We start from the raw sequence: 144,179 nt of genomic DNA on the forward strand, positions 1-144,179 counted from the left end.
TCATTTCCGCTTTTCAAAGTAAGAGCACGCAGTCTTCTATGAGCTGTTATTTCGTCAAATCATGGGCGATAAGTAACGTGCGCTACGTTAACGGTTGTAAGATATGAAGTGACAGGACCTGGTTAAGGTGTTTAATAGTATGGCTTTGGTGTTAATATTTGTTTTGTTAAGAAATGACATATTACAAATTTATTGTTCGTTGTTAATCTGCAGGCTACGCTAACGTTAACTACTAAACCGGAACCCGTTGCCAGGGTGACAGTAAACAGTCATGTTGCAGACTGAGGGAATGAAAGCATGGTTCTGACACTCCATACTGATGCATTGTAAATAGACCACATTTCATAACCATACATAATGTAAAGAGATAACTGGTGTCACTTCTTTATGATTGAGTTTATTGTAATCATTCAGTCAATTAGCTGTTTACAGCATAATCGGTATTTTTTGCCTGTAGGCTATACTCAGTTGGCAGTTATCTTAATTTGTCCTGTACAATCACTGGAACAGCCAACTTATCTCTTACAGGTGGTAATGGTAAGGAATATTTCATAATGTAAATTTATACTCATCTGAACATTAAATCTTTGAACTGTATTCCAGCATAGTGTAACAAAAATAAGTGTAAAGATTAGTGATGCTGTTTATGCCAAATTCATTCCCCACTTATGTCCTGTAAGTTCAAAATAGTAACATCAGACACGTAAAAGAGTTAAATTACTTCTTCTTTTTTTTTAACGGTACCAAAGGCTCCTCGAGACTGTTTTTAATAAATTTCAGTATGTAGTGGCCTGCCTTGCTGTTGTGACTGAATGACTCATTAATGCAACACAGTACTGAGAACTATTGATAAGCCTTTTGTGAAGAGAACCACATATAAAACGCTCCAGTGGCTGATATCTGTGTGATTTTGAACTGAAACGTTCTACATTAAGAACCCAAATAAAACGCACAGGATGCAGCTGACAACAACAGTCAAAGAGGTGGAAATGTGGTCAACATGACTTCACACTAGGTCTCATAGTGCCCCCTTGTGGTCAAACGAGTTAATGTCATCCCCCAACACACTACAATCAGTGTCTGCTTTGTGTACAACACCTAACCTCTATTTACCTTCCTTTGTCAGAAGTATGGCAATGCCTCTGCAAGACAAGACTGCAAATTTGAAGCCACATGAATTTGAATCTTTAGAAAGAAAGCCCCAAAGCTTCACAAGTTGTCATCTGGCCATCACTACAATTTAGAAAAATTCTATTTTCTGTAAAGTAATAAAATGACTTTCTAGAAGTAAATTTGTATTTGGTATTTTTCTTGCTTCCACAACATATTTATTACATGCCACTTTAGCTATCTAACATCACATGTATGAATGTCTAAATGCCACTCACTGAACAGAGGTGTGAATCATGGGGCATTACTGGCGACTCTCTTTTATAAAAAGTAGCTAAGATTTGTCCAAAAAGTCACTAGATTTGTCGCTAGGTGCTTTTTTTGGAAAAAAGTCTCTAACTCTAGCGACAAATGCATTAAGTTGGCAACACTGCAGGCTTTGAACGTCCCCCTAATAAAAAACTGTTTGTGCCAATTGATTTTGACAAGAGAAGCCTGCACAGCAATCAACATATAATATCACATTTGTTACAGTGATTCAATATACTCCAGGCAGTACACAGAAGAATTGTTGGACCTGTTTGCAGCTAAAAAGCATTCAAACATATTTAGGACGGTGAGACATCATTAAAGTATTAAATCTTTGAGAAACACTTAGATTTTCCTTGACAATAGCTTTCTTTCCTCGAGGAAAATGGTAATAGGCTTTATTATAAGCTAACTGCAGGAAACAATATACTGTGATAATGGGTTTTTAGATTAATGGTGCCTCATAAATATCAGTGCAGGTGTTCATCTGCTTTTTGCATGAGGGAGGTGGAGAGCTGTGACTGTCCTGTATGCCTACAACCATACTGGCAGAAATCAATAGCTAGAAACTCATAGACATTTGCATGATATGCATGCTGGTAATATGCTACCACAAATGATCTTCTTATGCTCAAATATTTCAAAACATTTTTTCATCAGGATTTTAATTTCACATTAAGATCTGTATCATATCATGGCATCAAATGTATACATGTACATCACTGACACTAAACACAGCACTTCTAGAAATATCCATTTAAAATCCAAAAATCTTTAAAAAATGAACATCATATCATATTAAGCAAATTATGACTCTGAGCAGAGATAAACATGACATAATACCATAACACATTAGTCTCAGTTTTAGTAAAAGACACTTATTAGACCATAATTGAGGACTCTCTGAGAAAATACTATACACAGATTCTAAATGTTAAAAAATGTTTTTCTCAATGGAAAATATAATGCCTCAAACAGTAAAAAATTATTTAAAAAATGACCTTGAATATCACACAACAATGTCAGTGATAGACCGACTAGTACCTGGAACTAGTTTCTCTTATGTGGCCAGCATCTGCGTCACAGACTAACTGAAAGTAATAGAATAACTTATGTTAAATGTGTGGCCTCTTTTCCAAAACTGTTAAAATGATACAAGAATATAAAATGACAAAAATCTAAAAAAATCAAATACACAGTGTATCCATTATCAACTAAGCATTGTTCAATGTAATGTTTAACTCTGTAATGAAAATAGACTAAAATGTTACAATCCCAAACCATTTGGACGCCATGAAAAAAAGGCAGTCAGGGTAACGCACAGCTGGTCACCCTCAATGTAGGTTTTTAATCTGTAATATTTACTGCTTTTATGTCCATATATTCATGGTACTATAAAATAAGCTCATAATCATGACATGGTTTTACCAATTCCTTGGATTTTTTAACATGGCTCTTATTATTTGGTCCATCCAATTTATGTAAATTTGTGCGAGTAAACAACTGTTCACATCTGCAAGTTAAAATCTTCTCATTGGTCATTTTCGTACTTAATATGATAGGCCACAGGACCTTCCATGGTGAATCCAAGGTAGAAGGATACGTCTTCCCGACTGTATCCGCTGCGGATATCACCCAGGTAGACGGGACGCACCGGCATTTTTAGGTTTCCACCATAGTTGACATAAATGTCACCATTTTCTGATTTCCCTTTAACCCTCAATAGCTTACTCTGGACCTCTGGCTTGTTCCATGCTTCACCACTCTGCCAGAGATGGTGCAGGGCACGAGATTGACTTTGCCCTGAAACACTGATCAAAATTTTATCCAGCTCCACTTTGGAAACTATTCGCTTGAGTCCACTGGATTTCCCAAGAAAGAAATGAGCAATAGAACTTCTTGCTGGAAACATGAAAGCGAAGCGTCGATGAAAAGATTTCTTGGCTGATGTGACGTACAGGGAGATATTTTGATATGTTGCAGAGTTTTCAAGCCTTCGGTTTTGTGTAGGCCACATGAGCAGCATGGAGAGGTAGTACAGCTCTGTTTGTTTTGAATGAGTACCCTCCTTTTGCAGTTCCTCATTCAGAAGGTCAACCAAGACTTCATATTTTTTCAGCAATGTGGAAGAGGGCTTGAATTTGTGCAGAATTATGTTTGCCAGAATGAAGTTGACTGTATCGTTAACACTTCTTCTGGTTGAGTTTTCAAAAATGAACTGCCATTTTCTGAGAATGTGCTCCATTTCCTTTCCAGTCTTGTCATTCAACCACTGCAGGAGTCCAGCAAATGAGTCTGCTCGCTTTAGTTCCAGATAGTTCCTATGGTCCACTATTGTCTGATGGAGACTCAGTTTGGGTTTACTGGCTATTTCAGATGCTTTCTCCTCTTCCGAGTAACTGAATATTTCAATGTACTTTTTGAAGTACTCAGACACCTTTCGTTTGTGTCTTTCATCAGATGCTTCCCTTTCCGTTGACCTAGGCTTTAGGTAAAGGAAATAGGTCTCAAAAAAAGAGAAAATTTCCTTCAGCCTTGGCTTCAAGGACATCAGAAATCTCTCATGTTCTGCCAGGACAACCACAAACTGGTTAACAGTTGTGTTGTTGTGATCATGTAAACTGCTCACTGGGTGGTGATCTCTAAGAAACTGTAGCATTTTATCTCTTTTATGTCTGTCACTGACGCCAAAAAGAGGAAGATCTTTAATGACATCAAGAAGGATCAGCATGACTTCTGTCTCTCCAACATAGCCTGATGTATTGTAGGACTTTGATTTCCTTTTGTTGCGAAGATCAAACGGATCTACTTGTTCATCTTTCTTGGCTAGCTCCTGTGAATCCTGGAATGCCTTTACAGCCTTGAATCCTAATGTTAGGCATTTGTCAAGTGCTTCAGGAGTGAGATCCTTAGAATCTTCAATTTCCTTTTTGAGGTGGCTCTTGTACACTTGTCCGACTGTATCTGCAATGTAGGAATTTGAATTCTTCCCTTGTGCATCCAAAGCCCACTTGAGGGCAGATTTAAAGTCTCTTTCTTTCAAGCAGAAATGTCTTGCCAATGCTTGTGGCATTGTTGCACTTCTGTCAAACCTCTCTGTGGCTCTTTCTAAGACTTCTTTGATTTTGTCAGGTCCTTCCTTCTCATGTATGTCTTCAATCAATGGAGAAAACAAAGTGTCTTTGTCATCTCCTTGTTCTTTTCTGTGACGTGTGATGAGCATGCTGTGGATGTTTTGGACCAGGATCCCCTTTCCCATGCGTGATTTGTAGAGTTTGTCACAGTGCAAAACATTAGTAGTTATCTCAGCCAGAGAAAGTTTGTATTTCTGAAGAACTTCAAGACACTTCTTAGCAATCATTTGGTGTAAGAATCGTACTGCTTGATAGGTGCCATCTTCTTCGACAGTGAAAGTGATCATCAGTGTGGAATAGGGATTCATTTCATCATCAAGAGTTCCTTGCTTCCACAGAGTGTTCCTTATCCCCAATAACTCTTCACACAAAGAGAGTGACATGTAGGATCCATTGATGTAGGTGTTTAGTAAAGCCAAGAAGGAGAAGAGCCTACCTTGAAGGGTAGTGGTGTCAAGATCTTTAACAATGTTGCTCACCAGATTCATGATGTAAGTCTCACTGAAATTATTTGTCATGATCATGAAAGCATAGAAAGTGTCTGGCTTTTTATGGTTGTCCTTGAGTTGTTGAAGCTTCTCAGAAAACAAACTCTGCTCTGTCATTGACAGATTGTTGGTGATGAACACATTTGCAATGCGGCTCTTCTTGGAGCTCTCATCAGGGAACTGGGTTCTCTCACAGTTCAGAATGATTACCATTAGACTGTTATGTTGCTTCCTATCACTGGCAAGGATGCACTGCTTTAGGTCGTCTACATCATCCCAGTTGTCCAGCAAGAGGAGAACAGGTGTGTATCCTGACTGCTCCTGTTTGCCATATGTCAGCAGTTTCATGACTTGGGCTGCAACTTCATTATTTGTCGCCATGTCGTTTTTAACAACAGCGCATCTGAATTTATGCCTCAAGCGCCAAAGAACATGCATTGCTAGAGTTGTTCCCCCACATCCGGGGTGATGGAAGAGATTGATCATAACACAAGGAGATGTGTAGCCTTTCACAGGTGTGATCAGATCATATAGCTCATCGAATTTGTCTCGTTTGATGAATGGCAGGCTGCCTTTCATCTCAGAAAGGTAAAAGTTCCACCATGAGACTTGCCCTCCTCTGTAAAAGTCCTCCTCTGTCTTCGTTTTGAACTCTTTAAAGGAATCATTTGTTTCGATTTCTGTGTTTTGGCATTCATTTTCACATAAGATATCCAAAACAGTCATAAGCTCTTCATCTTTTTTTGCCAGCAGGACAGAGCTGGAGCCTGTGGATGGCAAGAATCTCCTGGAAGATTGTGTTTGGGGTCCTCTAAGTTTTTTGATGGTGCTTGATATTTCATTCAGACTCAGTTCATAGATGCATTTACAAGTGATGTCCTCTCTACAGCGAATCTCAATCAGCCGCTGCCAGTCCCTGAATATGCTGGAGTCTTTGCAGATGCACAACATATTGTCAACCCCTTCCATCGTGCGATAGATTGCACAGAAGGTCTCCAAAATAGGGCTTGAGATGTCAGTTACTGCTGAGTGAAGAATGAATACCACAAGTCTATCTTTGGAAAGCAAATCTGGGTTGCAAAGATATGAAACCATGTTGTTAACATCACCAGAGCGTTTTTTAAGCCATTCGTTTTGTGTTAGTGGCTTGTCTGTTTCACACTCTTCATTCACACGTCCATTGCAGAAAATCCAACTTGTTTGTTTAAACAAGTTCAGTTTTCCAATGACTGCAGAAACACTGTCCTGAATAGTGTACATGTATGGGTAGTGTAGATTGGCTATGCGATCTCTTCTGTAAAAATTGCATGTTCCATTTACATCAGAGTCTGGATCAAAATCAAGTACTGCAAACAACTTAATCTCTTTCAGAAAATCCAAGTGCTCCAGTTGGCATGAATGACATTTGTCTGTGACAACAATAACTTGAAGGGAATTCTCGAATGCATCTCTTCCACAAGTTATCAGCTGTTTTAACCTTTGGCCCTGATGGCCTTCGGAGGGTTGTTTTTCTTCCTTTTCCTCTGCTGCCTTTCGTGCTGAAGCCCAACACTGGACTTTATCAGCCAAATCTTTTATCTTCTCTTGAAATATTCGAGGATTTGTATCTGCTAAAATGTTGATTGACCTCAGGCCATCCCGCACAAAGAGACATTCAGTTTTGCATTGTTGCGTTTTTTCTGCTGATGCAATACTCAGCATAGTATAGAAAATATTATCTTGTGTCTCTGAATATGTTGGAACTACATCAACCTCAATCACCCATTTGTTTAAAGTTGTTCCATCTTCGGAGAGAACTTGTATAAAATTTGGAGGCCTGATGCACATTCTGGCAGCATTTACATGCTTTTCTTCAAAGTATTCACTCAGACATGATTCAAACACCTCATTATACTTCTCGAAAGAGGTGATCTTGTGTCCAACTACTTTACCGTGTCCCTGTCCTGGCTGGTTGTGCACTCCAAAATGAATTGTGCCATTGGTTCGTGAATTCATGCAGCTCGCAGCAAAACTGAATACTTCTTTTGTGAATTCATAAAGGATCTCTCTTTCACTGGCTTCATTTGCAGTAGGCAGAGACTGGTACTCATGCACAGGGTCAAGGAGATCACTTGGACCGGCTACAGGAGGAAGAATGTCATTTTCTTTGTAGAAGCTGTTGGAGTTTCTTTTCTCAAAGGGCCTGATCTGACATATTGGCCTCTTTAATTGTAGAAATGTTGCACTGTCAGTAATTTCAGCATGTAATTGTGTGTCATTTGTTGTCTTCTGACCTATTACAGATTTTATTCTGTTTCTTGCCATCTGCAACATCTGCAGGGAGCTTAGACTTTGAATTCCTGAATCTGATGACACTGTTTCAGTTTCTATAGATTCATCCATATTTCCTGACACAACCTCCATCTCTGTCCTTTTACCAAGTTCACCTTTGCTGAGTTCATAATGGCTCTTTGGTGTTCTCACACATGGCTCAAAAGTCTCCAAATGTCTCCTGAGCTTCTCAACCTGTCGTACTATTTGTATTGCTGGAGCTCGTGGAACACCCAGTTCTAACAAGTCGTTTTTGTCATAGGAGACCAAGCAAGCTCCTGACAACTCTTGGTCATAGAGATTTTGTGCAATTTTCTGTGGTACTCTAAGCCTAATGATCAGCCAGTCTTTCACGTGTTCTTTGGTCCAGTCCTCGATCAGTGGGGGGAGACTGAGGTCAAACTCTGCCTGTACACCAAGAAGGTTTAAAATCAATGTTGGATATTTTAACAGCTATTACTTTCCAGACAGAAACGACTATAATTAAGATAAAACAGCCGTAACATACCTGTGGCCCACCAGCAGGGGACTGTGTTGGGACTGGTACCACATTCCTGTAAACAAAAAATAAGAAATACACTTAATTATAGCAAATTACATTGTTTTTAGATTATGTGGTGCAAGAAACCAGAACAAGTTACCATTGCATATTAAAATATGTAACCATGTCATTGTTATACACTCACTGAGCACTCTATTAGGAACACCACTACGAATTCTGGGTAGGGTTTCCCTTTGCTATCAAACAGCTTCAATTCTTCATGAATGGATGTTGGAAACATTAATTTGAGATTGTGCTTCATGTTGACATGATTACATAACATCAGTTGTGCTGCCAATTTCCTGTTCTACCACATCCCAAAGGTGAATCCTTTGTCATGTTCATGAAACCAATGTGAGACAACTTTTGCTTTATGAAATGGCGCATTATCATGCTATAGTGATCATTAGAAGATGGTAAATTGTGGCCATAAAGGGATACACATGGTCTGCAACAATACTCAAGCTGTGGCATTCAAACAATGACTGAATATTCAAGGGCCCAAAGTGTGCCAAGGAAACACTCCCCACACCTTCAGACCACCACCGGCCTGGACTGTTGACACAAGACATTCTCCTCCTTTTTTGTTTTTGGCACCATTCTGAATAAAAACTCTAGGCTGTTGTGTGTGAACCTGAAACTAAAGCTCCTGACTGATATCTGGATGATTTTATGCATTGCACCGCTGTCACATGATTGGCTGATTGGATAACAGGATGAATGAGCAGGTTTACAGCTGAGTGTATGATTTGGGGTGATTTGTGTTGTTGATCTTATTGCTGATGATACACATTGTATTTGTTATATTGATTTGACGGTAGTATGATTATAACCCTAACTCCAACAAGAATAACAAAGAGAGGATGGCGAGAATCCCGCCCCCACTTAAGACCAGGATGGACACAACTAGGAGGATGGTGAGTGAAGTTCTGCTCTCCAAGGCCTAAATGGAAGTCACTGTGTTGCAAGTGAAAATGAAAGAGAAATGGGGCCTGAATAAATTCAAAGAGCATACCTGCTCTTGAAATATGGTATAGGGGATAAATAATGACATTAATTCTAAGCATACCTTTTCTCGTTGCTGAAAAATGGAGGCTCTTCTTTAGAGATGTTGCTCATCATAGAGAGATGGCTTGAAGAACTATCTTGCCTCTTCAGCTTGGCATCCATCTTTGCTCTGTCATGAGGGTGTGGACTGGCCTTCTTGACTTTCTTTCATTATCTCCTAGAAGGAGCAGGATGATTCTGTAAATACTGATACTGGACACACACATCATTCCATACTTTTGTAAGACAGACCAATTTAATTTATTTTACTTTGGTAAAATGTCATTCAACATGCTGTGCATGCTAATGTTTGTATTGAGCTAACATGGTTATACTGTGTTCAGTTGTCACGGTAGATTTGGTTGGAAGTCTCCAAATATATCAGTAACAAGAAAAACACTTCTGTCTGCCTGGGCTCTGGCAGAATTACACATAGTGAGATAACCTTGTTTTAAAAAAAAACAAAAAGCATTTTATGAGCCTTGTAAAACCTGTTATTTTAGTTTTACCTCACTGCTTGTGCATTTGTTTAGGAGTGGCATTTGTTAGGGAGGATTAAATGCCATGATTTCCTTGTTCACCACAGATTTAAGTTTTGTTCTGGAGGTGAAAATGATTTAATCTCAATCAAAATCCAAAGTGATTTGACTGTACTTTACTTTGTCAGCTCTATAGCCACAGTAAATTGGCAGCTGACTATTAATTTTGTTTTATTATTTGTGGCTTTAAGAAAAATATGTATCACTGTAATTTTGTGGTGTATTACACAAGTGGGATTGCATATTCATTACAGCTGTGCAGAAACACTGTTGCATATAACTGGCAAATTTCCATAAATAGCATACAAAACTTCCCCACAAATGTCCTTTCTGGACTACTCTAGATCATGGATACTGTTGTTACCCCTGACAACAATATCAGTTTCATTTGAGGAGTAATGATGCACAGTCACAACTCTGTCTAATCAATTCCTTTCTTAGTCTTGCAGCACATGAAACAATACTCAGAGGTTTAAGTGGCTACATTTAGTGCTAGTGCTGAAAGTAAGTGCAACTTAAATGCATTTTGTACTTAACTTGAGTGTTAACGTTTTCTGAAACTATTATTCTACTTAAGCACATTTAACAGCACCGAAATATGGCACCACTCTACTACATTTAACTCAACTCCCAAACCAAAATACACAAAGATTTACCAAATTACCACAAGATTACCATAAAGGCTAAACTTCATCTCACCAAACTATTTCATCCCCGACAATCCCCCAAGCCCCCAGCTTATGTAATGCAGCCAGACCAGGTGAGCTGAATCTCTCTGACAACCAGACTCCACCCATCAGACTCCTGCAGAGAGAGGCCTGCTTAGAGACGGTTGTAACACTATTGTGATTTTCGCCTCTAGGTAATACTTCCATTGATTCAAGTGTGACACACCTTTGCCAGTCTTTTCTTTCCAGAGTTTCACATTCAGACAACCAAAAGACACAGTTATCCCTGCAGGGTAATGTCCATTTAAATGGATGTGCAACTCCCATTTAGTTAGTCTTTTACCTTTTTGACATTAGTTTCTATAATATCCATCCTTTTTTTTTACACTCAGGAATTCAAGTATAACTGTAAGGTACTTGTACTTGAGTATTTCCATTTTATGCGACTTCATGCTTCCACTCTACTGCAAAAAAAAAATGCACTTACTCCACTTAATTTATTTGAGAGCCTTAGTTAAACAAGCAAGATACTGAACAAACTGCAACAATTCACTGAAGGACCTGCACTCTACTGGGTTCCCTTTCGCCCTGGAGAAAAAGTTGACCTCCCTGACTGTCATTTTATAAGTTGCACTCCGGTTATTAGATTGACCAATGGAATGATAAAGTTACTAATTGTTACCTCAACTACATTAAACAAAAGGAAAACGGAACAGGCATTTCCCTACACAGACTATTACTCAGTAAAAACAGTAAAACAGCTCTGGGTTTCTTACCTCTTTGTGTCCTCTTGTGTTTCTTTGTGTTGTAATGATACTTTGCAGATCAAGTATAACTTACAAATAGTGTTATCTCTTATTGTGTGTCTAAAAAACAACAGTCAGTTGTCAGAGTGACAGTCAGTTTCATTTCTACTCGGAAGACGACGTCTGATCACTGCAGGTTTTTGTTTCCGGGAGTGGCTGGTTTGCGTGTCTTTATGTGGGTGTGTCAGCATCAGTCAGAGCCTTTCACTTTGGTCAGGGATGTTTATCCAAGAATTAAGCTTCCTTTCTTATCCCAGAGATTGACTAAGGATGAAAAACGATCTGCAATTCCTTCATGTGTCACAGAGAAGAGTTCTTACTGCTCTCTGTATGAGAGGAAAGCCAGTTTTAACAGCGCTCTCCACAGAGGATGTGACTCATGAGTAACCATAGCTGCTAGAAATAATTTGGGGTGCATCGAATTCTGATCAGAAGGCGCATGGCATGTAAAAGCATGCACAGAGCAAGACATGTAAGAGCATGCATTGAGTGGAGGGAGGAACATGCGAGAGAGAGGGACAATTTAAGAGAGGAGAAAGCAAGGATGGAAAAATGTTCCAAACGCTCCAAAAATGATAAGCACCACGCTCTGACCAGCTGAGCCAACGGGCCTGTAAAGGTTGTTTCTTTGATGCTTCAACAAGCACATTACAGCCGTCTCATATTTTGTCCAGTGACGCTGACTAAAGCAATAAAGACACTTCATGTGTGATTCCTTCAAACACATCAGATGCAGCAATGGAAAGGATGCAACAACCAACCATGAAGGGACTCGAACCTTGTCCATTAGGCCACATGGTCTTAAAATCTGATATTGTACATTTCAAGACTTGTTGAAGAGAGAATGAATGATCATGGTTTTATTGGTAGCCTACCATCAATGACAAATTTCTGAAGTACCCATTGATAGTATTAGTTGTTTCTGTCTGATGCATTAACAGACAGAGCCTGAAGTGTAAATGATATTGGCCAGTATGGGGATCGAACCCATGACCTTGGCGTTATTAGCACCACACTCTAACCAGCTGAGCTAACCGGCCTATAGGTGGTGTTACTTTGATGCTTCAACAAGCACATTACATCTGGAGACAGTTAGGATGCAAACTGCAACCATGAAGGGACTTGAACCTTCAATCTTCTGATCGGTCACATGGTCACACCTCATCTGCTTTTAAAGGGCTTTGCCTTTCCTCACTGTTTTGACCTTTATGTTAGGCTAAGGTCAAAAGTACAAGTTGGACTAAACATGAGACTTGTTGAAGAGAGAAATTTATGATCATGGTTTTATTGGTAGCTTATCATCAATGACTAATTTCTAGTACCCATTGATAGCATTGGTTGTTTCTGTCTGATGCATTAACAGAGAGACCCTAAAGTGTTAATGCTATTGGCCAGTATGGGGATTGAACCCACGACCTTGGCGTTATTAGCGCCACGCTCTAACCAGCTGAGCTAACCGGCCAACTTTTATATAAAATTTTCTTTAGAATGAAGGAGAGAGAACAAACCACACTCGACCTATTTTCCATGTTTAGCTTGGTGTGATCGCCTTCACCTTCTGTGGAGGAGAAATAGCAAAACAGAGAAAATAGATTTTGCATCATGATTTTCTCAAGCTTTGCATCACCACCCTAACCTATGGCTGAACACTGTAGGTTTAAGTGTTGCACCAATAAAGATGCTTTATTGGTTCCTTCAAACAGAACTGATTCAGCAACACGTAGGATGTAACATCCAACCACGAAGGGACTCGAACCCTCAATCATCTGATTCGAAGTCAGACGCCTTGTCCATTAGGCCACATGGTCACAGAGGAGCTGCTTTTAAAGGGCTTTGTGATTTCTCACTCTTTTGACCTTTATGTTAGGCTACCGTCAAAAGTACAAGTTGGACTAAACATGAGACTTGTTGAAGACAGAATGAATGATCATGGTTTTATTGGTAGCCTACCATTAACGACAAATTTCTGAAGTACCAATTGATAGTGATGGGTGTTTCTTACTGATGCATTAACAGACAGAGCCTAAAGTGTTAATGATATTGGCCAGTATGGGGATCGAACCCATGACCTTGGCGTTATTAGCACCACGCTCTAACCAGCTGAGCTAACCGGCCTGTAGGTGCTGTTACTTTGATGCTTCACCAAGGACATTACATCTGGAGACAGTTAGGACGCAAACTGCAACCATGAAGGGACTTGAGGCTTCAGTCTTCTGATCGGTCACATGGTCGCACCTCATCTGCTTTTAAAGGGCTTTGCCTTTTCTCACTGTTTTGATCTTTATGTTAGGCTATGGTCAAAAGTACAAGTTGGACTAAACATGAGACTTGTTGAAGAGAGAAATTTATGATGATGGTTTTATTGGTAGCCTACCATCAACGACAAATTTCTGAAGTACCCATTGATAGTATTGGTTGTTTCTGTCTGATGCATTAACAGAGAGAGCCTAAAGTGTTAACACTATTGGCCAGTATGGGGATCGACCCCATGACCTTGGCGTTATTAGCACCACGCTCTAACCAGCTGAGCTAACCGGCCTGTAGATGGTGTTACTTTGATGCTTCACCAAGGACATTACATCTGGAGACAGTTAGGATGCAAAGTGCAACCATGAAGGGACTTGAACCTTCAATCAATCAGTTCAGCTGACCACTAATAAAGATGCTTCCTTCATGTTTCTCTCAAACACTTTACACTCAGCAGTGCATAGGATGCAACAGCCAACCACGAAGGGACTCGAACCCTCAATCTTCTGATCCGAAGTCAGACGCCTTGTCCATTAGGCCACATGGTCACAGAGCAGCTGCTTTTAAAGGTCCTTCCCATTTCCCACTGTTTTGACCTTTATGTTAGGCTACTGTCAAAAGTATAAGTTGGACTAAACATGAGACTTGTTGAAGAGAGAATGAATGATCATGGTTTTATTGGTAGCCTACCATCAATGACAAATTTCTGAAGTACCCATTGATAGTATTGGTTGTTTCTGTCTGATGCATTAACAGAGAGAGCCTAAAGCGTTAATGATATTGGCCAGTATGGGGATCGAACCCATGACCTTGGCGTTATTAGCACCACGCTCTAACCAGCTGAGCTAACCGGCCTACAGTTAAACACAATTTTCTTTAGAAAGAAGGACAGACAGAACAAACCACACTCGACCTATTTTACATGTTTAGCTTGATGTGATCACTTCCACCTTCTGTGGCGGAGAAATAGCAAAACAGAAAAATTTCGTATTAGTATTTTCTCATCACCACCCTAACCTACAGCTGACCACTGTAGCACCGATAAAGATGCTTTTTATGTTCCTTTAAACACAACGGATTCAGCAATGTGTAGGATGCAACATCCAACCATGAAGGGACTTGAACTCTCAGTCTTCTGAGCCAAAGTCAGACAACTTGTCCATTAGGCCACATGGTCTCAAGGGGAGAGATGCTACCTTTTGACGGACCTATGGTTTGCATGACTAAGTAAGATATGGTGCTGCATGGTCTTAACACATGTTGCACATATTTGGAAAGTTTGGGCATGCAAAAGAAAATGTTTTCTGCTGCTGAACGTGGAACACTGGTTGAAGATAATACACTTTTGGAACTGTAGACATGTATTAATCATGCAAGAGTATCTATCTGTATCTAAGGATAAAATAGATTAAAAAACTAATTTAACAGGCCTATTAAATAAAAAATAAACCAGGTACTGAGTGTATTCATATGTTCCATTCCATTCCTCCTAATCTTTGGGCCTTTAAACACACCGACAGCCCCAACATGTTCGGCCTATCCTGAATATTCTGTCATAACGTACACAAATGCGATAGAGTTGGACTGAAAGCCTATGAATGAGATGGAAAGAAAAACAGAGCAACAACTACTGCTGATCAATGTATCTAGACACTGATGGTAGATCTGTTTTAATACTGAAATTTGGCATTCTCTGAGGTTGTTTTTTATTTTTTTTAACATTCAATGCTGCAGTAACTAAACACCTTATTTGTGATCACTGAAGATAGATCCCTAAATGAAATCTTGAAAAGTCATCACAATGTCTGGTAATAAATGTCAGGATGTTTGATTTTAGGAAAGGTTTTATTAAGCAGTTCTTCATGAAACCTTTATATCTGGAAAACCTGATGGCATCTTTGGTCCTTCCTTGTAACACTCATTCAACACCGGCTGTGTCCCGCTGAACCTGACCTCTGTCATATGTCAGCTCCTGTAGTTCCCTGATTTCCTTTGGGTGCTGTTGCCTGAGGTCGTGTCTTTAGTTCCTGTTTGGTGGTATATGTGGGTGGGGCCAGTTCCTGGACTGGAAGTAGCCCCTGAGTCCTTCCAGGTCCACTGGAGGGAAATAGGCTCCGATGCGTTTTCTCAGCCACCACTTCCCCTGCGCTGCACTGGCAGTGCCGGGCTGGCTGAACTTGTACTTGAAATGTTCTCCTCGCACCCACCTGAGAGGGAGGAGAACACAGGAGAGACTTTAAAAATCTCCCCTTCTCGGCACTTCACTCATTTGGATAAGATTCATTCTTTAATGAGCAACAACTAACAATAGAAATCTTCCATAATCCTCTTTGTGTTCAGATTAGTTTCAATCTGTCAGTTTTCATATTGTTATCATACCATACATGATAACATGGTGTCTCCTGGTTTCATGAATAACATCCTGGCAAAAAAACCTGTATGTTAGAAGCGAAAAGCAGCAAACTCTCATTTTTTCCTCACACTGAGACAATGGGCTGTAAAAAACCCGACAGGGGTTAATGATAAGTCACAACCCGGGACAATATTTTGCATATTTCCTGTGTGCTCTATATGTTATAAGCCATGTCTGCTAATGTTTCGGTTAATAACATTCACTAGCAGTCGAAATACTTCGGTGTTCTACACTGATAACAGAAAGCTGAGTATTCAGACAACTGAAATAATATGCAAGTAAACTATTAATTAATCAATCTTCATACTATTACTATTATTATTAATTTGAGGTATACTTTCACCACAAATGCATTATTTCTAGCAAGATAAAGTCATTATGTACTCTTTGCCTCACCAGAGGGAGCTATAGGACAGAAAATAACTACAGGAGAGAGTCATTCAATTGATCCATGCCCATACATTCAATGACAGATTGATCATAAATAGCACAATTATGATCTATTTCAGGAAATAACCACTGAAAAAAAGTTATAGGGGATTTTTCTTCAAAATAAGAGCATTTTAGAACAGGAAGTGATGCGGCTGGGAGATGACAGAAGGTGCTTCAAGCTGATAAAAGCTCTTACGTCAAAGCGGAGGATAAAGATCACACAATGTTCGGGTGGAAAGATGCACTGCTGTTGTTACCTGGGGGGGTCTCTGCCTCGGAAAGGGTTGTGGTCGAGCAAGGAGAGGACTGTGCTGTCGTTGGAGAGCAGACGTCCTGCTATGTGGATCACCCACTCACTCTGCTCGTAGGTCTGTATGAAAAGAGAACATGGTTGGGTGTGAAAAAACATGGACGGGTATGATAATACAAAAAGAAATATATTGATATCAAAACAATACAATGAACAGAAAACCACAAAGAGGTCAAAAGAGTAATAGATGGATACTCACTATTGGCTCATACTTAGTAGAATCAGCTCCAACTTAGCTGATACTAAGTTGAAGTTGGAGTAAGTAAATGCAACTCCTGCCCTCCAGTGTCTAGACACAGTCGGTGGACACTTGAGGCAGCATGCAGAAGGTTTTTGACTTGACAAGATTAAAGTCACGTGGAAATACTTCTGAATTTATTTCACCTCTTCAAATGCAAGAAGCAAACACAACACAAAATCACAAAAACAAGTTAACATGTACCTGGAAGGCGGCGAACCACATGAGCCAGTCCAGCCGGTAATGGTACGGTGATATGAGGCACGGTCTCCGGTAAACATCCCCTGGCTTACACAGGAACTGGTACTCCTCCCAAACTGCCTGAGGGTCCTTGGGGTCAGGACTTAGAGTGCCCTGGAAAATCACCTCTGTACGCTCCTTGGTGATGCTGGGGACAAAGTTTTGGAAAACAAGATTAAATAGTTAATAAAGCTGCAAGAAAGTTGATTTTTTTTTACAAATGGCATGACTGACGTGCAAGAGTACAAGATATAACAGCAGCAGATTTACACAAAAAGTTTAGAATTTATTTATGTGCTTAGAAAAATAAAAGTGTGAACATCTGCACTTCCATTACACCTGTTGAGGAAGACTATTTGATATGATCGAAAGCTCCAGAACAGACAACTAATGGACCTTGTAGTGAGAAAAACCTGACACTGCACTGTGGAAAAGCAAGATTTAGAGGTCTTGTGTAAATTATCTTAATTTCGTTTTAAATTCAGGCACAACTCTACCTGCCGAAGGCCCCGTAGGTGTTGACGATGCGCAGTGGGTCAAAGGAGGTGTTCATCACCTGCCTGGGGCTGAACAAGTTCATCACCACGGGAATGCTCAGATAGCCAATCAGAACGCCCAGAGAAATGTTCACCACCCGACGTATCAATATACCTGACACACACACACGCACACACACACACACACACACGAAAGGAAAAGAATGAAAAATCGTATTAGTTTGTATTTATTCTGACTAAAGGGAAATTGGATACAGTTTTATGGATCAGTTCCAGTCCGTCTGTCCGTCCATCCATTACACACTATTTACATCGCTCTTAGCCACATTTGATGAATTTGCAAGGATCCATGTCACTGCTCCCATTTCGCCTAAAGGAGTTGCTACAGCTTTTGTTTACTTGTTAAATTCTGTTGAGTTTTGGAGAAATAAAGTGTCTCACAGCTGTGTAATCCCAGTTTTCCAAATGAAACTGAGTGGCCCAAGGGAAACCTGTAATTACACCTTAAATCAGGGTGACATGTTTGTTAGTGTCTGGCCAGAGAAGGGGATTCATCATTTGGGAGGGGGCTGACGTGACAGACTCAACGCTACTGAGAGTGTACAGTAAGTCTATGTGTGTTTATGTGTGTGTGATCCCTTTAACACTTCCTCAGTGGAAAAGGTTTGGCCTGTTAGATCATGGGACGGCTTGGTATTGACAAATGTTGGCTAAGTCTGCATCAGTTCCTTCCTACCTGTTATGTGGGCCTGCTTATCCCGCGCATGGTAAAGACATCAACACAATCCAACTAAAACTTTTAACAAAGACCTTCTGGGTCTGTTCAAATGATTAAAACACACTCACACTTAAGGTAAAAGCCCATTTTATATTCAACTTCCTCCCACAAAGTAAAGACACTAATGGGTCCAATGAGACCAATTAGAGAGGCCACTCTCATTCTTTTACGTTTTAAGAAGTCTGTAATGTAAAAAAAAAAAAAAAAAGTAAGCCACATCACATTAAATTTCAATAAACCATATGTCAGACTTTTCCCAGCAACTCAGCTGTCCAAGTGCTAATCCCTTGCCCTCCCTTAATTCCCTCTCTGGTATGACCAGACCCTTTACCTGCCATTAGCTTCTATTGTAAGTAATACCAATGTTATATCCTGTACATCGTCTGCTGTGTTTAATTTCAAAATAAAATATCAACCATTTGAAAGAGAAAAAAGACGGAATTAAATCCCACTTTCAGTATATATTTCAATATATATACTGAAAGTGGGATTTAATTCTGTCGTGAATCCACATACCTTTGGTGGGGCTTTGGGTGCGTCCAGCTGCATCCTCATTCTGTATCTCCAGCGCTGCCTTCTTGGCTCCCCCTCCAGAGCGAAACAAGAAGCCGAGGGATGCGTCGTCAAAACACGCAAGGCTGGGAACAATGGTCAGCCAGTTGAGGAAACTGAGGTTCCCACTCACTATCAGAACCATCTACAGCACAAAATACAAAAGACAGTGAATAGATATGCAGTTAGCAGAGAGAGGAACCTACATAACGCTCCAAAACTTTACCATTAAACAAGCAGTGGAATGATTATACTGCATCACTTCAGTATGATGAGGCCTTTATATATTTACTGTAGAGAACAATGTAAATACATGGCTCATGAAAAGCCCAGAAATGATCATCTTGTGACCTCTGACACTGCCTGAAAGACATGCTATTTGAAAAACATTTAATTGAAAATAAGTCTAATAAACTTACAATAAAAAAACTGATAAATAATATAATTTGGTCTTTTTTACCAGAACACATTTATGTCAACAACAGTACTTTCATTCAGTCATAAATGAACCATTATTTATCACGTGTGGAGAACAAATCAATTACATCTCTAGTCTTGTCGAGTTGTTCACAAAATGATGATTAACATACAGCTCCTGTAACTCCATTAGCCCCGAATTCTAATGGGAATCATGCCATTTGCCATCATGTACAATCACCAAACTGTTTTACAAATCATGTTATTTTTAAATTAATTATGAGAGGTAAAAAAAGAAAAAAAGAAAGTCACAAAGTTGTTTTTCTTTTTTCTTTTTTTTCCTGCAATTTTTCTTTTTTATTTTGATATATAACAAGAACATCATAGAAAATTGTATTTCCAAACTAAAACTTCCCCAGTTTCCCATCCAACCCCAGCACAAACACATAAAATGGAGGAACCAACAAAAATACAAAGTGGTTTTCTTAAAAATAAGGACATAAATAAACTATTTTTATGTTGGAAGAAGTGAAGAAGAAGAAGTTGCCCAACTGCAATGGACTTCACATGACAATATTGACAAGTGGGAATATTTTATGAAAAACCCTTTTGATTCTTTTGACCTGTGGACCCTTACGGACTACAGGAATATAAATAATCAAGGAACAGACAGACAATCGGACATCACGACCGCTTCAAAGATAGAGACCACCGTTGAGCCATCTGGCTGGTTTATGATGTTGGTAAATATTAATTAATTATGCTTTTGTATCAATGTAGAAAAAAACAAGCAATTGTATCTTTATGTGTGTTGCTAAGCTGCTTTGTTTTAAAAGGGGCTATTTGTAAAAATCTGCAAAATTATTGGCAGAGATACATGTGAGCGTTGAGTTGAAGGTGTAGCTTTAAAACTCATGGTTCGCCACTGGTGAATAGTTTGTATTACCTGGAACAGGATCTGGAGTGCCCCGTTGACCATGCACATCCGCCTGCCCAGGAAGGTGAAGAACGGGACGATGAGTTCAATGAAGTGGTTGGACAATGTCTCGAAGCGATGGAACCACCATGGGGACCGGTGCATGTAGTAGGACATGGGGTTAGGAACCGGCTGGGTCTGTAAGAAAGAAATGGAGGGGCAGAGAATGGAGAGGAGAACAGGTGAAGCTGAGTCTTTGTTGATGTCAGAGACAGTGTTATGTTGCAGGAAAAGTTTCAGGGGGCAGTTGTCCAAATAATAAAGAATTTGAATTAATGGATCTTTCCATTAATTTCTGCACAGAAACATTCTTTTTTTAGAAAAATAATCTTTGATTATGTCCAGTGTCTGCTCTGCTCTGCTCCAATACATGCTGCAGCAGTTTCTAAACATAGACAGATGGTTTCTCTGCTTTACTTTGGCACTAATCTCTTGTCTCAGCCCAGGATGGAGAGCAGGTTATGGTGCCACACCTTGACAGAAACATTTCCATGTCTAAATAAAGATGGAACTTTATTTAAATGAAGGTAACCCCACCTACACACAAAAAAACAGTCAGAGGTTTCATACAGAGCCGAGCACTGTTTGTGTACGTATGATTAAGTGTGTGTGCGTTAGGTGGTTGCATGTAAACCGTGTAATGACTGAACATGCAAACAGTGTCAGGCGATGTGGTGAAAAATAAATATAGCACAGAGAAAGACGTGTTAAAAAAAAGAAAAGGTAGTTAGCACACGTCTGTACTCTTATTGTTTTTATGGAATGGAAGATAAAAAAAGGGGGGTTATTTAACCTATAGCTAACCAAAATACCCCTGGAAATCCAAGGGCAAAGAGCCTGCAACCTCAGACAACCAAACAACCTCAGCTGGCCTGCAAACTAGCTGCGTTACAACAAACAAACTAAAGCAAACAAAATTGCCGAAACACACCGACGCAGCCCCCTGAGAGTCAGGACAGGAGGAGATCTGCAGTTTCTCTGCAGGTCTGAAAGAGAGCAGTGTGTCAGAGGGGGTTAATAAGGCTTCACCTGGCGCCAGTGGCTTCCAGTGCTCCCTCTGTGTGTGTGTGTGTGTGTGTGTGTGTGTGTGTGTGTGTGTGTGTGTGTATCTACATTACCCCTAAGACCGTTGACAGTTGAGGTTGGAGCAGGTAAACTGACCCGGCATAGAATAAGCTCTATATTGTAATATGGACTGTCACCGTGCAACTAGAAGAATTTCCTTTGCGAGTATTTGTTCCTCCCATTTCAGACTTTAATTCATAATTCAGTTAAAGCTACAATATGCAAAGTCTGGAGACCAAGTTAGCGCTAGCATCAGAGTCAACCCTTTGAGTCTGCCATAGTGATGTCTTCCAGCAGCTAATATTAGCTTGAAGCCTCGGTGGGAGATGAGCAGTAGACCAGAAGCACATTAATTGAAAGCCTTGAGATCCCACTCCTGACTCACTCAGAACATTTAGAGGAGAATATCTTGAGTCCGGGTCACAGAAGCCTTTGACAGCTCTCCATGTAAGATACAGCTGCCAAGAAAAAGTTTTGGGAAACCTTGTGGAATCGCCTGGTTTTCTGTATTAACTGGACATAAAATGTGATCTGAGCAAGTCACAAACGTAGACAAACACAACGTGCTTCAGCACACGCTAATGTTTCGATCATAACAAGACACTGATAAGCTGATAATGTATCAAGACTACTTACTGCTTGAATCTCCCCCTAAATGCTCAAAAGCCACACTACAGCAGAAAATACTGTTACTTATATTAAATAATAAGCAATAATTTTCTCTTTTCGAGGTATTTGTGCAGGTGTCATGACGCACAGCAGCCAAAGAAGACATAGTATCATTAGTTAAGAAACGCTTGTCAAGGGTGTGGAGTTACCAGGTATATAATATGCTTTACTCTTCCAAGAGCCAAATATCTTAGGACAACCTTTAAAAAAAAATGAAATCTCTCCTCACATTTTCCTGCATTTTTGTTTAACTGCTGCTGCTCTTGTGCTCCATTTAAAATATGAACTGTATAGACGATGTAATTAAGACCATGGCTCCTTTTAGCCATTGGAATCTGGAAGCAAAGCGTCACTGAATTGCTCAATTATATTTCGATTTTTTTTTTTTTTATTATTATTATTGTAAACTGTCATTGAAAGGCTCCATGTACCCAAGAGTTTCCCTTACACACCGCATAATTATAGCAAGTCACTCTGCGTTAAAGAATTATACTCATTTAGCCTGGTTTCAGTGAGCACATTTAATGTCCTCTGCTGTTTGATATTTTTCTACATTAGGAAGATTAAATTCAACATTTGTTGGTCAGACCACCACTTTCATCCAGACTGAAATATCTCAACCATTATAGGGTTTATTTTTTTCTTCATCCATGAATCCTGCTGGTTTTAGTGAGCCTCTGACTGTATCTCTAGTGCCACCAGCAGGTCAAACTTCTCACTTCTTCTCTGAAATCAGTATTTATTTGACGGATTGGCACCAAATTTTGTACAAATATTCCTGTTTCTCAGACCATTAAATCTTATAACGTTTCCTCTTGGCAAGACTGCTACGCAAACAGCTGTTAACGCTAACGGTGGCTATGTAGCAATAGCAAAACTAACATGTAGCTCCTTTAAGAGGATGAACTGTAAAAAGTGTAATCTACTGTGTTTAGTGTTAATTAGCAAATGTTAGCATGCTGACACCCTGACTTTAGACCGCTGAACAGAAGTGTGTTAGCATTGAGGCTGTACTTAGGCACTGTGGTGCTATCACTCACAGCTGCTAGCATGGTTGAATTATAACAATATATACAGGTATTTCACATCAGGACAAAATATTTGCTACTGTTCATGTCCGATAATTAATGTTACCTATTAAAATAGTTCTATTTGGTCATAGTGTGTAACGTTTAAAAGCACACGGTACTGTCTGCAGCTTAAATCGAAAACAATATATGTTTTCACTGCCAAGGCGAAAATTCACTGACATGATATGAAATGTTTCTGTGGTATTTAATTCCTTATATTTCATGGTCCTCATCATCATTTGGCCTTTAACCCCTTAAAACAAATATACACGCGGTCCACCATCATATTCTGGATATGCACAGTGGTGAGGTTCAACCAAAGATTGGTTTTCCCTGTTTAGGATATTTTGTGATTAATTGTCAGATGTGGCAGATTTATTTGCACACAGTTGACATAATAAATGGGTACAGTGGATAAGAGTTACTGTATCTAATTTTTCAGCTTGAGAACCATTGGTCTATTGCTCTACATGGCATTAGCGATGCTAAAATTGTTCTAACCATGGGAACTGAAAATGCGGGAATAAATCAGATTTACAACGCAGAGTACCAAAGAACCAAATGAAAAATTTTCCCTAACTACATGAAAAGTGTGTATTTTATATTTTCTTCCATAAATCACACACATTATAATCCCAAACTGAACTAGCTATCCAGTCCCACAGGAGCCAGTGTATTACAGTCTGTGAGCCATTTCCATTATATTAAAGACTGTGAGTCGTATATTGTATTCTTGATGTGTGTCAGTTCCAGTCATCCAGTTCCATAGGAGCCAGTGTATTCCTGTCTATATTAATTACAGACGATGGCCCTCCTCCCCCTGCGGCTTGCTAACACAGAGCAGTGTGGGTCAGAGTGGTTGAGCATCCCACAGGGGGAAAAACAAACACTGGATTTGCACAACCTCGCGCTCTGTGTGAGAGGCTGATTTATTGAAACCCTCGACAGCGGTTACTGTAATGTGTTGCCCTGGTGTGGTTAGCCTGATGTGAGTTCATTGCCGTCTTGTCATCAGTCAGTAGACAAAGCCAAGGCTCAGTGTTTTTGTATATCTGGATCAGTCTTCGATATTCAGTTTTTCAAAAGAAAACAGGCCTTTGGGAAATTTAGAAACTAGTCTTTCGGAGAATGAATTTACTTCTGCTGGTGATGCAGCCTCAGGAATAACTTGTACTGCAAGTGTCATCTGAACTTGATACTGACACAGAACTGGATAGTTTTGTTGAAATCTTTGGCTCTGACAGTTCATTGATGTGGTGTTGCTGCACTTTCCCAGAGGTCAGCAAAACAGCCTTGGGATTTCATGTTGAGAAAATTTCAAATTCTCTTATTTTCTGGTCATTGCTCTTGATAACCACTCTCTTTTCTCCTTCACCGTTGCATCTGGAAACGTCAAATGCATAATTGTGCACCGGAAGATTTTTCCCAAGAAAGAAGAGCCAAGTACGTTAAGTGTTCTACCCAGAAAATGTAAATGCTCTCATGAAAAGTATGTATATTGGTATGTTAACAATGGGTCAGGAGAATTATAATCCAGCTCTGCAGTTCCCCTCCGCTGTATGGCGTGTTCTCGGGGGAGTTTAAGCTTTCGGCTCCAGAGGGAGCTGAGCAAAAAAATGAGAAAACTGCCTTAAGTGATGTCACTTGAGTCAGCATTTGTTGGGGCTGAAGGCTACAAGTTTGAAAATGGAAAACATCTGTGGTTGTGACGTTATAAAGAAGTGAGCTCTGTAGCCTGCTCCTCATGTCTGACTGAGGCTTGTGGCAATGAGGCTACAGTAGCCACTACTGACACATCAAACCTGAATCTTTGAATGAAACGTTGGCTGTTGAGTTGCACTGTGGGTAATTCAGGTGACAGGTAGAAAAGAAAAAAAAAAATGCAGGAAATATTGCATCGATTTTGAGTCTTTCTGATGCTTTTCTTGGCTAGTCTTGTGATATGAAATCTGAAGTCTCAATTCATGGCAACACGATAAAGAAAGCTCAAAAAGCTACCAGCAGTTAAGGCAGAAAGAAAGCAAAGCTCAGCGGCTGATGAAAACGTTAGTCACTTTAATTAGTTTATGGATGGAGAGCAGGACATCAAGAGGGATTATGTACTGCAACAGGCTAACTCAATAGCACAACAGTTCAGAGAAACCAGTGCACTGCAACGAAACATACAGACACACATTGTGTACTCTACATACACAGACATAACACACACATAACACACACCTCGTAGTGGTAGTCCATGCAGGTGAGGTCTCTCCAGCATTTGTCCCCTCTGATTTTAATGAGACCCTAGAAAAGACAAAATAATAATAATATAATAAACTTTATGTGTTTTACAAAAAGAAATAAAACCAGGCAAGGCAAACATGAGCACAGAGGAAGCAAAAACATAAGAATTTAGATGAAAAAACACACACACACACACACACACACACACACACACACACACACACACACACACACACACACACACACACACACACACACACATATCTGTTGAAAGCTTGCACCACATTTCGAATTAGCTCACAAAATGTCAGAGAGAGGATTTTCCCATCTTAAAAGAGAAAATAAAACTCAATCAGGACCGAAAATACAGAGAAATGTGTCTCGGCCCTGTGCCTGTTCTTCACCAAATGAACCAAATGAAGTAAATAGTGCGTTATCAAGGACACGAGATTGTCAATACTGATACATTAGCCCATCATGTGGTTGGCATGGAATGTGGAATGAATCGGCCGCTAACCTCTCTAACCAGATTTGGAAAAAAACAGGACATTTCATACTGATAATGAGCTTGGCTGTTGGCTGCAGCTGCTGGCTGTCGAGGTGCTGCAGCCAAAGATGTTGCGGCTAATCTAATTCAATCATGAGATCCTGAAATGTCATCAATTAAAACCTGATATCCAGACCTCTGACATAAACAGAGCTGTCTGCCAGCCGTCCAGAGCCCCGGGGAGAGAATACCTGTGTGAATCCAACAGGTTTCCTTGAGGAGCACCACTAGACGAGCACCAGCGGATTAAACTGAGAGTTTTAACAGATATATTTCTGCACAATTATGATCCAGCTTTTTTTGCCCTGCCCCTATGTGAACATGGCTAATTGTATTCAGTGTTCATGAAGCACTAAAATCAAATTAGCGACACTTTTTGTAGCTTATCGCCTGATTACCCTCACAATCAGCTGCTGCTGTAAACAAGCTGCTGCAGCTCGAATTAAAAAGAGCATCCGAGCAGCTTAATGTCCCACCACAATGTGTTATAGTAACCATACCCAGCTATGCCAATGGGACAACAATAAAGGTAATCAATGTCAACATGCGTGATTAGCATAATATATGACCATCTCACATTTCTTTTTGTTTTTGCAAACCAAAAATCTGCTCTTTCAAGTTCGGTACAGACGTGCAGGACTTGCAGGAAAAGCCTGTGAGACCGAGTTTGGTAACTTGCAACTTTTCCATAGACAATGCAGTGAGTACTGTAAGCACGTTGGCTGCAAATTCTATGTCGTATATTCTACGTAAAGTCTATGATGTTTGAATGCGAGTTTGTCGTCTATCCAAATACCAAGGTCAAGATATTCTGTAACCCTCTCAGTAATGGATCTTTTTTTTTTTACAGTGGAAACATGAGAGTTACCGCAGCCAGCAACAGACAATGAGCAGACAATATACAATATAATATAAAAAATATGTGCAAATGATTTTCAAAAGTGTTTGACAATTTGTGGGTAGTTTATATTGTTTACAAAATCATTGTCCAATCTACAAACAAACACCAAACTATATATATATATATATATATATTTATATGATATGAGAAAATTTGACTGTGAAAAATCACTTTAAAAATATTTTAATATGTTAATTATTGTCTTGTCTCAGGGTGACAAGCTGTTTATTTCTTGTGCTAAAAAAAAAAAAAAAAACCACACACAGAACGTCCCGGTTTCCCACCAGCATTTACAGTATATTTATTTGCACAGGAAACTTTGTCAGATCTACGACCCTGAAGTTAAATATACGGTACATATGCAAAATACTGACATTTTTTCAAGTCGTGTTGTAAAAACGGTTTTACATTTGTTTAGAGAGACGCCTGAGAGAGGAGATGTAAAACTACACTGAGATGGTTTTTGGTTCTTAAAACCACAAATAAATCTTTTTCTTCTCGACACTTTAAAATAAAACAGCAGAAAAGTAAAGTGCAATATACGGGACCTTTAACAGTTGCCACCGTGTCAGCATGCACCGTGCAGTCGGGACAAAATAAAGGGGCATAACTTTACATCAGAGATTAAACCATGTCAGCAGTAACCAGTGTGACAACTTGGGACATTTCTTAGTCACGCTCCAAAAATACATTCATCATTTCACTCATGTCCTATGACTGACGGGTCCTTTGAAGTGCACGCTGAGCCAAATCGTCCTCACAGGCAGGAACTCTGTCACAGCAGTCACAGAGCTACGGTGAACCGCAGGCGGTCGGGCAGGCAAACGACTGTGACCAGAGCAGATCAAACACTGAAGGACTGTACTGCCGGTGGTCAACGAGTCCTTGCTCTGCTCCAGCACTGCAGTTTCAAACAATGAGATCTCTGCCATCATAACCTCATGTACTAACTAATGGTGTTCAGTTCACCTTCCAGTTAAGCATTTTGGATAAAAAAAAAAACCCTTAGTAGAGCCTAAAACTCGATCTATAACTAGTCTTCAACTTACAAAAAAATCATTGATGCACAGCGAGTACAGAGAGAACCAAACCATTTCTAGTAACGTTTAATGTCTAACTGAATTTTTAAGCTTCAAATAATAAATAAACACCAGCTACATGAATTAAAGCGTATACGTGTGGTATCAAGAGTTCAGAATAATCCAAAAACACGCCATAATTCAATGATAAAACATTATATTTCTACAATGAATGATTCTGTAACAGTCAGAGCAGATGAAGCGTTTCGAAACAGGGAGTGTGTAACGTCTGACAAAGCTCATCAGGGCATAGTGAGAGAAGTCATGTCTTTTCAGCTGTGAGCCCCTCGGAGCGACCTGGAGCTGAGGTGCGACCCCTGGGCTGCAGCTCCCTTCATGGTCTTAATAGGAAAAACCCCACTGGGTTTGTGGCGACTGCCGTGATTGGCAGATAAAACCTAGTCGGTGGTCTGAAATTCACCATGGAAACTGTCAAACAACCAGACATGTTGTTTAGCCGACCATATATTTGGGTTGGATTTCCAAATACTGGCAGGGTTTTATAGCAAAGCACAGCTCCAAAAGTAACGGTCTAAAATCAGGAGGACAAACACTGGAATATCCCAGGGAATTATGCTGTTGAGAAATAGTTTCATTTCTTCACACTGGCTCGCTGGATGTATCCAGGTGTGTATATGTGTGTGTATGTCATGAACATGCCTTTCTGCTTGAATTTACAGTATTTGCTTCCTTCCTAGACAGAAATATCCACGTCTGTGCAGGGTCTCCCCACAGGAAATGTGTTAGTCAAGGTGCTGCTGGCAGTAAAGGGGTTTCAGGAATGGGAGAGCCCCTGAGTAAATTCCATTTGATTAGTTTTTATTGTGTTTGACAAGTTCAATAACCGCTACGAGAAGTTCTATGCAGAGAAAAAGTCGATAAAAAGTTATTGGTTTGCAAAAGCATGAAGGAAACGTTTATTAAATAATAAAAATACTTTTAAATATTGGATAATAGAAGCTGTAAAGCATCACTCCTTTTTGTGTTTTCTGTCCTATCAGTTATTTTCCTCACTTTAAGGCGTCCACACACTGACTCTATGGAGTTGCAGGAATCATTCTATATATTAGTAAAATGTTTTACTCACAGCTCCCAGCATGATGCGGACAATGAGCCACCTGAAGGTCCAGATGCAAATGAGTGAGGGGGGGCAGCGGCGGGGGACCTGGGACAGAGTCCAAACTGGACACAAGAAAATGGCCAGGAAGCCCGTCTCCAGCAGCTGGCTCTCCCAACCTGGACAAATCATCACAATGTTTAAACGTCAAGTTCTTTTCTAAAGGTTCAACGGGCCACACAGAACAGACAGCGCTTAATTCAACAGGCCACACAGGTTATAACAAAAGGACAGACTGCGGTGCGTCAGAGCAGTGCTTCTCAAAGTGGAATCCCCAGGGGTCCTTGAAGGGGTTCCTGGGGGGTCCCCAGCAAAAAGGGGAATAATTAATTTTCACTATAATTCCATCCATAAGTAACACAATAACAGGATGTATGACTATTTTGGTCACGGGTTTGTGTAATGAAACACCTCAAAGCAAAAATGATCTTATCAAATGGGGTTTCCTTGATGTGAAAGTTTGAGAAGCACTGCTTTAGAGGAAGCCAGGGGGGTGAACGATGGACAGATCCACTATAATCTACTATATCTTATAAATATACTATATCTTATAAATCTTTTTTTAAGACTCACTTTTATTTATTGACTGTTGTTTTTATTCTGTTTTAGTTTGATTTTATTATTTGTATTTCTGTCTTTATTGTAAAGCAATTTGTAACTTTGTTTTTGAAAGGTGCTATATAAATAAAGTTATTCTCATCGTTATCATTATTATTATCATTGTAAAAACTAGTGTATAAACTGCTCTTTCCATGTATTGTTGTCATATATATATATATATATATATATATATATAATGTAAACAGCCTCATTTAGTCAGTTTTATACAAAAGCTTTTCTTGGTGGAGATTAAGACACATTAACCAACAGTGTCACTGGTGCTTACTTACTAATTTATTTTAAACATATGATGAGAATAGCCTTCGTTTAGCATGTATTTAGTGATGAACTGTGAAGTGATGGATGAACTGAAAATCAATGATGACATGATGACATTAACTGAAAAATGCAAATCATGCTGAGGAGTATTTGAATGTCTGAACCAATTTCATGGTGATCCATTCAATAGTTGTTGGGATATTTAAGTGTGGACCAAAGTGGCCCAGCTGACCCACAGACCGGCGCTGCTATTCCTAGAACCACGTTGCTAGCAGGACTGAAAAAAAATCCAATATAATTTGATTATATTCAAGTTTACCTTACTAAATGCCATATTGCAGCTCTGAATTTTTTCAAGCGGGTGAACAGTGTCTGCCACTAATGACGCAAACAGCACAAACCTCTGGCCTCTGGTTTGCAGTCTAGACTTGGGAACAATTGGAGGAGCTCAGTCTGCAGACTTAAAGTTGCACTGTCAGCCATAGGGTGATAATAGGTCCAAAAGAAAAGAGGGAGTGAGGGAGAAAGACAGTGTGAGTGAGAGAAAAAGAAATAAAAAAATTGTTTTTAAAAAAGAGAAATAGAAGCCGCAGCTCCCAACCACAGACATCAGCCTGGCGTCTCCGACTACAAAGTGTCATTAACCAGTCAGAGAGCTGCCACTGACCTCGCCACTTATCTGGGCCAGAGCCCTGCATGTAGCCTCCTATTTATACTTTCTTACTTCTTTCCTCTCCGTCCTCCCTTGCTACTGTTACATTCATGACGGTGTACTGGGTTCACCGAGTTAGGGGCTAATGTACTGTACGTCAATAAACCTTAATTCTGTCAGTGACTGGGTTTTAACTCAATAACTGGCTGTAAACAGTTCGGGAAACAATCACGAGAAAGCTGGTGGAGAGATTCAGAAGCATAAGTAGAGTAGTTTTATGAGCGGTGATTATATTGTATTATGGTTATGATCCATGACTCTACGTCTGCATGATTCCCAAGGATAAAACAATTTACGATCTTTTCATTCTTTGGGATCAATTCTCACCAGAATCATACTGAGTGCCCATTTCAACCCTCTCTGAATGAAATAATAGGATTGGCTAAACATCTCTTTACAAATATGTTCATTTCTACTCCAAAAAACATCATGAGTGTCCTCACGGTTACGGTAACACCGCTTCTCCAGACACATATGGAATGACGGTGTTGGCCGATGAGCGACCACCCGCGGTGTCGATGTTCTTCATGGATCTCATGGTTGTTTTCACAACGGTCCAGTCAGGGTCTCCACAAGCTTTAAGTGCTTCCTGCGGGTTTTTGTGTTCCTGGACACTTGTCGGCACGTTGTCAGCTCGCTGTTGTTGGGGTTCTGATAACTCCTAGATCATCTTCCCAGACTGTTTCCAGTAAACTTTTAAGTTGAGTGGGCGAATTGGGATTTACAGAGTAGGTAGTCTTGCAGTTTTCATTCTTCTTTTCTTCCATCTCTTCATACTTCGACTGAGTCTTCATACTAATTCAAGGCAGCAACGCAGTTCAGCTTCGGTTTGTGCAGGAGCAGCAAATCCCACTGCGGTTCCTAGTTATCAATAACACCAACAAGTGTTTATGTAGCACCAAATTATCACACATATATGAACACTGGCCAGGTGTCATCAAACGCACCACAAGTCTCAGTCGTGGTGAGTACAGTACTAGTAAAACTTAACTTAACTTTTCTTTTAATTGACCCGGTCTCAAGCCTCTGGTCCATGATCTTGTCCGTCGTCCATGTTTGATAGTTAATAGGCTGATAACTGGTGAAGTTTAGCACAGTCCCGGGGCAAGCTAACCGTTAGCTTCATCCACATTTCCTTTCAAATGTCGCGCTGATCATTTTTGACGTAAATCGTTAAACAAAAACTGTAAACTGGTGAAACAGTGTCGCAAAACAGCCAGTTACATTGCAGAAGTCAAACTACACTGCAAAACAGCTAATTCAAATGATAATGTTTGAATTTACATACAAGTTGAGTTCGTAATGAAAACAACACATATGAAATACTTGCTACTCGGTTTTGTGGTCACTCGCAAACAGTTTGAGAAACACAAAATTTAAGATATGATATCTTAACAAAGTGACTTGCGGACCACAAGGGGTCGCTTGCGGATCACTGGTGACCACTCTTTGAGAGAGGCAGGTCTAAAGTATGCATGTATGAGATTGAGGGACTTTATCACATGACTTTCACTATAAACAAACTGAAACGGTATCCAAACCTGTGAGTGTTTCACATAAATGTTTTGCCTCTGATCCACTTCGTCTAACTGACGAGGAGGAGCGAAGAAAGTTCCTGGATTCTGTTTTAAGGCTGAAAACTGTGCGAGTCACTGGGTGTGGATGATGAAGTTCACTTACCGAAGGAATACCTGAGGAAAAGAAAAGAAAACAGAGCGGACAAAGCAAAATAAGAATTCTGATGCATTCTTTAACATTATCAAACAGCTAGAATGAACTAAATGTAATGGTTATTTTCTTTATTATTATCAGTAGCATTATTATTATTATTATTATTATTATTATTTTCTTCTTTATTTAACTTGGAAGAAGCAGAACAAGCTGAAAACGCAACTAGGGCTGCAACTAACGACACTTTCATCACTGAGTCATCTGATGATTTATTTTTCCAAAGTAACTGATTCATTGTCTTGTGTGTGAAATGTCAAGAAAACTGTGAAAAGTGACCATCACAACTTCCCATAACCCCAACTGACACTTTCAAAGTGTTTTGTTCAACCAAGTCCCACAACCCAAAGCTAATCACTTTACAATGACGAATGAAGAAAAACAGCAGCTTTTTTTCTAACTATTGATTATGCTCTAACTATAAAACTATAAAACTAGTTCTGATCTTGTAAATAAAAGTATAAAAGCATAAAATATAAAAGTTGTTCTCATTTATTTATGGCAGGTAAAGTTAAATGAATGTATTATACGATTATGGATATGATGTTTGAAAACATGAGCAGAGGACTCCGACTCTTTTAATGCACTACACTAAAGGAGAAGAATAAAATTGCTGGAATTAACTACATTTGACTAAATCTGTCCATCCCAGACTCACCACAGCTGCCCCACGTTGACCAGCGAGTGGTAAAGCAGCCACAGCGTCGCCATGATCATCATATTGGCCATTCCTGTCACCAGCACGAACGCCGACAGAGCCATCCCCACCAGGGCGATGCCGTCCAGGTTGGCGTCCATGTCGCCCCAGTCCAAGAACCAGAGGATGGACGGCGTGTAGGCCAAGGCGGCCAGGCCTATCTTTCCCCCGACGTAGCGCTTGACACTGTTGAGGTAGTTCTTGCAGGGCATCAGACCGTGCTCACCGATCAGTTGCTTGTTCTGGTTGTAAGCAACGCCGAACGCCACCACTACAGAAGAAGATGATGGAGAAACAAACAAATACACTGAACTTTTTTAAGTCTCAATTTTATCCTAAATGGAAAGTGCTATGAAGATGAACAATTTGCATCAGCAGGAATTTTAATTAACAGCAGCAAAAAAAAAAAAAATTACACAAGTGAGAGTTGTCTTCACATTTTAAAATTGCTCGGTTTGGGCTCAGGACTTTGACAGGGATGTGTGTGTGTTCACCTCTTGTGATTGTGAAATACTGTGGCCCTGAGAGCTCAATGTGCAGTGCAGCGGGTTTCTGTATTTGTTTGTGTTGTGTGCATTTACAGCCCAGGTGTTGTCAAACTGATGAAGATGTTTTCCTGAATTTTGTTTGTGTTTTCTTCAGCTGCAGAGCTTTTGAGCTCTCAGGGCCACCGTAAAAAACACCTGGTCCGTGTTCCACACCACACACCTGTGCTCATGCTGTTTTGGCTGTGTCTGAAAAACTGAACTGGACCACCGCTCAGGTTTCTGAACGTCACTCAGTTTGTGATAATTTGATCAAACACAACTTTATTTTACAATATAAACTAAAACATCAAATGCATTTTCCGCAGAATACAGACGCGCAGTTTAATGCCTGTTTCTGACTGTATTGCAAAGTATTTCTAAGATGAGAAGTTGAGGACACTTACAGTAAATAAAGGCGACGGAGCGCAGCAGCACGATCCGGGTGAGCCAGTAAGTCCCGGTCCGTAGAGACTCGGGTCTCTTTCCGGTCTCTGTGTCTTTGCTGGTGTCTGCTCCATGTTGTCTACAGCTGTCAGCGGACTCTGGCTCTGTCTTTCTGCTGTCGACACGTCTTTTCCTCACAGAGCTCTCTGAACTGCCGCTGCTGGCCGCCATGTTCACCGAGGTGACGGTCACGTGACTTAACAGACGCGGAAGTCATTTTTTCAATTTTGATTATTATTATTAGTAGTAGTAGTAGTATTGTTGTTGTTATATATATTTTTTATTTTTGCTTAAGAGAAATGCAATGTTACCAAGACTCAATACAGAAAACTGAATAAATATCATTATCATTATAATTATTATTATTATTATTATTATTATTATTATTACTATTATTATTATAATTAGTAGTAGTAGCCTAGTAGTAGTAGTAGTAGTAGTAGCCTTATACTTTGATTATTATTATCATTATTATCAATACTACAAATAATAATAATCGTGCAATAAAATAAATAAATAGGATGTTGCAGTATTGAAATGTGTGATGCACGAGTTAACACTTTAACTGAGGGAATTCGCTTTCAATAAAGAATAAAATAATCCTTTAATCATATTATATTATATCATCCGGTGGGTTTTTACTCATGCATTAATGTGAAAGCAGTATTTTAGTATTATACTTGCTCATTGTTGAGCTAACCTGAAGCACATATTTATATTGGTGGGCAGTTTAATGGATAACAATAGTCTGTATCATCTTTTGTTTATCTAATATCAAAATAGTTACTGATGTCAGATAAATGTTGGATGTGGATTAAAAAGCACATTTGTCCCTCAAATGCAGCATAAATGGAAATCCTCTCGTAAAGAATATTATTTTCTGCCTCTGAACTTGGACAAATCAAATCCAGCCATAACTTTTATTGAGCAGACTAGGCTTCTATCCAAAGCATCATAAAAATTTTAAAGTTTTAAATTCTAAATCTGATATTAACTACTAACAACTCTCTGCCTCCTCCTACTTCTTCTTGCCAAACTAGGAGGTACTCTGCTGGTAAAACTTTGCACAAGCCAATAGCAAACGAGGGGTGGAGAGGTGCAAGTTCTAAAGAGCGTTAAAGAGCTGAAAAAGAAAACAGTGGCTCGTCAAACTCTGTCTCGCTTTGGAAGAGGGTGTGGAAAGGAATGGCAAGTTCAAGACAAGAAATGTGGGATTTTACTTGACTTCGTGGTGAAACAGTCTTCCTGCAGAGCCGTGCGCCTTTACGCACGGAATTTCGGCAAATTCTTGCAGCTTTTTTACTGGGCAAACATGACAGAAGAGATCAAGTCATTGACGGAGCATCCATGCAGTCCAGTCGGCAGCGACAGCTCCATGTCCCCGCATGGTTCGGATTCAGAGTCTCTAGTGTCTCCGGCAGGGTCGGACGCACAAGGGACTGCGTCTGGTAATACGCATAAGGTTGAGAGCAGCACGGAGGATGAGCGCTTCCCAGCCTGCATTCGCGACGCGGTGTCACAGGTGCTGAAAGGTTACGACTGGTCGCTGGTACCGATGCCCAGTCAAGGGGAGAGAGGGCTGAAAAACAAACCTCATGTTAAACGACCGATGAACGCTTTCATGGTTTGGGCGCAGGCAGCGCGCAGGAAGCTGGCGGACCAGTATCCTCATCTGCACAACGCTGAGCTCAGTAAGACGCTGGGTAAACTGTGGCGGTGAGTACTGGAACTCAATTGGAGTCTCAACGTCAGACAATGAGCAGTTAGTAGCCTACTGCATGCAACTCAATTTGAAGACCACCACAGTTTGTGTTTCTACGGCAAAATCCTGGTGAATTTCGTTCCAAAATGAGAATGAAAATGTGACAACTCCTAAGACAGTATTACTGGCGTTATTAAGCACAAAATTAGATTAAGTAATTTGCTGCTGACTTACTGTATTACACTAGTAAAAAATATTGGTTGTAAAATATAAATCAAATATAAAAATACCCCTGTGTAATACAAAACATATTAATAAAAGACCAAATGAAAGACGAGTAACACATTCTCCCTTACTGGTCAGTTGCTAATGTAAGTATGAAAAACATGAAAAAATAAGTAAGTAGCCTAAATAAATATTTCCTTGTATCTTTACAAAAAAAATTACAGTATAGCAAAATAAATCACGTTTGTTTTCTTCAGGCCCAGTATACACCCAGTTCCACGGCCTGACTCTGGCCCATATACAGCATGATTGTAAGATGCTACTTCCACATCTGGACCAACTCTGGTGCACACACAGAAAATCTTCCAGCTGTCAGTCAATACCTGCCCACATGTGGAAGTACTCGGGCCAGAGGAACCAGACATAAGAACTTTCATTTTGCTATAAAAAATACTCCATTGCAAATAAAAGTCCTGCATTGAAAATGTTGCTCATGTAAAACTAAGTATCAGGTCTAGATTAAATATTAAGTAAAAAGTATTATTAGCAAAATTTGAGTGTTATACCATTATGAATTATATTGTTGGATGATTCTTACAGATGCATCAAGTTGCATTTGTTGTAGCTGGTCAGTGTGGAGGTAATTTGAACTATGTTACATACTTTTGGGTGGTATGTAGTGGAGTAGAAGTATAAAGAGGCATGAAATGGAAATACTCATATAAAAGTACAAATGTTAAGTGCAGTAGCCAACTTGGGTGACCTAGTTATATTCCACTACAGCATATAATATATATAGAGCAAAATATTATTCCCACAGTGAAATTATAACTTGGCATTATTGACATCAAAAATACGGTGAATGCAAAGTGTAGAAATGTCACTGAAAATAATTCTAATTTATCATTTCCTGACTTTTTTTTTTTTTTTTTTTTTAGAGAATGCTAATGCTGTTTTTTTCAATAATGAATTTAGACAGAAAAAGCACTAACATGTACCCATGTCGGATGCTGGTATTTAAATTAACTTCCAATAATCCAGTAAACCCCCCCCCCCCTCTCTCCCCTTCAGGCTTCTCTCTGAAACAGAGAAGCGTCCTTTCGTCGAGGAGGCAGAGAGGCTGCGGCTACAGCACAAGAAGGACTACCCAGACTACAAGTACCAGCCTCGGAGACGCAAGAGCACCAAACCGGGTCAGGGGGACTGTGGAGCAGGACTGGTCCAGCAGCAGCATCAACAGGGCTTGTATAAGACAGAGCCTGGGGTGGCCAGGCTGGCTGGAACGGGGGATGTACACCATCATTATCATCCAGACAGGACAGGTGAGACACTGATCACATCCATGTTAATAAAGTTTAATACTCTTGTACCCTTTTATGCTTCAGCGTGGAAATATTGATTGGTGCTTTCTTCGTTTATGGTTTCCAGGTCAGTCTCATGGACCTCCAACACCTCCCACTACCCCTAAAACCGACCTCCACATAGGAAACAAACATGACGCCCACCGGCTTGTGGACGGCAGCACCGGCTCCGCTCCTCCTCCCAGCCGTCAGAACATTGACTTCAGCAACGTGGACATCTCCGAGCTCAGCACTGACGTCATCAGCACCATCGATGGATTTGACGTCCATGAGTTTGACCAGTACCTGCCTCCCAACAACCACGGCTCCGCTGTTCTAACCCCGCCAGATACCAGCCACACGCATAACAACCCCTCTGGATCATTCATCCTACCCAGCATCCACTCCCACAGCATTCCCCCTTGGACTCCCAAAACTTCTGGTGCGTCTTCCACTGGAATGCCACCATCTTCTTCCAGTCGTGACACCCATGGGCCCCATGAGGACACCAGCCACAAACCTCAGATTAAAACTGAGCAGATGAGCCCAGGTCACTACAGCAGCTCCTCCTCCTCCACTCCTCCGCCACCACAACCAGAGTACACCTCCCTCAGCTCGGGTGCCTGCCCTTACCCAAGCTCCTCCACTTCTTCCTCCAACCAATCTGACCACACTGACCTTCAGAGCTCCACTTTCTACAGCGCCTTCTCTGGGTACCCTGCCGGTCTGTATCAATACCCGTACTTCCACTCCTCCAGAAGGCCCTACGCCACATCGCTTATCAACAGCCTGGCCTTGGCACCACCTCCGCACAGTCCTCCCTCTGGCTGGGAGCAACCTATCTACAAAACACTCACCAGGCCTTGAAGAAGAGGATACAATAAATTTAGTCATATAAACAAAAACTACTTATAGTTTGTGAAGTTTGAAGGAGCTTAAAGACAATTTTTGGAGATTTGCTGACATTTTTATCTTATTAAGAATTATTTTTCAAAGGTTTAGACCAGTTTGGATTTGCGAGGGACAGTGCTAGCAGCTGTCAGCCAAATGGCTCATATTGTGCGTCAATGTACTATTAAATTTGTTCATTTTCATGGAAAAAAAATTCTAAAGAACAAAGATTCAGTGTTTTGTCTCTTTACTGGGCAAAAAGGTCTGTGAAATGTCATTTGAACTCTTATGCAGACTAAAACGTTCCATTAAAACTCCACACTAATGAAATTTTGGTGTGTGAGTAGCTCATATATACAGCAGGGTGTTGCAGATTTAATAGCAGTTTTTCCACACTTAATCTGGCTGGAGTAAAAATAGTTTCCTCACCTTCACCTTCATATTGGTGGGATCAAGGTATTTTTTTTCTTCTTTTAAATATAGGCCTACAGCAGATATGTCAAGGTTCTGCATTATTCACTACAGATTCTTTAGCTAGCAAGAAAGTTTATGAACCATAGGGGCAGAGAGATTGTTTAGCAAATAGTTCCTGATTTTATGTTGTTAGCATTCTTGCTGAGAGTTATATGAGAAGATCAATTCCACTCCTGCTTGTATATAAAACTACAGCTAGCAGGCAGTTAGCTTGGGCTAGCATCAAAACTGGATGCAGGGGCAAACAGCTAGCTAGCTAGCGCTGGATTATTTCTTGGTTGAAACTAGTTATTTCCTGGAGTCATGTGATAACCTTCCTGTAAAACCACAACCTGCTGCTCTTTTTATTTTTTTGTTTTTTTAAGTTATGTGTTAGAAAGTTTTATAGTTCACTAATAGGAAGAGCCATGGTAGCTGTTTCCAGTCTTAATGCTAACCACCTCCTGGCTGTTAGCACACAAGTATGAGGGTTTTTTGATTCTCTCATTTGTCTCTTGGTAATAAATTTCCTAAAATATCAAGATATTCAATTTAACAGCAAAAAGGTGTTATTGCAAAACAACTTATTTACATAAATTTGACTGCTTTGTGAGCATAAAACAGAAACAGAATAGAGAGAGAAGAAAAACTTAATCGTCTTGTAGTGCTTGTGAGATTTAGTGTTTGATTGTGTCTGTATCCAGAAAAAAGGCCATCAAATGTCCTGTAGTATCAAATGTCATTTAGTTTAACTATCTCAGTGAATTCACAATACATTTTTCTTTCTCACACATTTAAGGTGACATTAGGTGCAGGGTCCCAAGGGTCAGAATCAATAGATTCAAATCTGATCATATCACTAAAGTATTTTCTCCCCTGGCTGGACTTTTTACTCTTACTGTTGACCTGTCCCTGACTGCTGCTTCATATTCAGTTTGTTTCCAGTCCAACAGCTGCTCCTGCTGGCTTTCCTGGGAGGGGATTAGCTAATTTCACAGTCCCAGCTCTGGTTGGATTATTGACAGCAGGTCCTGATGGACAGGACAGCTGGACTGGGTTTTCCAGAGGCACTGTAAACGCTTCATCTTATTGATCAAGTCTGACGTTAATGTGTTCTTAAGCTTATCTAAATGGTCGAAAAGAGGAAGTCCTACACTAAAAGGATGTTCTAAACTATTTTTTTTTTAATGAACAAATGGTTAGAACATAAGAACAACAAAAAATTTAATTAGGGTTATTCTTATAATATTCAAGCAGATATTTTACCATAACTAAATGTTTGCTGCATGTGCCAGTGCCTCACTGGCCATATTATCTTCAGGACAAACACGGCGGCTGCTGAGCCGAAGTCCCACCCGCTTTTAAATGCTTCCTGTGCGGGTTCAATCTGGCTGCAGCAGCTCAGTGGCTCACTGTCCGAGCAGTTTACCATGACAACCTGGTTGCCAACGACAACACAGCAGCCAGACAGAAGCAACATTGATTTACCCATAATTCCGTAAGGCCCTGGAGCCAGCATGTGCATGTGGAAGTTTGTGTAAGAGTGGCGAGAACATCAGGTGACATTTACACCAGCAGACCTTTCAGTCCACACTTTGTCCTGCTGTGAGTGTGCAACTCTACACGTCTCTAGTTTCCCCTTGCAGTGACTGATGAGCGCCATCTACTGTAATATGGAACAAGTGAACAGCCTCAGGCCTTTAGGAAAGTACTGAAGTGCTGCGTCCTCCATAATGACCATCTGCATATAGTTCCATGAAAAATTAATTTAAAAAGAAAGAAGAAATCTAGGATTTTTCAAGTCTGCAGAACTCCTCTGGAGAACCTGAGCACAGCATCTGAAAGATGTTACCTCATTTGGTGCATTGATTATAGTAATGGAGAGCAAGGTGTTTATTTGGCTTGAAATCTGGCTGTTTAGAACATTTTCATTCAAGTTTTTTTTTCCTTTAAAAGTATAGTTTAAGTTTGGGAAATAGGCCTATTCACTTTCTTACTGCCAGCTAGATGAAAAGATTGTTACCACTCTCATGACTGTGCATCACAGCAGGTGTGGAAGTAGAGCCACAAGGCAATTAGCCTAGCTTAGCTTAAAGAATGGTGGAAGCAGGGTAAAGTTAATCACCATACCTACCAACACCTCTAAGGCTTAACAATTATCACATATCTTGTTTGTTTAAAATCTTCATTCTGATGATTTCAGTGACAAAAATGTGATCTCCCTTTTAAAGCAGCAGAAGAGCTCCATCTGCTGGACAAAAGGGGCATACTGCACTTTCAATACAGAGATGCCTTCACAGTACACAATCTAAAAAAAAAGAAAAAAAGAACTAATACCTTAAGATGTTTTTCATCTGAAATTGTTGGTTATGTAGTCATGAGCATGTAATGTTAAGAAGTACTTGAGTTTTGGCTTTTAAGCATAATTCTGGTTTATTTCAACTTGGGTCTTGGTTTTATAGCTTTGGCTGTCATTTCTTTCTGATAACCTTGTGCTCATCAATCATTGCTAACAAGGCGAGAAACACAAGGCTAACACAAAGGCTTGTTATTTATCTGTGTTTCTTGCCATATTTTCATCTCAGCAATTCACTTGTTTTTGGTATTTTGTCTTGTGTATATTTTGTTGGGTTTTGTGTATTTGTATAAAGGCCATTCTACAGTAAGGACAGGGATTTCAAAGTAGCTTAGGCTCTGAATTCTATGATGTGACATTGTTTCATACTATACACCCAATATATCGTCCGTATAAATATAAGCATTAAATAAATAAATCTGCAATAAAATAATAAAATAATAATAAAAATAATAAATAAATGTTGCAAATCGGAATGATAGCCAACACTATGACAGTAAGACCCAAGTTTTAATAAACCAAAGTTATCCATTAATCAGCATTCCTTGTGTACTGAAGACACAGACACACTGGTGTTAACACAAATCAGACACTGCCACTTGATTTCAGACTCATCTGTATTGATGTTAAGATTTTTATAATGAAACAACCTATCACCGTGATTTAAGGATCAACACAACAATGTGTCTTCAAAACAAGATGCAAAAAGTAAATAAAACAGTTGTTGAAGTGTTATATAAATTACAATCCTGTCACATTACAATCCTTTAAAGCAGCGATAACTTTCTACGATGACTCAGTATGTTCAACAGTACAAATAAATAAGAGAACAGCTGTCAGATTGAGGTTTGAAAAGAACCCTGCCTGGATGCAGATCAGCCACCTCCAGCTACGTTAACAGCGACGGTGATCACTGAGAGTTTGTGTGTGTTTTTATGCATATTTGTTGTTAACAGCACTTTGTAGATTTGGGTTTAACAGGGTGTCAGTGCCAGAGGTTCAACCTCACAGCGTCCTCAACGAAAATGTCACGACTCCACGCACACAGTAAGCCACTGTCATCAAAACTGTACATTCAATAAATTAACAATGCATTGTCTTTGTTAAGCAACCAGTGAAATGACTAGATTACATAATTACATTAGATTACAGGTAGAATGAACCATTCACAAGATGAAAACCGGGGGAAAGGGGGAGTTGCTGCAGGGGAAAGACCCACATGGCTGAGGAGAGGGGGGTGGTTGGCTTGGTAACGTATAGCACAAGGTTGATAGGCGCAATAGGGATGACACCACCTACCCTTTGGCCTCAGATCACCAGCATTTGACCCCATGAGGGGCCAAGAGTCCCTTTAGAATTAGAATTTCCTACACATTTATAGAGACAGTACCTCTGTCTCTTTCTTCATCATCTTTTCTCATCATGGCCCATCCCAAAACGCCCACCCGTCCCCCAACCCCACCCCACCTCGTCCCGCCATGGTCTGTGGTCACACGCAGGGGTTGTCTCTGATCTGACTGAGACTGGCTTTTGGAGTTTTTTTGGAGTTGGTTGTGGTTTTCCCGCAGGCTTCAAGGCTTGTGTTTGAAATGGGCCTCCACTGCAGAGACAGAAACATAAAATGAAGTAATGCAGCGATGCAGGTAACAGACTATGGTTTCGACCGATGTGCTCTTTTTGAGCAGCAATAATGATGCTTTTGCATTAAAGTTACAGAGAGAACCACAAGAAGAAGATCCATTGCCCAAAAAACAGTTTTGCCGTTGCAACAAAACACAAAATTAACAAGTCTGACTACAAAAACTGAACTGCAGAATAAATTACTTTCCAAAACTTTTTTTTTTACCTCTGCTAGGAAGATTATGTTTTCACCTGTGACTGTTTGTTTGTTTGTCAGCAGGATTAGGCAAAAACCCATTTCACACCAAACTTGGTGGAGGCATGATGCAAGGGCCAAAGAAGAACTCATTAAATTTTAAAAAAATCATTTTCCATAACATTGCGAGGTAGGGCATTTTTCAACATTTTCATCAGTTTCCTAGAAAATAATGTTCGGATCTTGATGTAATAAAAAGTCTGACACATTTATGACTTTGTACAATTTGGTGCAGATCCAGACAATAATCCGGACTGCTGTAAGAAAAGATTTGACCTTGGTATGCGCTCTACTGAGTGTCATTTTAGTTACTCAAATGGTCTGATATGGCTTATCTAGTCCCGGTACCTGCATATTCCTGTGGCCTCATTGGTCGATTGATGACCCTCTGGAAGGCCGCTATCCAATCCCGTTGCTCGGCCTCTGTCTCGCAGGCAAACAGGAACTTCCTGTCCGGCGTGACGATGGTGATGCCGTGGTTCCAGTGGTAGCCCTGAGTAGACGCGGGCAAACCGGCCAAGACGGTGTAACTGTTCTCCTTACTGCCGATGAACACTTCACCACGGGCGTAGGCATCCTGGGAGACGAGGGACACAGGGTGAGTATAAGACATGCGAACGCTGAGTAATGGGTCCGAACAAAGTAAAAGGCAGGTCTCTTCTTACCAGAGGGTCTTTAAAATACATGAGTCTCCTGTCATCCATAGTAAACCACCTCTTCTTAAAGCCCTCTGTGTGCTGCAGAAAACAAAAAGAGACTGAAGGTTATGAGGAGAGAAAACAACAAAGAGAGTCAATTCATTGCAAAAAGTATGAGTCGTCATGACAAGTCTGCAGGATGTTTGGCCACTAAAGGAGCATTAAAAATAAAATAAAATTTCAACTCCAGTTTTGGGAACCACTGTATTACACTGGGCCTGCAGACAGTTCGCTCATATGTAACTGTAATCACTGCACAAACCTTTGGGCCTGTTTTCTCCATAAATCCTTCCTTCATGAAGTTTCTGGTCAGTTTGGGCACCAGCTGGAACATAAAGGAAAAGACAAAAGAAATATTAAATAATATTGCTTCTTCTAGCATGGGTATTATTAGATGTTATATTATCAGATTAATATGCATTTGCTCGACTACAAGATGGATGTGACATAAATGTGAACCCCAGGAAGGTCATCTATGCATCTATAACAGGAACAAGATAATTCACTAACAAATCGGACGTCCGGTCATCCTCACCTCCTCATCACTTGCTCCAGGAAAAGCCACCTGCAGGTAGTGGAACCTTGCTGCTCTAATAGCATTGAACCAGTCGACCATTTCCTGTTTTAAAAAACAAAAACAGAAAGTAAACACCCTCAGTGGCAACATAACCCACAATCACAGTCTAATTCACAGTATTTATTTTGGGCTGCAAGTGAAGAATGTGTTGTTTTTGCAGCTTTTATCCAGCGGTGAAGGTGTCTTTTCTACAGAGTAAGGTGTAGTCAAGAGCATCAGTGCTTGCTGCAGCATTGTCGATAACTCCACCACAGAACAAGAGTGACGGCGACACCGAATGAACCCGATGAACTCGTTCTGACACGGCCTTCAGTAACACGACTCAACCAGCAGAGGGCGCAGTGCTTTCTCTATCCGAGCCTCTCAACCCTCCTGAATGGACATTATTATCTGCCTCTTTCTTCTCTCTAATCTTGTTTTTGATTAACTATGTCCCCCCCCCCAGCCCCCCCCCTCTCCGTTTCTCTCTCTATATTAGTCATACAGTAAATCCCAGAGATTTAACCGTATTGTGAGGCAACAATGATTTGTGTCCTCAGTGCTATAGAGCCCCTCAACGAGACACATAGAGCACACACCCACACATCCTCGTTTTGCTATAATTGTGGAGACCCATCCAGCCCCTTACCCTAACCTTTGCCATGACAACTGAATGCTTAACCCTAACCACAGCCATTCTATGCCTAACCCTAAAACCACATCTGAACCCTGAAACAGCCACTTGAAGTCTGGTTTTCCAGGCTCTCAGTTTTCAGAATCCACAAATACAATAAAACAAACCCCCCCCCCTCTCAAATAAAGAGGTTCAAAACCAGAACAGTGAGGGTTGAAATGGAGAATGCAGCTTAATGAGGGTTTTTTTTTTAAAATTTATGTCTGATAGTTCTCGCAGCAGTCCTACAATTGCCTAGAAAGGAAATTATGTGGGTTTTTTTTTTTTTTTTTTTCGGAAGGTTCCTGGAAAGCATGACATGTCATTTGGTGCGACTTAGAGGAAATGTTTTAAATTACATGAACAGTTGCTGTTTTCTCAGTCATAGCACAGCAATTTGGTTGAATGCAGAAATCAAAAAGGTGTAAAGTTCATTGTGAAAATTACGAAATACATTGTTATTTTAAAGCAGAACATGTACGGCGTTGACATTTGGCATCTAGACTCTAACCTCATCGCTGCCCACAAGAAATCACCATGCTCAGCACAGCAGGGCAGTGGCGACTGACGATGATAACTTCCCTACTAGGGAAGCGTACATGCTGGGGTGGACTGGGGTTTCTTTTTTTTCGCTGCACGGATGGCAACAGCAGTGGCAGCCCGTGACACAGCTGACTGACTTCCCTTGCTCAAAGGCTACGTTTCACTAGAGTGGACACGGCCTGAGTGCTATCTAATCTGGATTAAATTCACAACCATTTATGAGAACAAAGACAAAATAATGAGAAAAACTGCAGCTGATTTCACAGCAGATATAAAGTGTCGTCTATATGTAGTAGAACGGTGATGCATTCTCTGTTGCTGTTGGTCTGAGCTTCAGCACACTGGACTTGAAATGAAACAGTGCCTATGAGGTGACTTTCAGCACTTTAACCTCATGTAGCCTCACAGCTTTTATTTTTATTTTTAACATATTCCCCCAATAGTTAAACAGTAAGGCACTTCCTACACTATTCACAGAATCTAGATGTAGACATCCTCAAATTAAAGTTAAAACTTAGCACTCTAACCTCATAGTCTCTGTCTCCGAGCCGACACAAAATGTGTCACTTTCTAAATACTTTCTGACTGCACTGTAGCTACTGAAGCTGGTTGGAAAAAGCCAAAAGGAGATTAATTATTAAGGGACATTTCCGAGTCCAAGTGCATTTAGTAAAGCAGACAGCATGCATATTATACTGCTATCTCTGTATTAGAGCACTGTATTACGATCTATATGAGAAGCATGTCACTGCGTTGTAGAAAACAATTAAGAAGAAAGGAGTACAGTAATTGAATTAACGATTACAGGAACTGAATGAGTGTAAATCAGTGTGATAGTGTACCTTAGCATCACTGTGGTAGACAAAGATGTTCCTTGTGCTGTTGTCTTTCAGGTAGGTGATCTGCAAGCCGCAGGGGTTGCCGATCTTGGCCGGCTGGAAGGTGGCATTGAGGGTCTCAATTTTCATCACCGCCTTGGGATCCCTGGCCTTGATGGAGGCAGACATGAACAACAAATAATACATTGCAAAAGTCCCATATTTACCAGTGTTATAGGCTTTAGCCGAAGTGAAATTGTGCCACCTTAACTAAGCACAATTCAAAATCAGCTGCATCATCTTGCTTACATCCTGCTTGTTGAAGTATTTTAACGCTCCCTCCCTCTCTGACAGGATGAACTTTCGGCTGAGAAACTGACCATTGTCTCTTCCTCGTTTCCATAGAAACCCCTCTCGGTACCCTGGGCAGAGAGAGAGAGAAAAAAAAAAAAAAAAAGAAGTATGTGGTTGGGAAGCTGGTATCAAAAACAGCATCAGAGAAGATGAGAGATGAAACACAGGAGGCATTTATGACAGTAATGGTGAGATGTTGTAGCTGCATGGAGCGAGATGATACTTCAGTCAAGCTGAAATCAAACATCATTTGATCTTAATCTCATTTAGAAGAGGAGGAAGAAAAGGGAGACGGTGTGTGAGGGTGAGAAAACACAGCAGAACATTCAAGAAACAAACAGACGTGAGAGGAAAGCATTTAGCATGGGAAGCAGCATGAGACAGCACAGAGAGGGATTTTATTGTCTCTGTACCAAAGAACATCCTTTTCCATGTTAATGATATGCTGCTCCATTTATAGCCTGTAATGTTTTCTTCTTCTTCTGTCTTTTTTGCTAAAACGCTCTGCCTACACTGCCTCCATTTCTCTCTTCTATTTCTGTCACACTGTCAAGTGTTTTCTTTCTAATCTGGATCTATTTCTGTAGCTTGAATGACAGGAAAATGCAGATCAGTGATCAGCTGGCATCCCAATGAAGTGGCTAATTTACATTCATTACATTACCTGATGCTGGGTGTTTTGTAAATGAGTGCTAATTGTCAAATAAACTACAATTTTCGAACTGAAAATGATGAGTATGAGGTGAAAATGGGGCTAATGTGCCCTGAATGATTGTGCAGAGAAGTGTAAAAGAAAAAAATAGGAAGTATTCTGTCATGTACGTTTGTAGCAGAGGAAGCTATGGACAGAAGATTATTCTTATACTCTTATTCTGTTCACCCAAATTACATGATATTTTCTCACTTATTGCATTTGAATATAATGACGCTGGTAGTCTTAGTATTATTTACCGGGTTTTAAGATTTAAGATTTTTGCCTCCAGCCCAAAACAATGCAGGCGGATGGCATTTTATTTGAGTGCTCAAAGGAATGAAAGAAGTCTGCAGCAACATCTCTTTACAGAAACAATGTCAGTTACTGTGGAAAACCCACAGACCTCACCATCAACAGACCAATAACTTCAACAGGAAGTAGTGGAATGATCAAGAAGCTGACAACATGCTTAATCAGAACATGTTGTTGAATGACCCCCCCCCCCAAAACCCCCCAAAACCCTTCTGATGTCATAATAACTTTCTAAAACTGACAATTCATACTCACTCCACAACGAGATTAGCCAGCAGTGTGGAGGCGAGAAAGGAGCCACAGTTTGAACCTCTCCCTCTCTCTAGCTCTTTTTTTATTCTTTACGTAACTGTTTCTTTCACTTTTCATGTGAGCAAACGAGTGCAACACTATGAACGTCTTGAAGGATTCTGCATGTCCCGCGTCTCTATAACAGCGGCTTTTCACTACGTCTTTGAGTGTGTTTGATTAGAACGGCTTTAAGCTCTTTTGATTTCCCAATGGGGTCAGACAATGCATCACCCTGCTCTCTTTTCCATTCTCCTTATTCACTTCCATAGATTACCTCTATATCTTTTTGTCCTCTGCACTCACTTCACTCCATCGTGTGTGTGTGTGTGTGTGTGTGTGTGAGCATGCACTTTGTGGCTGTGACTTTCTGACATGAAACATTCACCTACATTGGCATTACCTCATCGATCAATAGCCCTCCCTGTCCCCACCCTCGCCTTCTTCCCTCACACTCTTTTCCTTCGTCCTATACTCTGCATACATAACATTAGCTGCTGTGGAGGCCACTGAGACTGCCAAGTCAGTCTCAGCCACCCACCCACACCCACACACACAAACTGCACACAGATATTATGCACCTCAAAATGAGTGATGTAGTGAGCTCGAATGCACAGAGATGACAGAATGACTCATATTATTACACTCTATCTGCTTGTGTATGTGTGTGTGTGTCCACTGTAACAATAAACGGGTGAGGTCACTGCAAGCCAATCAGAAAACTCCATCTTCAACAAGACGTGAAATGTATACTAGAGTGTACACACACTGCTGGACCCAACACACACAAATATTGTACATTCACACACACACACACACAGTTTAATGGCAGTTCTATTTTCCGTCAGTGACAATTACAGTGTCACTGCTTGAATATGCTTTTAACTGCAAACATATACAGAACCACTTAGGAGCGGAAGGATGAAAATGAATGTTTGAAAGTCGTCGATGGATGTTTCAGGGTAATTGAATTCCTGCTACTGGCATCCACTGGGACGTTTGTCCAAGGGGGGTTTTCAAGGTTCTGCTTATCGAAGGGTAAACAACGCAAGCCTAACACGACAACAGAACAGCCACTTTTGCTTTATTTTAGATGGTGAAACTCAAGTGTGACAAATATAATGAGCATGATGAGGAAGCTGGTTGTTTCCTATTGTAGCGATATAAGAAGACACTGAGGGTAACAGAAAGGTGACACCAGTCTTTCTATTCACACACATTGAATTGACTGTGGCCTAGTTGTTTTGTTTTTTACATAGCTGATAGCAAGTCCTTTCAATGCATATGCTATCATTAAATATTCAATCTGTGTGGCCTTGGTTGATGCTGATCTGATGTCTTGGGGAGTAAAGTCTCACGTGCTCAGGCTGGTGAGCATTTGGACAGAGACATAATTACAACGTAAAATCATACACTACTTACTCATCCAGCAGTAAAAAGTGTATTTGCTGGTAACAATTTTCAGTCCTAGATCTGGTGCAGGTGTTGACATCAGTAGGACAATGTATGTGAGACTGACCAGAGGAAAAAAACAAAACAAAAAAGCCGATGTTCATAGTAACAGACAGTCATGAGTGACAATGGAGTTCTATTGCCAATACAGACAATATTTTTTTTGGTTCTGGGACAGTATCAGCTTGTTCCATGTAAGGGTTAGTGTTGGGGGAATAATATAAGCAATGGGGGTCTTTCTAAGTGTAATAATACAAACGTGTCAGTATGAACGTACCTGCAGAATAAGGCTCCTGTTTCTCGATGAACTCAAACTCATTCCTTTCGTACTTGGCTCGGATCCACTGCTCTCTCAGCAGCCTAGAGACATGATGAAAAACACACAGTTAGCTTTCACGTCAATTCTACACACACCACATGCCTCGAAACACACACACACACACACACACACACACACAGTTATTTTTCAGTAAGCTGGATACTATACGGTACTTTTTAACTACACAAAAAGAATATCATGGAGATAAAAAGCCAGCAAGCAGATAAGCAGATAGTTACCTAGCTCTAATTAAACAGAAAGAAACACACACATTCATATCACACTAAAGCATAAAGACTTCACTGTCACTGCCTTTGCTTTGCATGGTTTCTACCAAAGCTGCATTGAAAAGAAGCAACCTCTTTTTCCTCTACAGTGCGTGGAGAAACAAATGGCAACAGTCTGCACATCACCATGCCAACAGTCTCTCTCACCATTTCCTTCTCTACTTCTTCCAACCTTTCAGCCTCCCCTTCAGGCTCCAAACTGCTTTCATCCTTTCTCTCGCCACACATTTTCTCCTTTTATTGGCTTCTCTCAGAAATAAAAATGACTGTTCTGTCTGCACAAAGAGGTAGAATGTCTTACTCTTGGCAGATATTTCTTTGAATGACACCTTCTGGTGACATTGGGTCTTAAACACTAAACTCTGCTTCTCAGGGGAGAAGGGTGTGTGAACACTACCACAGACCATGGCACAGACACAGAGAAAGACACATCTCTTTCATCTGCGTTTTCTCGATCTTTCTTCTGTTTCTATTTTAATTAAATCCTCCTGGACAGATGCTGACAGAGAGACAGATGGACAACTAAAGTCCTGAATTAAAAAAAAAAAAAAAAAAAAAGTAGAAAAGAATTAAAGAAAAGAAGAAAATTAAAGATTTTGTTTGGAGGCAGATGGATACTCAAAAATATTTGCTATTAGTATAAAAATAACTATGACTGCACATACTGCAGCTGCCAGATAAAATGCAATTTTTAAAGAATTTTTTTTCCTGTTGTTCACGGTCATAAAAACCTTAAATAATTCACTGTGATTGAAAGTTTATCAGTTAAACATGAAACAGTCCACGGGGCTGTGAGAAGAGGAAGAGAATGTGATATTTTAGGCACTACCTGCCCAGCACCAAACTTCAGACAGACGCAGATGGTGATTAACTGGTGAACAAAGTGGAGCATTTAGCAGCTAAAGAGCCAGTTATCTCCCTCAGGAGTAGTTAGAGAGCTGAATCAATCGTGAATGTCAGACTTCTATTCACCAGGTGGCCAGAAATATGACTCTAAATAAAGTGGTGCAGGAATGAGTTAGCATTTTAGCACGTCCGGCGCTAAGTATGTGGGGTTTTTGGTTAGGTGACTAAATTAACAAAAGCTCGTCACTAACGTCACTAAATGCTAAGTGGCTAATTGAAACGACAGAGGTTGTTGGCGACGTAAAATGTAATCACGTCGAGCACGAAAGCTGACCTACTCACCAGTCCACCTTTACAGAGGAAAAGTGAATTCGGATCCGGATCGTCAGTTTCCGACCCTCTTCCTTCTTAAAATATAGTTTTCTTTCCCTTTTTCCTTAACATGAGTTTGAACTCAACACTGTCCTTTCACTGCTGAGCAAACAACGGTTTTTCACAGCGGCCATTTTGAATTGTCATAGTCGGAAAAGCACAGGTGTTGGCATTAACATTATCAATGTTGTCTAACCATAGATTGGAGCCTACATGTCCCAGTCAAAGTTGTGGGTATGCAAAAGGTCATATTTAACGGAAATTGGTTCAGAAATAAACAAGTTACACTCGATGTTTGTATTGAAATCTGCATATCTCACTACACGTTTAATTTGTTTACTAGTAAACAAGTGGATTCTTCCGCATAGCATATAGGCACATACAGTATTGGCTAATGAGGTGCCTACGTTTCTGTATCTACAGCTCCTAAATTTAAATTAACTATATCGTCTTAAAAACTATTCCACCAAAAACACTAGTAGCACGAGGAGTTAGCTCAGTTAGCATAAGCTAACTGCTATCGCTTAGCTAATGTAGCAAATAGACTAATTCCATTCGCAAAGATGTTCTCTTTTGAGACGACTGACATAAACTTCTTCATGAAAGTCATATTAGGACTGTTATGATATAAGGTTGCCCCTCCAGTACTTGTGTTTTGGGTGTGACAAAAGAAAGAGCAGGCTACTTACTTGCAGTCAGTGTGTGTAGGTCTGTAGTAGAAAGCAGGAACCTTCTGCTCATATTTGGCCTTGGCTGCATTGTTTCCCATAGCAGCCATTAACTGAAAGGGAGGCAGGACAACACAATCTGGTTATCTACATACTGCTCACAGTCCAATATATACTTCATTGTATTACACTGCAGTTTCCACATTGCTGCATTCAAGATGTCCAGGGTGAATGAGAAGCCAGACAAATTTGATATAACAGCATATTTAACCAGTTCGTTTCGAGGTTTAGGTATTTTATTCTGAAAAACCGTCTCTCAGGTAAAATATTGGAGTGTGAATTTCAGGATTTGTGGACATACCAACATTAAACATTTAAAACATTGCAGTTGTAATAATATACAATTTCCAATATTACAGAAAGTGTGCAATTTTTATTCATTTAGAATATTTCTCCTTGTATTGTCACTTTGACTTCAAAATAAGATAAGATAAAAAAAAATAAAAAAAAGATAAACATCTTTGTTCCTTACTATAAAATTAAATGCAATTAGAAGATCCATATAATAGCAGTCATGACATTTCAAGGGCCTAGAAAATGGTGACAACAAAACAACAACAGGCAGAAGAAAATAACATTCACTTTGAATAATGTGACAAAAATTGGCTGAAGCAGAGGAAAACTGAGGTATGATAGACCTCGCTCAGTTGACAATGAGTCCCCTGCTTGTCTATGGGATTAATTGTGGAAATGGCTTCACTGCATTGGGACGTGTCTGCCTCCCGCCCGGCGTTCCCTCCATCCTGTGTTTCATCCAATGATAATCCCTGAGCCCAATCCAGCTGGCTGAATCCCTCAACACGCCTCTCTTATCCTCTGAGGGGCTCTGGAAGGGATGCAGCACTGTGGCTTTTTATTGTGAAGGTCACATAACAGCACAAAATGCAACCAAATGACAAAGCTCTAAAGAATTCACGGCAATTGCGATATGTGACATATCTGCTGGCAAAAATGTGAAGCATTTGACACCTCAGATGTGACATTTGGAACATGATATCAATACCATCAAAGCAAAAGATCAAGAACCTTTTTTTCAGCCATTTAGCATAACCTCCTCTGCACAATATCCAATTTATTTGGTACGTCTCCCCTTTATGTGAAGTGCTCACTACTTAAAACTGAATCACAAGCATCTACAGAGCATAACATTCAGTTACTGTTCAATAAAATAACCAAATCTTCATGATAACACGGCATAAATGGCAACACAAATGAGACCACATAAGTCTGATTTTTCCTCTCTACAATGGCATCATATAAAAGGAAGAGCTGGGGCCTCATTTGTCAGAATAAGCATACTCCCACCTTCACACAATAACATCTCATTTACCTCATTTGTTCTACATCCATCTGTACATGCACGTAGAAGCTCATTTACATATAGAAATGTGCCAAATATTGTCAACCACATCCAAGCGGGCCAAAAAGATAAAGATGAAACATAATGCAACGACAATGAGGTGAAGCTCCGTAGCATTCATCTTACAGACTTCTGGACATTAGTGTCATTTCATGTGTGCTACTGCATTGTTATTGGTGTTTTTGTACTTTACATCGTGTTTAATGTTTCCACTATTCCCTTACTTTATTTGTTCACACAGAATTAGCATCTCGTTCGACCAAGAGTGACATAGTGTGCAAATATAATATACAACACCCGCTTTTCATTAACACGTCATAGCTGAGAACACAAACTTTCCACAGTATCAAATCATTTAAAATGAATGGTATCAAAAACGTAGCAGTTCTTTATTAATATAGAATGATTACAAATGAATGTTCATCAATAGTTTATCTGAATCAACACAAAAGAGATGAAGCTTCTCAAAATATAAGAGTTGGGGATTGTCTATCTGTTATTAATGAATTTCTTTGCCTGCAGTTCCAGGCCTGATTAGGAGCAGCTCTAAATGTGTGCACATTCTCAAGCACAAGAAGAAGAAAATGATCAATTGGATTCTATGCATAGAAATGAGCGTATGTACAGTTTAAGAACAAAGTGGTTCATTAATGAGGTCCCTAATTTTAAGCTTTTATTGGTCATTCATAGTGTTCACCGTACATTTCCAAAAGAAATTCAACGCTACATCCTAGAATATGCAATTATAACGATCACGATTTTCCAACTTTCTTCTAGATGTAAAGATGTGCCATCTCATCGTTATTTTTATAAATATGCCCCTAAATTATCTCATAATCTCATATTATTATTTCAAATTTTTTACCCTCTCAGGCCTTTTTGTAGTGTCACTTTGAAGTGTTTTAACTTCTCCAAACTGTTCTTTTCCATTGTTCTCCTTCACCTCATACTGAAGATAATATTATCCCCTCTGTCTGTAACACTTCCTCAAACCATAAAGACATTTTTTTTTCAGAATAAAATGCTTATCTATTTTCAGAAAAGGTGTTCTCAAGATAGTTCCAAAGACCTGACAGTGACTTTACGTCAGTCATCACGTTTCAGACACCTTTGGTATGAGCGGGAACTGGAAACATTTTGCAGACACTTAGTGACGTTTATATTGTTAGTCGACATGAAGGAAGACCCCCTGTGGGACATTTGTGGTAGCTCATTAAACCCATGATGGTCGTACCCTGTATTAGCTAAGTTCAGCTAATGAAGTGAATATTGTGTGTCTGTTCGACAGAAGTGTCTCCTTTGATTGAGGATGTTTTATTGGAATGGGACTGCAACAGCTCCAAAGGTCTCAACAATAAACTCTGGCATCTCAAAATCAACCCTAAACTCTCCCAGTGCTACAATTACATTGGTGGAAATGTAACACGAAACCAACACACGAAACCCTCACAGAGCTTTGTTGCAATCCAAACTGTTCATCCACTCGTCTAATTCTCCTGCTTCTGTTTGGGTTTTTATCTCCAAATACCTCCCAACACCCTACTGTATTATTCTTGCATTTTGCTTCATACCACCTCCCCTCTCTCCTCTTTAGTTAAATCTCCATTACATCCCAATTATTGTCCTCCCACATCTCCAGCCTCCTGGTTTTTTCCGCATCACTCGCGTCAGCATCACCTCCCCACAAAGTCCTTTTTGTCACCCAGTGGTGGCGTTTTAGCGCTGACATGATACATTCAAGGGACAACTTCACACTTCAACTGCAGAGCCAAAGACTTAAATCAGTCTCACCTATGACAAAGTTTTGAACAGTATTTGCACAGAACTCATATTTCCTGTTGACATATTTCTGAAGGGGGTATGTCTGCAAGGCATGCAACAGCTCAGCTTCTTTTCACACCCAGGAGAAAAGTGTACACGGTCTCACTAATGGAATAATACTTTATTGAATAATTCACTTATTTGCTTTCTTGCCCAGAGGTAGATGAGAAGATTGACACCACTCTCCTCTTCAGTAGCTGGTTAGCATGTCCCACTGACCACTTCCTTATGCAAGATATCTTTTATAATGTGACTTCATGTAAAAACCATTAATTGTTTATTTCTGCCACAGTACAAAACTGCTCTAATGACACATATATTTTTTAACTGTAAAAAAAAAGAAAGCAGGACTTGAGTCTCTGTGGTATGAAATTCTGCTTTTTACCCTTATATGGCGTTTTTGTGGATGAAGTTTGCCCACAAAAGGAATAGAGCCTTGTTGGGGTTTTGTTTATGCTAATGAGCAATGTTCTTCCATGACGCCCAATTTAGTCATATCTATTCCAGCAAATATCAAATGTCAGCAGTCAACTCAGAGAAAGGGAAGTGATGTTTATATTTTTTAATTTTTGATATTTGATATCAATTTGAAGTTGGGACGTTGCATTATACTGTGTATTTGCCATTGCTGCCCTACCTCCACCTCACTGGCATCCCACGTGTCCTGGACAGACTTCACCCGGCTGATGTGGGGGATGCTCCGGTGAAGGAGCGAGCAGGCCTGGCAAACAAACACGCCCAATGTCAGTGACGCCCAGTCCGGCTCTGCAGGAGAGAGAGAGAGAGGGAAAGAGAGAGGAGAGAGATGAAGGAGAGCCGGGAGGGGGGTGCAGGGGGGGAAGAGGGATGACGTAGGGAGAACAAGCATGGGGGTGAAAGGAGAGGATGTGAGTTTGGGGGGAGACAGAGAGAGAGGAAGAGAGAGAAAACGAAGGGAGGAAGGAAATGAAATTGGGCAAAGCGAGACAGGAGGATGATAGGAAGAGATCGAGGAGAGATAAAAGAGGAGGTGTGAGAAGGTCTTGTCATAAAGGCGCTGCAACAAAGAGAATAGCAGCTCACGGTTCAGGCTATAAATACTGAAAGTGCTGATGCTGGCGCTGTTAGGAGGTAATAGCAGCAAAGTAAATGAAGCAAATATTACAAGGGAGTTTGGTTGAGTGTGTCCCTGCACATCAACGAGAGCAAGGCAGCTAAATATGATTTTGGGGAAATCCTGTTTAGCTTACTGACAGGAAACAGACAGCCTGAGATCTGATCAGGTTAGTTACATCACCAGACTCCTAAATACACTGTGATAATATCATCACACATATGCATGTGCATACACCCGAAAACACAACATGCAGTGTTTTATACTTAAAAGGTCCTGGCATGCATGCACACACACACACACACACACACACACATACATATGCATCATCTCTAGACAGACCATTTGTTGCTTAGTGCCAATATGATCATGTGATTACTTTGAATACAGCTCTAGAAAATGACCAGACTCAGCAGACAGCAGGAGCAAGAAGTTTTTCTCTGCAACGTGACACAGACGCAGCATCAGTGGGTGTTGAGACAGACAAGGTTTGTCTGAGTCACTGTATCACACAGACCTTGATTGGATGTAACTGACATCGTCAAAGTCAGAGATGGAGTGTGCCAGAGACGGTGTCAGGGAGAGAAAGACAGTGAGCGAGCGCTAGACATAATGTGCGTAATCAAATGTAAAGCTCAGTCGGCAGAACCAAAGAAACATGTTTAGAGAGCGAGTTGGCAAACTGGTTAGAATAAATAAATAGATACACAATCCTGGTCAAAATGTAAATCACCGTTGGTCGGTCATCTTTGATTATCCACTAATTCTTTTAAGTCATGCATCAAGGAAAAATGTGAAATATTTGCTTGTTTCAGTTTCTCAAATATGATGAATTCATGTTTATTTGTCACACTGTTGGTTTTTAGACACATCGTTGGACGTCCACTTACACTCTGGGGAATTTGCGATTGCCATTTTTTAAACATTTTTCTGAAAAATCAATCGGTCAATCAAACAAATAATTAACAGGTGAATCAATTATGTGCATCCTGATTCAGTAAACAGAAACACTATAAACACGTTCTTATTGTTCACAATGGGTTATTAATAATACTAGAAAGTATAGAGCTAATGGCTAATTATTATTCCATTAGCAACTAATGGCACTCAGTAGAGCACATACCTCCGTCAAGGCCAAACGATCCTCCATGTCTGTCAGCTCCAGATTATTATCTGGATTTTTATCTTGATCAAATCCATTGATCTCTAAAATTTTATTATTTTTTTAAACATCTAATATAAACATTTTTGATAAGAATCCCCTTAATGTGGTTATTTAAGACTTGTGATCATATACAACACCTCAACACCATAACATATGCATGGCCACTAGCGACTGAGAACGCCGTGTCCTCAACAGGCAGCATTCAAAAGTCACCACATTCTCTCTCCATCTCAGTCTCTCTGCAGCTGCCATTTCTCACACAAGGACCCTCAGCGTGGTGCACCAGGACCACGTGAATACACACATGCACGCACACACACACACACACACACACACACACATAGTGAGAGTGTGTAATACTCAAGGGAGTCATATGAGAGCTACAGGAGAGAGGAGGGTAGAAGAGGGCAAGAAATACTATTCTTGCATTTCTTCGTCCTCTTGAGGCTGGAAGAAGCATAGACGGAGATGCCACAGAGCCTGACTGGGCATCAGCAGGGGGGAAGAGGAGAGGGTTCAGATGATGAGGAAGTGATGGAGAGAGGAGGAGAGGTAGGAGGGATACGGTATGAGACATGGACGAGGGAGAGGGAGGAAGTGTGTGGGTTTCTTAATCATGCAGAGAGATGATGTGAGCTCACAAAGTCCCCCGAGGGTGTTATGTGGCATCTACGATAATCCCCCTTTGATTTATCTCTTTTAACCAGTGACGAGTCGGCAATATTTTTTTTTTTTTTTTTTTACAAATGTCAACTCATCCTTTAATCACTCTGGATTGTGATCAAGCACAAAGCACTGGAGATGGCGCTTTGATGTGAAGAAATCAAACCTCTACCATTCTATTTCTATTATGTCTCCTTTTTGCCAACAACACACACACACACACACACACACACACACACACACACACACACACACACACACACAGACACACACACACAACCTTGCTGACACCAAAACGCACTACCAGCCATTCAGCGGTGAGGTCACCACTGTCTGAGTCAGGCCTCACAGAGACGCAGACAGCACTCATGGAGATTACTGTGGCTGCATGACTGACTAACTAACCACACTCACACACACACACACATGCACACACACACACACACCATGCAGATGCACACACACAGGGGCTTCCTCCTCCACATGTACATAGAAGATGTTTCTCAACAGGATTACTGTGAACAACAGATGCACAGTCGTAGCGAACAGGAGGTGGGAAACTCCTGATGTAGTGTGACTGCTGTGTCTGTGTTTTTTCCTTTTCTTTTTCTTTTTTTTCCTCTCCACAGTGCATAAGCTGTTTGAGGCGTGTTTGTTAAAGAGCTGCGTCCTCGCTCCATCTCCAAGGAATTGTTTAGAAAAAAAAAAAACGTCAAGTTTCTTGCTGTAGTTACAGGGCCTGTTGGGTGGAGAGACAACAGAGCTATTGATCCAACCACACAAGGTTGAAGAAAGAAGTGCCTGTGGCGTTACTGCAGGGCAGATGCAGGGTAAATGAATGAAGGGGCATTTGTACAATAGCAGCCCCTGTGTCTGTGCGCGTTTGCAGGCACTTTTCTGCATCTGCATGAGTTTATTTCTACATCCGCACACATACACATCAGTCCGTCAGTGGCTGTGTCATGGTGAGAGATAATGACTAAACAGAGGGGCCAGCTGAGGTTGTGACCCTCTCATGTCTCAGCCAAACCCCTCAGGCAACAGCACAGCGATTTATTTCTACAGCAGAAGTTAGTCTTAGATTTTTACTAGCACTAAACTTCAGTTTGACCCTGGCTCTGTTAAAAATGGTAAAAATGGCTTTTGTAAGAACATCATCAAGGTTTACTTCACTTCTAAAAGGCTGACTTCTCACACGGATATTTGCATTAGTGAACATTAGATGTATAAAGCATTTCCTGAATATGTTGAATCAGTCTATGTGGCTGTGATTTGTGTTTTAAATTCAAACAAACATCCTGGTGTTTACACCCACCAGCATCTGACTGACAAGCTTTCATATAATGTCCCAGGACAAACTCATAAAACTGGACTGCAGATATAAATGAGCGATATAGCTAACTCTGGCCCATGTTGTGCATGGTCCCTGTCAGATAAACTAATAATATACCCATTAATGGAACTTAAATCAATAACATAATACAGTATACAAAGGTCAAACATACATGCATCAGTTCTTGTTGGTTAAAACATTGTATGTCTAATTCAGTTCATGAATACATGCAGACACTACTTTCTGCCATGGAGACAGCGGATCTATAGGCTACAGATCTATAGATCTACACGGACAACGTCTTTCAAACGATCCTCTGTGAGCCGGTGATGTCTGTTCTTTCTTCCTGGTTCATCTGTCGTACATCTAGACTAAGGCTCCTCATGAGACATGTCAGTGTTTGTCGCAGCACAATAATCAAGATGTGGAATTGCTTAATATGCCTGTAACCCTTGACTGCAAACAGCATGTTTGTTTGTTGAGTGAAAATATTTTTGGGGGGTAAAATGTTTAAAAAGCACAGACACACTCCCTCTTCTGCATTTGATATTATAGTACGTTTTTTTTTTCAGACAAGATTGTGGTATACTCAAGTGCAGCATTGCATTATCTGATTGGCATTAGCTGTGTCATTCATGCTTCACCATCACTGACTGATCAATCAGCTGCTTGGCTGCCGGCTGACTAGAAACACGCAGTGGTAATCATAGAGCGTACGTCTCCTCCGTTCTGACACTTCTCACCGACGTGCCGTCCTCCTCTTTTGGCTTTTATTTATGCTCGTATTTGCTGAGGGGGGATTTGTTCTCGCAGCAGAATCCTTGTTGCTGCTCAGATTCTTTTAGAGCTCCTTCAAAGACTGAAGCTTTTTCTGGTATAACTGTATAATGTAAGCGCCTCTGAGTGAAGCAGGTTGCTTAAACCGACGGTTTTGTGGCTCGAGGCTTGTTGTTACTAAGTAACCGGCTGGAATATTGAAACTGTCGGAAACCTAAATATAATGATATAATGATTGGAAAGCTCACCAGATACGTCTGATGGCTAAAATTCCCTCGAATCATGGTGGAATACTCAAAGGAAGATGGCTACCAAAGAAGTGAAATTTGATTACAATTTAACAAGGCACATTGTTCCTACCTTGCATGAAGTAAGGGCTGGATTTGCAGTTATTCCTGTCACTTAGTTTGGGGTCTGAGAGAGTTAACTACTTCACTGATTATGTTGCTACTGACGGGGAAATGATGAAGAACTTGAAAAGCAAACCTTGAGTCACACTGGTTCTTTTGGTAGGACAGGAAACTGCACCACTGCTGACAGGAACGATCCCTCTTCCATTTCGCTTCGTGTTTGATACACGGTTGTCAAAGCCACGAATTTAGTTTAGCTTGATCGTCGGTGCAGCTGCCAACAGCAGATGTTGTTCATGAGCTCTGTAATATTTTAGCTAACACTAATCTAACATAGCTTGTTACTGCTATCCAAGGACACTTGTTCAGGTTGTTCTCCCTCTGCTGTAGGAGGCAGAGGTAAGGTCACATTATCCTGTTGAAGGTGTGACAGGTTGTGTTCCCACATCATTACTATTTCCCAAGATGCTCTCGGAAAAGGGAACACACCTGTAGCATAGCACCAACTCTTACAGACACAGGTTCAGTGAGAGGAATAACCTTAGGTTGCAATGGGAAATGCAAAAAGCTGTTTTTCTCCAGCTTTCTTTTCAGGAAAGCCGTGGGCGAGCTGAACTTCCTCCTATTTCGCCAGAGTTCCTGCTGTTTTCGCTGTTCAACAAACACCTTTCTCGCCGCTCAGAGGACTGCTGAGGCTTCTCTCTGGAGGGAATAAACTCGTTTGTGTGTCCTTAGCGAAGGGCATAGCCACAACGCTGCTGAGCTATAGAGAAACCCTGCCGTATAAGCTCCCAGCTCAGCCTCTCATCTGAGCACACCAGCAGAGAGAAGATAGGGGGGAGGTGGGGGGGAGGTAGGGGGGGCGCAAAGGTAAGGAAGGGCAGAGTAAGAATGACTAAGCATAAAAAATGCACAAGCAGTGGTGCCAATTTGTGTGTTTTCAGACCAATTCCAGCAGGCTTCCTGTCAGGTTAATGGATGTTCTATCTGCGATGGTGAGATAAAACAGGGGCGAGGGAGGACAGCCAGGTCACTGCTGATGAAGTGATGGTCCGTCTTTACCTTAACCCTGAAGATTTACAGACAATAAAGGGATTTCGTGTGATGTAATGCGGCAGCCGTATCCTCAGCTTTCCACTGCGTATATAAATATGTAAAACTGGACTCGGATCTAAACATTTAATCACCCATTTATCTGACTGAATTTGTGCCAAGATCATGTCATCTTGTTAGCCACAGCCAAACCATTACAGCGCTTTCTTTTTGTACTCTACGTTCAGGCTTGCTGTCTCTAGTGTGTACAAGGAAAATCTAGCTTTCACAAAACAATGGTGTAAGCTGGCTTAGTGAGGGTCTCAATTATAAAATAATAAGTTTATCAGCACACAAAAGGAAATGACTATGTACATATGTAAATGAGAACAACTCAACTGTGATTTCAGCTGTGTTACAGCGCAGTATAGGTGACAGGGGGAGACTGAGCGGAGGTGTAATGGGCCGACGCTCAGCAGAATAACCGGCTTTGTGTGTAGCTGCCCAGTCAGTCGGCTATGTGGCGGCAAAGTTAAGAAGACACCTTTCTCTTGTCTCTGATTCATCACAGACGCGCGTCAAATAAATAATAAATGTCAACACGGAGAATCATACAGCTGTTGATATTGAAGAGATTTCTCACATTTCACTGTGGACAGAGTTCGTTATTAAAACCACCTGGAAACACAGGTGTGGACAAGTCGTCTTGACAGGAAAACAGTGCTTTACATATTAGAGTTTTAGTGTTTGTTAGTCGAGATAAGACTATTTCAATTGGTCATTGGTATTCCCCTAACTGGTTATAAACCAGAGGAATAAGAAAATATTGATTTGTGACAGACAGTGGTTCATTTTGTGTTGTGTTTAAACCCCCCAACGGCTAAGTATCAGTGTTGTAATCAATCTTAAGCCATTTGACTCTTCCACTTAATGTAAACTGAGACAGGAAGCAGGGTGCACTGCTAGCGTTAGCATTAGCAAACCCAGCTGACAAGTAACATTAACACCGATGGCCGAATCCAAAAGTTAGACCGACTTTGACGATAAAAAAAGGCACTAAGGAAAATCGACAAAAGCCACACAGTGAATCTGAGAACATGTTAATTCATTTGCTCAGACTGAACAAAAAGAAATGCAATGATATTGCATGTTACAGGGACTGTGATGAATGTAAATCCCACTGTTCTGATTGCACTAAAAAGCAAACTTTTTTACTCTTACTATGCATATGGTGGAGAGCTCCTTATACTATGACAGTTTTTTAAAAATCGCAATATATCACCTTGTTTACAGCATCGCAAGATAACGCGATATATTGACTCTTAACCCCTGTATCATGATACATATGGTATCGGCCAGACTCTTGCCAATACACAGCCCTAGTATACGCATACTAGAAAAAAAGCCCAGAAATGCTACTGCTAACAAAAAAAAGACACCCATCACTTATCAATCATATATCAGACTAGCTTCCTAGTTATCTATCTGGCTTATGTATCAGTCTACAGTATATAGCTGTAGGCCTACACTTCCTGTTACATCTTACTCAACCATTCTCCTCATGTCCTCCTCAGTAACATTAGATCATTTGTGATATTTTAAGCTCTTGTGAAACTAATATTTTTCCAAAAAAGCCAGTCAGATAAAATCCCGTCCCCATCCAGGACGGAGCCACCGAACCAGCATCAATAATTCATATCTTGGTGGGGTGATGGTTTGGTTGATGGCTGGGTATCCTAACAGCTTTTATCTGTGTAGCCTGCTCTTCTGAAAGTTCATGAAATGAGCCAATTAAGTATGAATGCAAATATGGAGGAAAGCTGTTTAAATTCAGCTAAAGTTATTCTGCTGAGTAAGCAGCATCACCAGCAGTTGTGTTTGAAATGCCTTGCTCAAGGGAATCTCAGCACTTGTGTGGGAATAAGAAACACGAGTCACTTCACCAGCTGTGATCTGAGTCAGTCACCCTGTAATTACCTGCTCCTCTGACTGTTCGGCTACTGCTGCCCTCCAGCCAGAACTGTTATACGATATCCCAGATGTTCTTTTGACAGGTGTAGAACACATAACATCTGTCCCGCCTTTGCTTGACAGAGGCTAAATTTGATTGCATGATTGCATAGGTGTTAGCGATGTACTAACAATCTCAGCATGGGAATATTCAGAGCCGATGTTTTCTCTCAGCACAGTGGATCACTGCAGAGCAGTTTAGAGAAACAACATAAAACATTTGTCAGAGTCAAATAAAGCTCTGTGGGTTTCGGTCTGTGTGCCATTTTTCCCCACATAGGACTACGAGTCTACAGCCAGGACATAAGGCACAGCTAATGCTACTACAGCAACATGCTTGCAGTGACAATGCTGATGATTAGCATTTATGATGTCAACCATGTTCAACATCTCATGGTCAAACGGGAATTTAATTGACAACTGACAATCTGACATTCACACCCATTTCACACGGTCATCGGCCAGGGGTGTGGAGGTGAGAAAGGAGCCGAGGTTTGAACTCCTCTTTCAAGTTCTTTTATTCAACTATTTCCAGCAATTTCCGCGTTCAGAGCCGAGTGCAACACGATGAATATCTTCCAGGAGAGACTGTCTGAAAGTTCACACCTCACAAGGGCTAGCTCAACGTCAGACACAGATTAAAATGAACTAGTTCAAGTTTGCAGATCACAATTTTGAATTTAGAACTAAGTTCATAGTCCCAAAACATGACCTAGTTCACAATCATTTTTTATGTTTTTTTCTTCTTTTTTTAAATGAGCTATTCTGAGCTAATTTTTATTCAGTAGAACCTCCTCTGAACCATCCACCCCCAGCCCCCAATCACCACCACTTCCCAAACTAAATGATTTACTGTATACTACTATAAAACACTCTTGTTTTACCACAAACGGGATGCAATGGGTGCCATATTTGGGGGGCCCCACGCACATCCAGAGTGGCCCGTGCCAACCGCGGTAGCCAATCCCCTCCAACCTGCCCTCTGCGTAGCATCGGACGGCAACCTTGTGTTGTTTGAATTGCCAACAATAAACCAAAGTCAGAGGATCAAAGTCATTAAGATGGGGCGTGAGAATCTATACCACTTTGTTCATTCCAATCCATCCAATAGTTGGTGAGATTTTTCAGTCTGGATCAAAGTGATGCAATGACTGCCTGACAGACATGTCCATTGCTAGAGCTGCTGCAAGTGTGACTAAAAATCAGCAGATTAAACCTTGTTTTATACCAACAGGATATGTGAAAGCTTTTATAGCCTGGCTATAGGCTGAATTGCATTATGTAAGTTGGTGTTACAGAGAAGCAAAAGGCCACATAAAAATTTCAGATACTTTAAAGCTGCTATAGTGAACACATATATGGTACCAACCACGATAAGAGACACTATCTCTGCTTATTTCTCGACCAGATAACACCCTCCGGTCAAGATGAAATCCCTCTTCAAGTGTCCACCTCTCAGACAAAGCTATCTAATTTTGCGAGAGCACTGCTGGCTCCAAAAGCTGCTTCGATACAGCCAGTCCTCAAAGGAGCTGTAACCAGGGCCAAGGAACAGGCATCCTGCGCGGGCTCAGCTCCAAGCACTGGGCGTACGGCCCGTACTGGAGCCTCGGTGGCCACTCACTGGTTTATTGCCATTTCAGTGAGGAGAGGGAGGAGGAGGAGGAGGAGGGAGGGGATGGAGCGGAAGAGAGGGGATAAAAAGGGGAATTGGGAGAGGATGGAGAGATGAAGAATGGAATGATGACAAATATGCTTTAGCTGCCTCTGAGGAAATAACATAACCTAGGTGAAAGTAGTGCCCTGTGCCAAATGGATGGATACCACTTCTCTGAATGAAAAACAAACATGTAAAGCACAAAAAAAAAAAAAAAATACACACACCAATAATTACTGAGCAGGCTGTATGGAGGCTGCTGACACCGGAGAACATGATAACACCAGAGAGCAACACCAGCAAACACACACACACACACACACACTGTGGACAAACATGATGTCAGTTGGCATGTCTTTGTACACCCTCACACACCAGAACAGACACACACAGGAATGTTTATGTGTTTATGGCTCAGACTTAAGTCCAGAGTCCAGTCTGTTTTTTATTAGGCCTTTTTCTACCTGCAGAAAGGGTGTTTTCAGGTAGCCAGGCCTCTCATGTCATCATATGTGGACCCAATTCACCCAGACTTGTTGGGTTTGGAGACACCGGTTCCCTCATCTTCCCACCTTGTGCACAGCAGCTTGACATGCATTAGTGCATGTACGGGCTCCAGCGGACACCGGAGCCAATGCTTTGGGGTGTTTCTTACCTGGATTGCCGCAGTCCGCGCACGTTTCGTTGCCGGGTCTCACCAGCACGTCTTGCAGGAGCCGGTTGTTTCCCTCCGGTTCCAGCGCCATGGTGAGTTTATCCGTCCAGCCTCACCGCGGTGGGAAGAAGCCTGCACAAGAACATCCGCTGAACATCCACAGACAGACTGACTGTTCGATCACCTGCCACCTCCGATATGAGCTGGAGGAGAGAAAAGACTGGACGATCCGAGGCGCTCTCTCTCTCTCTATCTCACTCTCTCTCTCTCACTCTCTCTCTCTCGCTCTCTCACTCTCTCTCTCTCGCTCTCTCACTCTCTCTCTCTCGCTCTCTCACTCTCTCTCTCTCGCTCTCTCTCTCTCTCTCTCTGATAGCTCTATTACCTAGTCTCACTGACTGCATAATAATCAAGCCTATAGCCGATGTTACCATCACCTCCTCCCTCCCTCCCTCCCTCCCTCCCTGTCTGTCTTCTCTCCCTCCATCCAGTCTTATATTTTATGAAAGTGTGACATCCAGCGGTGGATCAACTGAACGCACTGCACATTCATAGACCATTGAAAAGTCAGTCATCATCTCTAACGACACAATACTTATATCGACTATTTGTATAGAATCCCCTAAAAGTTTCCTATGAATGTTTACCTGACGGCCACGGCACCTTTTGTGCAATTCCCAGGTATTTCCAAGTGTCTACTTGGAAACTAATGCACAAGAGGAAAATACCCTATGGATGTTAGATTTAAATTAAAGAAATCGTATTATTTATTTATTTTACTACTTTTATTTTGTAGTTTTCAAATAGTGTTACACCAATAGACCTACGTTTTTTCACTTCGTAATTTATATAGAATTATTTAAAGGCTGTTTCTTTATCCATCTCTCTCGTTAGATTGTGTCCATCAGTTCGAAAAAGTTATTCGTTTTTAAAAATAAATAAATAATAAATTAAAAAAGGGCTGATGTGGACTGGAGACCGGGGGGGGGGGGTTGAAGGCAGTGGCAGGGCTCGGCTGGTGGTGTGGCTGGACTGGAGGCTAGAGGATCCACTGGTGAGGTGGTGTGACGGGAAGAGGCTGGCTGCACTGAACACAGGAGAGAAGAAGTTAGCATTCGGGGCTTAATCGCAATTAAAGTCGATATTCAGGGGGACATGCTCCCCCTGGGAATTTCTTTCCCCATTCACAGAAGCTACAAGCTGTTTACTGTATCAAGCCATTTGTACATCATTTGGGAAGCCACGCCCACACACGTTCACAGAGACACGACAGAGGGAAAACCACCTGGAGATACCGTGACACTTTTATTACTTTGGAGTGTGTTTGTTTTATAATAAGCCCATTTTATTATTCTCAACACAGTATTGGATTTAATAGTAAGCATTTTTATTTATTTCTATGGTCTCAGTATTTTTTTCTATTTAATCATTGGGGCATATTAAGCCATTTTGTGCAACGTCTAAATGTTTGGATCCCCTTGATTTTATAACAACATGAAGCTAATTGTTTGTATGGTTGGTGGAAATGAGATTGTGTCCAGTTTATAAGTTTTTAAAGAATAAAATTAAACCTGAGTTTTTTTTTCTTTTTTTTTTATCATCGATGAGATCCACTCTATTCCATCCGTGCTCTATTACTAATGTCGTCGCCTAGTGACGGCCCCAAAACAGAACGTCATATTTACGCGACAGCGGAGTCACGCACGGTGACAGTTTCCTGTAGTTCAGAGGACTCGCAGCTTTTTAAGTAAAGCTACTTAATCTCAGATAAACATGTCTACTGCCATGAATTTTGGCTCGAAGTCTTTTAAACCTCGGGCTCCGGATAAAGGATCTTTCCCTCTGGATCATTTCGGTGAGTGAAGACACTCGGTTGTGTCCAGGAAGGGTGAATAACATTGAAACATTCCGACGTGCACAACACGCACTTTGTTTCTGCGGTTGAATTTTATTTTTATTTTGCCATTAACTGAACATAACAAGCCTTGACTTATGTGAGGTTGCTTTTTATTTCAGGAGAGTGTAAAGACTTTAAGGACAAGTTCATGAAATGTCTGAGAGACAGCAGCTACGACAACTCCCAGTGTCGACTGCAGTCCAAAGACTACCTGGAGTGCCGGATGGAGCAGTAAGAACCATTATTACAAATACTGCGTACACTTTGAAAAACCTAACATGCGGTGGTGACTCAGTAAAGTTTAACAGTGTGCTCATACTTGTAAACAAAAAGTGTCATGTTTTAATCAGAGCTGCATAATGTCCTTGTTGTTTTGTGTTTTCCAGTCAGCTGATGGCCAAGGAGCCTCTGGAGAAACTGGGATTCAAGGATCTGATGGATCCTCCTCCCAGCCAAGCGGACAGTAACACTAAACTGTGACTTTACACCACAGCTGCTGTTTCAGAAATACAAGGATGGTGTTTCTCTGAACTTGAAAGATTCAACACTTAGTTGGGGATAAGATGAGGCAAAGACTGTTTTGAGTGTGAAGCTGAGAAGGAGGACACTGGTTTGACTTGCCGCCTTAGTTTGAGGTCACAGAGAACGACCTAATTTTCTCAATCACTTGTGTACATAAGATTATCATGTATAATATATAGAGTTGTTGTTTTGTGGTGTGTCAATAAATTCTTTCTATTTAAACTAAACTTTGTGTTGATCGACCCTAGATTCTTTTATTCTTCTCAGCTGCTCTCAGAGCTCTGTGTCGAAAATGGTTCGTTGTTTCAAAGCATTTGATACAGTTAATACGGTGGCAGCTGCTGTTGGCACTGCATTTGTATGGTCCCATATAATAGGGATTCAAATATTGCCCATTTACTGTATACTGTATTTTATTTGAAGTTCAAAACCTATATATACCCATATAAAAGCAACATGTTGTAGTTTTACAGGGGGTTGTGTGCCAGACTATTTCTTTACTGGGCACAGTTCCTGCAGTCTTTTCATCACTGTAAGGTTGCCAGGCAACCAGTGCAGACACTTTGGTTTTTGTATGGATTAAATGAACGAGACATAACATAATGATTAGTGAGCTGTGTGCAGCAGTGATCCTAGACTCTGGGGAAACTGCAGTGTCTTTATGGGAGGTTTAAGGGGGTTTATAATGTAGAAATCAGCAAATGTTGTTGTGACTGGTTCTTCCCAAAACAATCGTGTGAATCATAAAAAAAACGATGATTCACACTAAAAGTTAAAGTTAAGTTAAAACAATGACATTTATTGTCAAGTCGCAAGTTGAACGGCACATTAAGCCAGCAATACAAAATGAGGCACATGTACACACACCACGTCATGCAGATTGCATCAGTCCACCACAGAGGCAACGATTAAACACAACTGTTGCTCCCTAAACTAAAACCACAAACATCTGGATCAGAAGTTCACAGTGTGACATATATATATATATATTAAAAAAAAAAAAAACAAGTGGGAAAAGGAACAAAAATTCCTGATGCATCAGTAATTTAGCGAGTGACACTCTTACCTCTTTGTATTGACAATCTAATGATGACTATGTAATTTTTGAACTTACTGTATATTAGAACAGACATATATTGCTAACTGGTACTCTACTGAATATAACTCGCATGTATAGCTGCCTTTTTAATGATTTACTGTAAACGGTGATGCAGTTACAAACTCTGCTATGACATCATACAGTATGTTAAACATAGGTGTTTTAATACAATCCCCACCCAAGAATTAAGAGTGTGGGAGCCACCAGACTCTCATTCACCACAGTGAACTATATGGTACAGATGTTATTTTGTCCCACCCCCTCTAGATCTCTTATTTCCATATAGGCAAATTAACTGAGGAGGAGGGTTACAGTACGGCTTGTTTCAAAACTCAGTATTGATGTATAGTTAAAATATGACCAGTAGCACAACTTAACATCTTATAAGATTATATTATATTATTATTATTATTATTATTATATTAAAATGCCACTGGACAGAAATAAAAGTGAACATCTTGGTCCTGCCAGATGGATTTCAGAGAACACTGTTTGACGTATTAAACTGTAGATTTACTTTAAGAATGTTTTAAAGTCATTGGTGGGTTTACTGTTTCAGTGATGACAGCAGTGACATGAGATTCAATCATGTTTACCCAGCAGATAATTTGCTCTGTGCATGTGATGGTGGGTGATAAAACATTTAGTACGTTTTTGGACTCGGCTGAATTGGATGGAAATGTGCATTGATTTGTTTTGGTTTTTTTTTTGCAGATTTTCAGGAAATGTATTTAAAATTTTCGTGGAAACTTGACTATTGTCTTCAGGGTTTGATACATGGCTTTCACATTTTTTTAAATGACATATCAACTACATACTGGTGTGTTTACAGCACAAGATATAGTTTTAGGTCTGACTCAGTAAAGCAATGACACTAAAGCACAACATTTTAGCACTTCTAATGAAAATGTATTTTTAGCCTTCACCTGTGCATATTTGTCATATACCTGAGCAATATTAGCTCATTGCAGGTGAACTGGTAACAGTGTATATGTCAGCCCATAAATAACAAGAAATTGCAGTACAGAATGGCCAAAGTAGATTTTAGGTCATTTACAGACAGTCTGTCGTAGTTTATCCACCAGAGAGCGCTGACAAGTTTATTTTTACACTGTAATTCGTCCCACTTAGTGTGTGTTTTGGTCACACTGTTTTATTATGTCTTAATGTTTAAAAAATATTATCTGCACATACGTCTTTATCAAATATTTTAAACTCCTAAAAATTATTATCAGCACCTCATGTTCATCAGTTCTAGCTGGAACATGTAAAGCAGATCTGGCATTTACATACAGGAAGTTATTTACATAACTATAATTCAGTTTCTCCACTCTCCACCAATAACGTATTATTTACTGTAAGATTACTATCACCATTTAGCTCCATCAGATAGAGCTGCTGCTTCTCACATTATACAGTGCATACTCTGATGTCAGCACGAAACACTGGTTCAAACAATCTACTGAGTGACACAGTAATGATTTTGATGTCCATGCTCTCATCACTCAATGGGAGACGGACGGTTAACTACAAAAACCTGTATTTCCTGCATGTTCGCATGGTCACACCGACACTGATCAACAGGACACAGTAGAGGAGCAGATCAAGACGGTGGGGTGGGGTGAGGGTGGGGGTGGGGGGGTTCAATAATCATTAGCGGGAAGAGTTGGAGCTGGAACGTGACCGGTGACGGCGGCGGCCAGGGGATCGAGACCTGCGTCGTACTGGAGAGCGTCGCCGTGGAGACCGAGACCTAAGAGACAAAAAAAAAAAAAGTAAGACAAAGTAAGAAAAAATATTTGAGAGTGAAAGACCAAAAGCAAAATCTGACTGGACAAGGGTAAGAAGGTAAATCCTACTCATCTCAATGCCACAGCAACAAACTGTAAATACAGAGATTGTATCAGCCGCTCCAGCAGCTGATCACATGCTGCTTACCTTCTCCTCATTCGAGGCGGCGTGCGTCGCCACATCGGGGGTGGAGGAGGCATCCTGCGGGGAGGGGACAGCCTGCGAGGAGGAGGGCGCACTGTCGGAGTCAGCACGGCCGTGACTGTGATTTCCTGACCGTCAATCTGACCTGAAAAAAGAAAATCCAGCAAAATCTACACATTAATTTCAGCACATTAGTATAAGTGCCACCGTGTCAGTGTCAGCTACACTGTATTATACATGACTTAGAACATTGCTCTTATACAATCAGTGTTCCCCCACATCCTCTTACCTCCGTCCATGTGTTTCAGGGCCTTCTCCGCCTCCTCGGGTGTCTCAAACTCCACGTAGGCGTAACCTTTGGACAGGTGAGGGTGGATGCGGTTCATTGGCATGTCAATCATCTTGATCTTGCCATAGGTGGAGAAAATCTCCTGGATGTGTTCCTGCAAAAAGGCACAAAAGAGGACACTTGAACATTTGCCCCAACATCTACATTGAGGGTATATTTATATTTTTTAAAGTATCAGTAGAGAGATGATGAGATGTCACAGAGATGTGCCACGCAGTCGGCAGCATGGTTAAGCGTTCACCTTGATGACGTTTCTCGTCAGCCGGCCCAGGTACACCTTGGTGGGTTTGGGTGTGGGGCTCCTACGTCGTCGGTCTCTGTCATCCTTCTTTGCTGATTTTGACCTTCAGTGACATTTGCATTGCAGTTATTATCAGTGGTGGAAGTGGAAGTAGCAAGATCACAGTGTAAAAATACATTCATTCATTCAATTGTACTTGAATAAAAGTATAAAAATATAAGCATCACTTAAAGTACCAAAAGTAAAAATGGCTCATTTCAGACTAATATATATCATATTGACAGAATATAATTATTGATATGCATTCATTCATATAGCACTTTAATGTAGCAACTTTAATACATTTTTTACCAACATCACCAATAACGCCTGACTGTACTGTGAGAGACTCAGACAATCTTCATTTATACACAGAAGAAATAAGGTTTAACTGCTTGCTTAACACATTACAATATTTAAAAATGACCAATTCCATACTTTGAGCGTGAGCGTCGTCTGTTGTTGTGGCGCTGGCGGCTGGGGCTCGGCGAGGAGGATGAGGAGGAAGAAGAAGAGGAGCGGGAGCTGGACGAGCCTGAGTGGCTGGAGGCAGAGGAGCTGGAGCCGCTGGAGGAGCCAGAGCTGGAGCCTGAGCTGCTGCTGGAGCTGGAGCTGGACCTAAAACAACAGCACGTTTCAGGATGGGGAACATTACAAGTGAATCTTCCTCCATCTAAAATAAATACAAAGGATAAACACTACTGTGTCAAAGTCAACACAGACCAGCTCAATACTGACAGAGAATCGTTGAAATTAAACCACCCTTTGTCTAACATTTCCTTCTAACCTGAAAATTAAATGGAAAACAAATGAACATAATAAAAACAGAACCTGACAACTGCATCCAGTTTTATTTTGTAAAATTAGCCCCTGACCTACTGCTCCCACTGGAAGCACTGCGCCGTGTACGGTTCTTCTCTCGGCCCCGGTCTTTGTCGGCCCCGTCTTTTGTGGCTCCTGACTTCTCCTTCACTCGCTGTTTGCTCTTGTCATCCTCCTTCCTCTTCGTTGGGGAAGGCGCCCTGATGGAGGAGAGGAAAACAAACACGAGTCAGGCTTCAAGGCTCTGAATGTCACCTGGCAGATATTAAATCGCTTTCACTAGAAGCAAAAACAGATGTCTATTGGATCTGGTGTTTGCAAACTGTAACATCAAACTTTCAAGCTGACTGTTGGTTAATGAGTAAACTTATAAACTGGTTTCTCAATTTTAAATTCACAGGTATCCATATACGTTAGTAAAAATACTGCAAATATGACTGCACTTTTGAAGCAAATAAATAAGATGTCAAATTGTTTGGTAAAATCCATTACGATTTCACAATTAATAGCGCTTATTCAAACAGCATTAGCATTAGCATTAGCTAGTGAGCTAATATCAGTTTATTATGCTGTGCTTGTATTCAGGTGTGCGCTTTTTAAACCAAAACATTGTGCTTCTTCGACTCTGGCGTTACAGCGTTGTTATTAATTAGTCATACATGAAAATAACAAAGAAACACTGATTGAAATTGTAACGTTTACTTACATCTTTTCGCCTACTCGCGACAGCTATAGTCGCAGAAAGATGACGTAACGCTTTAGCTTGCTGTAAACCAATCACAACATTGTGCGCACTAGGCGGTGACATGCGATGGTAATGTGAAACTATTTCCCTCAGCATGGGCTGCCAGGTTATTTTATCGTATTTTCGCTAGTTATGTAGCCCTTGTTGTCTCCTTTTAGAAGTTCAATGATAATAGCTGAAAGCAAAAACACTATCAATATTGAGTGTAAAATATAATTACATATTATGAAGGTGATACACCGAATTCATTGTAAATTTGTTGATCCTACAACTGTAAGTTGTTCTAAAGTAGTGTAGTTAATCATTATTATGTTATGTTATATTGCCATTGACTTTTTTGATTTTTTCTTCTTGTATCTTCTAAACTATTTGGGGTTTTTTTGTATTCCTCTCTCTCTGTATTGCCTGTATATTTGAATGTTTTACAATAAAGATTGGGAAAAAAAACAGTGTGTTGCCTGACAGGTTACACTGAGGACATAAAATACATCAATTGAAGTTACAAAGTCTGCCTGATGGCTAACGGTAGTTTTAAAGTGGTGCGACAGGGAGTGAAGGGCATGCATGTTTTCTTCCTCTGGAACAGCTAAGCTCAAGATGAACTCCGCACATGATACTGATCCAGAGGAAACCAGCGAAACGCCAGGCAGTGCCAGGATCCTTGCTTTGACTGTGTGCTCTGCAGCCATTGGAGGCACCTTCCAGTATGGCTACAACCTCTCAATCATCAACGCTCCTACCAGCTACATTCAGGGGTTCATCAATGATACCTACATGGAGCGGTGGGGCACAAGCTTGGACATCCCTCAGGTGACCATACTGTGGACTGTTATTGTATCAGCCTTCTCACTGGGAGGTTTTGTGGGTGCGCTTTTAGCAGGTCCTATGGCAGTCCGCTTTGGGAGGAAGAACTCGCTGCTTCTGAACAATTCTTTCCTGTTTGTTGGCGCTGTGCTGGTGCTAACGTGCAGGGTGGCAAAGTCTTTTGAGATGATCATCCTTGCTCGATTTCTGGTGGGAATGAACTCAGGCGTAAGTATGAACATTCAGCCTATGTATTTTGGGGAGAGCGCCCCCAAACACCTCCGAGGTGCTGTGGCCTTTTCCTCAGCTGTTTTCACTGCATTTGGGATTTTCTTGGGTCAGGTTGTGGGACTCACTGAGCTGCTGGGCACAGAGCCTCTTTGGCCCTACTTACTAGCTAGCAACGCTTTGCCGGCATTGATCCAGCTGCTTACCTTACCTTGGTTCCCTGAAAGCCCCAGGTACCTACTCATTGACCGGGGGGATAGGGAAGCGTGTGTCCGGGCACTTGGGAGACTCCGCGGTGGGGAGGCTCCTGCCTTGGAGATGGAAGAGATGCTTCAGGAGCAGCAGCAGCAACAATCAATAGCCTTAGGTTCTGGAGGTGCAGCTTCTGCCAAGACGCCCTGGGCCTTGTTTAAGGATCGCGACCTGCTATCCCAGCTCAGGACAGTCATGGCTGCCAGTAGTGCTATGATGCTCTGCGGCAATGACTCCATCTACTTCTATGCCTCTTACATCTTTCTCGAAGCAGGGATCCCTCCAGAGAAAGTCCAGTATATCACCATTGGCACCGGGGCATCTGAGCTTACCGCGTCTATACTGAGTAATTTCCTGATTGAACGTGTAGGCCGCAGGTACCTTCTCATCGGAGGGTACAGTCTTATGTCTTGCTGTACTGTAGTCTTCACTGTAGCTCTTAACCTCCAGAGCCGCGGGGTGGCGGGGATGCCCTACCTCAGCATGGCATGTGTTTTCACATACATCCTCAGCTTTGGCTTGGGCCCCGCAGGAGTGACCGGGATCCTACCGGCTGAGATCTTTGACCAGGCGGCTCGCCCGGCAGCGTACATGGTCGCCGGCTCGCTCATGTGGATCAGCCTGTTCTTGGTGGGAATGTTGTTCCCTTTCATCGTCAACAGCCTGGGGGACTTCTGCTTCTTGCCTTTCTTGGCTGTGTGTTTGGTGTCTGCTTTGTTTTTGGGGCTCACCTTACCAGAGACTAAAGGCAAGACGCTGGCTGAGATTACCGCAGAGTTTCATAGAAAAAATGAAACGAAGAATGACAGGCCAGGGAGGCAGGTGGATGAGTCCAACACAGATCACCCCCAGCTCCATACGGCCTGTTCCTTCACTAGCCTGACACAAGATCCTGGCTGCAACCAAAAGAATAGGGACTGAAAAAAGCATCCTAATAACCTCAATCAACTGCTACTGCTTATAGTTTTTTATCATAATCATGACTTTATGTTTAAATTTGATTTGATTTGTTTTGAATGACTTCACCCTTTATAAGTTTAAGGTATAAGAAGGAAATTCACGTCACAAGAAACAATCTGAACTGCTGGCGAACAGATAAAAAGCTTGTGAAACCTGTAGTAAGTCACTGTCTTGAGTCGTAATGTGTGTTTCTAACTGAAGGAAGGAGTCAAGACAATAATATACCTCACATGAAGCCTCATAATCCACACTCATACCCACTCCAACTCTTTCCAGTAGAGTGGGTAATCGTTTGAATCGCCTGTATTAAAGGATTACTCGCCCTAATTCAACACATCTGCAATGGGTAGATAATGGTGCTTGTTTATTATGTAATCTGACTTCATTCACCGTTTTGTTGACATGTCTGTCTAGTTCAGTGATCCATGTTTGTGCACCTTTTTCCCCACAATCAAAGATCCAAGTGGAAATATTGACTCCAAACTCTGGCAGCTTTGGTGTCATGTTCTACCCGGTTCATTTCGCAGGATATCAGGCCTGTGTAATTTGTGGTGTTTTATTTATGTCGGTTGTGATGTTTTTAAAAAAAAATTTATTTACTTGCTGAAGTGAATATCAACAAACCTCTGATGCTGCTCGCAATTTAACAAACGTTTGAAACATCGTCTCGAGCTCTGAGTGGACGGCTGCAGCGCTGCAAACGGTCCAGTAGGTGTTGCACTGTCACTGTTGTTTGCGTGCTCTCCTTCACATACTGGAAATATAAAGCTGTATGATATCAAAAATGAATCACAGATGTATTTCACCCGAGTGAAGAGGACACATTCAGCAGCTGTCAGCTCAACAACCTCTCCAGGCCGTCTGTCGACCAATCTGTCATGGCTTCTGTATAACTTCTTAGTAAAACATTATTTATTCTTTTTGTTTTTTTAATTGGAAATCTAAATCACCCTTTCAATCATTTAACTGGAAACTTTCCTGGATTTCAGGAAGAAAAACACACGGTTTAGCATGTCGAAGGCGCTGTGCATGGACTGAATGAATTTACTAGTTACTGTATGACACTGTCAATCCAAAGAATGTTATGATAGTAAGCATTAGATAAAAATGTGTAATGTTCAGGCTGTATTTTGTATTTATTGGCTACAAAAATACATTATATGTATTCAATGGGAACAATAATAAAACATAAAGGTGCTGATCTACACCATTGTCTTCCTGATTTGGGCAGTTTGACTGATTCTGCCTGTCAGATCGAACTGCTTTCTTAATTACGTTTAATCACATTACTTGGTCTCCCTCTGCTACTTTAATCCAGCCGCTCCCCTTTAAAACTGTTAGCGTAATAGTGTTTATTTGTGGAAACAAGTGCTGTTTGAGAGCATGTCACTCTGAAGTGAGGAAAGGTTCGAGTGTGCTGTTTCACTGGACTCTGTTACATCATTTCAGCATAATTGAGCAATGCCCCCCAGGCTGGTAAAATTGTAAATAGATGGCAGAGGAATTGGATTAATATTTAATTATGTGCCCAAACAAGTGGGTTTTTCGTGTGTATGAGAGCGTGGCTGTAAAAACAATAGCAATCTTGTCTGAAACTGTTTTTTTTAAAATCACAACAGGAAACAGGATATATTCTAAACTGATAAAAAATAAATAATTAGCATTCCCGTTAGGGGTTTAGAGATAAAAGAGTCAAGAGAGATTCTCTACACGCAAAACCAGTCTATGTTACACAGTAAATCTAGTCCGGAGAGATGGACCAGACAAAGACACATTAATCATACCGAGTTAAATTCTGAACACAAACCGGTCCGTTTTGGTCGGTGGCTAATGATCTCAGGGATTCGGTGTGTTTATCAGTGCTTAGGGCGATAGCGAGCGCGTAGCACACAGTGACTCATCAGGCTAACCTGGGAAAAGAATGAATGACATTTAGTAGCGTGCCAATTCTCCAATCGCAATTTCAATTTTCAGTTCTCAGAGGAGCCCTCAGCCTGCAGTTTAAAGAAGTCATTGGAGAAATGTGCTCATGTGTTTGCTTACCAAGAGTCAGACTATAAGTTTGATACCACTCTCAGAGACTACAGCCAGGAGACCCTTAGATCAGCGGGGGGAAAGGGAAAATAACAAACTAAACTCAAACTACAGTAAAATCCCCAAAAGGTACCAGTCCACTGTGAGCCAATAGTTGCTGCTTCTTTGAATGTCAAAGTGTAAAGTGACCTTTAGCCAAAACTGATCCAGAACTCAGTATTCAGTCCCTAACACGTAGTGCTGAAGATGCCTTTTTTCTGTGATTGAATCAGGGATGGGAGACGATACCGTATTATGTTTTGTTTTCATGAAAGACGTACGTTGTATTCATGTATACTTGATGTACCTATTCAAAGAGGTGTACCTGTTCATGTTTTTTCTGGTACTAAGTGGTGCTCCAGAGTCTTTTCTGGGCGAAAGTGGGCTTGGAGAAGTGGTTGCTAAAAGGAAGTCATAATGTTTAAGCCTGATGCGTTTGTTTGCGTCTTCCTGTTTGACTCTGGAGTGCAGGTTTCCTTTGGCAACCAGAAGTGGCTGTGCAGATGCACCGGGGGAGGTAAGAGTCTTACCTTTTAATTGCAATTCCTATCAGTTTCTATGAAAACACGGGAAGATGTCGCCCGTCACCCGAGAGAGAGCAGAAGACATGAAAACTGAACCATAACATCATTTTATAGGCTGAAAATAAAAAACAATATCAGATGCTGATGTCTTTGTGCCTTTTGTTGAGTGTTGTTGAGGACACGCCTACACGCGTATGCCGTGGACAAGAATAGTTTGTATCATAAAAGCTGTGGAAGAGCCACAGTCTGTCTGCGCCCCTTCACAACAACACAGGCTGATGATGCTATTATGAAGCAGACAGCGGGTCACAGTGGACCTGCCACAGAGCCTGATCGTCAGCAGCGACACAGGCCGACCTGAACGTCTGTGAGCAGATAGCGGGGAGAAATTGAGTCATTATTACTGTTTGACCTTTTGTCTTGGGAAAAGGGGGGGGGCTCAGAACACACAGCTCAGTATATTAAACCATCAGCCGGGGACAAACTAAACATGGTTCCATGGTTGTTATTTTAATTGTTATCAGTTGCTGAATGCTGGGATTTAGTTGCCACGTGATGGTTTAGGAAAAACAAACTCATGCATGTTTTTAATGTTTTTTTATTTTCTATTTTTTACAAATGATACGTCTGAAGGTTTAAAGGGGAAAATCTCACTTAAAGTCACTTCAAGAAATATTTCAATTTCAGTTTGAAAAATGCATTTATTTGTGATCTGTCCAAGAATGAAATTAGAAGATCGATATCAATCTCAAATCTGCCTAGGGGGGTAAAATAGGAACAGAGAGAAAATGAATGTTTGGAGAATAGCTTTTCACATTAAAGTTCCTTTTGTCCATATAAATTATACAATAGTTTTAACTGCGATTACGAGCCACATGATTGTGCCTCTCATTTATAACACCAGCGTGTCTCCTGAAGAGCTTGGTGTTGAGTCTGAGCCATAACCGGCTTTATGTGTCCTCCCAGCAGGAGGCCTCGTCCAGGAGCTGCACAGGATAAATCATTAAGTCTGATAACTGACACTTTATCTGATCAACAGAACCAAGGTCAGAAACAGAAAATTTATTATCTAACTATAGTAGTTGTGGTTTGCAGTTTTTGGCGGATGGCGTACAGGTATGCATCTCTAGTAAACAAAATCAACACAATAACAGTGCTTTTAACGCTCGACAGAAATTGGAGCAACACATTCACACGATGACGTCAACAGGTGATACTTACTTTTTTCAAATGTAGCTACTTAAAAGAGATTGTGTTTTCAATATTATACCTAGAATGAGTTTCATTTGAATGGAGGCCTTCCGGCAGTGAATCAGATAGTTGCATTATATTTCGTCAGTGGGCAGCAACTACAGGATTTGTCACCAGATGACATCATCACCACAATCTGCCTCGCTGCACTTCTGCTTAATGAGCAGCTGTTCAAGATCAAATCAAATGTGAATTGTAAATAAAAAACAACATTTGTTAAAGTGTTTTGCATTTGAATGAATATTTATCTTAATTGAAGCAACTCAGTAAAATAAATCGCCTATATTTCTTCAAGTGCAGTTCACTTAATGTTACCTGAAAGAGAAGTGGTGGTTGCGCTGTAACAGGTAACAGAACACCAACTGATAAGTTAATTAACTCATTAACTACCTGAATTAATTAACTGTATATGCCACCAGTTTCGTCAGTGTCCTCTCTGTGAGAGACTGTGAGTGAAAAGTTTGAAAGGGGATTTGTCGTCTGGAAACTTATTGAAGGAGCATTTCACCGACTTGGGAGCCAATTCAAAATGAGTGGAGAGAAAAGTGGTTCATACCATGGCCTCCAACCAAGGGAGAGAAACCTCCTGATTGTCTTTCTTTTGGACAGCGCGGCTAGTGTCTTTGCTTTATGTGTCTCTTACTTCAGCAGTCTCACAGGCCGGACCACCACAAGCTCTGATTTAGAGCAGTTATAAAAGTAATCGGAGCAACGTCTGTCTTGATGTATGATTATGTAGGTGGACACCTACCCAAACCGTGGCCAGGGTATAACCCCCCCCCCACACACACACACACACACTATGAATGCATTCATGATCCTTTTTTTTTAATTCTGTAACAGCACTAATAAAATCCTCACATAATTCAAGGATTGCAAGATAAAAAGTGCTGTTTTATAGCATGTAGGAATTTTGAAACTGGACCAGGCGCACCGCTCTACACCCCTTAAAAACTGTCTGTGTGTGTGTGTGTGTGAGAGAGAGAGAGAGAGAGAGGGAGAGGGAGAGGGAGAGAGAGCTGAGGGAGGGGGGTAACTTTCATTAACAGCTCTCTTCCCTCGGGGCCCTGATCTGTGTGTCTGACAGCGGCAATGTCAGCGTGCATCACTCAGGGACTTTAGGGAGAAAGTAATCTGATTTAACCGCAGCACTGATTTCCTGATGGCCTTATTGGCGCTCTAATAAGAACAAGATGAAAACAGATAAACAGAGGAAGAAAAAATTAAGAAGTAAATGGAATGATAAAAAAAAAAAAATGTCATGTTGGTGAATACTTTGAATATGTTGTGTGTGCTGTTGGGTAAATGGATGCTTACTCATGCTCACAAAATGACTGGCACCCAGGGGAAGCCCAGGGCATTTATGACTAATACTATGCGTCCAGGGAGACGGCGCTTACAGCAGGTGTGCAGCTCCCAGGGCGGCACCTCTGCAGGTTCCTCTGGATACTATGACGGGATGATGGAGGAAAAATCGCCCCCATCTGTCTCCTCATTACCCCTCAATGGGAGAGAATGCATTTAGCGGTGAATGATAGTCATTGTGAAGAGAATGAGGCACCTGGCAAGCACTATAATAGCTGATTTTCATCCAAATTAGCCATAGCTCTCATCAGCGCAACATAATGGGGATTTGGCCCATCTGCACCAGCTGGGAGAGGTGGTTTTCTGTTGGGACCAAACGTGTTTGTCTCTGTACTATGACATTGTAAAGGTGGAGAGGCGATATTTTTGCATTTACACAGCTTTTATCATGTAGCTCAGATTCCGAGCCAGAACTCTGTAGCAAAAGGTTTCGTTCCCAGATCACTGACTTTAAAATCTTAGGTAAAACGTGTCGGCATACAGCAGCAAAAAGTCAAATATAACCATAAGAATACATGTATGTATCTGTTAGAAAGCAAGCTGGCAAGGAGAGATGAGCTGATGTCCTAGACTTTTGATCTGGTGCCCCTGGTACATGGAGCGAGGGATGAAAACATTGATTGTTAACATTAATATTAAGAAGTGTAATTTATGTTCATGCAAGGAAACAAGATTTTAATTATCTAATTTTGTTCATATTGTTGCCAGCAGTGAAGGATATATAATACAACATGAATAACACTGCTCATGTCATCAAAGTTAAAAGCGACTGATTTGTCCAAACTTTGGATGTAAATGAGGTTTTATTGAAACAATTCATGTGGAATATCGTGTCCTTGTTGCTGTTTCACCTCATTGTAGCAGTTTAATTAATTTATTTATGAGCTTGCCATAATGCATTGTCAGTTGGTCTCATACATGATTCATGTGTGAATTGTACAACTACAGGTCGGCCACTATTCCCCCGGCTTCAAAGGCCGAGGAGCATTTGATACGTCATTATTTTGCGGGATAGGGTTACATTAGAGTCGCCATGACACAGATGTCAGAGTGCTATTTGGTTCCTGCATATTTACATGTTTGCTAAGGAGGTATTGATTGGCGTTTACAGCAGCATGTAGCGCTGACCTTCTCCTACACCTTTGGATTTTACTGATGAATCCGATCGAACGGCTGAAGAAGAAGAAGTACCACGATGTTTAGGAGCGAGGCTCTATGCTGCACATTTGAGCCGAGATCCAAAGCCAGCAGTGCTGCTTTGCTCAATCTAGTAAAGGCATCTGAGCGCAGGATGAGTTATCGAACATTTAAAACTGTTTTAGAAGAGGAAAAAAGATGTTATTATTTATTTTTCACATAGCTGATATCTATATTTGGCATATAACAAGAGATCAATGAACAACACCGGGACACAGGATTCAAAGTGGGAAAGTATTTTTCATTTCAAAGGGCCTTGAAAAAAACCCCAAAACAAAACAAAACAATTTCCACTCAACCCCAGTCTGAGCTGCTGCAGAAATATTCACCAAAACAAATTGGTCCTCCTCCTGAAAGCTTTTTCTCTTTTAATGTGATCAAGTGCATGTTTGCATCTTTTCTTTTAAAGCCAGTGTCTTCAGTCAGAGACAGGGGGTTTTTCAACAGCTGACATTAGCTTAATTAAACTCTGCTAGCAACGGTTGTCATTTTGAAGTGACGCAAAGTGAAGGCTGCTGGATAGAATTAAAACTAAAAGCCCGATTCTGCACATCCGTCTGAAAACAAGGATCCAATCCTTTAGAAATCATTTTTAAAAAAAATGTGGCGAAGCAACAGTAACTATGAAGTGGGAGTTACTCCTACTATACTAATGAGGGTGAGTGTCTGTTGTACAGGATGTGGTGAGTGAGTGAACCGGAGCACGCAATACGGCTAATAACCTTTTTTCATGAGACATTTGGTTTCTGTTTGATAATGAGCGTCTTGTAAGAGGGAGGGAAAGAAATAGTGGTGTTTAGGTTTCCAGGCACATGTCATGTCCACACCCCCCCCCCCCCCCCCTTAATTTGCATTGGTTGGAAGATACGCAGAGGAGAGGTCTGGAGTCTTGTTAAAAGTTATAGTGGGTAAAACGCTTGTTACTTGTTAGGAACTGTCACTGAGGTAACATAGAGAATAGAGAAGCTGTCGACATGTTTTTTGGGAATGTTTTGGAGCGGCGCGGTGCCTCACCTTGATTTTGGCTCGCCTGTCTGGCCTTTGGCGCCTCAATAAAACTCACAAATGAAAACATTTTATCTTGCTTTGTTTTTTTTACTCATTATAAAACCTTTTTAAATCGTGTGCAGTGACATCCTCCAGGAAGTCAGTATGCACGGTCGAGTGTGTGTGATCAAAATATGTGTCCAGCAGATAAAACCAAAATTTTGTCAACAACTCCATCATCATTGGAGCTCCTCCATCTTTAGCCTTTTTTTTTGTGTTGTTGTCATTTGTCGTTTTGCTCAAAGGACCGATCATTTTGTTTTTCATGTTTTGTTTTCCTCTCATCTAACTCTTGGCAAGAAAGAGAATAATTCTATTTCCCAAAGAGTAAAGATTTCTAAAAGGCTGTTAAAGCAGAAAGCTGTGGTTAGTATGATTACCAGCACAAACATTTCTCAGTTATGATGGCCCCCGGGCTGTGTGCCAACACCTGCTGTTCTGCTCTTCTTCTGCTTCCCTCTTTTAGGTCCTTTCTGACACCTTAGTCCCTCCGACCTCACTCACAGATCGGCCTCGTGTCTGGCAGTTCATCTGAGCCAGTTTGCCTCTCTTTCCCGCCTCGGAGGCTGGTGGGTTTCAGGCACTAATTGTATTTAGTTTATCCTTTGTTCATGCCACATGTAGTCTTAGTATCTCTGTCTGCCCCTCGGTTCCCCTCGGCCAATTATCTGAGCTCCTTTTCATTTCTCCCTGGCCGTCCCAGAAGTCTGGCCCACAAACAGCATGACTGTCAGATGCTACTCGCACATCTGGACCAATCCTGATGCACACAGAAAATCTTCTTGGCTGTCAACACTGGAGGATAACGAGTCCAGATGTGAAAATATATTGGCCAGACTCAGACCCAGGGGTTTGTTACATTTTGCTATCTGGGACCCCCCAGATGTCTTATGACTTATTTCCTGTCTCCATATTCACCTGCTCACCTGTTTCTCATCTTCAATCATCTCGCCTTCTCCTCCCACTCACACATCTGAGCCCAGTCCCCTCATTACCCAAGCCACTACTAACTTCAGCCCTTTTTTTTCCCCCACTCAGTGTCAGATCATCTGCTTTCGTTCCTGTTCCTGTATGTTCTGCGTTTTCATCAATCAAACAATTTGGGTTCCACCCTGCCTGTGCTGATATCAGCAAACCGTAACAGAATGATTCGACCGAATAAAAGACCCTGCAGAGTCTTTCGAAGGACACCCTTGATTCCCAGCCAGCCTCCCAGCCGTGACGCCACCACCCTGCCTCAGTGGCCTTGTTCACACCTGGCATCTTGGGTGATTCAATCACAGGTGGTAAGCTATAAGTGCCTCAGTTCACACCTGGCATTAGAATGAGTCTCCACATGAATGACCACTCGTGATCAGATCTCACCTCCCTGCTCTATATGCAGATGAACATGTGCATCATTTCTATCTGCAAAGACCAAACACGCTGTTGTTATTAGTCAGTCTGAATATTACAGATGGGTCTGTTGTCAATGTGTCCGTGTGTGTGAGAGAGAGAGAGTGGGGGCGAGTCAATATGTGGGGGTCAGTATTGATGTTATGGTGGGCTGCAACAAATATATCAGTGTGTGTGAAACACTGTGAGAAATGTATTTAGTACTTTAGTATTTTTGGTTCATAATGAAACTGTCGGTTTGAGTGGGCGGTCCTTCGGTGTGGTCCTGACCAGCTCTGAAATGTGGACTGAGTGATCCGCTCTCAAATGCGTCCTCAACAGGTGTGTTCACACCTGTACTCAGAGCTACAGGGCCAATGTCTGTATTTGGGTCCACCTCCCCTGCCTGAGCTGAGACCAGCGAACTGTGACACCTAAATGCTGGTTTCATACCCACACTTCACCACTGCACGCTGACCTCACACATCATGGTTGGTTTATGTTGAGTTTTCCATTATACATTACTTCCTGAACTGAAATGTCACTGTGGTGACTTGTTATGGCCTGAACGGGGCAAACATAACACAGTTTACACCAGTCTTATTTAAGGAGCATAATATATCTACGTCAATAAATACATCTGGCTCAAGTGACCTGATCTCATCACAAAAATGACCTTTTACTCTTGGATTGCATCGGTGTGGTGCACCCTACTCTTTTCATTCATTGCAGCATTAGAAATGTGCAAACATATACAAGCATACACAGTATGTACACAATATATTGTATATGTCAGCCAACGCTCCCTGAGTGTTTGTGTGTGCCACAAGTATCTGTTCCACCAGTTGCCACCTGCCCTCACCGGCTGCAGAAAGGCCGAGGCTGTCTGCTGGTTCCCTGTAATGCTGTTGCCCTCGTGTCATCCTCCCCGTCCAGACACCGGCCGTCTGGCCACACTACCATGGGTATGTGTTAGCAGTGACCTTCAGGAGAAACATGAGCTGAGTCATTCTGCACCCTTTGAAAGCATTTCTCCTGGGCTGACAGACCACCAGACTTGGGAGGAGATGGGAAAATGAACGAGTGAGGGTTTGAGTAGGACTGGGAGGCAGAGGTAGAGGGGAAGGAGGGATGAGGAGATAACGTAATGACTAGAGAGGGCTGGGGATGAGATGAGATGAGAAATTAGCCTGTGTTTTTGGGCATCGACGTAGAAAAAAGGGAGAGGATGAGACAGCTGGGGGGGGGGGGGGCTTGCAGGGTCCTGGGATGAGTCACCAGAAACAGAAAGCTCTTCTCTATTTTCAATCTTCAGTGCCATCCTTTAGCACTACTGTAAACGCAGAGATGCAAATGATGGAAAGAGGAATACTTTTGACACGAAAAAAAAAAAAAAGGCACAGCTGTCATGACAAACTGTCTAGATAAAAAAAAAAATTAAAAAAACCTACTGTTACAGTAACGTGCTGCTGCAAGGGAAACCAACAGAAAGCAGCAGGAAGACAAAAAACAAAAGGCACTCACCGTGTGGAAAGCTACTTAACTTCATTACAGTGGTAAACACTATTAGAAAGGTGTGGCAAATTAGCTTGAATTTCCAATTAGCAGCATTTGTCCGTTGAGTCAGAAAACACATCAAGGCATCGATCCATTATAGAAAATCATTACGCAGTTACATTTGGCAGAAAAGCCTCTGAGGGGGGGGGCTCTTGAAGAAGCTTAGCAACAACAAGGACTGCTGAGAGAGCTAATCCACTGCGAGCGAAGACACACATACGCGTTAAAGCTTATAGCCGAAGCAACAATAAACCTATGCGAGGTGTGTATAAGGTTGGTGCAATGGCGCTGTGTGTTTGAATGTATCAGCAAAGTACTAGTTGGAAAGATCAGGTCATAATGGCTGCGTGCATAAATCTGATTGGCGTCACACATGTCAGCTGGAAGCCAAGCAGCTGATGAATGAGCTGCTGATGGTGAAGCATGAGTAAAGCAGCGGACACCAAACACCTAATCCAGATATAAGATCTGCATTTGAAGGTTCTGCAACTCGTGATTATGTTATTCTACATCTGCTGTTCTATTGATTACTTGATTAAAAAAAAAAAAAAAAATGCTGTATTGACAAAAGTAGACAAACTAGCGTCACCGTAGCGCCGATTTGCATCACTCCCATTGGTGGAATAAGTCGCTGAATTGATTGAATTTCTGTGTGATAGGAGAAGAGGAAGCAAGAGAGTGAGACAAAGAAGAGCGAGAGGAGATGGAAAAGGCAGACTGCGGATTCATTACTAAATCAATAACACTTAGAAGGCTTTTATAAAGGGACTGATTCAAACACTATATATTTTGAAAGAGGAGGCCCTTCAGCGTTTCGGGGCAGATTTGTTGGCCTTCCACCTGACACACTGAACAGAGCGGAGCGACATTCATCACTCTCTATACAACATGATCTCTGTTACTGTGGTTCAGTCAGTCAGGGCAACACACTGAAACAAATCTTAGAGGCAGGTAGGAAAAATATCTCACAGACTATCTGAAGATTCACCCACTCACCTGGTATTTTAGGAGAGGACTGTCACCAGGGTTTCCTCCCTCTCCAGCACCTAGCTGTTTGTTATTTTACTATACAGACAAGTTAACCTGTTGTAAGACACTAGCATGAAATATATTCATAACATGTATGAGAAACTGACACTAAATGTATGCAAACCTGTTGGAGTATGAGTTAAATAGACATAAAGGCTGCAATTAGTGCTTCCTGTAATATGTAATTCTCATGAATAGCTGGTGTAACATGACAGCGGATCTCTTTTTAATGTGAAAGCAAACAAAACGCTAAGACTGAGTGATGTGGAAAACAAACTCAGCTGGTGGATTGAACGGGCATCAATAGATTTTTTTTTGGCCACTTCACTGGTGTCCACAGAGCCCTGACCACTACCCCATCCAACACTTAAGGGATGGATTTTTAATGAACTGTTCCACTCTATTCCAACCCGACTGCAAGCCGGGGCCTGATGTTAGCTCATAACAACAACAGCATCATATTAATGCTTGTGGTTTTGCAAGTTTAGATTTGGTTTCCAGACATTTTTAATTAACAGATCAGAGAAAACGAAGGCATCAGCACCTTTGTGTTTAATCGAGGTTCATTTCTATCCCTTAGAAAAAGCTACTGCCTGCAGTTACCATGATGATTATGTTGCCAAACCTGTGGACACATTCATATTTGTGACCACTGAGCAAAATTCAATTCCCGGTGTGTTCTTTCTAATGGAGTCAGAAGAGAGTGGAGTGAGTGAGTGAGTGTCGGGTTTAGTGGTTGCGAAACAGCGAGGCATTGAGTGTTTAGTGGTGGTTAAACTCGACATGCTCAAATGTGATGCTGGGAAGCAAAAAAAAAAAACGACAAGTGGCAATTATGAAAGATGAGTGAGCTTTTTAAAAATGTTGTTACACCAGAATAAAATTCCAACATCCATTTATTTTAATCTATTTAAAATTAAACATTTCATTGTTTCACTGGTTTGAAGGAAGCCGTCTGTGTCCTATTTTCATATACAGTCTACGGTTGTTTACGACTTTTTTGAATGAATGGATTAAATGTGCAGGATGTAACATATTAGATCCAGTATATTGCATTATTATTATTATGGTATATCAGTTATTCATACTAAAGCACGGTTTTTCAATACAAACTTTCCTGGAAACTCTGTCCAAAGATCAACAAACAAATGCATTTTGCAGTAATACATAATCTCTTGATCGTACAGCCATGATGGGCGCTTTTATCTGAGCCACAGCACAAATGGCATTTCAGGGATCTCTCAGCGGATGGGCAGCCTTTGACTCCAAAGGTTACTGTTTCATTAATTTTTCAGCAAATGCATTTCTGTTGATTTCACTTCTTCGTCAACAACAAAGGACTTTCTTTGCATCTCCTATGAAAAATGTTTGTTAGTCTTTTGCCTCATTCTACACACAGTTTGGCGCAGATTTCCCAGATGAAAACATGTGACAAGAGGCTTTCTCAGGCACAAACGACTCACCCAGGATGCATTTCTTTGGACGTCTCTGTTTAGAGGTCGGGGTGTGGAAACTAGAAGAACACAAACACGAAGAGGCAGTTAAATCTGTCAGCACTCACCTGCGGCTGTAACTGCAGGCATGTAACGCAGAGCGAAGATTAGTGATCCTCATTACTTCATGTGCACACACACATATAGTACATGCACACACACTACGACTATCTCCAATCCCAGGGTTGATTTCACATTTTCATAATACATTACATTGAGAAGGGGGAGGTGACCAGATATATGGAGCTATTTCCCCTCTTGAGCCTCATCTCTCCTCCACACACAGAACCACACACGTTGTCCTGAATTATTCATGACATCTGGAAAGTGACGCGTAGAAAAAAAAATTCTGTGAATGAGAAAAAAAAATAAATAAAAAATGCAGCCCCAGTCCATCAGCTGGTTCCATGTATGAGTCATCCATCACTGTGGGTGCAATTGCGGAAACTCTTTCCTATCTCTCGCTGTAACTCACACACACACATGCACACACACGTACACACATACACACACACACACGCACACACACATAAAACCACTGAGATTGTGAATTTTTCATTTGTTTTGTCTCTCTCTCTCTCTCTCTCTCTCTAGAAGGAATCTATTCCCAAAGCCAATTCTTGCAACAGACAAAATGAGGAAGTTAATAATAGCAAAGAGGGAGGTTGTTTGTGGATGTGGATGTGTGTGTGTGTGTGTGTGTGTGTGTGTGTGTGTGTGTGTGTGTGTGTCAGTCTTTCTATATATTCATGGAGCAAATGAAACATCCCGACAACGCTAGAAATCTGAGGAAATCACTGCAGGAGCCACTGCCCTTGATTCTTTATATCATTATGATCATTAATTAAATATGCATCACATGAAGTGAATTTAACTAACCTGTATAAACAACATACTGCCTTTGTATTTCTGATAGAAACTGATAGGAAGTGTTTTGATATTTATTCTTGGAGTTGCTGTAGAGAAAATGGAGTCGACAGGGGCCCTTACAAGTACACTAATACAAACCTGTGTGCGTGTCTCCTCATACATGAGAGCCTGGGCGGATGACTAGCTCGTGTGTCGAGTGAAAGTGGGTTGCACTACTTGTGGCTGGAACATGAGGGGCAGGTGAGAGGCAGAGAGAGAGAGAGAGCTTCAGACACCATAGGGGCAGAGATGATGGAGAGAGAAGAAGCAGTCCTTAAAAGAGGCTGAGCCTGGCTGCGTGTACATCCATCTCATTGACAGGAGGTGTGATCAACAAGGCCACCTGCTTTCTCTCCGCCTCTCTCTCCCTCCCTCCCTCTCTCTCTCTCTGTCACCCTCACCCGGGACACCAGAGGGACCCTTTGGTCGCAGCTCCTTTGCATTTTCTAGGTGTCATTTAGAAAGGAACCTAAAAAAAAAGGTAAACCTTGATGTGAAGGTTCACCTGATGATGCGCTCTGCTAATCTGCATCAGCTATTCCATTTATATTTCCCAATCAGCAGCTCATACAGCAGCTGTTAGCCTAGTTGACTGTCATTCCAGTCATGTTCATTCTTCTGTGCCGCCTTTGTAACTTGACACACTGCTGCTAATACTCTCTCGTCAACGCTCCCTTCATCTCGCCCCTCCTCCCTCTTATGTGCCGAAGCTTGTGGCGTTCTTGAGCTAATGTCCACGTATGTCTTTGTCATGTGAGTACATTATCTCCCATCTCTATTGAGATCTCCCTCACGGACTTCTCCACCGCATCTTACTGTATAATTATCTACAAGAACTGGTGAGTTCTTTGACACAAATGTCTCTAAATCAACATATAATTGTGTTAGTTGCAGCCGAGAACTATATTTAGAAGTTTACTGACATTAATCAAGCCAGCAGCAGATGCAACTCGCGGCGAATTTAAGCGTCAAGGAAGTGAAGTACAGTAGTCCAAAGGGTAGTTTGCAAGTTTCTATCTGTTCTGCTACTTTCTGGTTAGGTATCAATTTTGTGCTGTCATTGCTCTTCCAAGAGCAGAAGCTACGTGGCTGCGAGAAAGATCAAAAGTGGTCACAGAGTAAAATAACAGCATAATTTGTGTTCTAGGTAAAGAGGAGAGCATTATGCATAATGGGAAAATACCATTCAAAAGGTTGCAAACTTTGTCACTAATGTACTAATATACAAAGAAATAGAAAAAGTTGATTCTCGCTTGTTTATGCCCATTAGATGCAATAAGTACCTTTATGTCCTTGCTGATGGAATGAAAATAGACAGTGAAAGCAACTGAGGCCTATAAGATAGGGATGATTCAGCAGTTAGTGTAATGAAACCACATAAAGAAGGTTTCAATGATTCCCTGCCCTCCCATGGGTAACCTCCTACACATCTTTTTACCATTTAGAAAAGTGATCCTGCCTTGCAACATTTATGACGGATACTTAAGGTGTCCCAGAGAACAGAGGGAGAAGGTGGGGAGGAGGCAGGATGAGATGGAGAGAGATGGTAGCTGGGAGCCACTTGTTAGTGAGTAGTTTACAAAAGCTTAACCGACTGAATGTTTGAAAGAGAGCATGCGTACACAGAACACCTTTTCCTGGAATAAACATAGGTATATCATATTACATACAAGCTGAGTTGAGCAAGATACTTGAGAATTGTAATCACTTATTACACATTACTGAAATAAGAATTAAATAACATTACTAAATACTCAACCACAAAAGATTAGTAGTTAATATATGGAAGCCTATAGGGGACTATAAAAAGGACTAAGATACTGCTGGGATTTTACATACCAAGTTGTTACTGAAAGAATAATTATCAAAGTTTGAAAAGATTTAATAAGAGCAGCTTAAGACTTTGAAAATGAAATGTCAAGTGCCATTTTCATTTTCATTTTCAAATTGTTATAAAATTGCATTTTCATTTTCATTTTAACCGTAAAAGAGCGTGGTGACATGTAAATGAAAACGCAATAGATGTTTTGCAAATTGCATTTAAATATTGTCCATTGTAGACCAGGTTAAGACTTTGAAAATGATATGTCAAACAGCTTTTCCAAGTATGTGAACATGAAAATGCTAATTGGTTTATTGCATTTTCATTTTCATTTTTACTCAAATAACACATACATATGTGGAAAATTAAAATGCTATTGTGGAATTACATTATCATTTGAATATAGTCCCCTGTAGGCTTCCATAGTTATTACTTTGGTTACTCATCCCAGCTCCGGTAAAGATGCCTTTAAGCCTCCACATATGTTATTGTCTGTATTTAACATGTATAAAAACAAAATGAGGCTAAATGGATAAACAAGCAGCCACTAATGACTCACGATAAGTATTTCCAAAGAAAATGGGGATTTATTAGAATTAGGATAACCAGTTACCAAACATCTCAACAATTCAACTTTTAAAACTGGAAAATCCAATCTTCTTCTTTGTCACACCCAAATGAGACAACCACCATGTTGCTCACACTCCACATATGGAGGCACCATCTGACACATATGCTGGCCAGGCAGAATGGGACCAGGGTGGTAATGACTGTTCATGTTAATTCACACCTTGCTCTCAGCGGCTGTGGGTGGACCAGTGAAGAAGCTAAGAGCACTTTGGGACCATGTGGGGAGCCATTCCCTCTCCCGCATGAGACGATGCAGAGAGAGAGAGAGAGTGTTGGTGCAAAAAAGAGAAGATGGCGTTTCATGACAGACAAGGAAACCAGGGTAATTGTTATACCATACTAGATTTTTGTCACAACTCAACTCAACATTACACAACTCACATACACACATGAGATGGAGCCTACACAAACTCTGTTGTGTTAATGAGCAACAGTGGTTTATTTTAGCTGGGGAGCTAACGGCCTGTACAGTTTAGTTTTGGGTCTTTATATCATAATTAACTTGAAATTTCTCTTTCCAGATCAACATGTGGAAGGATCCAGGGGGCTGTGAATGCTGAAGCTCAATTAAATTTGTGTGAATTCCAGATAAATAAAGGGAGGTTATTGACTTGTCTTCATTTTTTTCCCAGCAAATTTCCCCACATTTATTTTTGCTTTATTTTGGGAATTCACAAGGCTGTCATTTCCCACCCGAGACTTGAGGTGAAAAAGACAGCCAAGCCTTGTGGGTAAACCAATTTCCGCAGGAGATGGAACAAATATGATATAAGTATAAGCTCATGGGAGACACTTGAGATAATTAAAAAAGAGGCTTCTCAAAGCAAATTGGATATAAACTGTGCAACAAATTAGGTTTAGCATTTACACATATGTACCTTGGGTACACAGAGAAACATACAAGACCGCACACCACAGGACACACATGTCTGTGCACCCACGCTTGCACATGCCGCTTGGCAAATGAGTGAGTCATTCAATATGCAACCGTATAAAGGGAAGATCGATGTTAACCATGGCACTGCTTCCTCCGCTCCATTTCTCGTTCTTTCTCCTTTTCCCAGACAATCCAGGAATGCTCATCCAACCCACGCACACACACAAGCGCAAGTGTGTAAGGGGATCTACGGCAAAGAAAAAGTGCAATTAAAGTAATAAAGTGTGACATTTTCATAGGAACAAGATGTCTGTTTTGCTTTTTATTGTCATATGAGCTGTCATTAGACATGCAGCATTGGGGAGTTATTTTGAAAAAGTGCCCATAAAGAAACCAGAAAGAATAACACAAACCTTCGGAACAGAATTAATGGATGAATAAACACACATTCCTGTGAGTATTTGATCAGTTTGAAAATGGAGAGCTGCAATCCAGTCTAATTATAACCAACTTTTCTAGATGTAGAGGCTGAAAGAGGTTTTGTAAAACAATGTTTTGGTTGTTTCTTGTGTTTCCGCTCATGTTTTCATTGACATCGAACAGTGACACGTCATCACCTACAAGTCTGCAGGGGTTGATACAGAACAGGATGCGTCATCCGTCTGAGAAAGTTTTATTTAAAAAGAAATGTCACACCAATGATGCAGCAGATGCCGAAGAGAATTTTACACAATACTGCAGGAGGAAAGCGCAGAACATCCTCAGTGTCCATCATCACCCAGCTCACTCTCTGTTCAGGTGGAAGAGCTCAGGATACAACCTGAGACATAATAGGCAAGAGAGCATCGACACTCACAGGGCAGGCTCCCACAACAGTTTTTTTTCCAGACAATGTCAAAGGTCATTGAGGCTGGAAGGAAGTACCACAACCTCCCACCTAATTCACACCATGGACAGTTAACACCACACAAAACCTCCCACAGACCATGTGCCTGTATATAACAAGCTCACACACTGACTCACTCTCCTGGTTTCCCCATTTCTCTGTTTGACACAGTATTTAAACCAGTCCTTTATTTATGTGCAATAACTTTACTATTTCTTTAAAGTCATTATGTATGTGTATATTTGTGTATAATGACCTGATTTACATCATCAGTGGTTTTTTATTTCTTTTCTTTCTTTCTTTCTTTTTTTTTATCTTAAAAGGAAAATAGGTATTATTGCCAATTATTGATAAGATACAATTTCCGTTTGGTTGATGTTAAGGTGGATTATAATTTATTGACTATATTTTTGAGCATCTATAATAATCTCTTCATTACTGAGAAGGTTTAATAAAAAATGTTTTAATTTATTGTTCAAAAACATATTAAGATACAAACAAACAAGGCATATATCTTTTTCAAAGAAAAGAATAAGAATTGACAGCGGTTGGGCATAAGCACATTAAAGAAATAAACAAACAAAGGGTACAACATATAAAAAGAAAGAAAATAGAATAGGGGCTTATTTCAAATTAACGATTTGTAGAGTTAATCTGAAGGAGTGTGATTTCCGGTTGACCTCTGGTGGGTGATCACGGGAGAAAGAAGTTGGTTGGAGGAGATACCATGGTGCCGAAGAGACGCCACGGACTATTAAGTGTTTACCGTGTAATTTTGTAATGCTGAACTGTGGACTGTTTGCTAGTTAACTCGCTCGTCCGTGTGTGTGTCAGTTTGGGACTGCTAGCGGTCAACGAGATATGTTTTATTTTTTCACTGTGGCGCGAGCTAGCTTGATTAGCTGAGCCGCCGCCATTTTGGGAGAAACAACCGCCTTCTTCAACCTGCGCGAGAGTGGAGGAGCTTCAGCGGTCTTCGCGGAGGATTTGCCCGTCATTGAAGACGGCCCGCTATTAAGACAGGATGTAATTCCTGTTAAGTGGTTCCGGCTGTTTGTAGCTGCCGCAACTGCGGACCTAGATGAGTGTGACCACAGGTGTTTTCTCCAGACACGGTAAGATTCATTCTCACTCCATGCAGCTGTTTGTTTTTCCATGACCTCCACCATTAAGCGCGCCAACGAGCCTCAATACAAACTTGCTTAAAGGACAAACGAAACTAACAAGAGCACTGAGGTTAAAACAAACAAACAAAAAAGACTAAAGAGACTAAAACTACCCTGGTCTTTTTGTTCTGTTTCTTTTATGTTTTTCATTTCGTTTAAACTGGGACATGTGTTTGTGTTTTTCCACAGTATATGCTGAATAATGGATGAGATAATTCACATATTTCTGTAGTAACATCACACTGGGTTATTAAAACCAGGATTGTTCCCTTAGCCTCTCAGTAGTTAATAGAGAGAGTGAGAATCATACTTTACCATAGATGTGTTTATTATTAAATGAGTTTAAGGGGGTTTAATACTTTATTAAGTTCTGCATAAAGTGTTCTTCACATTATGAGCTGGTGGTGACATTTAAAAAGAATCCCAGTGTACCTGTACTGCGCTGCACCTGTGCAGATGGTTAATCTAATCTGAATCTCGGTTTTTATAAGGACATATTTCTGGAAACGATGGCTGATTGAAAATTCAAGTCTCTGGGTGAATGTTTCCTAGGACAGCAGTTGACTAACATCAGAGAGCCAGTGTTGCTATGAACACACTTTTAACTTTCATGGTGCTCCACTGACTGTCTACAAATTTTGATGCATGGGACGCACTTGTTATTCAATGCTTTTAACTTTAAAAGTCACAATTGGGCATTGAACATGCCCCAGCCAGGTTTATCACCTTTTTAGTGTCCCCTGGAAACATTTCCGTTGTGTTTTGATTTTTGATTTTGATTTTTTTGCAGCGCATGTGTTGTGAAATTGATGAAGATGTCTTCTGAATTTGCTGTGCGTTTGTTTATTTCCATGTGTTTTCTTAAGCTGCAGTGTGTTGAGCTCTCAGGCCCACTGTAGATTTCTCACTTACGTTACTTCTCATTCTTGTTATTTCAACACCTGTTTGGTCGGTGGCAGCTACTGTGTTCAACCTACATTATAAAGGCCCCCCCTTTATAATGTAGGTTGTGTGCTTTACGGGTCCAGTCGCAGTCATAGCAAATGCAATCAGGTTAAGTTATGATTGCATCTGGTGTATTTTTTGCTCATCATGGAGGCCAGCCTAAGAGACAATACACTGTCAAAACCACACTTGGCCTATATGCCAAAATGTGTGTAAGTGTCCACCAGAGAGCACAGATAACAGCCACCAGACGCTGACCCCAGTGGCCTCTTCCCATGTAAAGTGTCATCTCCAGAGCAGAAGAGGAGAGGAGGGGAGTATTTCAAAGTCATGGGCAGAAAAGGGGAAGAGGAAGTGACCAAATATGGAGAGACTGGCCTCCCGGCCAGGCATGCAGAGAAGTTTTTGTGAATCAGAGGAAGATATAAAGGGAGAAGAAGTGGGGGAGAGAAGTCTGGATAAAGACATACTATCTTCAGCCACTGAAGGATCCATGGCAACCTTCCTACTTCAGCCTTCTGTACAGCTCTTAAACAGAGAGGCAGCAGATGGTCGACACGGGACTAATATTTGACACAAGCGGGCAGTTGTATTTCTGAATTCCTTTTGACAGTGTGAAATCACCTCCATCCCCATTAGTGTCGTCATGAAGTACGCTCGAGGCCAGGAGGGTGCTGATTCAAATCCTTTGTAGTGGAAATTTAGTAACCAACAGCAAAAATAGAAATGTCAGACTACGTATCATGCGTCTCAAATAACTCAAGCAATTAATTTAAACACTTTATGTTTTATGACTTTCACATACATGGATTGTTTTATCTTGTGTAGGCAAAAAAAACAGTTTTTCTAGAGTTGGAAAGTACATTTGTTCACGATGACATGTTGTGAGTCAGGGATCACAAAGGTACAGCATACATTCATTCTTTGAAACTCGCATTGATATGCTCCTCCTTCTGCTGCATGTAATGAAGGAGGCTGGAATTCAAATGTTTGGACCGAGACTTTAATTGAATTAAAGATTCCCATCATACCCTAAACTCTCCAGCTTAAAGAGAAAGAAGGCATCAAATGATTTGTGGCAAAATCATTATGTCCTTTGTTGTGATAGATAGCGTAGACAGTTGCAAATCAATAGCCAATCTATAACCCACAAGTTTCTGAAGGTGTGTTATGATTATTTATGGTGGTTTCTTTTTGGAAAACAGATACAGCTACTGATCTCTCAGCAAACCCTTTGTGGGTAATTTCACATATTATAATATATAACTACTGTTATTTCACAACCCTCAGGCTGACTCCAGTATTTATCAGCTTGAGGCAAAATGTGTCTTACCTGAAAGGGTTCCTCTGCCTTTTTACAGAGACTGTAGATGTCATTGAGTGAAAGGTGGGATGTGAAAGGATAAGTTTTCTGTGATCTGTCTAACAGATCAGACAATCTGCGCTGTCTCACTCCTACAGTATAATCTTCCCACTCCAATTTAGAGTACAAGGCATTTTTAGGTATTGTAATGTACTAAAGGTTTTAGTGCAACCTGGCTTGTACACTGGATTTGCCACACCAGTGAGTCAAAAAAAGCATTACTGTGGCTCAGTATATGATTTATACAACATTTTCATGACAGTTACCGACTTTAAAGCTCCATGTAGTGATTTTCTTTCATTTTTCACGCGCAGGGACTGATGTGACTCCCTATAGGGTCAAATGCTGAAAGTGTTGGTAGTGCTACCATTCTCACAGAGAGTCAGCATAAAGGTCTAAAGGGCTTTGATGCTTTAAGCCACATTTCGCTCACTGTTTTGACTTGCCAGACACAAGACAACAAGCAGTTGAATCATGCGGGCATGATCATCAAGAGGCACACACAGATGGGAATGCCAATGGCTGAATGAATTAGGGCGGATACCATGTGGGTTTACTGAGCCTGAAGCAGCAGATCCCAGGTTTGATTCCCAGCTGGCCTCTTCACTTTCCCTATTGAATTAGATAAATAAAATTAAAAAAAAAAAAAAAAAAGTGGCACATGTTTGTAGGTCCTGGGTAACAACCCACAAATAAAAAACACAAATAAAAGTAATTTAAAAAATACAACAAAAAAATCCCCTCACTGCTTTATTCTCAAGTTTTCATTAATTCTTGGACATGATGAGATTTTAGCCACAAATGGTTCCTCGGGTGGACATTGTCTCATTCATGACGAGGAACAAGATGGCGGAGTGTGGGCATTTGGTTGATGCTCAGTCAGAGGATTTTTTTAAACCTTAAATTGCTGCTTCAAGAAAAGTAGTTGTACTGAACAGGGCTCAGAATTGAATGAATAAAACTGTAAACATAAAACAAGCTTTCCAAAATTCACCATTGATTATGTTTGCAGCTCTGCAGGTTCTTTCCTGGCCCCAGCACGAGAAACAGACAAGTTAAACCATTGAACTTTGTCATGTGTTCTACTGTTTTGAATATTTGAAAGTGAATATGGAAAAATTAATATCAGGGAAACGTCAAGATGACAGTTTCATTATGAGCGAACACTTTCTGTGTTTGCCAGAGCTAACAGCTAATCCATTTACAATTTGGTGGCTTCAGCGAAGCCATTTAATAAATTACATTAAATAAGATGAATATTGATTCTACCCTGGAAGTTTTGACATTTCACTCAGGATAAGCTGGCTGCGTTATATGCATTTACCCTAGAGAAAGTCAATAAGGTAGTAACACTTTCACATTGTAGGCATGTAGACACTGTATGTCTGCAGAACATGTATCAGTGAGTGCAACGGATAATCCAGTTCCTTAATTACTGAAACTGCAAGGTCAGAAGGCCGTTGTGCACGGCCAAATTTATCTAAGAATTAAGTGATTTTTGGCCTGATATTTTGAAATCCTGGTGTTTTGAATTCACAAATTGGGTAATGAAAAAAACAAAAATTATAGACAAACATTTGATCCTGATATGCACATGTACTTTGGATATCACATGAAATTTAAATTGTCCTGCTAATGAAAACTAGACACTTGCATCACACATAATAGGCTTTTAGTTTCAGTTGTCATCTATCCTCTTTCAAATGCATGAGAGAAGAGAGAAGGATCACAAAATGTGTGGGTGAGATCGGGCTCAAGGGGAATAAGAAGACATCTTACTCCAAATGAGAACGACAAATCTCGAGAAAACGAGAACGCTGCCTATAAGAAAAAAGAAAAAGCTAAGCTAACTACCCGACAGTGACAGATGTGATGGCTGTCTGCTCTTTCGAAAAACAAGACAAATCTGTAATAACGGCAGATGGTGCTGGTTATTCATTCTCCCCAGAATTTCTTTCCAATATAATAAACCGTACATTTTTTCCACTCTGGCGCACAAAAAAATAATATATATCTGCGACGAGAGGAGTGCATTGTGTTCTCGGGCAGGCACATAACACGTCACCGAAAATTGAAGACAGCTATCAGAAAAAGTATCAATTATTAAGTATGATTACGGTGGCTGAGAGATGGGTGCCATTAACTTCTGGAGAAGTGCCTCCTTTTGTGACATAGAACAGAAGCCTACGTGGATGTTTGTTGTGCATATGAAAAGTCTGGAAGTGCTGAAAAATTCCTCTACCCTGATTTTTAATAGCAGAAAGCTTTATTATTTTACTGTTAAAAAAAAGTTTTTGAACACTTGCTCTAACTTTTAGTGAGCTCATATCTCAAAATGTACAAACATTCTTATTCTTATTTTACTTTACTTTATTAAATCTCCCAAATTAGCACTTCTTGCCTTATCTTTAATTGGTTTTACATGAAGTGATGTTCATGCCAACACCAATGAAAAATATCTCACTTGTCTGCTCAATGCTCTGCAGCTGAACTCTGATCATTAAATAAAATCCCGCTCTGCCTTTCGGTGCATTTCATAATTTGACACAAAATAACCCTTTAAAAGCAAACAGATTGGATTTCCAGACACTCAAATATATCTGAAAGCGCTAACATATTATGGTACATATGGATATGGATATGCATTGTAGTCTGGACGGGCAAAAACCTTTGGAAACGAAGACAAGAAATCAAATATTTTGTTTTTTTAGCATTTAGTGTGTAACACAGTGGAGAAAACTCTAATCAGCCAGGACATTGCTATCGAGTCTTTGTAAGACTCCTCACAACAGATTTATTCACCCACTGGGACGAAATATTAGGTACGCCTAACAATATAATACAATCCAGTGCAACAGGACAAACCACAGACTCATAAATGACCACAGTGTTAACAAAATTAGTACCCTATTAGTTACTGGGGCCACTGCACAGGATTGTAATTGTGTAATGTTATTACTTCCTGTCCCTGTGTTATGTGCTTGTATACATCTGTGTGGCCATCTGCACAACATTGCTTCTCACCCAGAGAAGAAATAGCATCAATTGTAAGTGGTGACAAGGCAAAGCCGCCCTCTAATTGAACTGTCCGGTGTGTGAGTGAGTGTGTTGTGTTTGTCTGTAATTGAGTGGTCCCCATGTGCTAGTGTGTGTATGTGTGTTTGTGTGTGTGTGAGTATGTGTGTGTGTAACTGAAGTGTCCATAGCAGTCTGTTGGGATGTTTATTGATTAGTGAGTCAGACTTAGCCACTCTCACATGGCATGGTCATCCTATTATTAGTGTTTCCTACGCAAACATAATACACACACACACACACACACACACACACACACACACACACACACACACAAAACAGAGTCAAGGAGATCTAATTTGCTCTCCTGCCATTCACCGCTGATTCATCTCAGAGGGGAACAAATACACATGGCTTACCCGCGATGTATAAATTCAAAAGATTAGGGAAAAGAGACCTACATAGAAAACACCAGAGAGCTCACAGGAAAACCTGAAGAGACTATAAAGATAACACCAGTGACAGAAATAGAGAAGAAAGGCACATATTGCTGTCTGTCAACAGTTACCCACATCTTGGTTTAAAAAAATAAAAATAAAAAAATAAATGGTAAAATTGCAGCAGTTTTTGCAAATGGTCCTCTTCTCTTTAAGCAAAGAAATTGATGAGAGATTAACACATGTTCTTTGCCTAAATTAAGTCGTTACTAGTAGTAGTCACACCTAGCAAAGCACTTACTAATTTAAAATGAAATGTCTTGTGTTGGAGCCACAGAGATCTTAAGAAAAAAAACACAGAATATACAAGGTAAAGACAGAGGTACAGATGAAAGAATAAAACTTGCTTAACATGGCTGAATTTGAGTTTCAGGGCTCTGGTATTAATTTGCGCTTGCCGGTTCGTTGTTAATCTCATTAGTAACACCTGTGCTTCTCCTGCTATGACAAGTCAAAATGTCTGCTCTGAGAAAGGCCTATTAAAAGTGTGTTACCAGGCTTTTCTGGGGAGTCGGTGTGGCCTGTTGACGCCGCCCCTGGGGGCTTCAGAAGTTGAGAAGAACCTCTCAGTTAACGATGGCTATGTACCATTAGCAAAACTTACAAATAGCTCCGTGCGTTCTTTCTTGCGTCTTTCTTCAAATGGAAATGCAGTAATTGTAGCATGTGCGAAAGGGTTGGGCACCTGATTAAGACAGTACTTATAACTCCCTCTTTGCAGATACAGTTTTTGCAAAGATTTTTTTAGCTATTATAAGAGTCTTTCTGTTTTTCGTCTTCTCTCCCTTTCTGGTCAAGTTCTGAGATATTTTCGTCTGTCTTGTACACACAGCATGTTTAAGATCCACCCACAGACTTCTCAGTGATGTTCAGGTCAGGGCACTGTGAAGTCCATTTTAAAGGCATTAGCTTGTTTATCCTGAAGTACTCTAGTTCATGGTGAAGTTTATTTTAGGTCATTGTGCTGTTGTAGAAGTCAACCTCTTTTCAGCTTCACTTTCTTGACTGACTGCAGGACATCTGCGTCCAGAATTTAATGATGTTTAGTGCAACCTGTTCTTCCCTCTGTCCCTTCAGTGTTCCCTGTGCCACTGGCTGCCACACAACCCCAATGCAGAATATTTCCACCCCCATGCTAAACAGTTGGCAAGGTGTTCTTTTCATCAAATGTTGCTCCTGTTTTTTTTTTCCTCCAAGCATACCTTTTGGTGATTTTTTATTCAAAGCCAAAACAACTCTGATTCAGATCTTGCTCTGCATACTTTGGATGTTGACTTTTGTGATGAGGTTTGTGCATCAACGCTGCACAGTGGAATGGTGCACCACCACTCCTGTGTCAGATAAACCTTCCATCAGCTTGTTTGCAGTCAGATTTACTTTGCATTTCTGCCAGGCAGACGTGGAGTTTTATCTGAAAGTTTTCTTGGACCTCCAGATCTCGACTTCCACAGTTTCCCTCAACTGCTGTTTCTTAATGACATTTCAGGTTCGAGAAATGTCGAGGTTCGACGTGTCTTAAAAGTCACAAGTCACTTAAGATAGAGGAGGAGGAGGAGTGTTTTACAAGAAGGGTGTCCAAACCCACGATTACTGGATAAATATTTTTCAGTTCATTTAATGCATTTGCCGCAGGGGTTATATTTAGTTGTTGTCACTTCAAATATCAGCAAATATGTAACTTTCCCAGGGGTTCCCAAACTTTAGCATGCAGTCATTTTCACAGTCATAGTCAGACCACTGGTGGTGAAAATGTTGCCATGTTCATGTAGAATAATGTAGAAGAACTGGGATATCTTGTCCTGCATTTAACACTGACAAAAAAAAAGCTGTATTCAAATCATCCATATAGAAATTTAATGTGTAGTCATATCATTGCACGTTGTAATCATTGATCACCTTGTAATAGAGTAAAAAGGTTCCATAGCAATTTTGAACAGAAAAATGTAGCTGAAAGCTAAGTATCGTTTTTTTTTTTTTTGTTCATTAGAAAATCACTTGGAGAAGCTAATTTCTCAGTCTACAGCATTACAGTGACATTATGGCTGTCTGCATGTGATTACCAGCTATATTGGTTTTTGACGACTTGAGGTATTTCATGATGATGATGAACCTGTCATCAGCGCTCACTCTGTGCTCAAAATTATACCCTTATTATCTGAACTTTAACCCTGTTCCCTGCTGACCTTTCACAACTTTCCACATTGCACTCAACCTCAGGGTTCCTTCCATTTAGCTGATTATGCTTCCTTTTGTCCTCCAGCCCATGACCTACAATTCAGTCAAGGTCCAATATTATCAAGACTATTATTTAAATGTGTCTCAGGTCTGGCTGGTATGGAATCATTACTGTACTATTAATATGACTATGTAATTGCAATACTGTAGATGAGGAAAACTACTCTATTGATGTTATCTTAATTGCTGGACTGAAGCCTGGATATAGGAGTTTTATGTCAGGAAGAGCATCTGGCGTAAATATGTGGATGATTTGCCGCTGTGGGAACCTCTCACATGAGCAGTCACTTTCCATGAAGCCCTGATAAAGAAGAGACGTGAGTGGGAGATGGGAGAAGCCATGTTAGCCAAATGGAAAGCTTCCCTCAAACTCTGACTTTCCAGACATGCAAGATTATGTCAGTATTGGCTTTTATACGATGACATATGAACGTCACTACATCACTTCCAAGTATAATATAAGTAGATAGTAGTAGTAGTATTATAAGCATCTTAATTAGAAGTAAGAATGTTGAATGCCTGTTGTTGAGATTGAATCATAAAAGCATTATGGAAAATGTAGAACGAAGAATGAAGTGAAGAATGAGGGAGGGCGAGGGGTTTAGAGGGTACAGGGAAAAGTAATTCACTTGACGAGAAACTTGACGAGATGATGACAGTAAGTGTCACATTGATGAGATATAACAGTGCGAGAGGATCTAAGAGATGACATACTCAGGTATGAAAGTGTCATGGTAAGGGAAAAATGAGTCAGGGGTTCCTCGGCAGATGGGGAGAAAACTATCTTTACTACGTCTTTGTTGAGGTGTTACATGTGGAAACTTGATGACAGTCTGAACTAAAATATACCGACAGTGGAGCAGTTACATAGATAGACACTTACGCGTTATTGTTTGTAGCCAATCTGTCCGTTGGCAATGTGTTTGTGTGTGGGACTGAGCGAGTCATTGCACTCCTCATAGCTCTACAATGAAATAAGATTTCAGCCGTTTTGAAATGGGAAAATATTTTCAGTTCATTGTGAAACTGTGGCGGGACTTTTTTCATTGTGGCAGAGGATGTCAGTTGAGTAGGTGGTCTGTGATGAGCTGAGGTGGGAACACACTGCCCCAAGTTAAACCTGGAATTAAAATGTGATATGTATCTGGGTAATTATATCCGATCCAAGGACCTTTGCATTTACCCCTGGTATCAATCAATACTGCACAATATGGGGCTGGGAGAGAGGCAGGCTGCTCAGGAGGTTAAGGATGCCTTATATTAAACTTCAACCACACTCTTTGGAAATGTTAATTAAGTTTTTGCCAGCTGAAATCCAAATACAACATCTGCTCTGCTTGCTACCCACAAGATATGTTTTTCATTTCACGGTGTCTTTAAAAATGTGGTCTTGCTGTATAGATTACATTTTACACCCGGCTGAAATCTGATCTGAATGCAAGCCACCGTCTCCAGATGTGGTCTGGCCGTTTTGATCACATCCCAATCACAATGCATTCTGCATTTACAGGTCAGGTTCAAATGGGGTCAGTGTGTGTGATCACTAGACAGGTGACGAGTGGCAGTGTCTATAACCTGAAGAGCTGGCAGCAAAAGAAACCATGACAACCAAGAGTGGTTTCAATCATGTCACTGCTCAAGCCTATTGTGGCACTGTAGTTAGTACGCATGCTGCCAGGCTAATGGGGAGGAAATGGATCATCTGTTGACCGGGAGGCTGATTTACAACATTGTGCTTTTCAAAACAAAAAAGATGTATGTATGAAGATCAAGTACAGTATCCAAGCGGCAGTTTCTGATCACTTCAGTGATGCGGACAGTATTTGACGGTGTCTCACATCTAATGGATGCGTGCATCTGTATCAACTGTCACCTTACAGCTCCCTACTATTTATTTGGCACTTGTTCCACTCACATATGATAACACTGCACTGCAAATGTCTTTATTTTTTTTACTGAAACCTTTTTGGCTGAATATGAATAATTTTATCTCTTTGACCTTGTATTTCTTCTCAGGTTTTACGTACATCACACACGGACCCATTATAAATAACTTACTTCTGAACTTAGAACATGTGATACAGGCATTCACAGGTACATAATTACACAACGCCTCATGCATAAGGCAACCTCAGCCCTTGCTCCTCAAGCTGAGCTTGTACCAAGTAGTGCCTTTGGCCTTGTTAGTATAATTATAATTTCTTTTCCAGGCGCTTTCTTTGAAAATGAGAGACACCACTCACCTTTAATAGTGATAACACCTGGTATTTTCTTGCCCTGTTCTAAATACAGGGACTGAGCGGCTGAAATGAACCCAGCAGAGGAAGCAGACGGCTTAAATGGCAGAGGGGATGAGAGATTGTGGTGACAGATCAGAAGATGTGAGCTGTCTTCACTCCGTGGTATTTGGCAACCTCTGACACTGGACCCGTCGCAAGTAAGTAGCAACTACACAGAAGGTATCCGTGGCGGGCTAATTAACAGAACATGCTAATGAGATGATTTGTCCATGACACTGCTGTAACCACAGAAGAGGAAATGATAAAAGGGGAAGGGCAAGAGAGGAGGAGAGGAAAGAAGCAATCAGCATGGAATTGCGGAGAATGATATTTAAAGGTGATTAGAACTAATTTATCGAAGCTTAGCCATCGCCATGGCGATCTGCTCAATTGCAGGTGGAAATCATGAGTAAATAGTGTAATTATTTAAGTAAACGACACTGAACAAACAGAGCACTTCTAGCACTGTACCTTTTTTCAGCAGTACTATCTGTATAACAACAGATTAGTTTGAAAGGATATTTAATATGTTGGGAAATATTATTAATCATTTTCATTTCGCCAGAGAGAGAGAGAGATCAGAATATTGCTATCGATCTCATGAGCACGTTAAGTGCATTTTTAGCCTTGTTTAGCTTAAAGAGTGGAAATGGTGGCAAAGAGCTAGCACAGCTTTGGCTAAAGCAAAAAATTAGACATTTAAAGATTTGCACAATGTGTCTTGCCTGTTTAACATGCAGTAACATAAGTGTATTATCACTCTAGGGGATAATGAAAGTCCAATATTCAGTCTCCTTTTAGCTCTGGTTTGTTCTTGAGAAATTCTTGAGAAAAATTCTTGAGAATTCTTGAGAAATTCTTGAGAAAAACATTCTTGAGAAAAACATTTGACTCTTTAGCTGCTTAACTGTTTGCACTTGTCAAACTCCTATGTTGTTTGGTGCTGTGTAGGCAGCATACAGTGAATTTTTAGAGCTTTTTTGCTGAAAAGTAGTAAGAGAAAGCCAATATAAATGCACATGTATTTTCTAATGAATCATTTTCTTTGAACATGCAGTTTGATATGGCTGTGTGAGATTATATCTTCACTTGGTCTAAATATTTCCTACATCCACCTACTGGCAATTAACTCCAGTGAAAATCGTGAAGTGCAATTGAACTGCTTTCCCATTTTCATTTTCTTACACATTCCTCTGTCAACCAGCAGCCCTCTCGTTGTCTCCTTTGCTTTTGACATCAGCCCAGGTTATTTTTAGCTCCATCTAAGGGGAGTGGGAGAGAGACCGACACACTCCCTTATAGATGGGTGGATGAGAAGAGGAGGAGGAGGAGGAGGAGGAAGAAAGAGGAGAATGCGTGGGCGCATTCAGGATGGGTGCTTATCTGAATATTCATAGAAACAGCTGTGCTCACAAAGGTGTTGAGATGGAGATGAGCACGCATGCACTGCTAAAAAAATCAATATAGGCCTTCGCCGCTGAGAGTTTGGATGATAGGCTTGACTAATAAGTGGAGCATACTAATGAGTAAGTTACGTGGGACACGCCGATGTGACTGAGCAATGACTTATGAAGGCGAGCCATGATTTGTCTCGGCCTAAGTGACAGCAGAAAGGAGATTTTATGTGGTGTTGTACTCAACAACCATATAAGGTTCTTGGCTCTCTGGCTAGGGAAATCTCACTGAACAGTTGCCTCCAGTTATAAAAATGACTCTTAAACAGTGAATGTGTGGTTTCTGACGACAGATCTTATTACTGGTACATCTAACTTTGTTACAAATATAATCAACTTGTTTATTTTAGTAACTGGAGGGTATTCCAGAGAAGCAAGTAAACCAGATCTGTTTAATCACATTCCTGCATTTTTGCATTTTCTGAGATACCACTTTACAATAAGACTACCCTTATAAAGGATTTATAAATGGTTCAATGAAGTTATTAATTTGGTTGTTAACACTTTATAAATCATAAATAAACAATTATAAACAAGTTATAGCACAGTTTTCATATATTGATGCAGGCTTACTATTTGGCAAGCTCAAGTTAATGCTTACTACTCATTAATCTTAGTAAGTATCCTACTGAGTTACTATTTATAACTGGTAAAAGGCGCCTTATTGTAAAGTGTGAAACAACAAAGCTTCTTTTACCAGTTATAAATAGTAGTAACTCAGTAAGATACTTGCTTAGTAAGATTAATGAGAAGTAAGTATTAACTTTTAAACAAAATGATTATTATTATTTTATTTACAGTTAACTGTCATTTCAAATTCAATTGAAGGACTGAAAGAGCCCACTATATATAACATTCGACTGATAACAGCAGCTCAAAAGGGCAGAAGCCAGTCTTTAGAAAAAATTAAACTATGTGGTATAAAGATAATATATATATTTTTAAATATGTGTAATATTGTTACTTTAGATTTTTGATCTTTCCATTCAAGTGCTGCTCTACAATATTCTAAAACTAAAACTTCACTTCTGCCTGTCAGATCTGTGCAGTAGATAACATCGTGGCTGCTGCTGTAATGTACTACAGAGTGAGTAAAAAGGTCAGAGAGAAGGAAATGGTGGTCATATCAGAACTGCTGCTTCCTGCTCTCCAAACGCTCCGCAGGAGCTATTTCACTAATTACACTAAATTACATTTCAGCAGCACTTTCCCAGCATGGTGAAAGGAAATAAAAACCATAGAGCTTGTTTCAAAAATCAATTTTTGCATTTAATCTAGCGCTTTGTCAGATTATGGTAAACAACAACAAAAAAAAAAAAGTACAATCTCACACACATTTAAGAGAGACAAAAAAAAGCTTCTCGATAAATATATATATATTTGGTATTTCTGGGTATTTACTTAAGGAACTGTCTCAAACTGTGACTTAAGGTAACTTCATGCACACCAAACACTCGCAACAGCAGTGAACAGAAATATTTCTGCCTCTTTCTAGTTCTCTCTAATACTGGCCTCAGCTTACATGAACCGCACCTTTACCGAGAAATACTGATGTTGCAAGTAAAAGGCACTCAGAGAAAAGCTGGGCCATGCCAATGAACTCAAAGCAGATTGACAACAATCACTTAAAAGCAACTGAACAGTTTCATTCCAAAACCGTGGATATTTATCAAGTCTGGATAAAAAAAAAATACAATCGGAAATTTACTGGTCAAAAATGTGAAACGATTACAATTTAAACTCACTGCTACACACTTGAAATCATTACAACCAGAGAAACAATAGTGTAGGCAACTGTATAAAACTGACACACACATTAGGCTATGTCTAAATTTGCTGTCTAGACAAAACAGAAGATTAATAAATAATTTACAGTCCACTGAAGGATGTTTGTAAGACACTCACTGTTGGAGGTACATTCAGAAATGTGGCTACACTCTTAGTTGGACACAGTATTTATGATATGTCACTTAGAAGAATACTCAGTATTTCAGAATAAATGTGTGCGCACACAAATGAACACATCAATACTGAAAGGGATTACCTCAGATCGTCTCAGGTGTTGTGAGGCAAACCAAAGGGGGAAAAAAAAAAAAGATTAAGTGTAGCTTTGGTGTGTGCGTACACACACATACACACTCATACACACACTTCTACAGCTGCTGCTCCACATGGAAACTGTAGTAACTCCATGCACAAAGAATTAGACCGATCATCAGTCAAACACGAGAACGTCGCTACAGCTGACAAGAAGCTGCTGGGTCTTCCTTAAAATCACATCGCCTGCTGCTAAACACCACACACTGCTATAGCTAATGTGGCTAACTTAATGCTACATTTTGGCTCCTCAACTAAGACGGAGGAGAACTAACTTGATCTATGAGGAATGACAGGTTAAACCTGGTTAAGCCTGCGCCCAGGGAGAAGTTAACTTAATGTCCATTTCTCACATCTGGTCGCCTGTATAAACAATAGTGTAAATCCTTCCTCGCAGAGCTGGAGAATGCAGGGTACAAAGAAAGGAAGAATTGATTTTTCCCCACTGCTCAGACGTAAATGTCCAATGGTGTCGCCTCTGTTTACTTCAGCAGGAGGTGAGGATCAGAGGAATCAGGTGGACAAGGATGAGGGGCTTTATTCACGTTGTCTTTGTTGGTCTGTGTTCACTCAGGCATGTCTGTAATGGGATTTTCCTGTCATACAATGCACAAGTCATCTAGAAGTGCTGGGAGAAAGCAATTTCATCTGCGGGGACTGCAAATGCAGACCATTACCTCCAAAAGCTTAATACTTCACAGAGTGGTGATTTCTATTGATCCGGCTCAGCTGGATTGTGGTTACCCAACACGAAGAGGAAGGAAAACTAGCAGGAAGGAAAAAGGGTTGACCTTTGTACATGATAACACTGAATTGGACTGGAGACAGAAACATGAGGAACATGAAATAGTGGCTGCATGTGTACAGGATTAGTCACCCTTGGGGGGAAAAAAAAAAAAAAAATTCTTCAGCATTAACTCTTTTTGCATGATTTTGCCTGATTCCCCACTTCCTCTCCAGATACAACCTCTCACTGCTGCTTGTACTTTTGCCTAATAAGCAGCCGCACTGGAGCAGTCGGAGACTAAGTGGCGTACGTGCAAAAGGGCACCTCAACAGTGGTTTTGTAAGGAGGGGAAATCATGTTTCATTTACCTCCAGACAGGCTAGGTTTTATACTTGTGGTCATGCGCTTCTCTTTCAATTACAGATCCCCTGGAAGAACAGAACTATTGTCCCTCTATAAACCAACTGCACACTTAAACTAGCATGCGCAAGCACAAACACTGTTGAGTGTTCCTTTGATCACTTCTAAAATAGGCTGATCCAGATCTTCCTGACAGGCGCACACACACCTCTTTAGGGTGACTGAGCGCTGTTGAGCCACAGATAGAGGATCAGGAGGTGTTTAATAACTATTCCTGAGGTACCTATCTCTCATACATTTCCCTGACACAAAGAGGCCAGTCTTGGAGCAATGATCTATAATGTGCTCTGGGCTCTGTGCTCCACTGGATCCCCAGGTAAATCCATAACAGGATGGAACAAGAGAGGAGAGGGGGAGTTGTTGGTGTGACGCATACTTTACGCTGTCTATCTGCTCGGGATGTGCGATGATGCCTTTGCTAAACTGGCATTTTCTGAATACTGACTCACTATCATAAAGTTTCCCTGGCTCAATAATGTTTCCAGTATTATCAAGCTCTTCTACCCTCTGCCCTTGTGCAGAGCAGAAAAGCACTGACGTCCCTAAGTCTACTTGTTCAGTTTGTCCTTCTCATTCAAAAAGTCCAACTTGAAGTGCTAACAAGGATCTGACTGTCAGTCCACCCACCATCACAAAGTGCCCTGATCAGCGGTGAAGAATCCACCTTCCTTCTTTTTCTTTTTCCTCAGTCTGTGGGCCCTCCAGCAAACGGCTGCCACGAGCAGCATCAGTATGCCAGTGCACAGCAACGCCACCGACACCACTTTGGTTTGGAGCAGTGTGTTAAAGGTGAACGTCACTCCGGTGCCCGCCATGCCAATCACTAGTGATATCACACCGAATGGAAACACGCAGCGATACCAGGACTTCTCTGTCCCGCCTGTAGCCTGAGCGAGTCGCTCCAGCGTGGGGAGAGACTCCGGAGGTTTGGCTGGTTCTCTTCCAACGCTCCTCTCCTCTTCTCTTCCCTCTCCAAGCCCATTCAAACCCTGGTTCTCAAAGTCTTGGGGTAAAGTGTTGGCTTCGCTGTTGTTGCCGCAGTCCAGGTCCGGATGAAGGACAGGGGCTGGGGGCTGGCGGCCCGAGGAGCAGCCCATCCTGGAGCTGCTCTCCTTGGATAACGATGCAAGAAAGGCTGGCGGCGGCAGTCCTCTCAGTGTGCGTCCAATGATTGGTATCGGTGCTTATGACGCTATAGGGGGTTTCTCTAAAGCTGCTTCTGGGGCTGTCAATGCCAGGGAGGGTGCTGCCGTTGTTGCTCTCAACACTTGCCAGCATGTGCCTGCGTTTGCAGAGAAAGAAAGAGAAGAGCTGAAAATAGAGAGCAGGAGCAAAATAGGGCAAGATGTAGAAGAAAAAACAACTACTGGGCGAACATGTAAGCTGAGCTACAGACTCAAACATTCACAAAGAAAAGGGTAACATGAAAAAAAGGTTAGAGAAAAAGGAGTGCAAAATAGAAAATGTCCTTTTTACAGAGACTAGCTGCAGAAAGGATCCACTCACCTCGTATTTTCAGTGTCCATGAATGGGTTTTTTTTTTTAAAACAGCCTCGTCTCCCGAGCTGCTTGCAGCAGCAGCACGGTGAGTGCGTGTGTGTGTTGTGATGCCGATGTCCATAGACTATATAATCACAGAGAGGAGGAGGAGGGGCCTAGGGGAGTGGTGGAAAGGATGCGGGGCTCTGATTGGCTCCTCCAGCAGAGAGATTTCAGGGAGGAGGGGAGGGAGTGAGGTAAAGTGTTCAGCGGTCTCATTCACTGATATTAATTCATTATTTAGTGTGACGAGGAATTTGAGATGTTCCGAAGGTAGTGCCTTGTTCCCGTTCTGCTGCAGGCTGCAGCTTCAAAGAGCGTCGGTTCACCATCCAGTTTTGTCATGCCCCCAGCACTGATTTGTTGTCGTTCCAGGTTTGGCTGGACACGCACACAGTGTGTGTGCAGCACCTTCTGCATGTCAGTCTCTCATCTCTCCACGTTTTTCACAGTTGCTGTCACACACATTGTTGTTATGTGAAAACCACCAATATCTCCATTTTCCTATAAGGCTGTGCAGATTTCAACCTCAAGGGTGACGACGGAATATCATTGCTGTTAGGTGGAAACCTTGTATCTCCAGAATGTCTCCTGTTCAACATGAAAACCAGGTGCATCCCTAGCCTGACTACTAAAATTGCAAGAATATTCATCAGAGATTTGACAAATATACCAAGCAAATGGCATCGGTGATATGTGATTCAGGACTTCAGTGAGAACGTCCACGTTATTTAAAACACGGCTCTCCTCTCCTCTCTCTCTCTCTCTCTTTCTTCCTGTTGTCCCACATCATGTGCGTCATGCGTGTTTCCCTCCACAAAGACATAACAGCCAGCCTCGTCACGGTCACTGTCCTCGTTAAATTCCCCCCCTATATGTCCCCTTGTTGTTCACACTCCCCTCTCTCCTCTCAGACAATGACCGTGGGACACATGAGCCAACTGCATCCCTGGGGACGGCTCACGTATCACCGGTAATAGGTCATACAGTGCGTTATGTGTAAGTGCATGCACATGTGTGTGCGTGCGTTGATCTATATTCTCTGTGATTTTCTTCTTTTCTTGAGGCGGTGAAATGTTCCATATCTGCTGTAATTATCCCATGTCCGATTTTGGCTGATATCTCAGAGGCACGGCTGCCCAGGAGGCAGCCCTAATCTCATTGGTTGAGTTCAACCTCAAGCGATGGAACCACAGAACCACAGCGAGGGTAAGAGCAGCTAATATTCGAAGTCGAAATCATAGCAGCTGATAGCTGAATCGAAGATGTAACTGGTTTAACATGAAGTTCTTCTAATGGCGACTCAGAAACAACAACTACACTCACCACTACACAAAAGGCTCTAGTTATATGTCTTTGAGTTTGACATGTAAGCAGTGCACATCAGCATTCGTTGTATCTGAAAGTTGTCAAGGGCATTGGGTTATAGTTCTCAGATTGATTTAAAATATCATTTGATAGGTCATTTTGAACTGCAAGCTACAATTGTTTGAATGTCAGTGTAACCTAGACACCAAAATGACAGTAATGACAATAATAAATTGGTGGGAAATAACACCCAGTCCATTGAATGGGAGCTCTTTATCTCCCTCACCTTCCTCTGTCTGTGGCCTCAGTAAACAGGTAGAAGTGAGAAGTGTTTTTCCAACAAAATGCTAGAAATCCTTTCTTTGTCCTTCATATGAAGGATACTCTTCAACTTCACACCTGTTTTCAGTCAGCACTGTTAACAGGTGTTTTTCACAGCAGACATTTTGACTTGTCATGGCAGGATATGTGGACAGGTGTTGCATTGTTAATGGTTAATTTCCCAAGAAATGTCCCAGTATGCCATGTCAGCATGGACAACACCAGGCACAACAAAACATAATGCAGCCGTTAAAAATGCATAAATAATGGCATTCTTATGTTTCCTGCTACGACATCACGTCAGATTGTTTACAGTAAAAATGATCAATCGAACTTGAATTACCAGGTGCAGCTAAATAGTTTAATGCTACAAGAGGAGATGCAGTTTTAAATTGGGAACTAAAGGGTTGCTCGTCATTTGAAAAGTCAAGTGCAGAATTTTATTTGATGTTTATAGGAGTCACTATTAATAATTTACTTGATATCAATTCTCCTCCTATGTTCCCCAGATTTACATGGCACATAATGGGAACCTCTAAAGTCTAGGACTTTGGTCGTGGTCACACTGGTTCACAGCTGGCATTAACGAGGGTTCCAGTCCCCACCAGGTGTGGCGATTGGAACCCTCGTTAATGCCGTTAGCTACACCTGCGCTTTTCCTGGTCTGTGATTCAAATGATCGAATCGTGTTTGTATCAAAGCTGCAAGTCTAATTTTAAAGTTTTTCTCTACCTGATATAAAATGACTGTATGTGTCAGTGGTTGACTTGATGGGTGACTGCCTCGGTGATAATTAGCGATATGCAGCTAGTGAAGTGGAAAGCACCCTTGTTGTTGGATTCAAAGCAATTCAACTGAAGTTAACAAGTACTACTTTTTCCATTTTAACCTTTTTGCTAATTAGATGTTTTCTTTTGCATCATAATAATAGCCTATGCTCAATTTTAGAGCCATCTACATCAGCTATTAATTTCTTTCCGGGCTATGAAGTGTTTGTTGTCTCATGTCTTGATGACGTCTCGTCTGGTAACCAGCCTGCATGAAGCCCCTCCAGGTGTTAAAGAAGCAGAGGGAAATGCAGCCAATCTGCAGTAAAATGCTGGTTTTATGGCCCTTGTCTGATGCTTGTTTAGTTCATTTTACCACAAGTAACACCGTAGTAAATGTCCCAAAATGACCTACTACCCTTTTCCAGACATCAGCTGTTTACTTTCTGCTACACTGAATGTCCTCTGGCGCTTCATTATGATGTTTCTTGTAGTGTCACAGCCACTAAGGAGTAGAGCAAAGGCTGAGATAACCCTTCTTAATCTGGAGACATGATCACTTGTGAGAGCACTTGCGGTGACAGCGATATTGTGCTGTTACCTCGGTGTAGCATAAAGGCTTATTTGCGTAGGGCAGGTTGCTGTGAGTGTTTTTCTCCATTTGAAGAAGAAGGTCATTCTAATAACTGAAGGCAGCCTTCAATAATGGATAGTGTGAGTGGTTCGACACACACAGTGGGGAAAGTGAAAGCGTAGAGGGAGGGCAGAGGAGGAGGAGGAGGCGGAGGAGGAATAGATGAGAGCTATAGAAAGATCTTACACGCTACTGTCCGCTGTGCTGCCGTCACACGTTCACGCTTGGTAACAATGAGGAGCTTTGTGCCGAAGATAGGCATGTGCAGACACACACACACACACACACACACACACACACACACACACACACACACACACACACACACACACACACACACACACACACACACACACAAAACCACCCACTGTAAAACACAGATACATAAAGGCAGATTCCTTGTCGGTCAGTGGAGCTGGTGTTTGTTTATAAGGAGGTGAGATGAACAAAGTGAGAATATCTCAGTGCAGAAAGCTGAGATATAAATGTGGGGTGTGTGCACGTGTGTGAACTATTCATGGTCAACAGCGGCAATGGAAACAAGAGTTTACATACTTTATTGAAAGTATGTACGAAACAGTTGCAGTGGGACAGAACTTTGTGTTGTAAAGCTTTGACATTAGAAGGTTTGTAGAGAAAATAATTTGATAAAAATGTCAAACAGCAGAAGAAGAAAGCTGTGATGGGATCCTCAGTACTACTTAATCAGCATGTTCACATGCACAATGTCAACTCAGTTACACTAAATACACAGATGAGGGTAATATTTGTAGATACTGTGTAATACTGAAAGGTTACATGAGGCACAGAGTTACAGCCTTTATGTAGGTGATAAATGTTTGATTAAAAATTAAAAGGACTTTTGCTTGTTGTTATCTCCAATGTCAGAGCCATTAAAGTGATAGTTCGGGTTATTTGACCGCTTGCACCGCTTCATCTTCCTGTCAAACCGCCCTTTGAAACTAGTTTGTGAACCGTTGAACTGCCATATTACTACGCACAAGCGCACCTACGGCGTGCGCTGTATTACTCTAGTTCCAAAGGTTATGAATATAATGTTTTAGTGAGAATTGGCTGTTATTGTTGCTCTATCTCAATTAGTATAACTTGAATGTAAATTTATGAAACAGCTTGTCTATTGTGGCTTTATCGCTTTAAGAGAAGACGCTTGAGGAGAAAATTAGGGAGTGAAGACGACATTAAGTAGGTATGCATATGTGTTAGTGTGTGTCACGATGAGTGTCTGCATGCATGGGTCCATGTGGTTGTTTATTTAGTCATGCAGTGACCATCATCTTTTTCTCTTCTCTGTTCCGCCGCTCTGGGAACGAGCCAGCGCACAGTCTGTGCAAACTCCCAAGTGGCCATCACGACATGAAAAAAAAACAAATGCACCTGTGGTGTTGCTCTTGCGCAGCTCAGGAAAGCTGATATGAGCCTTGGCAGGTTGACTATTGCCTCGAGGTTCATGCTGTCAAGCCCATCTGGCTGCGGCCAGTGCCAAATCATGCCCTGTCAGCCTTGGTTATGCTGCCGTCCACCTACATCCTTATGAACACCTCCAGGACGTAACCTGTCTACTGTCCCCGTCTTGCTCCTCTCACTTCCTGTGATCGTCTCCTCTTCCTTTTTCATTACATAACGCCAATGTTGTGACTGTTGTTGTGTTTAAAAGTGTTTAAAAAAACAAGTTTCTTAAAAAGGAACCCTGACGATTGAGGCTTGTAAGCCTTGTAAGATTAACGTTGGCATCAGTTATTTATAAATATAAGTGTTAAAATATGGGGCCTTTAAAGCTACTTGTAGACCAAAGTAAATCAAAGAGTGATCATGATACAACATCTTGTGTCGACACAGAACCATGTTGCAAAACGATTTACACATTTACAAAACTATACAGAATAATCTTACAAAATGTTCGGTGGCACCTACTCCTACCTGATTTACTTCAACCGTAAGTCAAAGGAAAAGAGCATCACAGCACAGCCCACACTGTTTAACAAGTGCAGCAATACAATGGCACTAAAAACGGAGAAAACAAAGTCTATAGATTACCTCTTTAAACCTTGTCTCCTCTTGTCACCCACTCATGCTCACCAGGGAACAATGTGTCTATGAAGTTCCCCTTCATCTATTTGTAAGGTTGACATTCCCTCCACCTCCACAGCTGCATCAAACACTCTAACTGTAATGCTTCACTTGTAAGAGACAAATCACTATAAAGGAAGAAGTTATAAAAAATGCAAGCTATCAGAGGGAGCTGAGGAAAACTTAGGAAAAAAAAAAACCTCTCCACAATAAATAATTAGACATTAATGAAGTTGGCATAGGGAGAAAATTACAACGCTCAGTCTGGAGAAGATATTCACACAGAAAACTAAATGAAGAACAGAATAAATTAGAATAGATTTGACATTAAATAATCCTGATGCATGGAAGATGAATATTGGCAGGGAGCCTGTTGTTGGTAAGAGTGTGTTGAGTTTTCAGTGAGTTTCTGCCAGGAGATAAAGATAGATGACAAAGCTTGTGTGGGAGTTTTGTGGGTGTTGTGTTACTGAAGGGAAAAAAAAAAGTTTCAATTAGTTAAAATCTTTATATAAATCCACATGTGAAGCTGTTGAGAGCTGCAGTTTCTTCTGCGGTGTCAGTGGAACATGTGCCATCGCGACACCTGTCATATACTGATATGCTGATATACTATGAGTGCTAACAACACCTACACGTCACCTGTGACATAGAATTTAGATTTCATTGATTAACCAAAGTGTCTAATTTCCATTAACAGCCTCTAAAGGACAATTTACTGAAGGGGGTTTTTTTTCTTTGCAGGCAGTTCCAAAGATGGACAGATTGGATCTCATTACTCTGTCACCATGCCTCTCATTAACAGATTTCTTAATCAATCAATATCAAATTAAATATACAGTGTCCAATACACCATGATGCAACTTTTACATCATGGTGTAAAACATTCATTAATTCATCCGTTACCCATACAGCTTATCCTTTTAGGGTTGCAGGGGGGGGGGCTGGAGCCAAACCCCCGCCGACATTGGCTGAGGGCGGGGTACACCCCGGACAGGACGCCAGTCTATCACAGGGCTAAGCATAGAGCATATACACCTGCTTTCTGTTTGTTCTGGGCCACCAACATAATCATGCTAACCAACACTTAAGCGTGCCAACATGTTAAGTGATTGATTGCATCTATAGCATTACTTTGACTGTAAGAACCCAGCACACAGCTCTCATCTTCATTCTTCTGTATTGAGTGTTAATCGTAAAAAATGGAAAGAAAAATTTACATTTTCCCAGTTCCCTGTACATACCTGCACAATGATCATTTTTACCCTTTTCTAAATGATCAAATAATCTTTTTTACTAATTGTTGTACAACATGAAATCTTACTCGTGAATAATATTTCAACCTGCATCGCCCTGCTGCATCTTCTGACCAGCACTGCTCTAAAAATTAAAGGTACTTATTCTCATCTGTCACAGCTCTATGTCGTAAGGCTAAAAACTGAGAGTCTGCTTCAAACAAACTAGTTTGCATGAAGTGCACTCTGACCACTTTTAAAGGCAAAACATTTACAAGCCTGGTGCAGCAAAAAAGCCTGACGTCATACAGAGGGCTGAGACGCAGTAATCCTACAAATGGGAATAAGGGTTTTTCAGTCTCTCCTCGGCGCTCGTCTGTACACATGAAAAGTGCTTACTTTCCCACTTCTTTAGGTGGGCAATCACTGCATGTCAGAATGTCACACTGTTCGACACTTGAACAGGTTGAAACATACTGACCCCATACATAGAAGGAAATTTGGTTTGATGTGTAGCAGTTTTATAAAGTGGACTGGAGGAGTGAGATACATTGTTACATTCAGCAGGGATTTACTTCCTACTGTAACGCTTATTTCTCGGCCGATAGCGTTCTCCAAGCTCTCTGGGCTGTGGGTGACATGCAGGCTCCATTTTTCTTTAATATAATATATTATAACATTATATAATAAACTCATTGAAGTAATATTATTTAATATAATAAACTCAAATAGAACTCAAATTAATATGGTAAGCTTATAATTAAAATAATGCAAACATGTACAATAATTAAGGTTACACTTGTTTAAAAAGCAAAAAAACTGTGATTACATTTTGAAAAGCATGAATCTACAGGCCTTTTAGAGACCTCTGTAGTCATTGTTAGCTCTTTCTAAAAGGTCAGTCCTCTTTGGATAGCGCTATTGACAGAGCAGATTAAAAACTCCACATACTTATTAGTATTCTGTGTCAAAGCCATAATGGAATAATGGACCGGTTCTGCTGCCTGCACTTGATTAAAGTTTTACTTATTGTGCAATATCTTGTGGTTTTAAATGAGGCTCAAACAAAACAGGCAAAGCACAAACATATTACACACAGACATAGCAGCCCAGGATCAGTCCATCTCTGTTCCTCTCATGTCACTCACACACTCTGTTACACACACGCTCAATGTGACTCATGTAGTACTCTAAATTTTAAGCAGACAAATGGTCACGACTGAGATGAAGAGAAGCCGGGGATGTGTAAGAGCAGTCTGCTGCAGGCAGACACACACATTCATAAAAATGCAGCATGTCCCTCCACCACACACACACACACACACTCTCTCACACACTCTCTCACACACTCTCTCTCACACACACACACACACACACACACACACCCACACACACACACACACACACACACACACACCCACACACACACACACACACACACACACACACCCACACACACACACACACACACACACACACACCCACACACACACACACACACACACACACACACACCCTGGCCACACAGGTCAGACAGCCTGTGAGGAAGTGATACTGAGGCCATCACCGCCTGGATGCTGCTGCTTGTGCTTCGGACTAATTGGCTGGGTTTTTCTGTCCTTTTATTTTTTCTGTTTCAGGCTTTTAGCTGATACTTTCAGACAGTGCAGCGGCGGAAGAAGCTTCATTATCTAAAGCACAAACATAAGCAGCAGAGTCCCAGAGTCGCAGCAGCCTGATAAAACAGGTTATCTACCTTATTAGACCTTATTTGACATAAAGTTACTGGTGACTTTTCTCTTAAAAACACAAAAACCAAGCTGAGTAGGGGCTGAGACTGTTCATTCTGACACATGATCCAGTGGTTAAAATATCTGTTATGAATCATCCCTTCACAGAAAGCTGTTGGTTCACATCAGCCCACTTGTACTTACAGTAAAAGAGCTGTATGACCCTCTCAACACACCGGCTGATTATTACAGTAATTAGACTCAATTAAACGCTACTAAAAATGAAAACTACCCAGCTCATGTTGTAAAAGAATTATACAACATAGGCATCAGAGCTTTTTCACTGAAAACAGCTGCTGCAGCTGGAAACAACACTGAGAGATGAGAGTGAATCCAGAAAGTACAGATTGTAAAAGCTGTGAGCTGAAACATGCAGAAAAGGTCCATAGAGCTAAGATAAACTAGAGTTATGTGATAATTCTCTGGGTTTCTCACAATGAGAGACTCCTTTCGCATGAAACAGTCATTCGATTGTTTATTCCTACAGTACAGTAAAACCACCTTAGTATACAACATGCAACAGACCTTAGACATGGAGAAAAAACACTGTACGTGAACAAATACACTAAGACTTGGATATTTTCCAAATATTCCAGTGTTTGTGTAAGTCGTGATTGGAACAAAACTAAACTAAACACACAATACACATTATTCCGTGACAATAAATACACATTCAGGCATTCATGCAAACACGAGCCGTGCCGGACGCACAGCTCCTTTAAAAATAATATTTGTTTTATTAATAGATCTACAAAAACACTTCAAGGGATAACACATGAAAGTGAAAACATTTATTTCCAACATGGTCCCTGGGTGTTTAAATACGTTAGGCTAGAGATGCAGTTAATCATGTGACATTAAACTGAACAATAGAAATCTAACTGTAGAATCTTAAAAATAAGAGTGCATCAGTGCAACCCAACCCCTCCCCAAAAAATATAAATGAATACATTAATGAAATAGGCATATTAATACACCTAAACACAATAGAAAGCTTAAGTTAATTTGATTTATAATGTCTTACCTCACCTCCATTAATAAGCTCTGATCTGATCTGACCTCTGAGAGTCTGTCTCTATTTAATGATGGACATTCCCCAGCATGGCACCACTATAAATCATAGAGTGTCTGGCTACAATTTTTCCTCAAGGCATTAGACAACCGGTCGTGGTGTCACAGGCATGAATCATTGTGATCGCTAAACACAAATAAAGAACATGTCTATTGGCAATACACATATATGCTGTTTTGTTGTTCTGGTCTCCTTTTGTAATCCTGTCACTGCAAAGTGTGTGATGTGTGATGCGCTTTGTTAATGTGAAATAAATACAGTCTATTTACCATTTACCCTTCACCAAAGCCTGTGCAGGGGGGAGAATAGAAAGAGAACAGCACCTCTTGCTGGTGGGAAAAAAAAGCTGGGACCTAAAGAGTGTATACTGTGAGTGGGAGTGTAGGTGTGTGTGGGCGTGGAGATACAGATCGTGGGTGTTCGGTTGAGAGGTCTTCAGCTAGAAAAAAAAGTGTATGAGCAGAGAGTCTCTATTCTTCTCAACATGTAGAACTTGAAGTGCCCTTGAGGAATAAAACTGCAGCCCAGTAGCGTGATATTGTGTGAAAGGAATGCAAGGAGCTTCCAGCGCAGAGAATCAGAGACACTTTCAGATGGGGTCCTTTTGTGGTGTATATTTTTAGCAAAGACAAGAAGGACAGAAGATCAATTAGGATCAACAAAAAGTTTGCTTTCTGGCCAAGGACACGTTGAGGACAAATACAATATCTGCTGTGGTCAGAGCCACTTAAAAAAAGCTCCACTGTCTCAGCTGATTTTTACAACATCAAAATATTATAGATTGCATTACCCCTTTAACAAACTGCCAATACCTGCACATTTTGTGTTTGTTTGTCTTTATGGATGTCTAAATATGCATACGCTCAAGCTTTTTCCATTTGCACTGTCTGGCAATTTATTCCACCCCAGCTACGGGAAGGTTAGCCGACAGGTCCGCCCGTACAAATCAACCCTCTTCAAAACACAGCGGCTGAAAAACCGGGTGATGGCAGGTTATCATGACTGATAAGAATCTGATGAAACAAGAGAGAGCGAGGGGCTGCAGGTCGGATGATGAGTCACACTCGCAGAGAGCAGTCTATTACAGATAGGCTGAGTGGCTCCATTTCTATTCAGCCTTCTGCATTCACACTGTTAGTAAACCACAACACATACAGTATTGATTTAAAAATATGAAAATAATAATAGAGCATGAAGAGCTTTTCAGAGATGTTTCCTGCTCCTCTTTAAAGCTCTGAAGAACAGCATGGTGATGTGTAAATACTTGTTTTTATCATGGGTTGGAAACGGCTTTGAAATCCACAGTGTAGATAACAGTATAACAGACAGAGCAACATGACACTGTGGGACACTTTAACATTTACTTAAGTGGTACCAAATCTAATTAGGTGTCACAGTGGGTGCCTGAGGGCCTCTGCTGAATAATTAAAGCCATAACTACTGTTCTGGGCAGAAGCCTGTGAAATACAATAGTTAAAAAAAGATAAAGTAGACCATTTTGTAAAAGGGCCCATTACACCAATAATGCCACTTCCTCCATTAAAGGATCATGTGTTGCTGCAGTTTGAGCTCTCCATAAATTCTCTGTGACCTCCTTCTCGCTTGTCTTATCGTTAGTTGTTCCCCTGGAAATAGAAAAGCACTAAAAATCTGCCTCCAGCCATTTACCAGCTTTTTCTTTATACAGAATCAACTGAGGCCGCAGCTTATCCCATGATGCACTGGTTGAAGGACACAGCATCAAAGGCTATTATAATAATGTAATACTCTTTTGGTTTTCATTTCCTGTTTTGGTGTGTGTCTAACCTCTCCCCTCGTTCCAAATTTCTACTTTCTGCCATCATGTGTTTCCCGCTACCTGTGATTGTCGACCCCGGCCCTAATGTGTTGCACCTGTGTCTCACTGTCTTCCCCTCCTTATGTATTTAGTCTGCGTGCTCCCTGTGTCCTGTGCCAGTTCGTCTTTTGTTCTTCGTATCAAACGACGCCCCAGGACGGGCCCATGTATGATGTTTCTGACTGCCAAACCTAACCAGGTTTGGCAGTCGTGTACAGTACAGGCCACAGCTGGCCCACAGTTGGTCCTCTGGTGCCATAGAACAACTGAGTGCACTAACACTAAGCCATGATATTAAAACATGGTGATGTGATAGCTGTAACAGTACAGGGAGTGTCATTTAAGAATTGGATTTCATGTAACCCACAAAATAAAAATGGAGAGGATTTCAAATGGAAGGAAAATGTTTGCATGGGGATACATGTGTTTATACTGTATGTGGGTGAATATTTAATCACTTTAATATGGGAAAGCGATGTCAGATTGTTTTTTTTTTTACCTCTTGTTTACTAAGACTAATTAATCCCATTAATTAAACATGTATATGTAGACTAAGTCCACATATGCAGTCCTCATACTCTACATGTGTGTTTTTTACTCATATGTGTTTCTCCATATACTTGAACGTCACCTCAGAAGCGTGTCTTGTGGTGTTTTCTGGGTTTTGTAGCGTCATCCCCTTGGATTCAGCTTTCATCAATCCTGACTGTGTCTCCTGGCTGATTATCATGCTGTGCACTGTGGAGGGATGATTGGTTGTGATTGGTTATCTGCAATGTGCTGTCTTTCCAGGTCGTCTTCAATTACGTGGTGAGAAGTGTGTGAAATCAGTTTGTCAGCACTAAGCTCCGTGTCTAAAGCGTCAACATCACTGCGTGTTCATAATGCTTTAAAACAAAATTAACTGGATGTAAGGGATAATTATCTTTTTACGCTGTAATTAATTAATTAATTAATTAATTCTTCCTTTTTCCTTCACGTTATTTTTAAAGCTCAGAGCAGTAGTTGGAAAAATCAGGACTCGTTTTTCTCACTTAGGAATCAGCCAGTTGTCGCTGCTAATTCCTGCACTATGAAAAATAGATTTCACTGAAAGCTGTAATCCATCTCAGTAAACATAATGCCATCATTGGCTTTGGTTAGAGGTTGTTATTTATGGTAATTTAAACATTCTCAGTATTGCTTTGCTTCTTGACAGTAACAACTCTGACAGTGACACATCGCCAACTTTACTGTCAAATCCCTTTGGTTAAGGGTGTCTTTGGAAAGCAGCTAGAGTTAGCATGTGCAAGAAGTGACAGGGGGAAATGTAAACCTGATGGAAGTAAAACTTAAGTGGTTTTCAACTCTATAGTGTTGATATTCTCCAACCTTTTCAATCAGACTGGACTTGTAAGCCTGTCAAATACTACAGACTTAAAACTCAAGACTTAAATCTCCTAAAGTTGATATGGCTAACATGTTAGCAAACTGAAAGCAGGACGATCCCTGACAAATGGGGACGTCTGGTAACCGTACTGTTTCCACATCCAGCAGTCATGGAGCAACATTATTGTGTATTTTAAGTCACATTTCTGGCCACCTGACAAAAAATTTAAGTCCAATATTTACTCTACTTTTAGCTCTGCTTTCGTCTCAATCAACTCCTTACGAAAAATATCTAGCCTGTTGATGGCTAAATGCCCCGCTAGCTGGTCGCTATCTGTCTGCTGTTTGGTTCTGGGCAGGTAGCGAACGGTTGGTTTATCAGAAACTTTTGCTGTATGTGAAAACCATGTTGATGAGAGCATTGAAACTGATTAGCGCAGCTTACATACATTTTAGAAATCTGTTCCAAAATAAAACACAAGACATTTCAGATTACTGTCTCTGATGCTTTCTTGGGTGTGAAATTCAACCCAGTCGTCAGTATCTTATTGCTTCAATTACCAACAGATACTGAACATGAGAGTGACACTATAAATATTAGGTAAGTATTTTCCCAGTGTTACTTGAGGAAGATGTGAAGGGATAATGATAAGACTAATAATACGGCTTCATGGTTAGCTCTGTACAGTTCATGATTTTCTCGTTTTCTTCATTATCAGTCTTGTTGTCTCACCCTGTTTTCCAAGCTTCCTCCCTGTGTTTCTCAAAAATATACTTGCATCTTGACAGCATGAATGCATCCTTCGTCAGTATCCAGTGTCTCTGTAGTTTTCTGGTGGCTACACGCTCACAAATGGAGTGAGTCAGTGATATAAGTAGATCCCCTCCTTGCTGAAATAGTAACAGATGTGACGAGTGGGTTGTCTCTTAGATACATATTGAGCTGTTTAGAAAATAAAAAGCACTCAGTCCAGCCTGCCTACATAACCGCTTGTTTTTTCATCTACAATCATGCACGCGTTTTATTTGAAAGAACCTGACACCTATATGTATATTTTTTTTTTTCAGTCTTAGCTAAATCATGTGTCAGAGGGTCAGCATGTAACATTTCCCTGACAAACATCAGTCACAACCAGAGGTGGATTGGTAGTTACAGAAAGAAATGAGATGGACCCACTGGTGAGCAGTCAATGAGATAACACAAGCATTAGGGTGCTATTAAGGGTCCATCGCATGATTAAGAGAAAGAACACTGTCGTCGTTTGATTTTTCATGATTTACAGAAATAAAATAACAACTTTCAATAGTAACTGCTAATATTTCATCTGAGGCTCTTCCATACACCCATGCAACACAAGGACAGATAAAAGGAGACACTGCATCCTAAACGCTACCCTGACATCTTTTACCTTTATTCCCATACATGTAATACAGAAAGGAGTCACTAGATGGCAGCAGTGCCCAGTGTTTGATTTTGTGGTTGGTGGTGATAGCAAAGAAATCCAGTCATTACTTTGCAGAACGATCCATCACATTTGATTGACCTTTACAACATAAATCAGCATCAGATAAGATCAATGAACATTTTTATTGAGTTTTAAAAGTGTGAAAATATTTGATACAACCACTCTAAGATCTGTTATTTTCATCACGACATGCATACAAGTTCAATGTTGCTGATCTAATGAGATTCAAATCTCTTCACTGATGTACAGTAACGGCATTTTTACTTTTTCTGAAAGTCCACTTGAATAATATTCATGCGTCCAAACAATCTAACAACAAATGATGGCGAAAGGCAACTTTCAAGAGACATGAGCATTCATAGGGAAACTCTGTGAATGTATAAATAGGCAATGAGTTAGCTACATCAATTTAAAAACTTAAAAAGTTCAGTCACTGCTAGTCGGCAATATGATGCAATATAATTTAATCCACTATAACAGAACCATATCAGCCTCAAGAGCCCTATAGATACACACCGTGGTGCTGTCCTATAAGTGTGTTCTTGCATACTTGTGAAAGACACATATGGGGAATGAGTTAATGTCGCTATGCAGTCACTGCTGTTAGGCTGCTCAACACAGACAATACTCATTTTAAATGATTGTTACTTTAGAGTAATTCATAAGATATGTTGTTCTAGTTGTTGTTTTACTTATTGTAACTGAACCATGCCTTTTAATATGTTTCCTCTGACATTTTAACCATATCTGGTTGGTTGGTTGTCTGTTGAGACTGAATGTGAAGTTCTGAAACTGGGAAGCTACAAATGAACTGCCCATGGGGGATTAATAAAGTTGTCTGAACTGAACTGAACTGCTGAGTACTAAAAGTACACTGTAAACTATTTCAATTATCCTTATTTATCATTTGGGACACATACAATGTAGAGTAGATGTCTTTGCAGTGGTTGTTATCTTCTCTGTACAATCCCCCAGTGTATACGATTACTAAATGTCCGCCATGCTTTGATTGTTTGGGTCCAGTTACCCCGAGCGTAAACGTCCATGTTCATGGAGCATTGCTGGCACATGGTGGCAGCAATGCTCCACTAAGGTGTTCGTCAGTGTTGCTGGCTACTGAACCCAAATTTAACCCATATCAGAGCTTTAATGTGCCGTAAGGGCACAAGACAAGCTGAGGCTTCTTGTCTACACAGAAAACTCCAGTGTTCTTCTAAACACTGAGCAGTGAATGTTTCTCTCAGTGAATGTGTGGTTGTTAATGATGTTGCTACTGACAGCACTGACATTAGCCACAGAGCCACTCAGCGTAAGTCTGCCTTTGGTGAACCACCCTGATAGGTGTTTATTTAGATACCCACAATCCCCTTTTTTCTTTTTTCTTTTTTTTTTGTCAGAACATATTGCTCCAGTGCTTTGTTGCTGCTGGGGTAACACATGGTTCGAGCTGAGAGATGACTGGCTGTGTTTGCTGTTTACTATATCTAAGATATCTTTATTCAGTTCACAAAAAATACACCTATCTTTGTTTCTTAAGCCAAACCAAACTGTTCTTCCAACTTTCCTGTCACCCCACACTGGAATGTGCAAAGTAAAGCTCAAGTCCTTTCCTCTTGGCATCTGGGCAGCTCCACTGAATTAGCTGGAAGGTAAGAGCTCACAGCCTGAACAGTACTGTAGGTACTACGTGCACTGGCCAGTCACAAATGTGCAAGGACACATTCCTGGTAAATAACTTTGTAACGTAAAGGTCATATTTCTAGTGTTTTCCCGGCTAATGTCAGTGTTGTACTATCTGATAAAGCCTTCAGTCTCACGGATCTGTTTCTCAGACGGGACGATGTTTCAGCAGCACCAGAGCAACACGTCCTCACCGGTGCAGACTGGGCTGTTTTTTTTTATCTGAACACTACGTCACGGTGGAAAAACAAGGGTCTTTTCGCTGTTCACCAAACCAAAAACCGTTTTTTTCTGGTTGTGATATCAGGTCAACTTAGAGACGTGCAGTTCTGGAAATTGATTTTTGGTTTTTAATCCATTACGCCACGTTACTCTCAATATTTAAAACTACTGTGCAGCGTTTTAAGCGTCTGCTAAAGCTCCTTCAGATGAGTGGATGTACCACTGAAACTTCACTTCTGAGCTGTTCAGAAATCAACACACCTCTACCCACAAGTTTCTTTAACGCAGAGCTGTTTTCTGTCTGAATACATCATTAGTCTGGTTGATCTGAACCAACATCTCTCCACTGTGGTCATCACTCACTGCTTCTTCATATTCTTGCCTCTTTCACTTCTCCTCCTGTTAAAGTTGATTTATTGCACTACTAATTACAGTATATGTATTGCCTATCTCTTCTTGCTCTTTGGCCACTTCTTGCCCGTTTGTGTTGCTTCCTCAATCTTTTTCTTAATCTAATCTCCAATCATTTCTTCTTTCTCTCCTCTCCTGGGGGTATCTCGTCTTCTTTTTATCCGTCCAGAACGTTCCCTGGCCTTTGCCCAGTACCCTGCAGCTGGTCCCCATTGAGCCTCCCTGGGACTTTAACCCCCTCATCTCCTCTCCATCCCCCCTTTTTTCTCTCCCCCACCATTAGTTGCACTCTAAAAACTTAAATGGAAAAAAAAGGGATTCAAGGAACTTTTTTTCAGTCTTTAAATTGTCACCAGATCCCCATCAAACACCTTTTTTCTAAAGAACATTTTCCCCCCACAGTGGCTTCGTGAATAATCAAAATGAGTCCAGGATCACTGATTTGGAGTTTCTTTTTATCTTCATGTGAAAAGGAAAGATCCTATTAAGGAGGTTTTGTGCGTATCATTCAAAGATGCATTGACCAGAATGGAAACCCTGAAAACATTTGCTTTCTAAGAAACATTTTCCAAGCCGGATCTCGTGTTTTTAGAGTGTAGAACAAAAACGACGCTGAGGAGTCGGAGGAGGGGGAAGGTGGAAAGATGTTTCCGATTGAAGAATGTAAGTAATTAACCCCTCTTCCTCTCAAAACAAAAACACTCTCCTGGAGCATGTGTTGGGGGTGATTGATCTGGCTGTGCGTATGTGTGTGTGTGTGAATGCTAACATGCGTGGGCAGACACATGCATACATTCAGTGCCATATATGCACACAAGGCTTTTGACCTGATTTGATTCCGTTTTGTATACACATTAGTACAGTTGTATGTCATATGTAAAGCCCCAATTCAAAAGACTAACCGCCACCCACGTGCGTGCACACACACATACACACGTGCACGCTCACAGTCATTCTTAGTGCTCCCACACCACAACAGACTGCGACACCTCCTAATTGGGATGGATGGATTTCATTATGAAGCATCAAGAGAGAGTGAGAACAGAGATGGAAGGAGGGGAGAGGAAAAAAAAGCACAATGTGCTACAATAACAAACATTACAGAGGGCTGCAGTCCTCAGCTCCCTGCTCACTTCACACACACACACACACACACACACACACACACACACACACGTCCTTGTATGACATGTTTACAATGCAGCCTTTAGTTGCTGAACTCTGCCTCTGTCTCACGTTTTATCTCACATTCGAACATGGGCCCCGAGGGGGTCGACCGATGACTTAACTGTAACCAACTCCCTCTTTGAAGCCCTCCTGTCCTTCTATCACCCATATGGTCGTCCCCTCCCGTGTCACCTCGCTAATGGCGCCTCCTCCCCTCACCACAAATCCCCGCCGCTGATGTTGCCTTTTACACTGACTCAGTGCGCTAATGACACCGGCGAAGCTGTGAGAGCGATCATCAAAGGCGCAGAGGACAGCCTGCTGATGTGTTGCCATTTGGTTACCATTAAAGTGTTTGTGTAGATTCTTTTCTTTTTTAAAACAATATCTATCACACGCATCGCATCAGGCCGTTTGCTTCAGTGGAATATATGTGGAGGGACGGACGCCAAACGCCAAACCGCAAGCGCAGAAAGGAAAATCATGAACAAACACTATGACAATCTCATTTTTTTGTGCTTTTCTAGTGTAAATGACACATTTATGGACTTCTGAGTGTATTCCATTTTTCTTATAATAAAATAGGCCATTATTACCCCTGCGGTAAAATTCCTCATGCAGTTGAAATGACGCAGCAGTACTAACTGTCAACAGGGCTGTAGCCAGGATTGTAAACATACTTAGGTCATAGGTCTCCCAATGCACCCCCCACCCCCACCCCCACCCCCCCACCATCTACAGATTTGATTACGTGTTCTGTTCACTTGTGCTTTCTGCTTCGTCCCAACATGCAGGTGTAAATGTTGTTTCAAAGCCTTTTTTACACTGCCGGGAGAAATACTAAGAAGTAGTCATATTTAACTGATAATAGGAAACATATGTAACATACAACGTCTGGATTCAGCTTATAAAATACCTACTGTCTTAGCTTCTAATTATGCAACGTAAACTGATGAATTAACAACTCCATCAATCCAAATGTCAGATACCAAACATCACTCATGTTTGGCATCTTGCCTTTTACTGCATAAAGCTGTATCTGCAAAAATACATGAACACAAAAAGTTAAAGCTGCTCTAATCAATGCTTTATTTGATTTTACATTGACAATAAATTCAATGATTATGAGTAACAATTATTACCAGCTCTCTATGAAGCTCTACAGGACGTCTCTGCATGTTTAGTTCCCTCTCACTGCTCTCGTCAGCATCATTTCTGGCTGTAACAGAGACAGTTAGAGAGCAGCTGGTGAACACGGCGGAGCATTTAGCTGCTAAAGAGCCAGATATTTGCCTCAGGAGTGGGTAGGCCTGTCACTTTTAATTTGAAATTGTTTGACTGTGGGAAAAGACGAAATATTCAAACTGTAATGATCTGTTTGAATTCAAAATTTACAGTCCAAAAGCACAACAGACTGTTTGCCTTGTGGTCTGAAAGTTTAATTCGCTGTAATCTGGACCTGCTGCATGCTTTCCTGATGTATCAGCAAACAAAGCTAATAAATAAAATTGCGGGAGGTCGTTAGTGAGCAGTTGTGTCAATCGGATAATCACGGCGCTGAAGTATCTGAGAAGCACAGCTGCTTCTTACTCTGTAGCGACGACAAATCTCCCCTGCTGCTGCCTGGACTGCAGCTAAAAAAAAAAAAAAAAAAAGGAGCGTGAACACTGGTTAACATTCATCAGGTGGACTGAGAAGTGATTGTAAATCCATGCTAACAGTGCTGGACGTCTAAACCGACATCTGTTTGCTAACATTTTTTCATATCAACTTCATAACGTGATAAGATGTCAGCGTTGCTGGGCGACCAGCGGTGGGGGGAAGATGTGTTCACCCCACATGGCTGAATAATCACGAGTAGCAGTTAAAGAAATCATTAATGTTGTTAATGATAGTTGTTGTTAATAGTTAATGTGAAATAAATTTTAAAAAAAGCCTCCATGTTAAATCAACTCATCCATCTTTCCCTGTGGGTTCCTGACAGGAATGTTGGGTTGTTTTAGCAACTGGTGTGTTGCTCTGCTCTGTGCTCTTCTGTTCTGAAGCCAACTCAAACACACACTTTAGCTGTATCTACTGAATGTGTGTGCAATGCTGATGAAGTTCTACGTAGTGTGTAGTAGAAGTACATTTTGTGTAAGGTGCGCGCAAAGACCTGTGCCAGTGTGTGCGGCGAGTAAATAGGACAAAGCACAGTTTGGTCATAAGAGCGAGAGCAGTAAGAGATTTAGGTCTCTAAAACCTCACTCTCAAATTCCCTGCATCACACACACACACACACACACACACACACACACAAACACACACACAGAGAGAGTGGTATTAGAGTCCATGGCATAAGTGGCTAATGTAACAGAGGCAGCTGGATCCGGCTTGGGCTCGTTTCCTGCATTGTTAGACGCTGGAGTGCGATAAGTCAGAGTTTGGACGGCTCAGAGTGGGACGGTCCTCTGTTGTTTCAGACCCTCAGCTGTACATTAACTCTCTCCTGCCACCTGAGCACTAAATACAACATCACTACTCTGGCTTCAAGGGGAAGGCACTAGAAATGAGGTTCAAAAAGTTTAGTAATTTAACATTTAGAGCTGTCAGACCCAGTCAGTGTTGCTGGGTCTATCCACCAAGGGCCTACACTGGACAAAACTGGCCCAGCAGGTTATTTTGATATCAGACCGACAGTCCCACAATAAGCTATAATGTCCAAACAGATACTCTACCCTACACCTGAAGAATGTTTATTATACTTTTATCCATGGTGAGAGTGGACAGTCACCCGGCAAACAGCCGGGCATCGCTGCAGGCGGTGCACAGCGCCTGGTGCTAAAATAGATATCCGTCATGGCAGCAGCAGTTACCCACAGAATCACTTCCTCTGCAGAAAGTTCCTACGCACAAACGCACCTACGCTTCGCTCTGTCTGACTCAAACAGCTGATCTGCGGAGTAACACACTGCGCACGGCAGGTGGCTTGTGCGTAGTAATACAGTAGTTCAATGATTCACAAACTGCAGTTCCAAAAGAAAGGACTGTTTGACGTCAAGAAAAAGTGGTTCAAAATAAAGCGTACACTTAAACTGAATTTACTTTTTCCTATGGATGAAACAGGTTTTTTGGCTGACCCTGTTCACAGCAGCTCATCACTCTGCTTCTGTGCTGTTGCTCCGGCTGCTTCTCCAAACTGGGAGCGCTCTGTTGTCGAAGTGCGAGATGCATTCTCGTGACCATGTGGCCTAATGGACAAGGCGTCTGACTTCGGATCAGAAGATTGAGGGTTCGAGTCCCTTCATGGTTGAAAGTTGTGTCCTACCTGTTGCTGCATCTAATGTGCTTGAAGGAATCAAAGCAGCCAACGACACTGGAGCAATTCCTTCAGCTACAGTTGTCAACTGAAGTTTAGGGTGTTGATGCAAAGCTTGAGAAAATCCTTCTGACTTTGCTCCACACAAACATTATTTACTGGAGAAAGGAACTACCTCTCGCACATTAACAAAGCTCTGTCTCAGTGTTTTTATTTCTCTTCCACAGAAGGTGGAGGGGATCCCACCAAACTAAACATGCACTATAGATTGTGGTGTGGTTTGTTCTGTCTCCGCTTGATTCTAGAGCAGATTGTTCAGCAACCAGGCCGGTTAGCTCAGCTGGTTAGAGCGTGGTGCTAATAACGCCAAGGTCATGGGTTCAATCCCCATACTGGCCAGTAGTGTTAAAACTTAGATCCTAATATTTACAGATGTCTTAATCTGTTTGTTTTCTTTGAGTTATCTGCAAATATTAGCTCCTGGTTCAGTGTTTGTATTTTCCTTTATTCTGTAACGAATGTCTGATCTCTTCAGCAAACCCCCTGTGCAGCATGTCTCCCGAGCTCCACTGATCTATTCTGCCCACAAGCAACTCCAAGTATCATGGAGCTGGAGATGACCAGGCACCAGAGTCCTACAGAATTAGGTATTAAGTACAGACCCCCCCCCCCCCCCCCCCGGCGCCCCCCCCCCCCCCCGTGCAAATCCCTGCATCTCTGTGTATTCGGGCAGCTGATTGACATCCACCATGAAGGATATATAACCCTGCAGCACAAGCTATGAGTCTCATCCTGAGTATTACACCGGGGAGTCATCGAAAGTCACGTGGACGCTCGACCGTGTGTGTGTGCGTGTGTGTGCGTTCCTACACACTGCGTTCAGGAAATGTTGCGTATAGATTGGCCTTGTCACATCCTGTTGGATCTGCACAGTGTGTAGGAACTGTTGAGCTGTGTGCACCTGTTTTCTTTTTACCAGAGTAGATGAGTGAGGATCAGGGAGCAGGAGGGGAAAATAAAAAGAAAGGACCTTTGGATGAACAAATGAGCAGAGTGGGATTTAAGAGAGCCAGTGTTTGTCTTCATGTTTGTATGTGGCCAGCAGTTACATAAGCAGTCATGCTTATCCCTCTGAAAAACAAGGGTGACTTTTGTATTATTGACTTTGATGGTAGCACCACTTTATTTTTCATTACAATTTTCTTTATGTTTTCATTATAAAAAAAGGGACAACAATATGCATGCACGTATACAGTACATGCAAACACACACAGACTCAAGTGAACCCAGAAATCCCCAGGTCCCACAAAAGCAAAGGAAACAACAGCTTCATGGCTCCTCTCAAACTGTTTTTTTGCTCGGAGGATCTGAATCCACTTAAAGGTTTACTGTTTCTGCATCATAATGAAATAAATAGGTGAATAGAGTGCCGCATATGTGAGTACTAAATGTGGAAATTAGTTAGCACTTCCGGTTCCCTCTCCCCGAAGTCTCTGCCAAAATGTTAAATTGGTAAATATAACTGGGAAATGTAATATTACGATATGTCAAAAGATGCAATTTCTTCAAAATGTGATTATAGTGTTGGAGGAAATGAAAACTGAACTGTCCTCATCTTTCTGTGCTTTGAGGGAAACCATCTGCTACAGAGGCATTTTGGTTTAGCAAGAAGTAACATGAGTCAGCGAGGAGGTTTAGGTCATATCTCACCATGGAGGTTCCTCTCTCTTTCCTCTGAAACAAGACTCATCTCTCTCTGATCTCTGTGTACCTTGGCAAGACCCTCAAAGCTTCTCCTGGCACATAGCTGGTTATCTCTTCTATTTCTGGGATGAAAAGGAAAAACCTGTCACCCAGTGAGCATCCTGGAAAGCTCTGGAAATGCTCCTCCTTTTAGTTCTCGCCTTTGAAGTGCTCACTTCCTGTCTTCGGTGTACAGCAGGTTGAAGAGGGGCAGAGATGATGAGACGATGTCCGTGACCTGGGCACAGTCTCAGGTACAAACGAGGGTCACAAGTGCACTGACTACAGGATAGTCAAGCCTATCTGGCTACTTCCTGCCTACATACTATCAAAAAATATGTTTTCTTCTCTTTGTGCTCAATCGATGTTTAATGTCTTATTTTCTATGACGTTCAGGTAAGAGGTGTGTTCTCGTGACCATGTGGCCTAATGGACAAGGCGTCTGACTTCGGATCAGAAGACTGAGGGTTCGAGTCCCTTCATGGTTGGATGTTGCATCGCTGTTCGGTCAAATTAATTGAAAGTGTAATAAATTGTGACACTCAGTGATGTTTTGATAGAAGAAGTTAAAGGTATGTTGCAACAGCTTTGGAAAACTGTCACACTCACACACACACTCTGCATCGTCTCACCGCCCATTTGATGTAACTCGGATTCAGCTGACATCCATTTTTTACTGAACTGTATGTGATTTAACCTAAAAAGCTGGATCAGCTGTATTTCACAGGTTCAAACAACACTAACACACACTGCGTCAGGACATGGCGTCTGTCAGTATGTACTGTAGTATATGGAGGTAAAACTTGAGCAAAAATGAAAATAAGGGTGGGTTTTTATTGTGTAATAGACTGACTGTGGCCAAAGCAGTGCAAAAATAGAAACATAACATAATCCACCGGTGTTACACAACTGGCTATGGGTAGGGGACTCTTGACATGTGTTAATAAGTTTTGTAAGGCGGGCACATCCAGGCAGCGTGTTTTTGCTGCCGTTGAGTTTGACGTCAGAGGGAGAAGGAGGGAGTGGGAGGATAGAGGAGAGAAGAAAAAAAAAACGAGACCTTGTATTTTCACTGAGCTCCAGTTGCAATAGAGAAAATAATGACAGGATGGAAAGAGGTACTGTTGCTCAGTTTCTCTCCTTCCCTCTTCATTTCTGTCGCTGTCTCTGTCTTTGTCACGTAGGCTATTTGTACCAGGTAATGTTGATAGTGTGTTTGCATGTGAGCACATGCAAGTGTCGTAATGTGTGTGTGTGTGTGTGTGTGTGTATTGCATAAATCAACTACTACATACAATAATATTAAAGCTGCCTAAAGTTTAGATTTTAAAGCTGCAGGATTCAAAATTTTTATACAGAGAACTGGCCAACTGACTATGTGCAAGTGAAAGGCGTCATTCATGATGACAAAACCACAGACCTATGTGGCATTTTAGCATCTTTCAGCTCACTGTCTTGGTTTCGCAGCCTGCAGTTTTACTGCTTTGTTGTCTTTCACTGCTCTCTTCAACCTTGTTTCCAGTAGCAGCAGCTGTCAGTGAAAATGCTCTGACAGATGACTTTAGCGTATGCTAGCTGGCCAGCATCTAACAGCAGCAACATTAGCAACTAGCTAGTGAACTTGGTGGTGCATTTAGTGACTAAAAGAACTTGGTGGTGCATTTAGTGACTAAAAGAAAGTCAATATATGGACATTAATCAGGCTCAGAAACACGACCCCAAATGAAGCTAATGTTGCTGTGCACCTGCTGGATACAGTATGTGAAAAGGCAGCTGTTTGCTAGCAGACTATTTTTTTTTGCATGACCTGCAAATGGCAAAAAAAAAAAATCAATTATACAGGTTTAAACTGACAATTACTTGTGTTATAGACCTGTGCAGTTGTGTCACAAATCAAAAATGGCCATTATTAAAGCCATTTAGCGTAGAATATGAATATGGAAAGCCCAATATCAGCCCCAAATACTATCTTATCAAATAAAAATGGTAAAATCAACAGAATTTATATAGTCATACTAAAAAGGACTGGTAAAATTAGAAGCCTATGGGTGTTTAAGTGGCAGCAGGCAGGTGTAACAGTGTGGAAACAAATCCTTTAATTTCCTTCTAAAACGCGCTGTCTTCCTTCTGCGTCTCTGTTTTCTTTTACACTCATCAATCCTTTCAAAACTCACTTGACCTCACTGGGCCTGACCGTCCACTGCATGTGCATGTGTATAGACACAGGCAACGGACTCACCCTGTTTATCCTTTCATCATTTACATCGGCTCCATGAAGAGCGCATGAGCTGCAGAAACAGCAAGTTCCTAGCCTGTGAAGTCATATGGACACTGAGATTACGGGCCCCCACAGGCTAATAGCTAATATCACACACAGTTTGAGTTGAGGATTTGACTTCCTCGCTCTTTTATACTTTTTTTTTTGTGTTTGATAAAGCCAAAAAAAAGAGAAAAGAATAGGGGGGAGGGATGCTGAGAGAGAAAGCACAGAGAGGCAGTGTGTAAAAAAAAAAAATATATATCCATCAGGCTTCACAATAGCGTCCAAAGCAATTCCAATGCATCTCCATCACTCTGTGTATATTGTCTTTGGTCTTAGATAAACATGTAACAATCAGTTTTACTTACACTCCAAGATCTGGAACTGAGATGGAGGTTTTGAATTACTGCCGGTGCCTGCCCTGCGCCTTCTCTCTGCTCTCCTCTTCGCTCAGCCCAGAGCCATTATGGTTAGATGAAAATGTGCTTATTACACAACCCGCCCCAACCCCAGCCGACACCTCCACCCTGCATCAAGACATATTTGTGCATCATAAAATGCCGCATTAATAACCAATCACATGTAGCTTTCCCAATGCTGTATATTTATCTTAGCTTTTGCATAGCGTGCAAGCAAAACAAACACGCCACTGCGGTCGATCGGGCGGAGCGAGAGAATGGAGAATGCAGCCCTGGGTATGTTCGATATGCCGTAAGTGGTTTGTTTTGAGTTGCAAGATTGGAGCGGTAAAATCAAGTGCTGGAATAAACCTCTGCCAGAGTGACTTGACAGATTCCTTAACGGCAGCGTTAGCGATCTTTGGAGTCAAAGTGGATTTATTCCCCCTGATATTATTAATGTACGGAAAATGCAAGAGTAGATTATGTTTCCATGGCAATGCTAGTGTTAGTGATGCTCAGGCGCTATGTGGCTTGGAGCTTCAGAATTGGACAAGGTTGAGGCCTGAGTATTTAAGTTCTTTAGGCGCAGTTGTCGCCATCATGAGTGCATCGAATTTAAGGGATTTTTCAAATTAATTTTATGATATTAAGTTGCGAAATCACCCTTATTTTGTAATCTTGTCAAGTGGGTGGAAATAACTGTTATTTTGGTGGATGCCATTAATTGTCAAAAACTCCCATAGGTGTTCAGTTGTATTGAGATCTGGTGAAGACTGTGAAGGCCATAGGATATGATTCATTTTCATCCTGCTTCTCCACTCTGTCACCTGTTTATTTCCCGGATGTAACTTTACACATACAGAATGAAGATACTTTTTTAAAATGGTGACTTCAGACACTTTAGTGACTTCAGCTACTGACCGCAAAGCTAATAAGAAGATAAGCAACTGGAGGCGAGGACCGAGGGACATCCTGTCTTTGTGGCCGAACCAGGAAGTTGTTTGCTTGTCTTCCCAGATCCATGTTCTTCAAAAAACTTTTGCAATCAATAGCGTTTCTCAATTTCAGTCTGCTCTTTACAAATGATATCCACAGCGAGTCTTCCTGCCTGGGAAGAGGGATCCTTCTATTGCTGCTCTTTCCAACCTCCTCTAAAAAAAAAAAGTGGCAGGTGTGTCATCAAAGCACACGTCTACACCAACATGACCTGCAGCATACAACAACTTCACTGTGTACGAACTCACACAAACTCGGGGGCTGCTGGTTGTTACTGCTGTTGAAATAACAAAGTAGCTGTAAGAAGAGAAGCAGCATGTTCTTAGATAATCTTTGTCACTGAATAAACTATGACATTCACTACTGGTCATGTTGTGGCAGCACGCGCCGGCCAAAAACATTTTGAGCGTATCAACAAAAGACTTACATGTACGTTACAAAATGAATGTTCTGTTGAGCTAAGAACGGCCCCTCACTTTCGCTTTAGTGAAGACAGAGACTCATCACATGATGATTAATCATGGCGCCCGGTCTCTCTCATCACCAGCAGTCACTAAAATGACTATTGATCCAGGCTCACTATTTCCACTCTGTCCCAGTGGGAGTCTTTGAGGGAATGGAGGACATGTTCTATCCCCACTCAAACTTTCCCTGCTTCTCCGGGATTCAAACTGGCAACCTTCTGGTCACAAGCCTCTCTCTCTCTCTCTCTCTCTCTCTCTCTCTCTCTCTCTCTCTCTTTCTTTGTCTCTGTCCCGCTCTCATACCTTCTCTATGTGTGTCTCTGCGTCTCCAACATGCCATTGCCTCATATTTTCATTTGGTGGGTGATAGTCCACCAAAGCTGTGGTACTAGGAGGTTGGAATACTAACATATCATTACTGGTCCATTGGGAGAGACTTGAAAAGATTAATGATCGTTTCAGTCAATATAGGGAGTTATGGCTGCTGACGTTGTCGTGGTAACAAGCTACAGTTGAGCGTAGGTGGGTAAACATTGTGGTTAGTGTTTTGGATATGTGCAACAAGGATCCCATGGTGTGTGCATGTGAATGTGTGCATGTGTGTGTGTGTTTGTAGTTAATTTGAATGTGTTGAGTATGTGCACACATGCATAGAATGACTAAGCATATTTGTATATGTGTGTTTGTGTGTGTGTGTGTGAGAGAGAGAGGATTTAATTATTGATGTTGACATTAATTTAGCTGCAGGTTGTGTTGAGCCTATAAGTTAATTGTTACTGTTGGGTAGTTTACAGTGATGCATCTTTGTAAGCTTTTATAACAAAGTCAACTAACTTGTACAGCCGTCTTATGTCATAACCTGCCTCTCTGAGTGACTTCCTTATTTCCTGTTTTATTTTGAAACCATTTTCCTTAGGTGCCTGTCGATTTCACTTCCTGCCTGCCCCACCCCAATTAGTTGCACCTGTGTCTTGTTACCTGCTCCCCTTCTGTTTGTCAGCTCCTGGTTGTTTTCCTTCGTGCTCCTCGTGTGGAGGTTCCTGTTTTTTTGTTGCCGCCTGATTCCGGTTCGTGTTTCCCAAGTGTTTTTTTTTTTCCCACTGCCTCTGCTTACCTGTAAGATTTGGACTTTTATTTATGATCGTTAAACTACCTTCACTGCAACAATCTGTCAAATGCATTTCGGTTCAAGATGTGGTGTAGAAATGTACAGCAGCACAAAATAACATACATACAGCTCAAAACTTTACTTCAGTCCGGAGTTTGACTGAATGCACTTTGTTACTTTCCCCTTTGTGTAATTAGTAGAAATATACACCATTATAGAACTTTTAGGTAAGTAGGTTTAAAGTAAAAATGAATGTGTAAATTACATTATATCAAAAAAATGTTTGTCAGGGTGACATTGTCACATAGTTATTGTGTGCTGAGTTGCAGACAGAGACTGTTTTGGGACTATTTTGTGATTCTGACATTTAAGAGAGCCAGCTGTCAATTTTACATGATCCATGTTTGCTTATTGTTAGCTGTTGCCAACTCGTCCTTGAATGCACCAGTAAGAGTTTTTCAGAGCAGCTGAAGCTTGCCACTGCATTAAACTTTGACAAAAAGCTAAAGCTGCTCAGTTTTTTACCGTGATGGATGACTTGCATGTTGACGTTTTTTTAATACCTGTTGTGAAATGAATGGTCACCAGTGGCCAAACTAATCTGTGATTTATTCCTTTTGACCTAAACAGAAATAAACAAATGGAAATGTGTCATTTAGCAGTGTGACGAGTGAAGCAACTAATTACAGATGAGAGCTTTGGAGAAGAGCTGCAGAGTTTGCGCCAGTTTAGAGCTCACCACTTTAACGGCCCAGCCTGTGATATGACACAGTCAGTACAGCTGGAGGTATTAGGGCTCAGTTCCCTCTTTTTAGAGAAAATAAAGTTCTCATACCAGCTCTGCTTTACATTACGCTGTGCCTCCTGTTAATGACTCCCTTAGGACTAAATCTAAGAAATAGTCTTGCAGAAGTGACTTGCTCTCCAGCTTTACTGTCACATTCCTGTTTTTAGATTTAGTGTGTCTTTATCAGCTTGAAGAAATATTTATCTTAAAATGTACAAAATTACTTTATTATACCAAATCTGTTGCTTCTTTGTTTTGTTTCAGGCCGAATGATTTCAAACCAAAGACTGTTTTGAAGCTGTGAGCGGCCTGACTCCGCCGGACTCCTGGCTAATCCAACGAGGCGGGGCGTTTGTGGAGCCGAGACTTCGCTGCGTGCCGGTTTGTGACAAGCAATACACTCATCCACGTTCACACCCTCAATTATGCATTACATTAAGCCTTCAGAAAATTTTAACTGATGAGTTATGTAAACTCCCCCCCCTCCCCGTTGTCATGAAGAGGGAAATTAGCTCCAGCTGATTAGCTCATGTTTATTTATGCTGTGACACTGGGTGTTTTAACATGGAGTTTGACTCATTTTTGGAGCAACTTTTTTCAAACCATGCAGTTAAGCCTCGAGGTGACAGTGATCTTACATATCTGGAGGAGGGAGGATTCTTGATATGCTGTAAATGCTGTACGCTATATATATAAAAAAACAACAGTTAGATTTAATATAGCAGAGGCTGAATTTCCTCGTCCTTTAACTTAACTTTTACTGAGAAAACCCTAATGACATCATCAGGGGTTGACGCTCTTACGCAGCTCTGACAAAGCTCCCCCAGAACCACACAAGAAATTATACAAAATTATACAAGTAATTATACTTATACTAATTATACAACTGTAGTAACAATTATATCGACTCCTTTTAAATATATTTAATGCATATGTGCTACTGTTTTTGATTCATCTGTTTAAACCTAAAAATATGACTTTGTGGTCCTTTTTTAAAAATCAGCCATAACTGGCTGTAAGCCAGGAAAATATTTACCGAACTACATGTGTGTGTGTTTTGAGGCCCACCTGTTACTCGACTGCACCATCCTGGCAATGTTAAATCCTGCTAAATAGAGGAAACTTGTGTTTTTTTTTCCCTTGAGGGATGAAAAACGTCCTTGAAAAAACACTATGGTGCCAAAATCCAAAGTTGAGTCCAAGTTAAATCTAAGTTGAATCCTTCATTTGTTGTTGGAAATATCACTAATAGGCTTGGAGCGCACACGGACAACTCCAAGAAGTGGCAAATGGACTGGAAAAACTACATTTTTCAGCTTGTTGATGGATGAAGCCATTATGGATCTTCTAATATTTTTGATTGGTATGATATTTAAAAAAATAATAATAAAAAAAAAGTCACCAGTGTTGCTTTATGCCCTCACAGCAACAAGTCCGTCTGCACGTACACCACTTTACACCTATGAGAGAAAACACAGATGAAAATGAGAAGAGGAGGAGAGAAAAGTAGCAAGTGATCCAGTCAAGAAAGTTAATAGTTGTTAATAGATGTTTATAGTGAGGGGAAAGGGTGGGAAAGAAATGACAAAAAGGAAGAAACAAATTATGAAAATAAGAGGTGATTGATGAAAACCATTTCTGACATTCTCTTTCTATCTCTCAGTATCTCGCTCTTTGCTTTTCTTTTTTTTTTTTTTTCTCCCTCTGGTTCCCTCCCTCTCTCTGTGCCATCATAAACATTGCTAACGCTAACAGAGTAGCCCTGGAGCTTGTCTGCAGGGTCTGTCACCGTGGCAACAGGGCCAAACACACAGCTCTGACAAAACCACTAATACATAGCAGAAGAGGTTTTTCAGCTGCCGGGCTATAGTGCATGCACACACACGCACGCACGCACGCACGCACACACACACACACACACACACACACACACACAGGCCAACTCGTACTCTCACACCCACACACAACACTCGCACGGTCTTGAGCCAGCCTGTCAAGCAGACAATAGAGAGACGCAGGAAGAGGCCAAGTGACAGAATATAATGCTGGAATGCTACGTGTGTGTGTGTGTGTGTGTGTGTGTGTGTGTGTGTGTGTGTGTGTGTGTGTGTGTGTTGATGTGTGTGAAACTAAAAGAAAGACAGAGAGTGAGAGAGATAGGGAAAACATCTGCATTTTCACACATGTACATGCACACGTGTTGAGCGTGTACACAGTATGTTCCAAAACTTGCAGAGAGAAGGCGTCTGTGTATATTCTTTCTTGTGTACAATGTGTTCATATGTGCATCTGTTTGTGTCTTTTCGTGTGTGTGTGTGTGTGTGTGTGTGTGTGTGCGCGTCCATGTGGTTCCATTTAACCCCTTCCTTTGAGTGTGACACCATTTAACCTGTGGGCCGCTGCAGTGAGACTCTAGTTAACACCACATTTCCTGTTCGCTCAGCTGCATCTGGATGCAAATGGAAACACACACATACACATAAACACGCACACATATACACACATTAATCAGTGTTATTACCCTGGACTCAGCTGCATCTGGAGATGCAAATGCAAACACGATCAGCACGCCAAAAACACACTCACACATACACACAAAAATTGAGTGTATGCTGCACAAGATGAATCTTTTTCTTCTGTTCATGTGTGTTTGAGTGCGTGTTTGTTTTCTTCATCACCTCACTGCCCTGACAGTCACGAGAAAGTCTGGAGAAGCTTTCGCAGGCCTATCCATCACCACCGCATCACTGAAAAGCTTGCCGTGATTTCACCGAAGCCCTCTTCTCTGTTCTATCACTCCTCCGTCCCTCCTTGACAGGTGCTGGCAGCAAAGTATTTCAATAGGTGGCTCTTTGCACCAGTCTGTCACCATGTTCGCTGTTGCATCACTGTAGCCCTGGGACCGATGTCACGGATGTCGTTATCAGTCATCACAGTCAAGTCAAAGTCAGTCAGTAGCCGGGTTTCCATTGCAGCTTTGTGCAACATGGAAGCGATTTTCTTTTAGAAAAGTCGACAAAACACAATTGGAGTGGTCTGTGTTTCCATTGAGTGTTTTTTTTTTTTTTTTTGCTGCTGCTGCTGCTGATGATGATAATAAATTTCAAACTTTATGGGAAACACTTGAAAAGTTTGAAGATGTCTACTATACGCTGCACTGCAACTTAATTGCCACTGCTGCAATGTCATGATGTCACAATTACATGACAGAAGAGGGCTTTTAATTTGAAAGAGGGAGAGAGCGAGAGAAAGAAAGAGAACAGATAAAGATAGATTTAAGCTAACATTAAGTTTGATAGATTTTTAATATCTTTTGATATTCACTGGGACGACCGGCGTACTACATGCGCCACATCCCAGGTACGACACAACCCTCTCCCAGGGCATATCCTGGTGGATCCCAAACTGCCCCCATCCCCGGCTGCTAGGAAGAATAATTGCGGAAAAAGTGGCAACTTCCAGATGGGAATTAGTAAAAGGTTTTGATTTCTGTTGTCTCTCATTGTGGAGTCATTTTACAGTGAAACAAATCCTGATTCTGATGTTTCTGGAGCCAGTCTGAGAAGTCGAACGTTACAATCCTGCTTCTTTCCATGGTATGGAAGCTCATCAAAGTGCAGGCGATTGTATTATTTAAGCTTTTTCCAATCAGCAACCAAGTTGTTCACCCCCCACCCCCCCCACCCCCCAATGTTCCAACCGCTGCTCTCCAACATAAAGAGTTTGTTTAGTGGCATTCGCAGCATCACTTGCATGTACTTGATCACAGCTTAAACAGGCTTGGAGATGGAGACGGACAGAGTCACAGCTCGTAAAGCCGTGCTTTTTGGGTCTGTTTGGCTCAGAGGTTATTACCACTGAGATGGCCAAATGCTTGACTGGGAATACTAATTGGGGCAATGCAGATGGAGGGGAAGAGAAGAATAGAGAAGAAGGGCTAGAGGAAGGAAAGGATGGATGGATGGAGGGAGGGGTGTATGGGGCAGATCACAGGGAAGACAAGGGATGACTGGAAAAGTGGATGCTTTGGGGGAGAGAGAAGTTACAGCCATGCTAGCACCACTGTAATGTTGTACTTAGGGACAGTGGCTCTTCGAGCTAAGTGCTATGATAACATGCTAACAGTGACAATGGTAACATTGCTGTTGTTTATCAAGTATCACAATTGGTGTGTGGAAAAATGCCAACATTAGCAAAAGTACATCTGAGGCTAATGGCAATGTCATTAGCTTTAGTCATGAACTTGAAATTACGGGATGAAAATTCAAGGGAAATCCATCTAATAGATAATGAGACATTTAATATCAACCATATGACAAAGTTTCTGAGGAGCATGAATGGTTCAACAAAAATACATAGCGATTCGTCAAATAGTTGATATTTCAGTTTGGACCAAATAAGTGGTGGAACATCCCATAGATGACTGACTAACATTGTTATGCAAAGAGCCAGTAACGAGCATGGCTAAAATGTCAACAACAAAAAAAACATGAAATGGGTTGTTAATGGACTGTAATTGAAGTTCTAATGACTTATTGCATTACATTACACGTTATCCCTTTCTTTATAACTGTTTTTCCCTGATATTACTACAGTATGGGTGACGTCTTTTAGTTGGGTAAACTGCTTTGTCTGCCATGGTTCTGGCCTGGTTCTTAAGATGTCTGGTGTTTTTATCAC

At 41.0% G+C, this 144,179-nt stretch overlaps 6 protein-coding genes, 10 non-coding genes and 1 pseudogene across 18 annotated transcripts; 6 read left to right on the forward strand and 11 right to left on the reverse strand.

Moving 5' to 3' along the window:
• Positions 1–11,918: 11,918 nt before the first annotated feature.
• Positions 11,919–11,992, reverse strand: trnai-aau. Its single transcript has one exon. It is a non-coding gene; the product is annotated as a tRNA-Ile (tRNA).
• Positions 11,993–12,340: 348 nt separating this feature from the next.
• On the reverse strand, positions 12,341–12,414 carry trnai-aau. The gene has a single exon. It is a non-coding gene; the product is annotated as a tRNA-Ile (tRNA).
• A 273-nt stretch (positions 12,415–12,687) lies between these two features.
• trnar-ucg lies at positions 12,688–12,760 on the reverse strand. Its single transcript has one exon. It is a non-coding gene; the product is annotated as a tRNA-Arg (tRNA).
• Positions 12,761–12,993: 233 nt separating this feature from the next.
• trnai-aau lies at positions 12,994–13,067 on the reverse strand. Its single transcript has one exon. It is a non-coding gene; the product is annotated as a tRNA-Ile (tRNA).
• A 350-nt stretch (positions 13,068–13,417) lies between these two features.
• On the reverse strand, positions 13,418–13,491 carry trnai-aau. Its single transcript has one exon. It is a non-coding gene; the product is annotated as a tRNA-Ile (tRNA).
• Positions 13,492–13,674: 183 nt separating this feature from the next.
• Positions 13,675–13,747, reverse strand: trnar-ucg. Its single transcript has one exon. It is a non-coding gene; the product is annotated as a tRNA-Arg (tRNA).
• A 233-nt stretch (positions 13,748–13,980) lies between these two features.
• On the reverse strand, positions 13,981–14,054 carry trnai-aau. The gene has a single exon. It is a non-coding gene; the product is annotated as a tRNA-Ile (tRNA).
• A 740-nt stretch (positions 14,055–14,794) lies between these two features.
• On the reverse strand, positions 14,795–33,884 carry lmf1 (lipase maturation factor 1). The gene is made up of 11 exons (XM_022742927.1): positions 33,674–33,884; positions 32,704–33,013; positions 31,998–32,008; positions 28,697–28,845; positions 25,077–25,142; positions 20,023–20,190; positions 18,624–18,804; positions 17,330–17,483; positions 16,797–16,980; positions 16,302–16,414; positions 14,795–15,406 (listed from the first exon to the last, which is right to left on the reverse strand). Exons 1-11 carry the CDS (start codon positions 33,882–33,884, stop codon positions 15,220–15,222), a joined length of 1,734 nt encoding a protein of 577 aa, XP_022598648.1. The 3' UTR covers positions 14,795–15,219.
• A 1,048-nt stretch (positions 33,885–34,932) lies between these two features.
• Positions 34,933–37,856, forward strand: LOC111219844 (transcription factor Sox-8-like). The gene is made up of 3 exons (XM_022742673.1): positions 34,933–35,429; positions 36,712–36,962; positions 37,069–37,856. The coding sequence occupies exons 1-3, from the start codon at positions 35,026–35,028 to the stop codon at positions 37,845–37,847; spliced, it is 1,434 nt and encodes a 477-aa protein (XP_022598394.1). The 5' UTR covers positions 34,933–35,025; the 3' UTR covers positions 37,848–37,856.
• A 4,291-nt stretch (positions 37,857–42,147) lies between these two features.
• On the reverse strand, positions 42,148–65,658 carry LOC111219995 (arf-GAP with dual PH domain-containing protein 1-like). Of its 2 annotated transcripts, none has more exons than XM_022742914.1 (11): positions 65,413–65,658; positions 55,315–55,442; positions 51,458–51,549; positions 49,222–49,304; positions 46,154–46,266; positions 45,869–46,015; positions 43,790–43,873; positions 43,517–43,579; positions 43,222–43,293; positions 42,905–43,133; positions 42,148–42,280 (listed from the first exon to the last, which is right to left on the reverse strand). In XM_022742914.1, exons 1-11 carry the CDS (start codon positions 65,501–65,503, stop codon positions 42,252–42,254), a joined length of 1,131 nt encoding a protein of 376 aa, XP_022598635.1. In that variant the 5' UTR covers positions 65,504–65,658; the 3' UTR covers positions 42,148–42,251. The 2 variants fall into 2 exon arrangements, with proteins under 2 accessions (XP_022598635.1, XP_022598636.1); XM_022742915.1 differs by lacking the exon at positions 65,413–65,658 and adding an exon at positions 64,470–64,550.
• Positions 65,659–67,110: 1,452 nt separating this feature from the next.
• On the forward strand, positions 67,111–68,058 carry LOC111219755 (cytochrome c oxidase assembly protein COX19). Its single transcript, XM_022742522.1, has 3 exons — positions 67,111–67,267; positions 67,429–67,540; positions 67,696–68,058. The coding sequence occupies exons 1-3, from the start codon at positions 67,186–67,188 to the stop codon at positions 67,787–67,789; spliced, it is 288 nt and encodes a 95-aa protein (XP_022598243.1). The 5' UTR covers positions 67,111–67,185; the 3' UTR covers positions 67,790–68,058.
• A 545-nt stretch (positions 68,059–68,603) lies between these two features.
• Positions 68,604–73,061, reverse strand: LOC111219757 (RNA-binding protein with serine-rich domain 1-like). The gene is made up of 7 exons (XM_022742523.1): positions 73,023–73,061; positions 72,370–72,516; positions 71,933–72,112; positions 71,456–71,558; positions 71,155–71,308; positions 70,869–71,010; positions 68,604–70,683 (listed from the first exon to the last, which is right to left on the reverse strand). Coding segments are annotated over exons 1-7 (828 nt in total). The 5' UTR covers positions 73,025–73,061; the 3' UTR covers positions 68,604–70,583.
• Positions 73,062–73,612: 551 nt separating this feature from the next.
• Positions 73,613–76,476, forward strand: LOC111219756 (annotated as a pseudogene).
• Positions 76,477–107,573: 31,097 nt separating this feature from the next.
• On the reverse strand, positions 107,574–111,125 carry LOC111219544 (transmembrane protein 100-like). Of its 2 annotated transcripts, none has more exons than XM_022742257.1 (2): positions 111,044–111,125; positions 107,574–110,819 (listed from the first exon to the last, which is right to left on the reverse strand). In XM_022742257.1, the coding sequence occupies exon 2, from the start codon at positions 110,632–110,634 to the stop codon at positions 110,167–110,169; it is 468 nt and encodes a 155-aa protein (XP_022597978.1). In that variant the 5' UTR covers positions 110,635–110,819; positions 111,044–111,125; the 3' UTR covers positions 107,574–110,166. The 2 variants fall into 2 exon arrangements, with proteins under 2 accessions (XP_022597978.1, XP_022597979.1); XM_022742258.1 differs by having other exon boundaries at positions 107,574–110,848; positions 111,044–111,123.
• A 20,536-nt stretch (positions 111,126–131,661) lies between these two features.
• On the forward strand, positions 131,662–131,734 carry trnar-ucg. Its single transcript has one exon. It is a non-coding gene; the product is annotated as a tRNA-Arg (tRNA).
• Positions 131,735–132,065: 331 nt separating this feature from the next.
• Positions 132,066–132,139, forward strand: trnai-aau. The gene has a single exon. It is a non-coding gene; the product is annotated as a tRNA-Ile (tRNA).
• Positions 132,140–133,898: 1,759 nt separating this feature from the next.
• On the forward strand, positions 133,899–133,971 carry trnar-ucg. The gene has a single exon. It is a non-coding gene; the product is annotated as a tRNA-Arg (tRNA).
• The last annotated feature ends 10,208 nt before the right edge of the window (positions 133,972–144,179 follow it).

The sequence above is a fragment of the Seriola dumerili genome, unplaced genomic scaffold, assembly GCF_002260705.1.
Source record: "Seriola dumerili isolate Sdu_G_001 unplaced genomic scaffold, Sdu_1.0 BDQW01000068.1, whole genome shotgun sequence".
NCBI classification, from domain to species: Eukaryota; Metazoa; Chordata; class Actinopteri; order Carangiformes; family Carangidae; genus Seriola; species Seriola dumerili.

Excerpts from the sequence above, each read along its gene's own strand:
- LOC111219995 (XM_022742914.1), bottom strand. The coding sequence starts at position 65,503 with ATGGCGCTGGAACCGGAGGGAAACAACCGGCTCCTGCAAGACGTGCTG. Across the intron at positions 55,443-65,412 it reads CGCGGACTGCGGCAATCCAG|AGCCGGACTGGGCGTCACTG; the intron begins GTAAGAAACACC and ends TCTCTCCTGCAG. Across the intron at positions 43,134-43,221 it reads TGTATTTTAAAGACCCTCTG|GATGCCTACGCCCGTGGTGA; the intron begins GTAAGAAGAGAC and ends CTCGTCTCCCAG.
- lmf1 (XM_022742927.1), bottom strand. The coding sequence starts at position 33,884 with ATGGCGGCCAGCAGCGGCAGTTCAGAGAGCTCTGTGAGGAAAAGACGT. Across the intron at positions 17,484-18,623 it reads CACCCAAAGCCCCACCAAAG|GTATATTGATACGTCGGGTG; the intron begins GTATGTGGATTC and ends TGTGTGTGTCAG. Across the intron at positions 16,981-17,329 it reads ACCTACGGGGCCTTCGGCAG|CATCACCAAGGAGCGTACAG; the intron begins GTAGAGTTGTGC and ends CTTTGTCCCCAG.
- LOC111219544 (XM_022742257.1), bottom strand. The coding sequence starts at position 110,634 with ATGGGCTGCTCCTCGGGCCGCCAGCCCCCAGCCCCTGTCCTTCATCCG.
- LOC111219757 (XM_022742523.1), bottom strand. Across the intron at positions 72,113-72,369 it reads GCTTCCAGTGGGAGCAGTAG|GTCCAGCTCCAGCTCCAGCA; the intron begins GTCAGGGGCTAA and ends CTGTTGTTTTAG. Across the intron at positions 71,309-71,455 it reads TGACGAGAAACGTCATCAAG|GAACACATCCAGGAGATTTT; the intron begins GTGAACGCTTAA and ends GCCTTTTTGCAG.
- LOC111219755 (XM_022742522.1), top strand. The coding sequence starts at position 67,186 with ATGTCTACTGCCATGAATTTTGGCTCGAAGTCTTTTAAACCTCGGGCT. Across the intron at positions 67,268-67,428 it reads TTTCCCTCTGGATCATTTCG|GAGAGTGTAAAGACTTTAAG; the intron begins GTGAGTGAAGAC and ends TTTTTATTTCAG. Across the intron at positions 67,541-67,695 it reads CTGGAGTGCCGGATGGAGCA|TCAGCTGATGGCCAAGGAGC; the intron begins GTAAGAACCATT and ends TGTGTTTTCCAG.
- LOC111219844 (XM_022742673.1), top strand. The coding sequence starts at position 35,026 with ATGACAGAAGAGATCAAGTCATTGACGGAGCATCCATGCAGTCCAGTC. Across the intron at positions 35,430-36,711 it reads ACGCTGGGTAAACTGTGGCG|GCTTCTCTCTGAAACAGAGA; the intron begins GTGAGTACTGGA and ends TCTCCCCTTCAG. Across the intron at positions 36,963-37,068 it reads TTATCATCCAGACAGGACAG|GTCAGTCTCATGGACCTCCA; the intron begins GTGAGACACTGA and ends TATGGTTTCCAG.